This window comes from Mytilus californianus, unplaced genomic scaffold (genome assembly GCF_021869535.1).
Source record: "Mytilus californianus isolate M0D057914Y unplaced genomic scaffold, xbMytCali1.0.p SCAF_18, whole genome shotgun sequence".
In the NCBI taxonomy this organism is placed as follows: domain Eukaryota; kingdom Metazoa; phylum Mollusca; class Bivalvia; order Mytilida; family Mytilidae; genus Mytilus; species Mytilus californianus.
In genome coordinates this window covers 738,697-882,875 of record NW_026262666.1, presented here as the reverse complement: position 1 = coordinate 882,875, position 144,179 = coordinate 738,697, and the positions used below count along the sequence as shown (strand labels likewise).

General features: G+C 32.9%; 1 protein-coding gene across 1 annotated transcript; it reads right to left on the bottom strand.

The window, feature by feature from the left end:
• Positions 1–37,198: 37,198 nt before the first annotated feature.
• On the bottom strand, positions 37,199–135,966 carry LOC127726525 (kinetochore protein NDC80 homolog). Its single transcript, XM_052233903.1, has 17 exons — positions 135,933–135,966; positions 127,637–127,722; positions 67,736–67,993; positions 65,616–65,727; positions 64,373–64,459; positions 62,404–62,589; positions 61,416–61,496; positions 56,776–56,869; positions 55,196–55,290; positions 54,123–54,267; positions 52,622–52,827; positions 50,185–50,304; positions 49,352–49,441; positions 44,479–44,571; positions 41,733–41,863; positions 38,783–38,885; positions 37,199–37,445 (listed from the first exon to the last, which is right to left on the bottom strand). The coding sequence occupies exons 3-17, from the start codon at positions 67,960–67,962 to the stop codon at positions 37,380–37,382; spliced, it is 1,836 nt and encodes a 611-aa protein (XP_052089863.1). The 5' UTR covers positions 67,963–67,993; positions 127,637–127,722; positions 135,933–135,966; the 3' UTR covers positions 37,199–37,379.
• Between the last annotated feature and the right edge of the window lie 8,213 nt (positions 135,967–144,179).

The window sequence follows — 144,179 nt, the reverse complement described above, 5'->3', positions numbered from 1 at the left end:
AATGTCCTGTACAAAGTTAGGAATATAGCAGTCTTTATAAAATAGTCCGTTTCTATGTATGTTGTTTGTTTTTGTAGCAGTTCGATGTTTCTTTTGTTCCGTTGTTGCCTTCTAATAGTTTATGTGTTTTCCTAGATTTTGGTTTGTGATCCGGATTTGTTTTCGTTTACTCGATTTCGGACTATAGAACAGCGGTATACTTATGTTGCCTTTATTTTTTTCATTAGAAATTAGATTATTATAATTCCAACCATATTTATTGATAGTACAAAGATTTCTAGATTAACCTTCGTCAATTTCAAGATTTAATAACGTCGACTTTAAGATTTAACAGATCATTTGTTTAATTCAGTGTAAATTAATATATATATATATATATATATATATATATATATATATATATATATATATATATATATATATATATATAGGTAAAGGAAAAAACATAAAGACAGAGACTGACCTGTATAGATCAAATTATATCAGATACTAATGAGATCAAAGTTTGTGTATTGCGTGGTCTTCCATGTTTTATTTAAACCCATGTTATGTCATTTGGTCAATTATGATTGGCATTAAGTAGGAGGAGTCTATATAGAATTTCAATTATATCAATTATATCAAATATCAATTATTTGTCTTATCCTTTGTGTTTAATTGTACCTTGATCATGACTGTTGTCAATCATCGCATCATTGTCGGCATTCCTATGGGAACGAACTGTGCGCATCTCCTTGCCGACCTCTTCTTATTTTCAAATGAATCGGAGTTCTTTCAGACACTTGTCAAAAACAAGAAGATCAAAGAAGCCAGATTATTTAATTTCACTTTCAGATATATTGATGATGTTCTATCCATTAAAAATCCGAACTTTTCTGATTGGGTTACATTAATATATCCCCTAGAACTAGAAATTAAAGAAACAACAGACACGGCTTCCTCCGCCACATTTTAAGACTTATACCTCGAATTTGACATACACAGTCATCTCAGTACCAGAATCTATGACAAACGAGACTATTTTTGATTTTGAAATTATCAATTTTACTCCACCTTAGTAGCAATATACCAACTTCACCTGCATATGGGATATACATTTCCCAACTTATTCGATATTCAAGAGCTTGCAGATCCTACTCAGAATTTGTAAAACGTCACCAGTGTCTGAGCAGAAAATTGATGAACCAGAGGTATGTCAGAGAACGTCTCAGTTTTTTTTTTCTAAAACAGTTCATCGGAAGGTACCAAGACCTTGTTGATAAATATTCTGTATAAACTTCACAAATAATACATGATGGTCTTGGTGTATATAATATTCTGCGCACTGACGTTGTTTATCATCTTAATAACGTGTCATATTATTCTTTTATTTGTCTTTGTTCTATTTTTAATATTACTTTTACTGTTTGGTCTGTTTTTGGTGATATCCATTTGACGTGAAGCGGTACTTATGCATCCCGTCAATGTGTTGTTTTTATTATCTTTCATTTTTGCTGGTGTGCTTTGTAGGTGTAACTTTTTGTGTTTCTTTGGTACATATGAGGTGGCTCTGTTCTTTTAAAGAGACCATCATTATGTTATTGTTCTATTATAATGCCATTATGTTATTGTTCTATAATAATTTTGAAAATACTTTGAACGACAAAATTATTTTATATCTCTACCTGTGTGACGTTTACATTCTGACGTCAAACACGCGATTCTACACCAGAGCTAATGTGAACCTAGCCATTCAGTCACAGGACTTCAAATTTTTCAATCCTTTATAGGTTGATTTAAAATACAAAAAATAAGTAAGCAATGAACCTGGTTGTTAAATTTGATATATGTTTTTTTGTGCTTCTTTGTTAAATATTTGTTTGTTTTTGTTCTGACTGAGATTGTAACACGGTGATGACTGCTGTACCCTTATTTTGACAATTTTTGCCTATTATGTCTGTTTTGTTCCAAATCGTTGTAAATATAATGGAATTTGATGCGACTGTCATACAAGTGAGAGGTTTAGCGCTATAAAACCAGGTACAATCCACCATTTTCTACATTTGATAATGCCTGTACCAAGTCAGGAATATGACAGTTGTTGTCCATTGTTTTGATGTGTTTTATCATTTTATTTTGCTATTTGATTAGGGACTTTCCGTTTTGAATTTTCCTCGGAGTTCAGTATTTTTGTGATTTTACTTTTTTCATTCTGTTTATGTATCCATAAAGTAAAAACTTAAAAACTAAGCCAGTGATCAAGGATTTGTATGGTGACTATACACATCCTTGCAGTAATTGAACAAAGTAACGACTATTAGTTTGGAAAAAAATACTCTAAATTAAGATGTAACCAAATTTCATTCCAGTTCACTGGTGCATATGTACACAGACATGTGAAAAATAGGAAACTATATGTCAGTGTGTATAGCTAATATGTCCACTTTCTATTTGGAGGCCAGGGCCGGGGCCTTAAAAAAGAGTTGGAACAAGTTTTAATCTTTCCAAAAACTATTAGTCTATCCAGGAACATATATGTTGACACGACTATCCCACTAGGTGCGGCAGCATATAATACCGGATATTTTAATCACTGTTTGGTTTTTCAACAAGCTTTCCAAACGGTCAGTTTGGAAATTTCAATCTATGATGAGTTTATCTTCAACAACTGGGTCAATGCCACAGCTTTAAAAACCAAATGAGAAATACATGGACACATTACAATCATTCAATACACTAAATTTAGCTGACCTATTGCTGATAGTTTCTAAAAACAGACTTAACTAAGAAAATAAAGCATTGATCAATGAACCATGAAAATGAGGTCAAGATCAGATGACCCATGCCAGGCAGAGATGAACAGCTTACAATCCTTCCATACAACAAATATAGTTGACTTTTTGCTTATATTTTTAAGAAAACCAGACTGCAACACATAAACTTAACACTGAGCAATGAACCGTGAAAATGAGGTCAAGTTCAAATAAAACAAATATTTCCATACACCAAGTATAGTTGACATTTGCAGATAGTATTAGAATAAACTGTTATCACAGAGATATGTCTCACTTTTTTGTAATTTAGATTATGCAAATGTTGACACTAAAATAGCAATACTTTTAAATATAAATTAGGCAAATATTCAAAGTCAATGAACCATAACTGAGGTACTTGGCTATGCAATCTCCATGTTAATGAGATGTGCCAATGCTAATACAACTGCATATAAAATATCATTGACTTATTATGAGTCGTTCCCTTTAAAAAAAAACCTAAACACAAAAATTAACTTGTAAACTATGTAAAAGTTTCAAAGTCAATAAACCACGAAGAGAGGATGGAGCTATATAATCTCCATGGAAACAGTTCTTACAAATGCCTATAAATTTGCATACCAAATACCATTGCCTTAACATTAACATTTCATCATAAATGGATCTAATCACAAACTTATACATATAAACTTAGCAAAAGTTTCAGATTAAATAGACCATGACTGAAGGGACGTGGCCAAATATTCTCCATGGAAATTAGATGTGCTTATGCTGATACAACTGAATACCAATTAACATTGGTCTACCACTAATGGTTCCCCCTGAACTGACCTAATCACAAACATACATGTTCACTAAAACAAAATTTTCAAAGTCAATAGACCAGGACCTAGGGGGAGGAGCTAAATAATTTCAATGAAAATGAGATATGCCAATGCTTATACAAATGCATACCAAATATTATTGATCATCCACTAGTTGTTCCCCATAAACTGACCTTATCACAAACTAAAATATGTAAAATAAGCAAAAGTTTCAAGGTCAATAGACCATGACTGAGGGGGCAAGGACAAGGCCAAATAATCTCCATGGCAATGAGATGTGCCAACGCTAATACAACTGTATACCAAATATGATTGACCTACCACTTGTGGTTCACCATAAACTAGACCTAATCACAAACTAATACATTGATGACGCCACCGCCGGAAACAGCATACCTATGTCTCGCTTTTTGTCTCCGTCAAGCAAGACAAAAAAATTACCAAAAACTCTTAACTTTGAGCACTGGACATGTACACCTTACAATCATTCCATACTCTAAATATAGTAGACCTATTGCATACAGTATAAGAAAAACAAACCAAAAAAAAACAAAAACTTAACTATAACCACTGAACCATGAAAATAAGGTCACGGTCAGATGACACCTGCCAGTTGGAACTGTACACCTTACAATCCTTTCATACACCAAATATACTAGACCTATTGCTTATAGTATCCAAGATATGGACTTGACCACCAAAACTTAACCTTGTTCACTGATCCATGAAATGAGGTCGAGGTCAAGTGAAAACTGTCTGACAGACACGAGGACCTTGCAAGGTACGCACATACTAAATATAGTTATCCTTTTACTTATAATAAACGAGAAATTGATATTACAAAAAATCTCAACTTTTTTTTCAAGTAGTCACTGAACCATGGAAATAAGGTCAAGGACAATAGACATATGACAGACGGAAACTTTTTAACATAAGGCATCTACATGTATATATACAAAGTATAAAGCACCCAAGTCTTCCACCTTCTAAAATATAAAGCTTTTTAGAAGTTAGCTAACGCCAGCGCCGCTGGATCACTATCCCTATGTTGAGCTTTCTGCGACAAAAGTCTCAGGCTCGACAAAAACTATGACATGAACTATCTAACCATAAATTAACTGTTTACTAAACTTAGAAATTTTCGAAATATTAGGAATAGATTACATGAGATAGATTTAGCTAATGTTTTAGAAATTTTTGGTCCTCATTAATGCTATTTAGATTTGTTCTTGTTTGGCCTTTTGAACTTTTTTATTCAACAGATTTCTCAAATCATTTTAAGTACAAATCTTAAACCTAATACTAGTAACCTAAAGTTCTAAACAGGTAAATACTAGTAACCCAATTTGAGTGCCAAATATTTTCCTACAGTTGATTTAAAAAAAAGTAATTCTTTCCTGATAATATAGGAAATGGGTTGCCGTTTCTAGTTGGTAATTGAAGTTTCAGAGTCTTTATATTTAATGAAACAGTAAATATCATTATAGTTTTTCACAAATGGATTACAAATGGCTTATTTGATTGTAATGATAACTGAACATCATTTCAAAAACAAGAAAAGTAACGTTTATTTGTGTAAGGAAATGCACTGTACGCCTCTATATTTTGATATGAGATGGAAGAAATACATTAAAAAAACTTTTTATTCCACCCAGGATATTTAATAAGCATTATATGTATGTATTATAATGGCAGATATTTCTTTATAATTTCTAGACTAACTTAAATATTTTCAACTTTATGTAAAAATATTGAGATGTTTTATGATTGCCAATGAGACATCTATCTAACCGAGTCAAATGAATCGGATTTAAGCAATCATGTGCATTTCCTTAAAAAAACCACCTGTGAAAATAGGTTGGAAATCAATCAACTCAACATAAAACAACTATCATAAAGACAAAAGATACAAAGAATCAATCTAAAAATACTCCCAGTTACAGAAAGCTAGTTCAAACCTGATAACAACTAATGAATAAATCCTATTTCTCCGAATTAAGTATCAAATACTTAGAAACGTTGCGCACGATGTTCCTACAACACGACGTTACACCAAAAAATGCGATGTCAAAAATGTTTTCTGAAATTTTGACGTCCATTAATTAAATCTGTAAGTTTCATTCTGCTTTTTATAATTTTATGTTGTTGGTTAAAATTCTGTCTCTGTTATTTTTGTGATGTCTTTTTACCTTGATATACCTCAAGTTGTGGAGATGTACATTTTTTAAATTTAGTATACTTATTCTGGATCGTCCGTAAAACGGCTAATATAATCCCCGGTTGTATTCATACAATGAAATACTAGTAGTTTTCGTCGCTGTTTGCCATTAGTCTTTCAGTTATACCTCCGTTTCATGCACAAGTTTACATTGACGAAAAGGGTCTGCTTCGCTAGTACAGAGATTAGTTTCAGTACGACAGTTATAACATGGGTAGCAGGACAACTCGCGAACTAAAACATTTTGAGGACTTTTACTTTGAATATATCGCTAAAAGCTAAAAACGATTCATAAAAATATCAAAATTTAATCTGTGTCGAATATAAGTTCCGAGTCTGTCAACATGCACCATTATTTTTTTCGACAACCTTCAATATGGTTTTCTAAATTTCACCAAACGATTTGTTTTAATTATCAGGAACATTCATTTCAAACAAATTTAGCACATGTACTACAACGTCGGAAATGAGCGTTATTAGGATTTTTCGACGTTTTCTGACGTTTGGACAAAATGACTACCGTTTTGTAATGTTTCGTAGCATTTTATTCTTTTACGACCCAAACATGTAGCCAATAAAAAAAGAATCTAGACATTTTGTACTTTTCGTGTATCAAACTTTTGTTTTGATAAATTATAAATTGCTTATTGAAATAACAAGTAAAAAACTCGCATTAATTGCTTTGACAAATGAAATATCAACCTGGAAAAAATGACTACCGCTTGAAAAACGACTGTAAAGAGAAGGTTTTATAGAATCTACTTTTTTTGAACTCACGAACAATGAGGCAATTGTTTGTACTTTTGGTAGATGTTATTATTATCTAACTTTTTTAAGACACTTTCTGCTATATCTACTTATAAAAGTCACTTTCAGTCGTTGAGTCAACGAAAAACGTTGTTGGACATTTTTCTTAATCCAGCGTAATATGCAGCCACCGAGTCAAACAAAATTTGAGAAAATAGCAGCTTCAATGTCACAAAAAAACGACACATGTCGTTGTAGTCGCCAAGGTTGAGGAAGATCAGAGAATAAGAAATACAGTAATTTTACTTAAGAGTTAAAACAGTTGTTCAAAAATGTAACGTTGGACATCCGTTTATATCACGTAGCTTTGTTGTTTTAATCCTCAAATATACTAGATATTACTAAGCATATGACCAAGAACTATAAGAACATAATTGAAAATATATACTAAATTTGTTTTTATAGTTGTAAGTGTTTGCTAATATTTTGGTTTTGTTTTGCAGAGGAAATTTCGAAGATTCTCTTTTAAATCCTAGGGGTTGTAAGAACATCGTACGCAACGTTAGAGACAACAAAACTGGAGGTTCAGAGATGTCTGTAGAATTCATTGCCCATTCTGCAAAGAAAAAACTTGCTGAACATATTTTTGTAAGTGTTATTTTTGAATTGTTGGAGAAGTAATTTAAACAGTCCATTTCAAGTTTGACATTTTATAGTGTTGAGTAATTCTAGTTTATATGTGAATACTTATTCCTACACTTTTAAACAGAGGAGGTTGGTGGCTAAGTGATCTAAGAATTCTAACTTTTAAATCACTACCCTGTCAACACGGAGGTTGTGAGTTTGAATCCTGACCTTGGCAGGAGCGCTTGTCTCCAATCTTTACAATCAATTATTTACCGGTATAACAATTTTTAAATGGGAATAATGCAACTTGATAAGTATTGTGATAAAAAGAAATCACATAATGATTGTTGATACATATCTCCGTATGCAGCTTTCCCCTAAATCGTAATAATTAATCTCACATTTTTGTCCATCATCCAAAAATGGCAGTAATACACGTAAATGCATTCAATCATTTTAGATTTTACAATTGCGGTCTCCGGTACCGAAATCTAATTTAAAGTCTTCATATACATCACTTTAGAATTGATCAGTTCTGTCTATAGTAAAAGATCTTGTTTAACTCGGGATGTCTCTTGTGAATTTTTACATCAAAGTTTAAGATGAACATGTCTCTCCTTATCTACTCTCGAAGCAATAAAAAAAGTAGCAATCAAAACAAAACCACATCAAATTATAAGATTGGTTTATAGTTTCAAGAAATCCTAGTTCATGCTGTTAAACATATACAAAAATAAATATTCTGTTTGTCTTTACAGTGATAAACTACACTAAAGTCAGAAATTAATATCCAATATTCTCATCAAGACGTCACTACTTCAGTTCAATCATTTTTCTTTTTCACAATCTTTTCTGTAGGTTGTAACATCTTTTAACATAGTTTCTAATCTTTCCTAAAATAGAAAATTGACAATCATTTCCTCATTAAAAACCATCTTACATTGTGAGGTGCAGGACAAAGTGTATAATAAAATTGAGAATGAAAATGGGGAATGTGTAAAAGAGACAACAACCCGACCAAAGAGTAAAGACAACCAAAAGCCACCAATGGGTCTTCAACACAGCGGGAAAATGTGTACTATTTCAGTGATGCTTTACATTAAAATAAGAACATAAAACAGGTATAGGTAAAACCTGATTTGATTCAAAGCCGTAAAAACAACCAGCTATAAAAGGCCCCCGAAATGACAAATGTAAAACAATTCGAACAAGAAAACTAACGGCCTGATTTATGTCTAGAACAAAATTTTATGGACGCCATTACGAGTTGGTTGAACGTTATGGAATATCCGTTTCACAGATGATAGCGGATATGTTCCTAATGTCGTAACTACAATCCCGTCCCCTTTTCACGAATGTGACCTTCCGAATTATACTTATTACCGGGGTTGTACTAACATAAGCAATACGACGGGTGCCACATGTGGAGCAGGATCTGCTTACCCTTCTAGAGAACCTGAGATCACCCCAAGTTTTTGGTGGGGTTCGTGTTGCTCAGTCTTTAGTTTTCTATGATGTGTTTTGTTTACTATTGTTGTCTGTTGGTCTTTTTCTTTTTTAGACATGGCGTTGTCAGTTTATTTGCGACTAATAAGTTTGAATGTCCCTCTGGTATCTTTAGCTTCTCTTTTCTAAATCTTCATATTATGTATCCAATCCCCAACCTACCAACACTTATATCTTCAATGATCTGTTACTTGGTTTAACATATTGCAGCTAAGATTATAAAATCGGTCACTTTTTTTTAGTTAACCTTAACCACTTTTAAGTAATAGAATATAATTTTTCTTTAAGAAATTACATAAAATAACTACAAAGATCTCTGGAAAGTATTTCTGCAAATACTGTTATAAAAATGCTTTAGAAAACATTAATATTCTATATTTATAATGAAATTAACATTTTATAAACGTCGTTTGTCCGAAGAGATCTTCTGAATTAATCTCCACCAGAAACGCTCAATCCCAAATTTACAGACGTATATGCTGTCAAATAAGATGTATGGATACACGATACACAATGACCAAAAGAAAATATGTTTTACATCCTTTTTCCTATATTGAATATCTATTTTATTTTAAGGATGTTTGCTCCTCTTGTTTTGGAATATTTGCCGGATATTCGGAATCCTCTGGTTTTATCCTTGTAGTGCCATTAAAAATTTTGCCCACTAACCCCTACTTTTCTTTCCATGATTTAATTACATATAGTTTAAAATGTTATCTTTGAAAATCTTATAAAATGCTTGTTATTTTTTCATTGTTTTTGACAGAAAATAGTTGCCAATTGAAAATGTACCAAAAATCTAGAGAGAATTATTTCCCGCCAAATTTTCAATGGGTTATAATCTCGAAAACAAGCACACGGACCCTTCATTTTTTTCTGCTTTTTTAGTTTCTTTATTTATATACTATCAATTTGTAACAGTCTTTTAAAAAGCTTGTTATTTTGAAACAGAGTAGCGAACATCCTTAAGATAAATATTCATACGATTTTTTTCTTGATATAAATCCACTTAATATAATATTGATTCAAAAACTTTTGAATCTGTTTATTTCTTAGAAATACAATAGTGGTGACGACCCGATACAAATTGATGAGTAATTCTGAAATTTTGCGTTTTCTTTCCTTGACAAACAAGATTTTTTTTAAAGTGCAAAAGTAAATCATTTTTAAAAGTTTTGCAGAATGCTACGAAGTAAAGTCGTTTGTTGCTGTATATCATATATGTTTTCGTTCATTATTTTGTACATAAATCAGGTCGTTAGTTTTCTCGTTTGAATTGTTTTACATTTGTCATTTCGGGGCCTTTTATAGCCGACTATGCGGTATGGGTTTTGCTCATTGTTGAAAACCGTACGATGACCTATAGTTGTTAATCTCTATGTAATTTGGTCTCTTGTGGAGAGTTATCTCATTGCAATCATACCACATCTTTTTATTTTTATATAAGCTACGTGTAAGGTTGGCATCTTTATTTCCTAATTTGCTCAGCATAAACGAAACAATAGTAACTAAAAAGTAAAATCACAAAAATACTGAACTCCGAGGAAAATTCAAAACGGAAGGTCCCTAATCAAATGGCAAAATCAAATGATAAAACACATCAAACGAATGGACAACAACTGTCATATTCCTGACTTGGTACAGGCATTTTCAAATGTAGAAAATTGTGGATTGAACCTGGTTTTATAGCGCTTGTATGACACTTTAACTTGTATGACAGTCGCATAAAATTCTGTTATATTTACAACGATTTGGTACAAAACAGACATAATAGGTAAAATAGTCAAAATATGGGTAGAGCAGTCATCACTGTGTTACAATCTCAAAACAAACAAACATTTACAAAAAAGCACAAAAAGCATCTATCAAATTAAAAAAACACATTCATTGCTTCGCGTGTTTGACTAAAATATAACTACTTAAAGACAGAAGACGTTTTTCATTTAGTAAAACTTATTTAGAATTTGAACAACATTCATTATTGATTTTTTTTCCTCGTCTTTTTGAGATGAGAAATTGTTTTGATGTATCATTCGTATAATGGCGATACTAATTAATGAATGACAAAAACATGCATGTGTTCAGTGTTCATTCGATTCGTATACATGTAATGACTGAAGTAATATGGGGTTTACACAAATCACAACAGACTGTTACAAAAGTGGAACAACTCAATAATTAGAACCAGAAATATATCAAAGTACGTACAGTACTGATATAATGAGGGAGGTTTGGCATGCCACAAAACCAGGTTCAACCCACCATTTTTTTCTTTATAAAATGTCCTGTACCAAGTCAGGAATATGACCATTGTTATATTATAGTTCGTTCCTGTGTGTGTTACATTTTAACGTTGTGTTTCTGTTGTGTCGTTTGTTTCCTCTTATATTTAAGTGTGAATTCACATTACTATAAGACGTGGGACGGTACTTTTCTATCCCAAATTCATGTATTTAGTTTTGATGTTATATTTGTTATTCTTATCGGATTTTGTATAATGCTTAGTTCGTTTCTGTGTGTGTTACATTTTAATGTTGTGTCGTTGTTCTCCTCTTATATTTAATGCGTTTCCCTCAGTTTTAGTTTGTAACCCGGGTTTGTTTTTTTCTATCGATTTATGAGTTTCGAACAGCGGTATACTACTGTTGCCTTTATTTACAGTTCCCTTTGTTACCACTAACATACATATGTCTTCCGTTGATTTTTCTCTCACATTGTTGACACCTCTTTTGACATTTTGAGTCAATTTTAACTGCAAAGCAGACAATATTCTGATTTTCTAAGGAAGCATGACCGCCTTATGAATTCTTAATTCTAATTCATTTTTTTACATTTTTTTTTATTCAACTACAATACAAAATTTCTCAACAAATTGAGAGATGCCGGACAACAATTATCCAGCAAACTAAACAAACGCTTTGGTGTGTACACGCGTTTGAAAATATTACACATAATGCATTAGATTTTAAAGCATCTCATTCTGCATTGTAATTTAATGATGAGCATAAAAAAAGTAACGAAACGACCACAAAAAGGTCATTGCAGCTTTCACTATATAAAATGTTTTTTGAGGTGGGGGAATGTAAGTTCATTATTTAGTATTTAACCATTTTCTTCGACTTTGGACTGTTGTTATGCCTTCACGTTCAACCTTTTACTGATTTCCGACGGCTAGCATTGCAAAAAGAAGGGATATGTGATGGGTGTACAAGAATTATTCACGTGAATTCTTTTATTGCTTACTACGCCGCAAAAGAGAAAGGGAAGACTTTTGTCGTCAAGCGTGAAATGCACATTTTTCATTGCAATAAACGTCAAATGAGCATTATAGCTTTGTTGCCGATCACCATGTATGGACGAGCTACGAATAGCATCAAACACAGTAAAAGGTTTATCTATAAAATCATTTTACCTGTTTTGGCACTTATTCATCGATGGCTTTCAAATATTCAGCTTTGAGCGTTCTTGTTGAAGATATAATAAGAAATTTATCAGCACTTCGAACGCATTAAATTTGTAAACTTCTTATTCAATACCCAAATCTAACCCGCTTAACTGCAAATCCAACCCGCTTAACTGCAGCTAAGATAAATTGGGTCACATTTTTATTCAATATTAACTCCTTTGAAAGTAAAAAAAAACCATAAAAAATTAATAAAATGCATAAAATATAACTGAGATAAAGTCACAAAAACTTTAATTCTATATTTACAAAAATATAGCATTGAAAATGAGGTGTATTGATTTAAGATAAAATTTCTTCACGCTTTTTTTAAAAGGGACCAGGAATTGAAAACTGGGTTTTCATTATTTTTTTCTGTATTGAATTTTCATTTCTAGATAAGTTTGATAAGGTTTTGTTCCTGGTATAAACATAACTTCAAATATGATAATGTGACACGACCTAATGCACCTCTCTTTTGGTGTTATAAAGATAATGGTCATAAATCGATCGATCTGAGAACAAATTGAGGAAGAAATCAGACAATTTTACGGGTTATTTTCTTGGCAATGATAAATTTATTAATTGTTATTGGCTTTCAACTAACTTTTTAATTTTTATATATTTTTCTTTAATATGTTATATAAAAAATAAAAAAATGTGGTATGATTGACAATGAGAGAACACTCCACAAGAGACCAAATGACACAGAAATTAACAACAATAGGTCACCGTATGCCTTCAACAATGAATAAATCCATACCGCCCAGTCAGCTATAAAAGGCCCCGAAATGACAAATGTAAAACAATTCAAACGAGAAAACTAACGGCCTGATTTATGTATAAAATAATGAACGAAAAACAAATATGATATACAGCAACAAACGACAACCACTGAATTACAGGCTCCTGACATGGAACAGGCACATACAGAATGTGGCAAGGTCAAACTAGTTTGAAGTCGTGAACACTCCCCTTACCGTAACAGTACAACATATGAACAATTTTGAAATCCGGAGACAATTTGAACGAAGTTTCACATATTCCGCTTTAAGGGGAAACATGCATGCCTATAAAATTCACGATTCTAATTGTCACTTCTGTTTTTTCCCCATTAATTTTCATTGCAACATCTTCAACAAATTGAGAGACCCTTGAAAAACATTGTTAACTTATCAAAAAATTTGGTATACTCTAATGATAAAATCTCCCATTCAGAATGCATCAAATTTTGAAGCATCGCGTTTTGATTTGAATATAATAATGAGTATGCCAAAACAAAATTGTATCCTTTTTCCTGCAATAAATTTTTATTTCGTAATAAGATAAACATTCATACGGTTATTTTCCTGATATAAATCAATGAAATATCATTATGAGTTAAAACTATTTCACCAGATTTTTTCGTACCTACGTCACTATAATACTGACTATAAAGGCAACACAAAACAAATCCGACTTAAAAACATTTTGAGGAACGAGTAAAAGAAAAGTCTGAGTACACTTACCTGAACATGTATCCAGCTACGTGCGAATGAGAAGTACCAATGGCCAAAATGCTATAAAATAAACTGCAAGGTACTATATATTGAAGGTATGCATTTTTACTTTCTATATTTTTCTAAGCATAAAAAAATAAAAAGAAAATATATGCAGATACTTTGTGCATGTCACACAAAGAAACATGAAGTTTGGGAAGATATATTGTATGACTTTTTTGTAAATGTAAAATTATTTTTCAGTTTTCTTTTTTTAAATTTTAGATATAATCACACAACACTAAACAATTTTCACCACTTAAATGTGTCCATGACATTTTGATTCTGATTTGTGATTTCTGTAATTTCTGTTATCATCAGCTCAGTTGTCTCATAACATATTTTTTGGTAAAATTCCGAGTCGATAGAGTAAGAAGTAATAGTTAAAAAAAAGAAATAAGGTTCCAACTCCTTCAGGTAAAAATGAACTTTGATGAATTTGGCTAATGTATTAAGGTGGTACCAAACACCTTGACTAAAATTAATTAAGCTCCTTTAATTTTCATAAAAATTTTGACAAAATATTTGCTTTGACCCTTTGATAAAAATATAAAAATTACAAAAAACTTGAACCACACACTTTATCGGAAAATTTTCATTGGAAACATAGCAGTTTAACAAACACAAATTTTGATCATTGAGAAGCTTAATATTTTCTTAACAGTAGAATGTGATTAAAACGTTCAGCTTATTTTTACAGAGTTATCTCCCTGTAGTGTTATTTACCACCTTAAGATAACTTTTGGTCAAAGAACTCCCCACGTTTCTTTGTATTTCCTGATGACGCGAATCCAGAAAAGCGCCTCGGACACATGTAATTTATAAAGTGTTATTTCAATCTATGAAACTGCAAAAAAAAATCATGATCCGCGCATTTGGCGTATTAAATTATAAACATAGTATTTTGATGTGTTTTTAAACTGTATTGATATAATAGACATGCTTATCGATAAACAGTACGTAAAATGTATTTCTTGCTGACCGATTCGATGGTTTACACAGCGACAATAGTAATACCCTTTAGGAAATCAAGTTATATTTACCCCATCTGTAACTACAAAGCTAATCAAAATCCAATCTACAAGGAAAAATACATCAAAGATTCTCTACTGAAGTTTGGGAAAAAACATTACAAAACGAACAAATTTCAGTCCGTTTGATTTTTTTTCAATTTCTTCTCTCCTGTATTACTACAAGACAATATATTTTTCTGATGATCCTGGCCAGTCTGCGCCAAACTTTCTATACACATTTTAGTTTCCTGTGTATAATTTGGAGTTTAGTATGACGTCCATTATCACTGAATTAGTATACATATTTGTTTAGGGGCCAGCTGAAGGACGCCTCCGGGTGCAGGAGTTTCTCGCTGCATTGAAGACCCATTGGTGGCCTTCGGCTGTTGTCTGCTCTATGGTCGGGTTGTTGTCTCTTTGACACATTCCCCATTTCCATTCTCAATTTTACATATTCACCAATTTTGAAAGAATGCATATATTTAAAAAAATGAAAGTGATAAATGCAGTATTTCTTTAAATTTTCAGTTCAAGTTTAATATACCGCGGCTGTCTGCAATATTGGACAATATATGACATGACCAAATTTACATTAGCTTGATCTAAATGTTTTGTTAAAAGTTAAAATTTCAACGACACAAGAGCGATAGATATCGTAAATAAGGACATAATGCTTATTGAACAGTTATTTAAAATGTTACAACCAAACGCATAAGCGGATAAACTAATTTTCTTGAAACTTGTCATACCAAAAAACGGTTCAGTACTTTCTTCTTGATAGTTATTTGAAATATTATCTAGTATATGAACACATATTGTTTTTACAAACTGTAGTGTCTTTCCTGTTGCAAAATATCATCTACTTTAACATCACATTCATTGAAACAAGGAGAGATATACAGTTTTGTAGAGTCACTTGTGTTACATTTTACACGTATAAAATATATGTCTTCTTGAATGCATGATGAATTATTTAAATTATATTTCTTTTATTTTAATACAGTGGCCTAAAGAAATCATAGAAAATGTCAATGTACAAAGCCCAGTCGCTTAATTTTTATAAATATCTATGTCAGAAAATTGGATCTGAGGTGGTTGTAAGAACTAGGAGAATCAATTCGATAATATGTGACATTGGAGCTGCAGAACATAACAGAATAACTAGTGGAAGTAATGGCGAAGGACTAAATTTTGAAAGCAGCGACATAGATGTCATGTTTGTTGATGATTATAACTTGAAAGTGTATGAATCGGAAATAAATGTAGTCCACCAAGACCGAATTATTCCTCTTATTATGGATATAGAGGATACTCAACCTTGTTTCACTAGGTTACGTTTTCTTAACGATCACTTTGTTACGTTACTGGTAAAAAAATATGCCTGTATGGTGTTGAAAAATGGTCGACAGAATCTGCTTTCAAGTGAATTGTATAAATTGCAACATTTGAAAACATATGGATTTGCCACAATCGTTAAAATTCATGGTCCGTGTTTATCAGATCTGAATGATAGAGTTGATTTGGCATATTGTCTTAAATGTGACCAATGGCTATCTCTAGCTAAATCATGGATCACAAGACCACGTAAATGGCCTAATCCTGACGTTATTTCCAAAATTATATCATGTGGTGTTTTATTTGTACCAATAGGCAACAAAGATTCCACAAATGAACATATTGAGTGGCGAATATCTTTTTCAGTATCAGAAAAAAATATCATATTTTCCTTCAATCATACTCAGCTTCTATGTTATGCCTTATTAAAAATCTTGCTGAAAGAAATAATTGAAAGATACAAAGACTAAAAAGGTTTATTGTGTTCTTATTTCTTAAACACAATGTTGTTTTGGATTGCAGAAGAATCAAACCCGTCGATCTGGCGATCAGACAACATCATACCATGTTTCATGTCATGTGTAAAAAGACTGTTATACTGTGTACAATATTCAACCTTACTACATTATTTTATACCTGACAACAACTTGTTCTCATCACGATTCAACAATACCAACAAACTCAAATTGATAAACATTTTAAACAATATTTATAAAAAGGGAATTCAATGTTTTTGTTCTACAAAAACTCTGTTTGATTATGGGAGACTATCGTAAGAAACCTCTGAGCCATTTGGAAGAAACATTAGATTAATTGAAGAAATAATGCCTAAATTATTAGAAGGTGCAAGTAATTTTGGTGGAAATAATATTCAACAGCTGAAAAATTTACTGCATCATTCCAGGACACGCATATCTAGAGAAATATTTACTTTACAATTGTCAAAAGCATCTCAATTTGTTTCCAAATATTCACAAAGACATCATGGAGAAAATAACAGAAACCAGTATTTTAAGTACAGATATGATCTTAGCAATCTGCTAATATGTTTAAATACAGATGCAGTATCTGGATGGCTGTTGTTGGCCTCTTTCTTCTATGTTCACAAAAAATATTCAACGTCCCTCAGAATAATAGACCATGCATTGTCGAAATGCACTGATGAAAAGATTTATTTTCAGCCACGTAATTGCCCCTTTAGTCAGAAGCAGGAAAGCGTGCTAAATTTGATGAAACGAGAAACACTTTACACAGTTTTAAAAACACTAACTGTTCAAAACATTTTATTTAATTGGCAATCGTTTGTCATTCCACCAGAGCTTCAACTAGATGTGACATGGAATGGTAATGGTGTAGTCTCGTATGCTCCTGTACCATTTGCATATTTCTTAAAGTTCTTGTGCCACTACAATCTACATGACGAATTATTGTGCAAAAATTCTGAAATGCGGCTAATGTCGTCCGTTAGAACATGTAAATGGGGAGTAAGGCTCTTCAATGATTTTTTCTGGCATAGCTTGTCAAATGCTTGGTGAAAAAGACAATGCAAGACTCTCCTTTAATCAAGCTGCTAAATGTGACTTTAATGTTAGCAGTGCAAGATTAAGACTATCACACATTAAGGGTGATTAACATAATTACCTGGTAAATCCAAACTATAAATGCATTTTTATGCACCTGTCCTAAGTCAGGAGTCAGTTGCTCAGTGGTTGTCGTTTGTTGGTGTGGTTCATAGATGTTTCACGTTTCTCGTTCACTTTTTATACCTTGTTACATGGATGGAGAGTTGTCTCATTGGCACTCATACCACATCTTCTTATTTATATCAATCTTTATGGAAGAATCGCCATGAAAATCGAGGTTTTACTACATTTTTTTTCGAAAATATGAAATTGATGTTTTTTTAAGATCTTTAGAGCTAACCAAGGAAGCGAAAGCTTTTTCCAGGAACTGTGACAAATACATAACTGCTAGTTTCCAGCAATGCGGAATTCTTTACTTTACATTTCGTTCCGTCTAACGAAAAACATGTTATCGTATCGAATATGCATGTAAAATTTGCAACTGAGAAGTCCTCGTAACCAATCGTCATCGTCACCTTATTAGTGTAGTAACTCGGGAATTTGACATAACTTATAGATATAGAATGTCTTCATTGTATTAAATATTGGTTTACTGCAGATCGTCTATTATAAGGAGATGTGGTATGATTGCCAATGAGACAACTATATATCCATCAATGTTCAAATGAAGTGGATGTAAGCAATTATAGGCAACCGTACCGCCTTCAATGATGAGAAAAATCCTAGTAACCTTTTCCTCAGCTGAATAACAATAAAATTCCCACCAAACATTTTGAAGAAACATAGATTTCTGGATTTACCTTTTTCAGTCTCAGGTTTCCCTACCTTCTCCTTAGTGGTTTACATAAATATTCTATCACTATGCCATGGTTATTATGATATTTTTCCTTGATATGTATCACTGGATATGAATTTTAACACATCTTCTTACAAGATCATCACGATGAAGGTCCCTATGAGTGACAAAATTCCTGAACCTTCTGGAGCATATGTGTGTTCACCCACTGATTTTTGTAGAAGTCTTTTGGCTCAATCGTTGGTCGAATTGTCTAAGTAGTTGAATTACTGTATCAGCCTTATATGTTAGTCAATATTGAGATTGTGAGTTCGAGTCCCACACAAGGCAGGTGCGTTCAATTCCAATCTTAATAGGCTTGGATTATTAGTTTTCTTACCGAAGGTCGGTGATTCTCTCTGGCCACTTCGGCTTCCATCACAAATAAAAACTTATCACCGCAAAATAGCCAGAACTGCCGACTGTTGCGTTAAAACAAAAACAAAAATCAATCATTCAATAAAAAAAACCGTTTATTTCTGTGTAATGTTGTTTGGTTGTTGTTGTTTTCCTTGAGTTCTGGTGTTGTTTATTTTTATTCTGTTTATTTTTTTATTATTTCAAACTAGGTATCTTCTCTCATTTTTACACAGGGACTCGGTAGGGATTTGATTTTTTGTCTATTTTTATCGTCATCGTTGGCACCAAGATGTGTATGTTTACTAACAATGTGCAGTTTGCTACTTCGGTACTGACATGATTTAACAAACTTTACTAAAATTGTCCGTTTATAAATTTTGAAATTATTAAGAAACTAAGGTTTCAACTCCCTCAGGCAAAGTTGGCTTTAGATGAATTTGGCTATTTATTTTAGGTATTTTTGACATATAGCTCTTCAACGGTTTCGGTACTTATTCATCTTCGGATTTCAATTGCTTGGCTTTGAGCGTTCCTGATGAAGGTAAATCCAGAAAAGCGCTTCGGACGCAAGAAATTATTAAACGTGTTGTTTTCATTTTTTTACATCACTGGGTCGATACCTCTGCTGGTGGACTATCAGTCCCCGAGGGTATCATCAGCTCAGTAGTCAGTACTTCGGTACTGACATGATTTAACAAACTTTACTAAAATTGTCCGTTTATAAATTTTGAAATTATTAAGAAACTAAGGTTTCAACTCCCTCAGGCAAAGTTGGCCTTAGATGAATTTGGCTATTCATTTTAGGTATTTTTGACATATAGCTCTTCAACGGTTTCGGTACTTATACATCTTCGGATTTCAAATGTTTGGCTTTGAGCGTTCCTAATGAAGGTAAATCCAGAAAAGCGCTTCGGAGGCAAGAAATTATTAAACGTGTTGTTTTCATTTTTTTACATCACTGGGTCGATACCTCTGCTGGGTGACTATCAGTCCCCGAGGGTATCATCAGCTCAGTAGTCAATACTTCGGTACTGACATGATTTAACAAACTTTACTAAAATTGTCCGTTTATAAATTTTGAAATTATTAAGAAACTAAGGTTTCAACTCCCTCAGGCAAAGTTGGCTTTAGATGAATTTGGCTATTTATTTTAGGTATTTTTGACATATAGCTCTTCAACGGTTTCGGTACTTATACATCTTCGGATTTCAAATGTTTGGCTTTGAGCGTTCCTAATGAAGGTAAATCCAGAAAAGCGCTTCGGACGCAAGAAATTACTAAACGTGTTGTTTTCATTTTTTTTTTTGCTATCTGTGTTCTTATACTGAAAAAAACCAACTAAAGGGATCCTTGTTGCCATTTTGAATAACTTGCTCGTCTTTAAATTTAAAAAAAGTAGTCAAAATATTTCTATATAAGTATAAACCTTACACAGACAATAATTCCTTTCTAAAGTTGTCATCTATCAGACGCATGAATGGGTTTTCTTATCAACGCCACCTTTACTCGGATTTTGTTTCATACATGTCAAAATTTTCAAGCCACGTGACCGGCAAATTTGTAGTTTAACAACAACCACGACAAATGTAAATCTGCCATTCAGAAACTTCCAGGTGGTTATAGTAAGTCCAAAGTCCAAAAGTAAGCACATTGATATAAAACATGCAAATATTGGTGCCAACGATGATAGTTTAATACAAATAGATAAGAAGTCCGAAGAACAAATAAAAATTTCATAAAAGTACTATTAGTACCATGATTAAAAACAATTAAAAAGAATATATATCCGCTGATAACAGTGTCCCTGTGCTTTTTTTTATACACATTTGGTAGTTATATTGTTAAATTTTAAAATATAAGATGTGCCGAGCATTAAAAAATTCAACTATGAAGAGGAGCTCAAAAGGAAATAAGATACAAAAGGGACAATAAAAAACATATTCTGTTTTATAATGACCCAATGATAAACTTTTAGTTTGATATTCTAAATAGGTTTGGCGGCATATAATACTGGATATTTTAATCAATGTTTGGTTTTTCGACAAACTTTCAAACTAGTCAGAACCGGTATCATTGCATGAAGAATACAACAAGTTTTGCATTCAAATTCCTCCATCATTCCCTAATTATAGTATTCTTAACATTGAAATTTCACTACAAAATTCCTTAAACTATATAATTCGGAAAAGGTAAAACCCGTTTATGTAGCAAACCATAATGCATCACTGTGCCATCCCCTCATGATAAGCCTGGCTTTTTCGATAATGTAATAAAACAAGCTCGCAAATATGATACTCAATTCATAAATTAAATGGTTTCTTAAAATTATTTGTAAAATCAGAGATTCAAATGTCTTCCTATTGATATGGTCATAATCATAAATTAACTTTTGACAAAAGACTACATTACATCGTTTCGGAATGCTCCTCAACTTCGTACTTTATTTTGCCTAATATTTTTTTATTCGAGCATCACCGGTTAGTCTTTGTAGACGAAACTGTCGTAATTGATGGTATCTATGATGACTTTACCTTTAAATGACAAGACAAGACAAGACAAGACAAGACAAGACAAGACAAGACAAGACAAGACAAAACAAGACAAAACAAAACAAAACAAAACAAAACAAGACAAGACAAGTCAAGACAAGACAAGACAAGACAAGACAAATACTTTATTATAGTCTCACCACTTGTTACATGCCACATATGTTGATTGTTTATGAAGATTTCTAGTTTCTATAATAGTAGACAGTGTACTTAAATGGTCGGCAGTACTACGACCTTTTCTAAAACCGTTTTGTTCGTCACAAAGGAAGTCATTATCATCAAACTTATACATGTATGTTATTCGTGAGTTCAATACTCTACAGTACAGTTTGTAGGAAACTGGTGCCAAAGTTATACCACGGTACGACAAGGGGTCCCTCGCATCTCATGTTGAGCTTTTCGGAATAGGCGTTATAATCCCTTTTGGCCACATTACTGGAACTTTACCAGAGTCAAAACAAATATTGAAAACTCTAGTTAGTGCATTTTATTACTTCTATGATAATTACAGACTTCGGGTCTTAAACTAACGCAATTTTACCATTTTTTCAAGATATGCTGGTGGTAGTTTCTTTTCGATTCCATCTGAATTGCTTTTATCTGATTTTGTTGATTTGTACGACATACAGACAAACATGTGTACATACCTACGTACTTTCTTTGTTTTTAAGTACATGGAGTAAATTTAAGCAAGGTGCAATAAGGCAAGTTATAACACATTAACACACAAATTATTAAAGAGGCTCTAGCTGTCAAATTCATGTTCACCGATTTGACTCAAATTCTCATATTAGATTTATAACATACTAAATGTAGAAAATGTGTATTCGAATTACAATAAGTCTTAAATAAATAGTTAACAATGCATGTACTCGATTCTATATGTCAGAATTCAAGTGTATTACAGTCTAACGCCATCTACTTAACTATCAAGATGACATTCGAAGGCTGCCGACGGTCACATAACCCGATATAAACATTAACATAAATATAAATAGATAGCGACTTCGTGCAGTTGGATTTTGCTAAATCTGTTTGACTGCATGTTATAGGTTGAAAAAATAAGTAAATTATCGTTTTTAGCTGTAAGAATTTTTTGTGTGGATCGAATTAGTCAACGGAATGGTTCACCTCTGTTTCATTTTAAATTTTGACATTCTTTTCCTTTTAATGACTGAACACGATTTATACCAATCTTTATCTTATGGGTTCAATTGAAGGTCATATAAATACGGATTCAATGCAAGTGAATAATTCATTCGCGATGTTTCTTTGCTTATTTTGTCAAAATGAACCAAATTGGCTTCTAAAAACGATTTTTTTCTTCAATATCTCATAGCTAGCGCCCATTTAAGAAACTAAATGAAAATATAAACTTTATTTGATCAAATCAAGGCCGCAGTTATATAACTCACCAGGACGTGATATAATTGATTTATAAAGAAGAAGATAAAATCTATAACAACAGGGACTCTGAAGTGTTTCAAACGTCAGTCGATTCTACATTGTCTAGGAAGTACATGTATTAATTTCAGTTTCAGTACTGTAAACTTCCCATTAGCATCTTTTAAGTTATAACTCCATGTGTATCTCTTACAATTAAATCAGATACTCTTGAATGAAAGCATATGGATGAGGTAGTATTTTTTTTCATTTACAAGTCAATTATTTCTATTGATTTGCTGATATTGAAACGTTTGATTTAAATATGTATGCTACTTAAATTTTTCTAGTGGACAATTGGAAGAACCAAAAAGCAAGATTATGTTTTATTTTGTTTTAAAGAAGTGTGGACACATATCAGTGTGGATAAAATTGAGAATGGAAATGGGGAATGTGTCAAAGAGACAACAACCCGACCATAGAACAGACAACAGCAGAAGGTCACAAACAGGTCTTCAATGCAGCGAGAAATTCCCGCACCCGGAGGCGTCCTTCAGCTGGCCCCTAAACAAATATATATACTAGTTCAGTGATAATGAACGCCATACTAAACTCCAAATTGTACACAAGAAACTAAAATTAAAAATAATACAAGACTAACAAAGGCTAGAGGTTCCTGACTTGGGACACGCGCAAAAATGCGCCGTGTTAAACATGTTTATGAGATCTCAACCCTCCCCCTATACCTCTAGCCAATGTAGAAAAGTAAACGCATAACAATACGCACATTAAAATTCAGTTCAAGAGAAGTCCGAGTCTGATGTCAGAAGATGTAACCAAAGAAAATAAACAAAATGACAATAATACATAAATAACAACAGACTACTAGCAGTTAACTGACATGCCAGCTCCAGACTTCAATTAAACTGATTGAAAGATTATGTCTTCATCATATGAATATCAGGCACAATCCTTCCCGTTAGGGGTTTAGTATCATACCATTATAACATATATGAGAAGAACATAACGATAGTATGTTTGAATGTTTGACAGTGTTTTCTTACAAACAGACTTTTCTGGGTTTTTTTCCGCAGGGTTCTACATTAAACTGCGTTGCACAATGAAAGCCAACCTGAGCAAAACACTTAACATTAGCAGTGTGTTTTTACTTTAATATTTTGTTTTAATGTTCAAGACTTTCATGGAGGAGAATCTATTTGCATTGATTTCCAAATAATCATGATAAAATAAGTTCCACATCTTTGGTTTTGTATACATTTGTAGCCCGAAGAGGATCACATTAGGTTTCTTTCTGAATGATGTGATTTTATGTATGGAAAATGGTATATGAGAACATGCCTGCATGTACAATAAAGGTTTACTTTTATAATTGTGGCTTGGATGGAGAGTTGTCTCATGGGCACTCATACCACATCTTCCTATATCTATGTACTATTTGCATGGTTCTATTTATGTTACTTTGTGGTTGATCTTCCCAGCATCATTAGTAAAAGTTTATATTTACAGCCGATTCCAATGAGTGTGTAGGCAAAGGTAATATATTTGGTTAGCATGCTTGCTAGCTGAACCGTAAAGTCATTATTATGTAAGGTATACTACCCTCCTTTCGAAGTAGCCAAGTCCTACAGACATATAAATTGGTTATCTGTCGGATTAGTCTACTCTTAAATAAGGGTAGTTTACATAACCTAATAATATGACTTCACAGTTCAGCTAGTAAGCAAGCTAACCAAAGATAATACCTTTGCCGGTGTCATATGGTATTTTGAACCCCCTAAAAAGTGACCCCGGGGTCATTTTTCCCATATGGTATTTTGAACCCCACCATGGAAAATTGAACCCCCCTGTTTTAGATAAATAGTGTTGCAGATTATCTAATTTACAATTTGTTGACTATGATTTTTTTTAAAACTGGAGCTATAGTAGGGGGTTCAATATACCATGGCAGGGGGGGGGGGAGGGGTCAAAATACCATGGCTAAGTAAAATTTTCAAAATATCTTTTCAAGCAAGTAAAATACATACAAACTACTTATTGAAGTATAATAACTATGTAAAGGAGTTATAACAGCTAGAATTTTTGAAATTAGAGGTCTATAGTAGGGGGTTCAATATACCATGGCAAAGTAAAATTTTCAAAATATATTTTCATGCATGTAAAATACATACAAACTACTTATTGGAGTATAATTACTATGTAAAGGAGTTACAGTAGCTAGAATTTGGAAATTGGAGGTGTAAAAGGAGGGGGGGGGGTTCAATATACCATGGCTAAATAAATTTTTCAAAACATCTTTTCATGCATGTAAAATACATACAAACTACTTATTGGAGTATAATTACTATGTTAAGGAGTTACAGTAGCTAGAATTTTGAAATTGGTGGTGTAAAAGGGGGGGTTCAATATACCATGGCAGGGGGGTCAAAATACCATGGCTAAATAAAATGTTCAAAACATCTTTTCAAGCAAGTGAAATACATACAAACTACTTATTGGAGTATAATAATACTATTTAAATAAGTTAGAACAGCTAGAATTTTTGAAATTAGAGGTTTATAGTAGGGGGGTCAATATACTGCAGGGGGGTCAAAATACCATGGCTAAGTGAAATTTTCAAAACATATTTTCAAGCATGTTTGATACATACAAACTACTTATTGGAGTATTATTCCTATGTAAAAGAGTTATAATAGCTAGAATTTTACAATTGGAAGTGTAAAGGAGTGGGGGATGGGGGGCCAATATACCATGGCAGGGGGGTCAAAATACCATTGCAAAGTAAAATTTTCAAAATATCTTTTCATGCAAGTAAAATACATACAAACTACTTATTGGAGTATAGTAACTATGTAAAGGAGTTATAATAGCTAGAATTTTAAAATTGGAGGTGTAAAAAAAGGGGGGGGGGGGGTCAATATACCATGGCAGGGGGTGAACTACCATGGCTAAATAAAATTTTCAAAACATCTTTTCAAGCAAGTAAAATACATACAAACTACTTATTGGAGTATAATAATACTATTCAAATAAGTTAGAACAGCTATAATTTTTGAAATTAGAGGTTTATATTAGGGGGTTCAATATACCGCAGGGGGGTCAAAACACCATGGCTAAGTGAAATTTTCCAAACATCATTTCAAGCATGTTACTTACATGCAAACTACTTATTGGAGTATTATTACTATGTAAAGGAGTTATAATAGCTAGAATTTTTAAAATTAGAGGTGTATAGTAGGGGGTTCAATATACCGCAGGGGGGTCAAAATACCATGGCTAAATAAAATTTTCAAAACATCTTTTCAAGCATGTAAAGTACATACAAACTACTTATGGGAGTATAATTACTATTTAAATAAGTTAGAAAAGCTAGAAATCTTTGAAATTAGAGGTCTATAGTAGGGGGTTCAATATACCGCAGGGGGTCAAAATACCATGGCTTAGTTAAATTTTCAAAACATCTTTTCAAGCATATAGATATATATATAGGTATTTTGACCCCTGCCATGGGGTATTGAACCCCCTACTGTTGACCTTTAATTTCAAAATTCTAGCAATTCTGACTCCTTTATATAGTAATTATACTCCAATAAGTAGTTTGTATGTATTTTACTTGCTTGAAAAGATGTTTTGAAAATTTTACTTTGCCATGGTATTTTGACCCCCCTGCCATGGTATATTGACCCCGCCTTTTTTACACCTCCAATTTTAAAATTCTAGCTATCATTACTCTTGTATATAGTAATAACACTCCAATTAGTAGTTTGTATGTATTTAATTTGCTGGAAAAGATATTTTGAAAATTTTACTTTGCCATGGTATTTTGACCCCCCTGCCATGGTAAAATGAACCCCCTTTTTAGACCTTTAATTTCAAAAATTCTAGCAATTCTGACTCCTTTATATAGTAATTATACTCCAATAAGTAGTTTGTAAGTATTTTACTTGCTTGAAAAGTTGTTTTGAAAATTTTACTTTGCCATGGTATTTTGACCCCCCTGCCATGGTATATTGAACCCCCTACTGTAGATCTTTGATTTCAAAAAATCTAGCAATTCTGACTCCTTTATATTGTAATTATACTCCAATAAGTAGATTGCATGTATTTTTCTTGCTGGAAAAGATGTTTTGAACATTTTACTTTGATTTGGTATTTTGACCCCCCTGTCATGGTATATTGAACCCCCTACTGTAGACCTTTAATTTAAAAAATTCTAGCAATTCTGACTCATTTATATAGTTATTATACTCCAAAAAGTAGTTTGTATGTATTTTACTTGAATGAAAAGATGTTTTGAAAATTTTACTTTGCCATGGGATTTTGACCCCCCTGTCATTGTATATTGACCCCCCCTTTTACACCTCAAATTATAAAATTCTAGCTATTTTAACTCTTTTATATAGTAACAATACTCCAATAAGTAGTTTGTATGTATTTAACTTGGTGGAAAAGATATTTTGAAAATTTTACGTAGCCATGGTATTTTGACCCCCCTGCCATGGTATTGACCCCCCCCCCTTTTTAGACCTCCAATTTCAAAATTCTAGTTATTCAAGCTCCTTTACAGAGTAATAATACTCCAATAAGTAGTTTGTATGTATTTAACTTGCTGGAATCGATATTTTGAAAATTTTACTTTGCCATGGTATTTTGACCCCCCTGCCATGGTATATTGGCCACCCCTTTTTACACCTCCAATTTCAAAATTCTAGCTATCACAACTCCTGTACATAGTAATAATACTCCAATAAGTAGTTTGTATGTATTTAACATGCTAGAAAAGATGTTTTGAAAATTTTACTTTTTAAATTTAACTGAGCCATGGTAATTTGACCCCCTCCCCTTTTTTTAACCATGGAAAATTAAAACTACCCTTATATATACATTTGTATATATTATAATTTCAAATAATTAAAGCATTAATGCTACATGGTCTAGTTATAATGCTTCAATAAGTATTTTGAATGACATATTGTTGGTAAAGACTTCAGAGCACTTACACCAAGAAAAGATATTTCTTTTAACCAATCATGGAAAATTGACCTCCCCTTCTTGTTTGAATGATTTTTAAACTATAAGCTTTAGAATAATGTATAATGTTCTAATAATCATCTAGAATGACAAAAACAGGGGGGAGTTCAATTTACCATGGGGGGTCAATTTTCCATACAGGGGGGGGGGGGGGGGGGGGGTTCCATATACCATGGGGGGGAGGGGTTCAATTTACCATAGCGGTATTTTGACCCCGGGTTCAATTTACCATGGGGTTCAAAATACCATATGACACCGGCACTCATTGGAATCGGCTGTAAATGTCGAAATTGTTTTTCAGATTAGAAAATATTTTTAAATGGTTTTAAGTAATGACAATGCTTTACATGATGCTTGGGTCTAGATGAGCTAGAAAGTAAACTTCTGTGTTATTTTTTATTATTTCTTTGAAAATGTCAAAAAGTTTTGACCAGTATGCAAATGATGTCAACAAAAGACCTTTTATTAGCATGCTTCAAAGACTCATAATTGCTGCAAAAGTCAACTGATGAGATTTCTACTGGATATAAACATCTACTTAAGATGTTCTAATTATCTAATCTTCTAGTATTCAAAATGAAAAAGGTACTGCAAAAATAATCTTGTTTTGTTATACGGATACAAATGTAATTGATACTTGTACAGTGAGCTAGTTTTGTTGTGGTAGAGTGTTTCCTGCAGCTTTTGAAAAGAGCAGGTATTTTTTTCTCAACTGTCACACTTAGCGTGATTGAATACACTTTAAAGGCACCCTTTGCGCGGAGGACTACATTTTAGGGCACTTTCACATTGATATAAAGGTACTGTAATGGATAGGGATTTAATTGAATATACCAGTACCAATTTGTTTCGAATTTATTGGTAAGAAATAAAGACATGTGTATTAGGTTGTTAATCAGTCTAATTTCTTTGTTGTAAAAAAAACCTATCACTTCTAGAGTCAGCTAATAGAATCTTGATCATAATTCATTGTGCAGCTGCCTTATTTCAATTAGTAATTCCAGTTATAAACTTTAAAACTGGATCACTGAGACTGATTGTTGAAGGATGTGTTGTGAAAGTGGACTTTGCATAACCAAAAGCAAATGCAATGGTCAATCCTTTGCTTTATAAATGCACAAAAGAAGTGCGAAACATCTTTTGGGTTTTTCATTTTTATACCAATCAAAGCTACAGTGGCTCATAACTGTACAAATAGTTTTAGGATATTCAAAGATTTGCAAGACTTGCTATACAATTATTGTTATGCTGTTCATAATCTCTGTTTCCACCTGTGTTTTTTATTTAATTATTGAAACGAAATGGTCTTGCTAAAATATGAATTACAGAACCGATGTTAAATTACAGCGGGGCGTTCTAAAATACGACGGAAAAGGAGCATGGCGCCAACTTTTTTTTTAAGAATGATTTTTTGTGGATCGAATCAGTTAATCAAATGATTTACCTTTGTTTCACTTTCAATGTTGACATTCTTTTCCTTTAAATAACTTTACACACACAATTCACGTGTTATCCATCTCAAGCTAAGGGGTTAAATTGAAGTTCACATGAATACGGATTCAATGAGGTCGAATTATTTACTTGCAAGGTTATTTTGACAAAATTGAACCATACTGGCTGCTAAAAGCGAATTATTATTTCACTATTTGCATTTCATTAATGATTGAGCAAGAAAAATAATATATTATTTTTTTTTATATATCTCGTAGCTAGAGCCTTTTAAGATGTATGAATGCTTTTCATTTTGCATCATCTCCCACATTTATAGAAACATTTATTGATAATCATAAATGAATATGATTTCAAAGTTCAAACATTTGAAATCGTTCGTAAATGTGTCCAGTCGTAATTGCGTCCGGTGGAGCTACTTCAGTTGTGACTAAACTATCATAGAGACTTAATGTGTACAAACCTGACGTCAAATTGTGTACTTTAAAAGAAGAAACAAATAATTTCACATTAATTCATCCAAAAACAATTTAAATCACATTAAAATAATCTAAATTTTACTGTATTGCGATGTCAATGGAAAAAGTTCCCGCGGAAATATCATGTGTTAAACGGGATAGACCAAAACGAATTTTAGGTTGATGTCGTCATTCACATTCTTATAAATTTAAACAGTTAAATAAATTATATATGTTAACTAAATTTATATTGGTTTTGAATTTGGTTCCTTTTTCAGAACAAAAATATTTATCTTCTCGCAGACAACGCTAAATGATATATATTAACTCGAAACTGAATCTAAAAAACCCTAAGACTTAATGGTATGTGGAATCGTCCATAGAGATTTCCTAATATTGATAAAGGTGAAATACGTAGAATCAGAATTGTGCACACAGAAATAAGATCAGAGATGATGGCCTATGTAGGGTGAAAACCCCCCTAAAAATGCATAAAATCATTGTTTATTAAATTTGCTTGCATAAGAATTGTTAAGTTGGAACTAATAACGATTACGTGTTTCCTTTTAACCCCTGCAAAAATAATACTGTCGTCCTGACTACTTCCGCGCGGGACGGACTGATTTTTAAATATATTGTTATAGTGTATGTTAATAAATTTCCGTTTTAATGATGTAGAAAATTAATTAGGTCATCGACTTCGTTTTTACAGTGTACATACATTGGCCCTTTGTGTAGATGTTTCACCGCTCGCTATCGCTCGAGGTAAATATTTAGCGTTCCAAATGGTGTTCTATGTGAAACAATACCACTAAACGTCGAAATAAGCGTAACGCCATCGCGTTGCAATCCGTGAAAACCAAGAAATAATTCATAGGGACTTGAATTTATATTGATTTTTAATACCTGGGATTGGCCCGTTATGCTAAATAATTTACCTCGAGCGATAGCGAGGGTGAAACATCAACATTAAGGGCCAACCCGTGGTGAAATCAATATAAATAGAAGCCCGCATGAATTATTTCTATTCTTATAAGATAAAGACGGAAAATGTTTTGGATCGAAGAGCTCTAGGTGAAGGGACATATTTATTGTTCTTGTAATAGAACACACTATTAATATTGACATTTAAGACCATCGAAGAAAATTGAATTAGTGACATGCTTTAAAGATTTACATTGAGATACAATTAAACTAAAGACAGGTTAATATGAAGTTAAATAAGTATCTTTTTTTATTTAAGAAAATGAGCTTTTAACAAATTATCATCATCATTTGTTTATGTTTTCATGTTCTGAAAATTTCAGTTTCACATTCGTTCTTTTCCCCGTAGAATGTTTATATTATTACGTCATCGTTCAATGTCGATTTTAGAAGTTGTTCAGTATTAACCAGGGAACTGGGTGATACACCAATAAAACGAAGTCGGCGACCCTATGATTATATGTATTAATCAAACGGAAATTTATTTATCAACTACATATTAATTAAAAAAATCTCTGTATTTGTAGTTGAGGAATTTTATGACTTTAAAGGGGTATTAACTGTCAAATTCATGTTCACCGATTTGATTCAAATTCTCATATTTGATTTATAGCATACTAAAACGTATATCCAAATTACAAAAAGTTTAAAATAATCAATGTATGGACTCGATAATATATATCAGCATTTCATATGTATTTTAGTCCAGACACCATTTAATTAACCATCGAGATGACATCCGAAGACTGCCGACGGTCATAATTATAGCCCGATATAAACATAAATAAAAATATAAATAGATAGCGACACGTGCAATTGGATTTTTCTAAGTCTGTTTGACGAAATATTATTTCAAACGACCGCCTGTATTAATACTTAAAACAAAAAGAATCGAACTTTAAATCGTAGCTAATGCCTCTTTAAGACAAATTTACGAATGTTTTTCGCCGATTTTATGTGCCTTCTATACACATGTTCAATTTTGAAAGAATGCATTCAGTAATATTTCAGAAAATGAAAGTGATATATGCATTATTTCTTTAAACTTTCAGTTCAAGTTTAATATACCGCAGCTGTGTGCAAAAATGGAGAATATGTGACATGACCCATTTACATTAGCTTGTCCTAAATGTTGTGCTAAAAGTAAAATATTCAACGACACAAGCCATAGATATCGTAAATAAGGACACAATGCTTATTGCACAGTTGTTGTAAGTCATTCATTGTATTATACCCGGAAATATCAAAATGCTACATACAAACTCATAAACGGATAAACTAATTTTCTTGAAACTTGTCATACCAAAATTGGTTCAGTACTTTCTTCTTGATAGTTATTTTCAAATATTATCTCGTATATGAACAAGTAGTGTTTTTTCAAACTGTAGTTTCTTTCCTGTTGCAAAACATTATCTACTTTACCATCACATTCATCGACATTGGGAGAGCTATACAGGTTTGTAGAGTCACTTGTGTTACATTTTACACGTACATAAATGTATGTCTTCCTTCTTCCTGAAATACAATTGCGTGGATGCATGATAATTTTTTAAAATAATATTTCTTTTATTCTAATAGAATGGCATAAAGAAATCAGAGAAAATGTCAATGGACAAAAACCAGTCGCTTAATTTTTATAAATATCTGTGTCAGAAAATTGGATCTGAGGTGGTTGTAAGAACTAGGAGAATCAATTCGATAATATGTGACATTGGAGCTGCAGAGCATAACAGAATAACTAGTGGAAGTAATGGCGAAGGACTAAATTTTGAAAGCAGCGACATAGACTTCATGTTTGTTGATGATATTAACTTAAAAGTGTATGAATCGGAAAAAAATGTAGTCCACAAAGACCGAATTATTCCTCTTATTATGGACATAGAGGATACTCAACCTTGTTTCACTAGGTTACGTTTTCTCAACGATCACTTTGTTACGTTACTGGTAAAAGCATATGCCCGTATGGTGTTGAAAAATGGTCGACAAAATCTGCTTTCAAGTGAATTGTATACATTGGAAAATTTGAAAAGATATGGACTTGCCACAATCGTTAAAATTCATGGTCCGTGTTTATCAGATCTGAATGATAGAGTTGATTTAGCATATTGTCTTAAATGTGACCAATGGCTATCTCTAGCTAAATCATGGATCACAAGACCACGTAAATGGCCTAATCCTGACGTTATTTCCAAAATTATATCATGTGGTGTTTTATTTGTACCAATAGGCAACAAAGGGTCCATATATGAACATATTGAGTGGCGAATATCTTTTTCAGTATCAGAAAAAATTATCATATTTTCTTTCAATCATACTCAGCTTCTATGTTATGCCTTAATAAAAATATTGCTGAAAGAAATAATTGAAAGCCATAAAGACTTAAAAGGTTTATTGTGTTCCTATTTCATAAAGACCATGTTATTTTGGATGACAGAAGAATCAACCCCGTCGATCTGGCAATCAGACAATATAATACCATGTTTTATGTCATGTGTAAAAAGACTGTTATACTGTGTACAATATTCAACCTTACTACATTATTTTATACCTGACAACAACCTGTTTTTTTCACGATTCAATAATACCAACAAACTCAAATTGATAAACATTTTAAACGATATATATAATAAGGGAATTCAATGTTTTTGCTGTACAAAAACCCTGTGCGATTATGGAAGACTATCGTATGAAATCTCGGAGCCAATTGGGAGAAACATTAGATTAATCGAAGAAATAATGCATACATTTCTTGAAGGTGCAAGTAATTTTGGTGGGAATAATATTCGACTGCTGAATAATTTACTGCATCATTCCAGGACACGTCTGTCAAGAGAAATATTTACTTTACAATTGTCCAAAGCATCCCAATGTGTTTCCAAGAATTCACAAAGACATCATGGAGAAAATAACAAATACCAGTATTTCAAGTATAAATATGATCTTAGCAATCTGCTAATAGGTTTAAGTACAGATGCAGTATCTGGATGGCTGTTGTTGGCCTCTTTCTTCTATGTTCACAAAAAATATTCAACGTCCCTCAGAATAATAGACCATGCATTGTCGAAATGCACTGATGAAAAGATTTATTTTCAGCCACGTAATTGCCCCTTTAGTCAGAAGCAGGAAAGCGTGCTAAATTTGATGAAACGAGAAACACTTTACACAGTTTTAAAATCACTAACTGTTCAAAATATTTTATTTAATGGGCTATCTTTTGTAATTCCACCAGAACTACAACTAGATGTGACATGGAATGGTTACGGTGCAGTATCGTATGCTCCTGTTTCGTTTGCACATTTCCTTAAGTTCTTGTGTCACTACAATCTACATGACGAATCATTGTGTTTACATTCTGTAAAGCAGTTAATATCGTCCGTTAGAACATGTAAATGGGGAGTAAGGCTCTTTTCTACTATACATTCAAAGATTTTTGCTGGCATAGCTTGTCAAATGCTTGGTGACTTAGACAATGCGAGATTTTTCTTCGTTGAAGCTTCTATTAGTGACTTTAACGTAAGCACTGCAAGATGCAGACTTTCGCATTTTTAGACTGATTTATATATACTTTGTAAATAAAAACAAGAAATCTTTAACAAACAAACACTAAGACAACCCACCATTTTTTCTTTAATTGTCCTGTACCAAGTCAGGAATATAGAAGTTGTTAGAAAATAGTCCCGGCGTTTCTATCAAGGATTTGTATTACGTATGTTGGCGTTTGTTTTTGTAGAAGTTCTAGGTTCCTATGTTTCTATAGATCCGTTGTTTTCCTCTTTTAGCTTATGTGTTTCTCTAGGTTTTGGTTTGTGTTCATTTATAGATTTATGACTTTTGAATACTGATATACTTCTGTTGCCTTTATTTTTGAATTAGAAATTAGATTAATATAATAATTCCCACCACATTTATTGATGGTACAAAGATTTCTAGATTTACCTTCGTCAGTCTCAAGATTCCCGGGCTTCACTTTAATGGTATCAATAAATATCCTTTCAGTAAAAATGGTGCTTGATATTTTGCACTGAGAATGACTCTTTAGAAGTACTGTAAATTCATTTTTGTTCGTGGCTACACATTCTTGTAAATCGAGGAGTAATTTATACTTCGTTGCACATTTAAATTCGTGAGTCACGTACATCTACTAGAATTTGGTATTCCACAAATAAGCAGTTCAAAAAGTATACATCTCCAGAGCCTGCATTTCTTATCATGATTTCCTTGATAGTGTTACTGATTACAATAAATCTATTCAAGCAAGGGTTTCAAGTATCGAAAATGTTACTGACGCCATAACGTGTTAGTTAACCTTTATGTTTCATTAGTGTCATAATCACAATACTGTCCTCTTTTCTTCTAATGACACATCAACAAATTAGACTTATCACAGAGCCTGCGCTTACCTTGCAACACTATAGTATTTTGGAAGAGGTAAAACCATTTCGGTAGCAAACCATTAACATGCCATGAGAGTATGATGAGCCTAGCTCTTTGGATAAGGCATTACATATAAGCTCACAAATATGATGTCCAATTATTTGTAAATGTAATTAAAATTCCAAACAGGTAAATAACACTATTCGAGGTTACAAATATTTTCCTTCAGTTGATTAAAAAAGTAATTAATTCCTGATAATGTAGGAAATGGGTTGCCGTTTTAGTTAGTAATTGCAGAGACATATATACATGTATATATGTCTCTGATAATTGAAGTTTCAGAGAGAGGCTTTATATTTACTGAAACAGTAAATATCATAATAGTTTTTACTCTTCGTTGTGTCAACATAAATATCAATTATATGGTAATTTTTATAATTTAACTGTTATCCACGGCATAGATTACCATAGCCGTATTTGGCGCAACTTTTTGGATTTTGGGTCCTCAATGCTCTTCAACTTTATACATGTTCCGCTTTCTAACTATTTTTATCTAAGGGTCCCTTGTGAGTCTGATGTAGACGAAACGCGCGTATGCGTCTGGGTAATCAAGACTAGCAAATTATAAGCCTGGTACTTTTGATAACTAATTACCAAATGGATAACAAAAGAGGGGCGAAAGATACCAGAGGGACAGTCAAACTCACAGATCGAAAATAAACTGACAACACCATGGCTAAAAAATAAAAAGATGAACAGAAAAATAATAGTACACAAAACACAACATAGAAAAACTAAAGACTAAGCAACACGAACCGCACCAAAAATTGGGGGTCACTGATCTCAGATGTTTTGTAAGGGTAAGCAGATCCTGCTCCACATGTGGCACCTGTTGTATTTGATTGTAATGATAACTGAACATCATTTCAAAAACAATTAAAAACCAATTGTTCAAAGAACAATTGAAGGTCTTTCCACATCAATTTTCTAAATAATTGATAGGAAGCTACTTCTGGTTTACTCAAAGTTATTAATAGAGTCAAAGTATAGATTTCTTCATACTGATTCAATAAATAAATGGTTTCTATATACTTTTGCCTGAAATAAGGGAGATAATTCTGGTTTAGAAAATGTCACTTCCGGTCTCATATGATAGCTTTATTCACACTGATTCCAAAAATATATAGTTTGTATATACCTATGCCTGTAATAAGGGAGATAATATGCTACTTCCGGTATATAAAATGTCACTTCTGGTCTCAAATGATAGGTTAACCTATGATCATTCAAAAAATATATGGTTTCTAGGTACTTTTCCATGAAATAAGTGCAAAAAATACTACTTCCGGTTCACTCAAGGTCACTTCCGGTTTACTTTTTTCAAGGTCATATGTCAACCAACAGTTTGCAAAAGACCCTATGGCTTTATCATGTACCAAGTTGGAGTAATAATCAATTAACCTTAAATTGAATCATTTCAGGGACAATAACTCCTATAAGATATCATTGGATTGTTTCAGACCAAATGTATCATATCTTAATCACAATTAAGCAAACATTTTGCACTAGTTCTTTAATTTGTAATTTTAAAAGTGACAGATGAGATCAAATAACAAGGAAAAGTCAAAATTTAGAATATGACCTTGACCTTTGACCTTGGCCTCAATTTCATTTAAATGAACCAAGGAATTTAAATCAATATACCTTAGGTCTCTTTCACTTACCATTCATGCTATACATTCATATATCCCTTATGTCAAATACAGAAGGGGAAATAACTCTCATGTGGAGTTTACGTATCGCTTCGGTCAAAATTGGACAAAACATCCTGAGGATATAACGAGCAATTTGGTAAAATAAATTTTTCCCTTTCTTTTATGGTTACGGAGGAGATGCACGAACAAGGAAAACAGTGTTCGGGAAGATAACTCCTACAAAGAAAAGTATTCAGTTAAGCAGGGTCAATTTCAAAGGCGCATAAACTGTTCGATATCATATACGAAACATCTAAGCGACATCTTACGAACAAAAATTTATCACTAGAACAAAATTTGGTGGAAGAAAAAGTTTAAGTTTAACTCTGGATGTCTCTTGTGGGTTTTTACAACAAAATATATGATAACATTGTCTCTCCTTAGCTACATTTGTGGCAATCAAGATAAAAACACTCATTAAATTAAAAGATTGGTTCATAGTGACAAGAAAGGAAATACAATTCATGTTGTTTAGTATATACACATATAAACATTTGTTCCTCTTTACTGTGACAAACTTCACTATAGTCAGAAATTAATATCAAGTATTGTTGTAAGATAAGAGACATGCTCATCAAGACAAATTTCTTCAGTTCTATCATTTTTCTTTTTCACACTCTTTTCTGTAGGTTGTCACATCTTTTAACATTGTTTCTAATCTTTCCTGAAATAGAAAATTGACAATTATTTCCTCATTTAAAAACATCTTACATTGTGAGCTGCAGAACAAAGTGTATAATGATTGCTTTGCATTTAAATAAGAACGTAAAACCTGCTTTAATTAAAAGTCGTCAATACAATAGATTTCGGCCACCACTGGAAAGTAATATCTATGTCTTGCATAGTGCTACTTTTGTCGCTGGCAAGACGATATTAAGTAATATCTTTCAAATGAAGTAAATGCCAAGCCAAACAATTTACTGAGACATTTCATAAACATACATGTAAATATACATAATAAACTACATGCTAATTTGCAAATTTCAAAATTACTAAATATAAAATGCTATTAAAAATCAAATAAAACACTCTTTTAGAAATTCTTTATAAAAAGTGATCAGTTGACTTCTTAAATAGAAATAAATATACATCTATTAAAATGTACACATGTTTTACGTATTTGTTTCTGGTCTTGAGCAGCTTTTTGTATGCTGAGTTGCACGCTTTGAATAGTGCACTGTCAATGTAACAGTTAACTTCAGAACTTATATATCATTTTTATGTCAGTCTTTGTTAAAATGTCCTCATTTTTATCTCGAATGCCTTTTGTTACTAAGTCAAAAGGGATCAAAAACAGAACTATAAAAAAAGTATGGCTGGCCATACTATTTTTCTTCTGATGCATTAAATCTATAAACTGTTATTTTCATTTTATAGAACTGACATGATTTATTCCACATTGGTCTTATACTGTCCCTTTATAAACTAAGAAATTATTCAGAAAGTTAGGTTCCAACTCCATAAGGCAAATTTGACCCTTGATAGACTTGGCTATCAACAATCAATCTTATTATTTTTACCTTTCAATAGACTTAAATGAATTCAAATACATTCAAGGCTTTTTACATTGAATAGACTGGTACCTAAGTTAGTCAATTTTGTAAGTTTAAGAAGTCAATATTTGCAAAATGTTGATTATTGTTAAATACTTTTTTCCTTACAGTAACTGACTGGGTAAATTCACATTTTGTTTAAAAAAAATAAGGAGAGACAATGAATAAAAACATACAAATTCATACCCCTATAAGTGAAAAACAAAATAAGTATAATCGACGCCAAAGATTAGCCTGATTATAGTTAAACAAAAATTCTAAGACAACAGTTGTGAGCAAAAACTACATTAATTTTGCTAGGATGATTTCCAACTGACTTGAACTAAATATTTCTCATGATGACCATGGTGAGCAGAAGAAATCTACATGATAGTATAAAAAAATTGACCAAATAATGGTCCCCCAATAAAGAGGGGGGTGGTGGGGGAGGGGGAGAGCAAGTACTAACCTGAATTTTGGTTTTATGATCAATAACTTCTTCTACTACTTTTCTCAAAAAGTCCAAGTACTGGCTCTCTTCCTTCTTGATCTCCCTTCTCTTTTGAGCTGCCCTGTAATTATACAGTATATATTCAAAAGCAATTTTTCAATTAACAGTCAAGACACAGGGCGGATCAAGCCATTTTCAAAAGGGGGGTGGGGGGGGTGGTTCCCAACCTAGGATAAAGGGGGGGAGGGGTTGTTTCCAACCATATATCCCCATTCAAATGCATTGATCGTCAAAAAAAAGGGGGTTCCAACCCCCCAACCCCTTGGATCCGCCACGGAGACATACAATTAATTAGGAATGTCTCTTTTTTCACTCTTATTAACTTTTCTAAAATAAGACTTATTTTCACTATTTAAATGATAACATTAATGATGGATGGCTGTTTAAAATCCACTGGCAAATTGAATGCATATTAAGGACAGAAGATGGTGATGTGATATGAATATGACCAGTGGCGGATCCAGAGGGGGGCGTAGAGGGCGTACGCCCCCCCTTTGCTTGAACTTTTTTTTTTTTTGTAAAATGATTAATCAGACTAGACTTCGTGAACTTTGCCATTACCCGGCCGTGTATTTAATTTTTATGCGACTATTCTTTACTTATAAAGATATTTTTCGCTCGTATTAACTGTAATATATTATTGATTATGTCAAAGTCATGTGATTCGCTACGGTGGAGTTGATCAGTACGTCGAAAAAAACGTCACTCAGTCATTTTGAAATTCAAATTACAGTAACACATTGCTTACAGCAGATGATGACAAGCATGACTCTTTCAAAGCGACACAGGATTGAACAAGAACCACGTATTGACTTCTATTTCACAATTCCACTCAACAGAAAGTAATACTCTATTACATTCTCATGAAAAAAAAAATTCCACAGCAATATTATTTACCTTCGAAAATATGTTTAACCCCAGACGCCCCAGCCAATTAATAACATTGCTGAATAGTGATCCCCAGTCAGTAAGCTCTAGATAGATTTAAAGTCTAAGGTACGGACCATTTGATTTTATAGGGCAGTCTGAGATATTTTAGTGAAACATTTTTGACCCTGATTTTTGCCTTAAACAAAAATTCTGGCCGTATATGTATTGAAAACAATTCTCGTGTCCCCTTTTTTGCTATCAGAAAAAAAAATCCAACAGAATTATTCAGCATTAAATGAACATGGTGATTAAAAAAACAGGCGTAAATTTTTTTGGGGGTTTGCATGTAAATCCCATATCTGACCGAAATGTCTGTTTCGCCGAACTGATATACTGAATACTTTTTTCAAGGCCCAACTGCAACCTGCCTGCTGGGTGTGGCCTTTATGTCTCCATTTGTCGACCGTCATACACAACTTCGTTGTCATTTGATTTTCAGGCTCATTCGTAGCCTTTGGTTGATTTGGGACCCCTCACTTCCCTTGTTGGGTGAAACATTTCAACCAAACATTTGGATAAAAAATGCTTGTTTGTCTTTGTTCGTGTCGGTCGTATTATAAACTTCGTTGAATAGCCGTATATCATCATACATGTTTACAAAAAGAAATCTGTGAGGTTATGCTAACTAACCATACAACAAACGAGAATTTTCCATGTCCATTTTTTACTGACAATTCCCACATCAAATATATTAGTACATAGCTTTGGATCCATTCAATCATTTTATAATAGACAATTAGGGGCTAGCTGAAGGACGCCTCCTGGTGCTGGAGTTTCTCGCTGCATTGAAGACCTATTGGTGGCCTTTGGCTGTTGTCTGCTCTATATTCGGGTTGTTGTCTCTTTGACACACTCCCCATTTCCATTCTCAATTTTAATTAATGGGGAGAATGCGGCATCAAAAGTGTCCAACCCTAGCTTACACTTTAACTATAAAATATACATGCCCCACGTCAGGAACCGTTAAAAATGTGCATTTTAGTTATTTTATGTTTTTTAGCCCCAAAAAGGTCTGAATACTACGCCCCCCCTTTCCAAAATCCTGGATCCGCCCCTAATGACCCCTACTTTGTATTAGACTGACTGACACTAAATGTGCAAGTCCACAAGGTAATAGTCCTCCTAAAGACATGTTATCCTACCCAGACACATTATATTGACCTCTAGGCCACCCAGTCTTTGCTCTTACTACTAAATCTGTGAGCTAAGCATAGGGAAGCAGCAAATATTAATTTTCAAGTCTTTGGTTTGAGCTGGCTGCATAACGAAACCACAAACTTCCTCACTCAAGGCTAGAACACTACCATGAGACCACCGAGGCTAGAACACTACCATGAGACCACCGAGGCTAGAACACTACCATGAGACCACCGAGGCTAGAACTCTACCATGAGACCAACGAGGCTAGAACACTACCACTAGACCACCAAAGCTAGAACACTACCATGAGACCACTCAAGGCAGTGATCACATAAAAGACAATGACAAAAGTTCAGTTTCTCTCTTCTTCTTCCATTTCACTTTTTTTCATATTCTGCCCTCTAGCTATAGTAAATTTTACTCCAATCAAGGAAACTTATATCAACAAAAACAAACATATCTTTAGGAATAAGTTTACAAAAAAATCTTACGATCAATTTTTTACCCAATTTAGTTTACTTATGACCAATTATCATTGTAAGATTTTTTGTGAAACTCATTCCAGATATATATCATTAAACTGTTATGTATATAGTTGCTGATGGACATTTCAAACAGGTGTAAATACTAATCTTTTACATTCTACCCTATAAGTATATATTTTTTAACAAGGTCTTTAATAATGGCACGAGGAAACACCAGTAGACTTTACAGCCTCAAAGGCCATTATAACTAACCAAGGATATATAACAGGGCCATTCTGAAATTTAAGCTTTGTGGCATATTGCAGGAAATTAGCATATATGTATTTCTTAGTAAGTTTCCAATAGATACAAACCATTGTTCTTTTTGTACTAAATCTTTTTTAGCATCAGGTACAGATGTTTTCCATTGGGTTTGCATTTCCATTATTTCTCGCTGCATTACTTCTTCCTCTTGTATTTTTATCTGTATTTCTTGTTGGTAATTCTAAAATCAAAAACTGTTGTTAAGGTCTATTCAGCATATTTTTACCCGGCAGGTTGCACTTTTTTATACCTCAACAACCATAATTTTTTTTATTTCATTTGTAACAGAATTGTATTTGCTTCCACTCCTTTTTCCTGCAGAAAAAATATATCATGTTGTCAAATCCTTTTATACATTTTTTTTCTGAAATAGCCCCACAGTTGTTAGCTTCCTAAAGTTTTGAGCTTTTCCATGAAATTTGTAACCGTCTGGCGCTTAAATAGACTATACTTAAATAATTTTTGCAAAGTAACCACTGTTTGATTTGATTTTTTTGGTGTTTTTACGCCACTTTTAAGCACCGCTTTTGGGCTATTTCGTGGCGGCCAGTTTTTATTGGTGGAGGAAGCCGGAGTGCCCAGAGAAAACCACTGACCTTCGATAGAAAAACTGACAATCCTAGTCAACTAAGATTGGAGCTGAGTGCACCCGCATGATCGGGGTTCGAACTCACAACCTCAGTGTTGACTGGCTTGTGATTACAGTAGTAACTACTTTGACCACTCGGCCACCAAGGCCCCAAGCAACCACTGTACCTTAGAATCATAAGTATTCATGGCGGTATCAATTTCATCAATTTAGTGGGTAGGGGGAATCCTAAATTTGATGTTTTAGTATGTTTAATAGTTTGATGTTTAACTTGATAGGAGCATATGATAAAACCACAAAGTTAGATACCATTGAAATAGGAATATTTGATAGATGTACCAACAAAAATAATAAAACTAGTCAGTCTGCGGTAGACTTGTACATGTAACTCATTTTGGAGATAGAGTTACCTCCCTTAGTCCTTCAGAAAGTCACATTTTCTTTTCTTTTTGATTTTCACTGGACTACAAAGCGCAAAAAGAGTGCAACAACAGTAAACATGTAAAAAATAAATTTGCCTCAATGTTGCCTAGAAATTGGTACACCTCAAACATACTTTTAATGAAAATAAATTAGTGTTTCTCCAGTATCTGATTCCCTTGTTATTTTACCTGTTCTTTAATATCACTTTTTATCTGTTTTTGTTATATTAATTTTTAATACATGATAATTCATAATGTTAATTTCGATGGTTTTTTGTCGAGCCTGCAACTTTTGTCGCAAAAGCGAGACATAGCGATTCTACATTCTGTTGGCTGCGGCGTTTTTCACAAATATTCACTCTGTGGTTAAAGTTTTTGAAATTTTAATAACTTTCTTAAACTGTCCTAGATTTCTAACAATCTTGGATAGAAGCTTGTTTATGATCATAAGATAGTATCCAGAAGTAAATTTTGTGAAAAAAAAATCCTGTTTATCCGTATTTTACTTATAAATGGACTTAGTTTTTCTGCCAGTTAACATTACATTCACTCTGTGGTTAAAGTTTTAAAAATTTTAATAACTTTCTTAAACTATCCTGGATTTGTACCAAACTTGGACAGAAGCTTGTTTATGATCAAAAGCTAGGATCTAGAGGGAAATTTTGTAAAAATTTATTTTCTATTTTTCTGTATATTACTTATAAATGGACTTAGTTTTTCTTCCAGTTAAAATTACATACAGTCTGCAGTTAGTTTTTAAAACATTTATTAGATTCATAAACCATCCTTGGTTTTTCCAAAACTTGGACAGAAGCTTCTTACAATCATAAGATAGTATCTAGGGGAAAATTTTTAATGATTTTTTCCCCATTTTTGTTGAGTCTACGACTTTAGAAAACATAGACAACAGCAAAAGTAGGCGAGACACTTACAAATTTTTTAAATGTTTAATAATTTTAAATATTTTATAATGTTAATTTTGATCTTTTTTTTTTTAAATGTTGCATTTTACATATTTTTAAATGTTAATTTTAACCTATGTTTACCTCTGCTACTTTATGCTTAATTCTTCCTATTATTCAATGTAAATTTTTACCTTTTTTTTTTAAATATTAATTTTTACCTTTTTTTAATATTAATTTCTTTTACTTTTTCTTTTAACATGTTTAAGCTAAAGGACAAGGTTCACTTTTGGCACAAAATGGCCTAAAATATCAACTTTATCATAAAACACCAAAAAGGTCACAATTTGGTTCGTAAATGGGTCTATTTCAAAAGCCTTAATGCTAAATAAATCAGTTCTTTTCATAAAAGTAAATAATATTTTCCAAAGTTAGCACATGTTGGACATTTTGTCAAAATATGATGATTTTGTGCAATTTTAAGACCTAAAAGCTTTAGGAAAACATTGGCCGCCACCTACGATCCAAAATGTTTTGTAACCAAAAGATTCCAATTTTGATATAGAATTCATCTACATAAAAACTTTTTGGATTGTTGATGGAGGCCAAGGTTAATTATGCCAAAAACAATTAAAATTATGGAAATAATTTGCCAAAATTGACCTTAAAATACAAATAATGTTTATTTAAGGGGTCATAACTTAATAAATTTTAAAGGAAGGTGCCAAAAAATATATTTTTGTCTTAATAGTATTATCATAAGGATTTCTATGTGAAATTTGTAATTTTTTGACCCGATTTAAAAAAACATCAAAAATTTAGGGCCAATTTTAAACATTCGTGAACCTTCTCCTTTTACATATTTTTCAATGAAAATTTTTACCTGTTTTTTAATGTTAATTTCCTCGTCTATCAGTTTGATTTTTTTCTCCACAGAATCCGCTTCATCTTGACACTCTGCTACATATTCTGTTAACTGGAAAATAAGCAGTAAAAATCAAGGCATGGGTAAAAAGTATCATAAAAGTAGTGTTAGTGTTGTTAGTCACAGCCCTTTAATGAATTTTTAACAGACACATTAATATAATAAACAAATGTTGACCCATTTTTTTGTAAAATTGATGTCAGGCAAAATTACTTGCAGAAGGTTAATTGGTTTATGGAAGGAACTTAGAAATCCCTTCATACTCTCTTGTCATACAAGTGAGAGGTTTAACTAGCTATAAAACCAGGTTTAAGGTGGATTAGGTGGGTGGGGGAGTCTTAATTAGAATCCATAGAATTTTTAAATAATTTGTCAAAATGTAGTTTTATCATGTTTTTTCAAAAATATAAAAATATAAAAAGGTACAGGAAGACACCCAAGCCACCTTAATCCACCATTTTCTACATAAGGAAATGCCTGTACCAAGTCAGGAACATGACAGTTGTTTTCCATTTGTTTTGATGGGCTTGAGCTTTTGATTTTGACAAATGATAAAGAACAAACTGTTTTGAATTTTCCTTGTAGTTGGTATTTTTGTTATTTTACTTTTTAATGAACAGCCCTAATCAAATTATTTTTTCTCATCCTAGGTGATAGTGGGGATAAGATACAGTCAAACCTAGTTTAAGAGACCTATCAAGAGAGAAGGCAAAAGTGGTCTTTTCATACAGGTGGTCTTTGAATAGAAGAAAGCCTTTGTGTGCATTATAACTGTTAAACTTGCTAGTGTAAGTAAACAATACTGTATTGGTCTAGCTTTGAGGACATGTTTGAATAAGCAATTGTTGAACTTTAAAATAACAAGCATTCTGTGAGTATTGCATGGCAATACATAGTCCCCTACCAGTTAAAAATTTATTGTATTGAAACAAAATTCTAACTTGATCTATAACTTGTCATGGTGTAAACTATATAACAAATATCAAGTCAATATCTTCAAGCATGACGAAAAAAGTGTGGAAAACCTGGGACTATTATACTAACGGGACTGGAAACCGTTACACCAATCAGTGTAATAATACTCAACATCACGGTCGTTAGAACGAGACCATAAAACTGTTGATAAGGGATACGCGAGTTGGTTTGTTGTAAAATCATATTTATAGGTTATAGGTTGGATTGGCCTATTTTTATTGTCACTTTTTAAAGTGAAAAGTGGAATATAAATCTCCTTCTCATTACAAACGGAAACCACATGCAGGGCTCAAATAAATTATACTGTTCCTATAAAATTGCTTACTCTTATTTATAGGTGCAATATTTGTATTAAAATCAGGGTGTTTTTTGCTTAGTAATGGTCTTCAGGTGGCATAAGCATATGACTTCGTGAAAATATGCACAATAGGTTCCACAATCAGAACTATAAAAGTAGGCCCTTTCACAGCTATTGCTGCCATATTGAAATTCAGGTGTAAACACGAAATTTAGAAAAGTTCAAAACAATGTGACTATATTTTTATGAGACTTGGGTAACTTTTGCTATAGGGATTAATTATGAACTGAAATTGCCAACATTGTTTTTATTATTGCACACTTATTGTTTTTATTAGGATTAATTATGATCTGTTAACCTTCGACACATTGTTTTCTTAGCGGTCAAGTAAAGCGCCGGCATTTCTACTATATTTGTTTTATTTTCAACACTAATATAATGACTACTTATAAATAATTTTTCGTAAACAATAAGAAAAGTATTTATCTTTCAAAACTACTTTGACGAATAAGTTGAAATAAAGAAGAACTTGTCCCAGTTTCAATCGGCATTAGTTTATCCCCGTGTGAAAACATTATTTCAAGTAAATGTATTTAATTTGTTAAAATAGTTTTATTATTCATATATTTTTATTTTTTGCATTTAATTGTTTTTTTTTTTTAATTTCAAATTCACCAATTTTAACGGTATTCTATATATGCTGACTTGTTTGCCGAAATCTATTGTTTACATGTACAAAAGGCTTATTAACCATGTGGCACGATAAGCTGTCAATCAAAACAAAAAATAAATAATCCGCTATCGGGACATTGAAATCTCAACAGATCGATCAGTTTCCAGTCCCATTAGTATAATAGGCTCAGGGAAAACTGATTATTTTAGTGAATTTTCTAAGTCAAAGAACCATAATAGATATAGGAAGATGTGGAATGAGTGCCAATGAGACAACTCTCCATCCAAGTCACAATTTATAAAAGTAAACCATTATAGGTCAAGGTACGGTCTTCAACACGGAGCCTTGGCTCACACCGAACAACAAGCTATAAAGGGCCCCAAAAAATTACTAATGTAAAACCATTTAAACGGGAAAACCAACGGACTAATCTATATATAAAAAAAAAAAAAAAAACAAGAAACGAGAAACACTTATGAACCACATCAACAAACGACAACTACTGAACATCAAATTCCTGACTTAGGACAGGTGCAAACAATTGCAGCGGGTTTAAACGTTTTAATGGTACCAAACCTTCACCCTTATCTGAAACAATAGTGTAACATCACAACATAGAAAGACACACTATAAAATACCAATTGGAATGGCTTAACTCAATCAAAAGACGTAGTGACCAAATGAACAAACACTGAACGAGTAAATTTGATCTATGATACAATGTAAATACAAACAGTGATTTTGCTAGCGCTCGTCACTTTCGTAATTTACGAAACTGTTTTCAAAATGACGAAAGTATTTCAAATCAATTTCGTCACTTAAATTTGGAAAGTGTAAAAATATTTTCGCATGAAAATACTATAATTCTACCTGTCTACATGTTTCTGACAAGTGTATGACCCTTAGCTAATTAACATTTACAACAGGTGTGATTACACCTAATCCGCTTATCGCCATCGGATGGGTCACTAATCCGGTTAATTATTTTCCCCAGTAAAATTAGTCAGGCAGCATTTTAATTTCAATATTTCTCAAGGCCAACGACCACAATTTGCAGTTTGTTTTGTCGTAGTTTCGTCATTTGAACAAAATTGTTTTCCCCCGGACAGTTCGCTTTTTAATTTCAATATTTCTAAAACGATCATAATTTGCAGTTTGTTTGTCGTAGTTTCGTCAAATGATCGTGTTTTCGTCATCTTTCATATAAAACGTTCAATTTCGATTAAAAAGATAGAACTTTATTCAAAACGTTCAGAAATAATTTCACGTTAAAAACTTCCATCGTCATCAACGAGTCAAACAGGTACTTCCTTTACGATATACTGCGCATGCGTGAAAGTATTCCTATGAATTTATAGACACTAAAACGTAAAATACGAAATAAATTTAGTGCCAAAATAAATGAGAGAGACAAATATAGTTCTTAATAAGCAAATTGAAATAAAAAAAATTATGATTTCCTACCTTTTTTTAAACATTAACCAATACGTAGATGAATCCGGATTCATTCTGAATTTATTATCCACTTGTCACTTCCTGTTTACATTTCATTTGAAAATTGAACGTAAACGTGATCAATTCTTGATTAATTTACAATTTACAGTTATTGGAATCGTTCCATGTGAATTTGTACAAATCCATTGTTCCAACTTTATAGAAATTAATTCAAAATATCAATTTAAACGTTTTATAAGGATAATGATTATACAGCGTAATAGTCTTACAAAGTTGAACAAGTTCATTTATACTGTGATTCCTGAACCCAACTTTTGTTGATCAGGAACGTACCCTGAAACTAATTGAAGTAAAATTTTGAACTATTTTCAGATCTTATATCCTAATCTTCATATTTAAGTGACACATGAGTCAAATCATGCAATTACTGCCTAGTAAATTGATGCCTTAGTCCTTCAAAGTCTGACAAAGATGTATAGCTAGTAATATACATACATCCTTGGTCCCTTGCTGTTACCCAAAACAATGTTGATTTTCATCTCGCGCAAAAGTGACTAAAGCACTCAAAATTCTAGCCTAAACCCTGATACAAAGTTATTAAAATAAGGGATGAATAATTATAGTAAAAGTATTATACCGCTGTGAAATGCTAAACAATTTTAGAAAAACATCAGCTTTGAAAAAAATTACGCCATTTGTAATATCAAAATTAAACACAGGTAAATGAAAATAATTTTGTAGATAAGTATACTTCTTCTTCTGTCTGTATAACCTTACGTTTAGGAACACTAAGAAATTTCTTGTATAACAATTAAACTATTCTAAAACTTGGTAAATGTGGGGTGAATATCAACAATTAAACTACAAAATTTGTGCTCGATAAAACTTCGTGTTCTTCGTGTACAGGTGCCGAATGTGTTATGTATATACAGTATAAAAGGAGAAAGGAAATAATTTTGATGTTCATAGTACCAAGAAGTGAAAATTTATAGTAATTCCAAACACTTATCAAAGCTGGTATATAGACCAGATATAAGTTAACATTAAATAACAAAAAATCATTACAAATAGTATCAACTGGTCAAATTTAACATTTTGAATAATGCAATAAATCACGAACTTTTCTTTATACAAACAAAAAGTCTTACACATAAATTTCAAATCTCTCTCAAAATTTGTATATTAAGGCAAAAAACTAGACCGATGGTGTACTGCTTTTGTACAATCCAAGATGGTGGTATACAGTGAATCTACCTTAAGTGAGGTGACCTTGGAATTGAGATCCAAAATGCATAGATATCACTACAGCAGGATAAGAAGATGGTGACCTGACCAGACAGATTTTTGATCAATAGAGGTGACCTTTATAAAAATTTTGACTGTACAACTTTAAACAAAGACTTCGAATGAAATGACCTTAATGTACTAACCTGCTCTAGTGAATCAAGATTGGTGATTTTTTCTGATGTTTTCTTTATGATGGTATCCTGACACTGTTTACTACACTTGACAACAGCAGGCTGAAATAAAGTCAGGTTTCCTAAATCTTATCAAAAAATATTATTCATTTTCAACTTATATCACAGAATGAGACTGATCACCGAATTTGTACTTACCATCAGACACACGAAAAGTAGCACTAGTGAAGCAGGATCTGCTTACCGCCCGGAGCACACGAGATCCCCCCAATGTTTGGTTCAAATTGCTCAGTCTTTAGTTGTCTATGTAGTGTTCTGTAGACATGTTTGTCTTTTCATTTTTTGCTATACTTGTCAGTTTATTAGTTTTTTAAGTCCCCTTGGTATGTGCTATCTCATTCTTTTTGGATATATCTTTACATTGTCATGTTTGTGTTTTAAACATAGGTTGAATAGCAATAAAGTGGCCTTGACAAAAGCTGTTTGTCAGTTTTTGGGTTTCTTTAAATGTATTTTTTTTGTTTGTTTCAAAGACTGTAGACAACAATTGCTGTCTGCAAAAAGATTGGTCATAGCAACATTCAAATCCATGATATACACGTGCTGTAAAATCTAGAATTACGGCGACAACACAATCTGTAAATTTTTGAATATATACTTCAAGTTTTAATCTACTTCACAAAAATATTACATTCTATTTAAACTTCTATATTATTTTAGAATTTAATGACATGGATGGATTTAGGTTGTATGGGTACATTACAAGGCCATGGTCTGGAATAAAAACATAATTAAAATCTTCCAGATGATGTGATAATCACTTAAATTTTCCAATCAAATCTTACCTTGATTACATCTCTAAGCCGTTCTAAAGCACTGGCATCCAAGAAACCAATCTGAAAGTCAACGTCTGATGACTTTAACAGCTGGGCTAGTTTATTATATTGTAGTAAGCTCTGTTCAAACTGAAATTAGACACACATAAAATTTAAAGTACAACTTCACACTAGATTCAGACCAATGGATTTGATTGATCTGTTGTTGGTGTTGAACGTCACTCTAAGCACTCTTGGTTATATTGTGGTGGTCAGATTTTATCGGTGGAGAAAGCGGGGGTGCCAGGACAAATTGTATTTTAACACTCTTTTTCAGTTTTCCCTCAGGCAAAGTTGACCTTAGATGGATTTGGCTATTTTTTTAGGGCCTTTTTGGTAATATAGCTCTTCAAACTGTTTCGGTTCTTGTACATCCTTGGCTTTCTAATATTCGGCTTTGAGCGTTCCTGATGAAGGTAAATCCAGAAAAGCGCTTCAGACTCATGAAATTTATAATGTGTTGTTTTTATTTTTTATAATTCTCTTTGTGAAGTCAAAATTGTATGTGAATGTCTGTGATATTTGAAATGACAAACAGACAGATTTGAATGTGTCTTGCTCTATTACAAGATGTACATCATTACACATGCCTTCCATCAAAGGAAATAAAAAGCTTTCAGTAAATGTCAAAATTTACAGGAACATCTGTGGCATCTAGTAATGGCTGACAAACAATGATAATGTGTATTGCTTTATTGCAAGATGAACATGATTGCATATGTCTCATCAAACTGTATAAAAGGCTTTCAGTAAAATTTTGATGTCACAATCTTGAATAAAAGACTTTCAGTAAATTTTTGAGTCACAATCTTGAATAAAAGACTTTCAGTAAATTTTTGATGTCACAATCTTGAATAAAGACTTTCAGTAAATTTTTGATGTCACAATCTTGAATAAAAGGCTTTCAGTAAATTTTTGATGTCACAATCTGGAATCAAAGATTTTCAGTAAATATTTGAGTCACAATCTTGAATAAAAGACTTTCAGTAAATTTTTGATGTCATAATCTTGAATAAAAGGATTTCAGTAAACTTTTGATGTCACAATCTAAAGTGAATGTCAGTATATCATCTGAGGTATATCTGAGGTATATCTGAGATGAGAAATTTGTATGCAAAAGTGGTAGCAGACTACGATCCTTTTGTTGAACTCAGGGTGAGTAAGAATACGTTTAAATCATTACGATGAAAAATTGTGATTCTTAAAAAACAGTTTCGTAAATGTTATTTTCACATTGGAAAATTAAAGGTATTTGTATTACACATTTTCACAGTTAATATATTTTCCTAAAACTCATTTTCACCAAATTAGTATTCTTGGATATCTTCTGATATATAACAATTCTTACTTTAAACCTTTTTTTCTTTGCCATTTCATTGCACTAAAGAAAGACAACTGGTAAAATTGTACTTAACATTGTGTGCCTACAGACAATTCTTGCAAAACCATGAAAAGTGAAGTAAATACATGAAGATTTTGCTCACAGAAAAGACAGCTCTTGAAAAATCACACCCTATAGGTGTAATACCACCAAATCATAGTACGTCACATCCGGTTGCATACGAAAATAGGTCGAAAAAAAATATTCCCTTGAATTTGACAGTTGTAGGTAATTGATCCTACATTTCATTGCAGTAAAACATTTCTGAGTCATAAACATATATCTTGGGTATTTCAAAGCACCATTATTTCTTTATTTGGGGTTTCTATAGAATATTTTGGAAACTTGAGGTTACATGGTTACTAAAGCTTGTACACAGGTTAAAAAAGGGGGAAAATTTGATTGGTTAACTTCCAGTGATGGTTATTTTCTTATATGCAATGAAATGTTATGTGAAATTTTTTCTATAGTACTGGACAGGATAAAACTTTACTCATGCCAAGTATTTCTTTATTTGAAACAAAGATAAATTCTGCACAATTTTTTGAAAAGTGCAAATTTAACAAAGACTAATAGGGGAAAATCAATGGTGGTATTACACCTATAGACGGAGCATCTATTACCAACAAAGACAACTCTTGCAAAACCATGTAGAGTGAAATACTATAAATTAAATGCCCCCCAAAAAAAAACCTCCTGCCATACCCTACAAAAGAGAGACGAAAGACACCAAAGGGACATTCAAACTCATAAGTCGAAAATAAACTGACAATGCCATGACAAAAAAAAAAAAAACAAAAGACAAACAACAGTATTCAAAACACAGCATAGAAAACTAAAGACTGAGCAACAAAACTTAACCAAAAACCAGAGGTGACCTCAGTTTCTTCATAAGGGTAAGCAGATCCTGCCACACATGAGGCACCTATCATGGTGCTCATGTAAGTACAAACCCAGTGATAAGTCTTAATTCAGTAGGTCACATTCAGGGAAAAGGGGACATAACTTTTGACCAGGATTATTCACCTTTTCTCTCTCCTTGGAAAGTTTCATCTCCACACTCCAGATGTCCTGGTCCACACTTGCCCCTCTATTCTCCATCTCATCAATCTGACGTTTTAACTCCATGCCACTAGCCTTGATTCTATCAATGTCTGCAGAACTAAACTCTTGAGTCTCGTAAATTGACTTCATTCTCTGTAACTGGTGTAAATATTCATCATATTCTGCAGCTGTAATGCAAAATATTTCAATACATATATTCTGTAAAAGTCATTTCTAATTAGGGGGGAACTTTTCGTCTTTATCAGGTTAGAAATCATGTATTCCTCGTGTCCCTTGATTAATGCTGCTTATATAATTCTATGCTTGGCAATACCTTTATTTGCATATAAGGTGAAGTTATGACCTTAAAATCAAATACAATTTCAACTACCTCAGATTTTCAGAATTAAATGTCATTGTATGAAAAGAATGCTTGTTTGGTAAAAAAAACTTATCCTTTTCATGAGTTATCATGTACAGCCATTAAATGACACTAAATTCAGTAAAATGGCAAAATAAGACAAAATTCTAACTAAGTGTCTGGTATTTGTTTGTATAATTCTAACAAAGTTACCAGTATTTGTCTATAATAGATGTCTTTCAAGTTCATGCATTTTCCTGTACAATACTCGTGTTATTACTTCACAGTAATAAACTGTTAACACAGAAATAAGTCTCGCCTATTTGTTATTTTGATAATGCAAATTTTGAATTAAAATAGCAATACTTTAACATGTAAGTTATGCAAATATTCAAAATCAATGAACCATGACTGAAGGTACAGGGCTATACAATCTCCATGGAAATGAGATGTGCCAATGCTAATACAACTGCATACCAAATACCATTGACTTTTTATAAGTAGTTCCCTTTAAACAAACCTCAAAACAAACATAAACTTGTAAACTATGTAAAAGTTTCAAAGTCAATGAACCATAATGAGGGGGTGGGGTTATATAATCTCCATGGAAATGAAACTTGCAAATACCAATACATTTGCATACCAAATATCATTGACTTAACATTAGTGGTTCATCTTAAACTGACCTAATCACAAACTAATACATGTAAACTAAGCAAAGTTTCAAAGTCAATAGACCATGACTGAGGGGGCGGGGCCAAATAATGTGATAATGCTAATACAACTGCATACCAAATATCATTGACCTACCACTAGTGGTTCACCATAACTTAGACCTAATCACAAACTAATACATTGTTGACGCCGCCACCGCCAGAAACAGCATACCTATGTCTTGCTTTTTGACTCCGTCAAGTCGAGACAAAAACTGATTGTTCAATAATATCATTTTCACCAAATGACCTCAGATCAAGAGGTATAACTCTTTCAAATAAAATCTCCAGATTGGTCTAATCATAACCAAGTAATCTATATTTGCGTATAATTCTAACCAAGTTACCTGTATTTGTGAATAATTCTAGCCTAGTTACCTGTATTTGTGTATAATTCAAGTCTAAATACCTGTATTCGTATGTGTATCCTCTGCCTCTTTGTAAACAATTTCTTGATTTTGTCTGTGAATCTCTAATTCATTGAGATAGGACTCAAATCTCTGTATATCAGACTTTAGAGAATGCTCTTTTTCTTGTAAACTTCTTAATTTATCCTGAAACAAATTTCACATGATTAATTCATACTACAGCCGGAAAGATTTTGCTTTATTCTCCCATCAACAATAGGTTGACTTACACATGTAACTCAAGTTTTCATATTTTTTTTATATTTATAAAACTATTTACTACTGTTTATACAAATGCTTTTGTATTGTTTTTTTTGTCTTTTTTCGTATGAACTGGAATTATAAAAAATAAAAGAAGAATGTGTCAGAGGACAAGAATGCCCCCGCTCATGCTTGCTTTTCAAACTAAAATGGGACGAAAGGAAAGACATCACGGGAAACACTTAATGCCCTCTTCGCCTTACGGAGGGGGCATAAAAATAATATGAATCTACTGTAAATTCAGAAAATTTTAAGCTGTATTTTTTACTGGTAAAATTGGCTATGAAATAGGTGTCATAAAAATTAAAACTTGCATTTTTAATTCTGGCAGCATTTCATGAAATTCCAAAAATTTAACTAGCATTTGTATCAATTGTAAAACAATCACAATAATATGCAAGCAATAATTTCTGAATTTACAGTATGATAATGTGATTACAGTATAAACATGTAATCTTCTTAATAAGTAGTGAATAACTAAGACAACAGGAAAGTCAGTTTTGTATAAAGCCATAATATTAGACCATATTGTATCTGTATACTCCGTTGTCTACATCTAACTCAATCAGGTCAAAATATTGGAGCGCAAATTGGTTGATATTCGTGTTTCTCAAACCAAATTTAAACATAAGGTGCAAACAAATGTGTAATGAATTAATCTAGGCTTAAACAAAAGATAATAGTTCAGAAAACAAGTTGTTATAGTCTAGCAACCAGTATAGCAAGTTCAATTTGTGCACCCTATCCATCCAGCAAAGGGAAATAACTCAATCATAATAGACACTATTTGTGTACTTTTGTCAAGTTCACTTACGCTATCTTGTTCCAGAACCTCAATTTCTTGTAACAACCTTCTATTTTCATTCTCTAAAGTCTCTTTCCCTCCAGATATACCATAATATTTCTGTTCTGAAAACATAAGTAAGAACCCAATATAAAGAGTCCTAGTAAGGGTTATTCTATTCTAAAATGGATGTGGCAGGATAGAAGGAAAGTTTTATTTTCGGACATGAATGGTCAGTCCTTCATAGTTGTTGTCCATTTGATATATGCAAAACTCAAAAAGAGTGTGTTTGTTGTTGGGAATCTTTGGAAATCCTGTCCTACCCTACCACATCTGTTTTAATGGAACAGCCCAGATCAACAACCCCAAACAGTATAATCTGCCAGGTATGTACATTCGGTAAAGTTGAAACCAACTATTTTCTACATAAGGAAATGTCTGTACCAAGTCAGGAATATGACAGTTGTCTTCCATTCGTTTGATGTGTTTGAGCTTTTGATTTTGCCATTTGATAAGGCATGTAAGGGACTTTCGGTTTTAATTTTCCTTGGAATTCGGTATTTTTGTTATTTTACTTTTTATGAGATGTGCATGTCAACTGTTTATCAAATATTCTTTCACTTTTTGTCATGTCAGGGACTTTTATAGCGGACTATACTGTTTGGATTTTTCTAAATCAACACTTTTCCTACAAGGTCAAGGATCTGATGACACTCAGTTCTATTTCTGTATTTCAATCAGATTGGGAAACACTCAAATGACTTAAGTTAAAGGTTATCCATAACTAATAACCTATTTAAAACAAACTCCTTTTACAATATAGCAAACTTTCAAATGTTAACAAATTCACTGTCATGATTTCAAATTTATGTTTTACAAGATTCAGTACGTATGAATATTATGTTGAATCATAATATAGGAAATAGTTACCTACATTTAAAAAACATGCAATCAACAGGCCCTTCCATGACAGTTAATCTTTAATGAGTATGAAACCTTATTTAATTGAATGGATAGATTTTTATAGTTTGTTCTTATGTTGTGCAGGTTATGGGAGGGTTGATCACTTCCAAACATGTTATCCACGCCACAATCTTTATGTGACTGTCCCAAGTCAGATGCCTGTAGTTTAGTGGTTGTCGTTAGTTCATGTCTATCCTGTTTGTTTTTTTCGTACATTGTTTTGTTATAAATTAGGCCATTAGTTTTCTCAATTGATTTGTTTCATATTTTTCATGTCAGAGCCTTTTAAAGCCGACTATACGGTATGCGTTTTTCCTCATTGTTGAAGGTCTAATGGTTGCCTATCATTACTTACATCCACTTCATTTTACTTTTGGTGGATATTTGACTCATTGGCAATCATACCACATCTCCTTTTTTTTTTATTGTGTGTAACATCCAATGGAAAAAATTACTTTTTCATCAGGACTGAAACATGTTACCGTGAAATGAATATAAATGTGAACCCTGCTTTGTACTAGACTGACACACTTATAACTTTTAACATCCTAGTAACAGTTGGCAGAAACACATTATTCGGAATCCAAGCCACAGTCGTTCCTCTTACTCCCTAAATGCTTGGTAAGGAGAGAAGCAGTAAATCTTACTTAAAACATCAGCCAGTTTATCATCATATTCTTCAAATGTATCTTGTCCTCTCATGTAGGCCACATATGTAGACTCTATGTAATCAAACTCTATCTAAAAACAAAATAACAAACAGATATACATTAAGGTAACAACCATGAAACTCTGAGCCTCTAAAAGAGGGGGGTTATGGTTTTTTTACTATAAAAGAAGAAACAATTATTCTGATTTAGAGTATTTGCCAAATTTAATGTTAAGTTCTCCAAACAAGAGGCTCTCAAGAGCCTGAATCGCTCACCTGTATTTCAGAGGAGAAGATTTTGAAATGTTAGCAAACTTGATGAAAAAATTGTGTAAAATTGTCTTTAAAGGGCAATAACTCCTTAAGGGGTCAATTGACAATTTTGGTCATATTAACTTTTTTGTAGATCTTACTTTGCTGAACATAATTGCTGCTTACAGTTTATATATATATCTATAATAATATTCAAACTAATAACAAATAAACTGTTATCACAGAGATATGTCTCGCCTTTTTGTAATTTTGATAATGCAAATGTTGAAATTAAAATAGCAATACTTTAACATGTAAGTTATGCAAATATTCAAAGTCGATGAACCATGACTGAAGGTACATGGCTAAACAATCTCCATGGAATGAGATGTGCCAATGCTAATACAACTGCATACCAAATACCATTGACTTATCATAAGTCGTTCCCTTTAAACAAACCTAAACACAAACATTAACTTAAAAACTATGTAAAAGTTTAAAAGTCAATGAACCATGATCAGGGGTGGGGCTATATAATCTCCATGGAAACGATACTTGCAAATGCCAATAAATTTGCATACCAAATATCATTGACTTAACATTAGCAGTTCATCTTAAACTGATCTAATCACAAACTAATACATGTAAACTAAGCAAAAGTTTCAAAGTAAATAGACCATGACTGAGGGGGGGCCAAATATTTTCTGTGGAAATGAGATGTGCTAATGCTTATGCAACTGAACACCAATTAACATTGGCCTACCACTAATGGTTCCCATTGAACTGACCTAATCACAAACTAATACATGTTAACTTAGCAAAATTTTCAAAGTCTATAGACCATGACTAAGGGGGCGGAGCCAAATAATCTCCATGGAAATGAGATATGCTAATGCTTATACAACTGCATACCAAATATTATTGACCTACCACTAGTGGTTCCCCATAAATTGACTTAATCACAAACTAATACATGTAAACTATGAAAAGTTTCAAAGTCAATAGACCTTGACTGAGGGGGCGGGGCCAAATAATCTCCATGGTAATGAGATGTGCCAATGCTTATACAACTGCATACCAAATATCATTGACCTACCACTAGTGGTTTCCCCCAAATTGACCTAATCACAAACTAATACATGTAAACTATGAAAAGTTGCAAAGTCAATAGACCTTGACTGAGGGGGTGGGGCCAAATAATCTCCAAGGTAATGATATGTGCCAATGCTAATACAACTGCATACCAAATATCATTGACCTACCACTAGTGGTTCACCATGAACTAGACCTTATCACAAACTAATACATTGTTGACGCCATCGCCGTCTCCGACGCCGGAAACAGCATACCTATGTCTCGCTTTTTGACTCCGTCAAGGCGAGACAAAAACTGCAAAATTTTGTTAAAACTACCAATTCGGTGGCAGCAACCCAACCATGGGTTGTTCGATTCGTCTGATAATTTCAGGGCCGATAGATCTTGACCAATGAAACAATTTACCCCATGTCACATTTGCTCTAAAAGATTTAGTTCTTGAGATATAAGCCAAAAACTGCATTTGACCCTTATGTTCTATTTTCAACCATGGCGGCCATGTTTGTCTATGGATACAAACTTGGGATACAATTTATAAACAAGATACCCTAAGGAACATTTAGTTAAAGTTTGAAGGTAATTGGCCCAGTAGTTTCAGAGGAGAAGATTTTTAAATGTTAGCAAACTTGATGAACAAATTGTGTAAAATTGTCTTTAAAGGGCAATAACTCCTTAAGGGGTCAATTGACAATTATGGTCATATTAAATTTTTTGTAGATCTTACTTTGCTGAACATTATTGGTGCTTACAGTTTATATATATCTATAATAATATTCAAAATAATAACAAAAAACTGCAAAATTTTGTTAAAACTACCAATTCGGTGGCAGCAACCCAACAATGGGTTTTCGATTCGTCTGAAAATTTCAGAGCTGATAGATCTTGACCAACTGAACAATTTTACCCCCATGTCAGATTTGCTCTAAAAGCTTTAGTTTTTGAGATATAAGCCAAAAACTGCATTTGACCCCTATGTTCTATTTTTAGCCATGGCGGCCATGTTTGTCGATGGATCAAAACTTCGGATACAATTTATAAACAAGATACCCTAAGGAACATTTAATTAAAGTTTGAAGGTATTTGGCCCAGTAGTTTCAGAGGAGAAGATTTTTTAAATAGTTCACAGCGACAGAAGACAATGACGACGACGGACGGCATAAGCTCACATGGGGCCCTTTGGGCCCCGGTGAGCTAAAAAGTCAATGCTTCCTAAGACAAAAAAATATTATGCTGGCTTTGTACAAAAAAAACTTCAGACTGAAAAAAAACACAAAGTTAAATTGTATTTCCCTAACCAAAGGTCTGTAACATTAATTCTCAAATTAATTGCTTGCAACAGCATAAGACTCCAGTCTGAGAGTGTTGATAAACTCTGATTGAACCCTAAAATGCAAAAAGGTTACAAAAGAAAATACAAATCTATGTAAAATTTCCATAGTCAAAGAGCCATTATTTTGAGCAAGTTAAACTGAAAGTTTGTTTTTTTTTATATACAACACTGCTTTTAACAAGGAAAAGCAGATTTTCAGACTTTTCTCCGACAGTGAGTTAAATAGCAGACAGTACTTTGACTCTTAATGTGTGAGTGTTGAAACTCTATATGTCCTTTCATTTTGATATATATTGTTGGGTGGATGTCTTTTCTCATCACAATTTATAAATTCATATCATAAATCATGCTTTCATCATATTTGTATATCATGTACATTAAGCCTTGCGTTCATAAAACTTTCGAGTAGGATTCAGAAATCAACCAATCAATTTACTGGATTTGTTGTTTTGAGCACAAATTTTGTACTCCGAGTAGTGAGTCAAGTTTCATGACCAGAAGCCTTGAACTCAGGTTTATGTGAATGCTTATTCATAAAAAAAAATTCGTAAGGGTTCCGTGGAACCCAGTGTCTCGCTACTTTTTCTGTTAATCGCAGGCTCAACAAAAATGAGGAAGTAAATCAATTAAAATATTCCTCTTGATACTATCTTTTGATTGTAAGAAGCTTCTGTCCAAGTTTGGTAAAAATCCAGGATAGTTTATGAATCTAATAAATGTTTAAAAACTTTAACTGCAGACTGAATGTAATGTTAACTGGAAGAAAACAAAATTTCCTTCTAGATACTAGCATTTGATCATAAACAAGCTTCTGTCCAAGTTTGGTACAAATCCAAAATAGTATAAGAAAGTTACCAAAATTTAAAAAAACTTTAACCACAGAGTGAATGTGTTGTTTCCTGGCAGAAAATCTAAGTCCATTTAAAAGTAAAATACAGAAAAAATGGACTTATTTTTTTACAAAATTTCCTTCCAGATACTAGCTTTTGATCATAAACAAGCTTCTGTCCAAGTTTGGTACAAATCCAAAATAGTATAAGAAAGTTATTAAAATTTTAAAAACTTTAACCACAGAGTGAATGTGTTGTTTCCTGGCAGAAAATCTAAGTCCATTTAAAAGTAAAATAAGGAAAAAATGGATTTTTTTTTTTACAAAATTTACTTCTGGATACTATCTTATGATCATAAACAAGCTTCTGTCCAAGTTTGGTAGAAACCCAGGATAGTTTAAGAAAGTTATTAAAATTTTAAAAACTTTAACCACAGAGTGAATGTGTTGTTTCCTGGCAGAAAATCTAAGTCCATTTAAAAGTAATATAAGGAAAAAATGGATTTTTTTTTTTACAAAATTTACTTCTGGATACTATCTTATGATCATAAACAAGCCTCTGTCCAAGTTTGGTAGAAACCCAGGATAGTTTAAGAAAGTTATTAAAATTTTAAAAACTTTAACCACAGAGTGAATGTAATATTTCCTAGCAGAAAAACTAAGTCCATTTATAAGTAAAATACGGAAAAAATGGAATTTTATTTTTACAAAATTTATTTCTGGATACTATCTTATGATCATAAACAAGCTTCTGTCCAAGTTTGGTAGAAATCCAGGATAGTTTAAGAAAGTTATTAAAATTTCAAAAACTTTAACCACAGAGTGAATATTTGTGGACGCCGCCGACGACAACGACGGAATGTAGGATCGCTATGTCTTGCTTTTTCGACTAAAGTCAAAGGCTCGACAAAAAAGAGTTGTTTTATAACGTTATGACATGATTTTAAAAGCAGTGGGATATTACCTCCTCTTAAATTTTTGTGTTCACAAATTTACCATGTCATCAAATCAAGTTACTGTTTTAGTACATATAATATTTTACAACAACTGAGCTCAAGCCTAGACAAAATCAGAAAAGGTTATAATAGCAGACTCTCTGCAGTAAAAATCTCAACGTGAAAAAATAAAATACCTTCTTCTCAGACTTTGTGTCAAAGTCGTCATCCGGAGGAAACATGATATTATCTATACAGCTTGAAAGAGATTCTCCCGCCTGAAATAAATAAACACATGATGTTATCTACAAATCAACCTTTTTAAACAAAATTCAACTGCATTTATGTAGTAACAAATACATCACTAATAATGCAATTAGTGATCTGTTTTATCTGAAACAATTGGACATTTTAAAAGCATTTGTTTTCATCAAATTTTCACAACATTGTTACTTTTAAATTTTTTCAGATTTCCAGTGCCAAAAATTAGTGAACCAGCTCTTTGAAAAAAGTTTTCAATTTACTTTTAAAGGGTATGGAATTTGTCTTTATTTTTGTGGAACAAATAGGTAAAAGTGTTCATTTTACAGTTTAAACAATTTTTTTGATTATTTCTTTTCAATAAGGGGTTACAGTGAACTTTCCTTCAGTTTTTGAAATCCTGTGCAATCTTATATCTCCTTGCTAAATTCAGTGGTCATTTTATTGACACAAATGAGAGTTTCATTATTGTGATTTCTTGACATGTTGCATACAAATTATGCTATCAAAATGTAAAAGGCTAATATTTTTGTTTGCAACACTTATCTCCTAGCACTTTTCACAATCAATATATGACAAAATTATGTGTTGAAATTGTGTCTTTTGCAAATAAGAAGAGCTATTACAAGCTGCAGAAATCAGACGAATAGTTTATGCCTGACTGATGGCTATCAAAAACAGCAGCAAATACTGTGGATATTTTTACGTGGTTACCACTTCCTGTGGATTGAGGAAAAATTGCCTTTTTGTGGATATTTGATTTCTTGGTTTTGCCTTTGTCTTTGTACAAGCCAAAAGAAAATTTATACCTTGTTAAAGATTTAAATTTGATGTTTACGTATAACAACGAAAATTGGAATTCCACGCAATAATAATATATCAAAACAAACATGGATTCCAATTGGGTTTTAAAACAAAACATACATGTATATGGTCCACAAGCCACGAGACTGCAGCCAAAATGTGTGGCCAGGTGTGTGGAGATCCTAAGGCAAACATCTGGCTCTTGGAAATCATGAATGGATAACCTATCTGCTTGAATATCTTAGGTATCTGTTCTTCTGGCTTCTTATCCAACTTAAACTTTGGAACTAGAAATCCATACAGGAACTGGAAAAAAATATAACAATGATTAATGGGTACATTTATATAATTGAGTTAAATTTCATGTCAGTCAGGGATTAATTTAGAATTTGTATTGATCAAATATTTGTGTATTAAATTTTTTTTATCAAAAAATAGAATTGAAAGAATTGATTTATCATAATTAATTTGTATTTCTTGCAAGACTTGAACCCATGACACAGATTTTGTTGTGTTTCTGTTGTGTTGTAGTTCTCCTCTTATATTTGATGTGTTTCCCTCAGTTTTAGTTTGTAACCCAGGTTTGTTTTTTTCTCAATCGATTTATGAATTTCGAACAGCGGTATACTACTGTTGCCTTTATTTGAAGTGCTCAACACATTTCTAGCATAATCTTTACAAGTAGTGTCAACATCAAAAATGATAGAAATTCTAAAGGCATCAAAATCATCTAATTGAAGAGCATGACAACCAAAAGAAAAGAGACATTGCAGATAAGCTTAAATAGTCTTCCATCATTAAATTTATGAAATGGAAATTAAATGACAATTTGTATCATTCAATCGTTTTCCATTGATTTAATTTGAGTAGAGTTATTTCCCTTTGTCTGAATAAATACAGTTGGATAGTGGTCAAATTGAATTCTCAGGAGGACTCAATTGCAAAGTAAAGGACGTTGAAGTAAAGAATTTCAGTATAAGCTTAAACTCTTAGAAAGATGAAACTATGTAGCAAACCCTCTAGCTAGACCTTTCGAAATAAAAGTTTATGTGAACTTTCTAGTCCAGGATATGATTTTTTTAAGAAACTTCATAGCATTAGGAGCTCCTATGAGAAATTTCATTGTCCATATTTACAGAAGTGCACCTTTTCAGACTTGCTTAATACAAAATGTGTCAATTTGGTAAGTTAAAACAGAAAATCAACCAGTTTGCCATCAACATGATACCCAAGGGAAGTAACTCCAACCCAAATTAAGTCAATGAAATTGATACTCTAAATTCAGAAATTATTGCGTACATTCATTATTGCGATTTTGTCATTTTAGACTAAAATGCTATTTTAATTTTTGCGATATTGAGATTAATCCTGTTTAATTCATATAAAAAATTTCAAAATACGAGTTTAAATTATTGCGATTATAACCCTGTCGCATTTTTCGCAATAATAAAAACATCGCAATAATTTCTGAATTTACAGTATAGTAAAAACGCCACTGCATTAGGTGTTATAGGAGTTCCTATTGGAAATTGCATTGTCTTTATTAACAGACATTCATCCTTACAGGCTTGCTTAAAAGTTGAAAAAGAAAATCAACCAGTTTACCCTCAAAATGATACCCAAGGGAAGTAACTCAATTTAAGTCAATGAAATTCCAAAGCCACAGCAAGTGAAATCAATGTTATATATTGTCTTTTTTATTGGTGAGGGTCATTGAAACCATGAAAGTTTACACAAGTATAAACTGTTTCATTGTGTCAGGAGTTCACATTCCTATACAGGTGAAATAGTTCAGTTAATGTTGATCAAATACTTTACCTGGACATCATTTTAAGTCCATTTTTCACAAATTTTAAGAAATAAAGGTACTTTTACAGAATTTGTTGATGCGTTAACTTATTCATAGCTCTCACTCCAAAACCTATCATAAAGCCCTTTAAAACTTGTACATTATGAAAATTTCAGAAATTTCTAAATCATGTTAAACATTGTAAGAACAGCATTATCAAAAGAATAACATCTTTTTGACAAGCAAGATAAAATATTTTAAACCTACTCTTCCACGACTTTTTGTCTACAATATAAATACCTCAAATATCCTGAAGAAATCTTTGCTTGTTGGAGACTGCAGTAATTTGTCAGATATACTGTGAGGGTACAACTTCTCAGATAAAAACTGAAAAGTAATAACAAGAATTAACATTGGACTTGAATACACTTCCTAGTCTATACAATTGATTGGTTCATTTTTGGTGTTTAATGCCACTTTAACCATTATTGGCTATTTTCTTTTATTATTTGAAGAAGCCAGAGTGCCCAGCGAGAACCACTGACCACTGACAGGAAAGCGGCAAACTCAATAACTGGCAAACCCAGTCATATAAATAAGAGTTATCTGCACCTACCATGTTAAATAATAAAATATTGCAAAAACTGCAAAGGGATAGCATGGATAGGTTTGTTGTGTTGATGAATCAATGATGTATACCCATCATCCCCTCTTATTCATATTTCAATTTTGTAACTCAAGTTTTCACACATAAGACTAATCAAGGCCACATAGATCTATAAATAAGATATGAAACTGGACCAACTTATTTTTGCAGAAACTTTACTTCGCGTTTAGCCCTTTCTAGCCCAATTCACGGCGATTTATTTTCACGATTTTCAAATTTACTTGATGTATAAATTAGACAAGGAAAGATCCAAGTTTAAAATTTTTGCGACGATTTATATTTGCGTTATTTTTCTTTCTCGCGAAAGTCACGAAAATAAATCGCTACAGAAAATTAGTTGGTTTACAGTATAAGGAACAACATCAGAGGGTATGAGGTCCTGACCCTGTCTTTTCTGGGAGGGGACTTTTTTGGATTACAAAGGTCAAACATATACCATTCTTTTTACGATTTGTACAGGAACTTTGGCTTTCTTAAGAGGGACCTTTCACTTAAATTCAAATGGTCTTTAACCTTTCATTATTCAACTTAAATTTGAACCCCTGGCTAAGGTGATTTTTTTTCTTCTGTTGCCATCAATCCACAGTAAGTGGGAGTCGAAAAAACTTCTAGATATTCCAAGTGGATTGGACATGCCATTCTTTTCTTCAGCATAAGATCTTCACCAACAATTAATTCAATGTTAAAATGAATGCAGCGTCTAGATGGAATATTTTAAAAGTTCTGGGGCAGGTAATTATTGAACTAGGATTCTAAAACTTAACTTTTTGACAAAATTTGAGGTTCATTTTGAGTGGGCATGCAAAGCTAGGCAGGTGACAAAGACAAATTTCACCTGAGCCGTTATTTAAACAAGGAGTTGTTTGATTATGTTACCTCTACTAATTTCTTTATACAATTTCTCTGGAATAATTTGTCCGATACAGGTCTAGGGTCCTTTGGTACACAGTTCTGTCCACGGAGACCAGCACTACTACCTCTCGACAACCTGAAAAAAAAACACCAGACAGATAATAATACTAGTATATAAATTAATAATATGGTTCTTCTGTACTTTTCCATTTTGTGAAGTGAAACCAACAAAAAAAGAAAAAAAAAAGTATAATTGCACAAAAGTACACTCGTCTCAGACCCTTGTTTCCTGTTGCAAGACAGTGCCTAATTTTTGCTGTATTTGCGATAAACTTTTGATTCCACAGTTTTAATTTGACGAAATTGTTTTTTTAAGATTCTATTGGCCGCTAGAGTAGATTTTACAGGCACAGGCTGGTGGTCCTGTGTTTTAGCTAATACTTATGATTAGCACTTTTGATGCAGAGATTCCTACTTGTAATCTTTTCATACGAAAAAAAAAAGGAAAACAGGGATATATGTCAATGAGACAGCAACCACAAGACAAAAATATCCAAAAGACATCTAGAGGTCTAAATACAGTCTTCAACATTGGACAGGTGTCTACACAATACGTCATGGTCTAAATACAGTCTTCAACATTGGACAGGTATCTACACAATATGTCAAGGTCTAAATACAGTCTTCAACATTGCACAGGTGTCTACACAATACATCATGGTCTAAATTGTCGATAAGCAACATTGCTTATTAATTCAAAGTCACTGGACCATGATCTTGTGGGCAGGGCCTAGAAATGGTCGACAAACTGAGATGTACTGATAGTAATGCAACTTTGTACAAAATATCATTGATCTGTCACAAGTAGTTCTTATCAAACTAACTTAAGCAGAAAACTTAACAATTGTTGACTCTGGAAAAGCAATCTTTATGTCTTGCTTTCCGCGACTTTTGTCGTAGGCTAGACAAAAACAATAAAAGATCTATTAACACCAAATTTTCAAATAACAAAAACAACAAGAAATGTCTTTGACATTAGTAATGTCAAGGTTCCTGACGTGGGAAAGGTACACGGTAGCACGGTTTTACTAGTTTTTTTATAAATCTCAACCTTTTCTTCTGCCTTCATAAATTTCCTTGCTTTGTCTAAGATTGATTTTAAAAGACGATGCAGGGGTTCAACAGAATGTGGGTCCAAGGTCTTGCACCAGTCCTTTCTTGGAGGGAACTTATTGATTTTTGAATTACGAAGGTCAAGTGCCTTCATTCCTTTACATTAATGCTTTATTCAGGAACAATGTCTTACATAAAGAGAGCCTATCACTTGAAAAATTAAATATACCAGGACCTCCCATTCTCTTGAACCCAAGTGATGTTCCCATAAAACAAATAAAATCTATTTTCAATTTTACATCTTCTGTAGGCATTTATGTGTACTGTACAAGATGATCTTTCAATTAAGTATGATCTAGCTAACTTCCTAAAGAGCAAGTAATAAATTGGAGAGGATAGCATTATCATGATTATAGACACACCTTTCTATTCTTGAGAGACCCTGCCTTTATATGTTATTACTGTCAGTATCCCTGGCCCTTACTCTGTCTTGAACCCTAGTCTTACTTTAACCCTAAACTTAATCCAATTCAAATCTAACGCTTACACAACACGGGTTTTTGGTGGGGTTCGTGTTGCTCAGATTTTCATGTTGTGTTTTTTGTACTGTTTGTCTTTTCATCGTTTTTCTTTTTTAGCCATGGCATTGTCAGTTTGTTTTTCGACTTATGAGTTTGAATACTGTGGATTCATTATTATTTGTTGGATACCACTGTTTGTGGATTTCGTTGGAACAAGTGAACCACGAAATTAAATGTTAAATGAATGACATATTTTATATAGGCTTGTACCTAGACTTCGGCAAAACCATGAAATTAAATAACCACAAACATGTAAATATAAAAAAGAAGATGTGGTATGATTGCCAATGAGATAACTCTCCACAAGAGACCAAATGACACAGAAATTAACAACTATAGGTCACCGTACGTAAATTTTCCTTAATCCATGAAAATAAATAGATCCACAGTATCCCTTTGCTATCTTTTCCCTCTCTTTTACCATACAATAAATGAAGGAATGTAGCATACCTTCCCATAGGCATTCCTATTCTGCCAAGGGGACTCTTCCCTGAACCACTGCTAGCAGATCTACCGAATGACAACCTAGAGGTTCCAGAGGATAGTCTACTCTGATGCTGTGTATTATGTGTGTTGTCATTACGAACTCTGAGAGGTGCCACAGCTGAAGATGACCGTCTGCTACTACTACTGCCATGGCTACTGAGTCTGTTTCCTCCAATACTTGATTTCCTCATTTTAATGTACTTTTTCTAGAACTGGAATAAACTGAAAAATATGGAAACGTTGTTTAATTTGTAACATTGTCATTTGATATTACATTTGTAGAACAATGGGAGTCATTAGTTGAGTGAGTGATGATTGTTTTACGCTGCATGACAAGGTATTGCCTCATTTTGCAAGCAGGTCATTCTAAGGCTGAAAACACTTTCCATTCATAGATATTGTTGAAAATCAATGACTTTTTCCAGTTTCCTGTTATTTCAGGCAGACTTTGAAACCCTTGGGGATTTCATGATTTGGAATTAATTCTTAAAAGAATCTTCTTATCTTAAGTAAGTTTGAAAAATAGAATGGAAAAACATTCCAGGATTTTTCTGGGACATTTCTCTTATTTTAAAGACGGTACCATCTAGAAAACAGTTGAAACCACAATAGATTTACAGAAAGACATTAAAATTGAGAACAATTGCCAGGGGGTATAATTTCATAAAAAAGGAATATATACAGCGAAAATAAATTTGGACGAATTTATTCAAAAATATGATATATTCTTAAATCAAAAGGGGGAGGGGAGGACTACACCCTCTCTGTCCCCTTGAATCCACCAGTGTTTACAAACAAATCTCTATTTTATATATGACTTTAGTCATGTTCAGTAATTCACTGTTTTAAACACTTGTATCTTAGGCCTAAAATAAAATATTGTTTGTTTCCCCAATCCCGACCGACCCTGCAAAAATGGTGCTACTCGTAAAATTTTATTGTCAAAACTAAGTCAAATATTATTTTAATCATTTTGGATTTTCAGGCTTGCCAGATAGTCCGATAATGTTCAAGCTTTTCGGAAAAATAATATTATTTCCCTACCTACCTACCCACACCTGGTTTGGCAGGGTCGGGATTGGGGAAACAATCAATATATTAATTTAGGCCTTACAACAGTTCAGATTATACAGTCAAGTAATGGGAATTGGAAAAAGGAAATAATACAGTTTATCTCATTTATAAGATAAACCAATTTAATGAAAGAGATTTAATTAATTTATTTATTTTCCATATAGAAAGAACTATTGCATCATTTGGATCCATATCTTCTTTCCCTCTAATTAACATCACATGACTCAGAATCACTCTTCAGCCTTACATTGAACTAGCCGCTTTTGTAGATTAGTGAAAGTTTCAAAAAAAAACCCCACCTCCCCTTGCTATCTACCAACAATTTCTTTTTGTTTTTTTTCATTTTTCAGACTGTCCAGATAAAAGCCGGATTCCTAATGTTATTGGACTAAATAGAGAGGACAAACTAAGCCGACAGATTTGCTTGCTGAATCATACTTTCCAGGACTCGATATATGTTATTGTTAATTTAAGTGAGTGGTATGTACTTTTACCAGGATATTCAGCCACCAGCAGAGTGAAAATGGAACTATCATTATGATTTATTAGTTTGTCCGCCAGGAACGCATTAAACTTTAATTTTTCTTTCTTAACTATCATCATTTATCTTGAAAATAATTTGTTCATTATATTGTAATAAAATTCGTAAGGGTTCCGCGGAACCCAGTGTCTCACCAACTTTTTCTGTTAATCGCAGGCTCAACAAAAATGAGGAAGTAATCAATAAAATTATTCCTCTTGATACTATCTTTTGATTGTAAGAAGCTTCTGTCCAAGTTTGGTAAAAATCCAGGATAGTTTATGAATCTAATAAATCTTTAAAAACTTTAACTGCAGACTGAATGTAATGTTAACTTGAAGAAAACAAAATTTCCTATTAGATACTAGCATTTGATCATAAACAAGCTTCTGTCCAAGTTTGGTACAAATCCAAAATAGTATAAGAAAGTTATTAAAATTTTAAAAACTTTAACCATAGAGTGAATGTGTTGTTTCCTGACAGAAAATCTAAGTCCATTTAAAAGTAAAATACGGAAAAAATGGATTTATTATTTTACAAAATTTCCTTCTAGATACTAGCTTTTGATCATAAACAAGCTTCTGTCCAAGTTTGGTACAAATCCAAAATAGTATAAGAAAGTTATTAAACTTGCGAATATGAGCTGACTTAGTTGGGGATCATGGCCCTCGTTCTCTTAAGTATTTAACCTTGAGGAACTTGAGCATCCTTTGTCACCAATGGTGCACAGACTTGTCAATTAAATCAATTACATCGGCATTCTGCTATCATGTCAGATCTTGTCATTTGAAGCGAACTGTGGCTGCTACTTCCACATAAACTGATTGCTTGTTATGCTTTGCCTTAAACTTGATTCTTTAATTAACTAATTTTAAACCATGTGAACCAACATTAAAAATGAAAAAAAAAATTCAGGATTTTCCACATTTTTGCCACGTTCAACTCTGATTTAAGTGGATTTTAAAATCAAAACAAAGTGTGGATAAAAGAACTGTACTGATTTATGGCCGTATCAGAGGTGTAGTCCTGGAACCTCAAAGTCTCTCTTGTATAAACTGAATACACAAAATAGGTATTCTTACAATTATATTGGCATCCAAGCACATATACACTAATTTAATACCCTTATATATCACATTATAAACAATCTATACACTGTAAATTCAGAAATTAATGTGCATTTATCATGTTTATTATTGTCACTGTTTACTGGTCAAAATGTGAGATTTAATTAATGTGATTGCCAAAATTTTATGAAGGAATATTACAACTGAAATTATGAATGCAAGTTTTTGTTACTGGGAACCAGATAGTCACATTTTTTTGCAACATAGCAAAAATTATTGAATTTACAGTATAAAAGATTGGCAACAGGTTCTCAGAGTTATTGCTTAAAATTTGTAACGGAAAAAGTTGGCAGATATGTGAACATGTGAAACAAATGACTGTATATATACCATATAAAAATACAAACAAACGTATTTATATGTCGTATAAAGTCAATGGAGGCATAGAAAACTGCATTTTATCATGTTTATGACTCATTTCCAAATATTCTAAAATATTAAAATACGATGGAAACGTATTGTAAGACTTCAGAATTTCTCTCTAAACAAGGAATTATTTATATCTGGAATAATTTTGAATTCAGGAAAATTGATTAGAAATATATAATGAACTAACCTAATAAAGGAGTTCATACTGAAATATCAGTGAAAGTAAAATTAACCTCATCCATGCTTTTTATTTTGGTTAGTTTTCAACAAACATTTTTATCAAATTTCAAGAATTCAAAATTATTCCAGATTCAAATAATTCCTTGTTTGACTTGATATTTAAAGATAAAAAGATGTGGTACGATCACCAATGATCACCAATGCAACGACTCTCCACCAGAGACAAATAATGTAACATACACTTATATATTTCTTCAAAATGCAATAAAAGTAATGAAAAAAATGACTGGCAGGTCACCACAACAATAAAAGCAAAGCAGATGCTAAAGCTTCTTTATATATACCACTTTCCACATTTTAATCTGATAGATTCTTTTTTTTATCAAAGTGGGTCACTGATACTTGATTCGGTCAGCAGGCAAAAATTGCAAATCTCCAATGCTTGCTATATAATCCAATTGTAAAATCTAATCTACAATCTCAACAAGTTTTAAACAAAACAAAAAGGCAAGCAAATAAAGGATGATACATTACATGTTTTAAATACTTTTAGAATTAAATGGCTGTTTTAAGATTTTTACATATTTTAAAAGGTTAAGTTTTAATCAGAAATTATTATTACTTTACTAATGCATTTATTTTTTAAATTTTGGTGATCATTATTTTTTATAAATTTAATAATCTTTATTTCAATTTATAATCTATTTAACAAACTTAATTACATAATGTACAAATATAAGTTTTTCAAGGTTTTTTCTTTGAAATTAATTATTTTCACTAGCTGCATTTTCAAGCATTAATTTCTTTAGGTTATGTAAACATGTTTTTCCCCTTTCAAGCCCTAAATTTTGAGAAAAATTAATTTTCTTTGAACCACAAAGCCCTAAATTTAACATGATACAAACTACCACTCCAAAGCCATTTTACTCAAACATAGTATTTCCTTTTGACCCCCAAGCCCATACTATACCCTAACTGCCCTAATGAAGCCATAATTAACTTTCTCTTTGTTTTTTAAAGCCATACAAGTTTAATCTTTGTACCCATAACCAAACTCTACAAGATTCCTTTTTAATTAGACATACTAGTGAAAACACAAATTGTGAAGCCATGTATTGCTTTGTTGTTTCAATTATTTTTTTCTCGTTTTCTTGTGCATTGTGTATTTTTTTTACAGTTTTTATTATATCTACAATTATAAACCAAAACAAATATAAATTATACAAATAAATAAAAAACAAAAGTTACACAAATAAATTTAATAAAAAATTATGCAGTAAAAGCAAATCAAAATGTGCACAAATAAATCAAACAAAAAAAATATAGAAATGAAGAAAACAAAAATGTGTAAAAATTAATAAAAAAAAATAGAATAGAAATAATTTAAATAAAAAATATACATCAATATTATAAAACTTTAACACCATAATTACAATACTATGTAAAATACCATCTTTAGAATCAACTAGAAGCTCTCAAGAGCCTGTGTCGCTCACCTGTATTTACTGATGCTTTGGAAATCATGTAAAATAAGGTTAAAATCATAATTAATAGTATTAGATATTATAATGATATCTAAGATAATAACAAAAAACTGCAAAATATTTGTAAAATTACTAACTCAGGGGCAGCAACCCAATAACGGGTTGTCGGATTCGTCTGAAAATTTCAGGGCAGATAAATCTAAATCTGATGAACATTTTTGCCACCTGTCAGATTTGCTCTAAATGCTTTAGTTTCAGATATATAAACCAAAAACTGCATTTTACCCCTATGTTCTATTTTTAACCATGTCGGCCATGATGATTGGAAGGCTGGGTCATCTGACATATTTTCTAAACTAGATACCCTTATAATGATTAAGGCCAAGTACGGTTAAATTCATCTCAGTAGTTTCAGAGAAGAAGATTTTTGTAAAAGATTACAAAAATTTATGTAAAATTGTTAAAAATTTACTATAAAGGCCATTACTCCTAAAGGGATCGACTGACAATTTTGGTCATGACAACTTATTTGTAGATCTTACTTTGTTGAACATTATCTGTTTTACAGTTTATCTCTATCTATAATAATATTCAAGATAATAACCAAAAACTGCAAAATTTCCTTAAAATTACCAATTCAGGGGCAGCAACCCAAAAAATGGTTATCAGATTTGTCTGAAAATTTCAGGGCAGATAGATCTTGACCTGATAATCAGTTTCACCCTCGTCAGATTTACTCTAAATGCTTTGGTTTCAGAGATATAAGCCAAAATCTACATTTTACCCCTATGTTCTATTTTTAGCCATGGTGGCCATCTTGGTTGGTTGGCGGGGTCATCGGACACATTTTTTAAACTAGATACCCTAATGATGATTGTGGCTAAGTTTGGGTAAATTTGGCACAGTGGTTTCAGAGGAGAAGATTTTTGTAAAAAGCTAACGACGACGACGACAGACGACCGACGACAAGTGATGAGAAAAGCTCACTTGGCCCTTCAGGCCAGGTGAGCTAATAATTTAAATAAAAATATTCATTAATATTATAAAACTTTATCACCATTATTACAATACTATGTAAAATACCATCTTTAGAATCAAAAGTGTGAAATTTATTTTAATGTTTTCTAATATTTCATAATTGTCAATAAATTTCCCAAAAAAATAAGTACATATTCTTTCATCGTCATCACTTTGAAAATTGTTTCTTTCTTTCTTACAAAACCATAATTTCAATTCTCAGTTTTAAAGTCCCTGTTCACTTATAAACTGTAAAAGTTCATGATTGAAAAATAATTTTAAAACTTCCAATTTAAACTTGTTCGAAAGATTGCAAGGTATTGATATAATGTTGATAAGGACTTTAGTGTTCAAACAAAGCAATTTTTGTATCTGTATCTGACAATTTTGGGAATGTTGCTCTGACATCTAGCAAGAAATAGGTTACACATGAATAAACTCTGTTATATATAGATTCAGTAGGTGTAGTTGGTTGCCGTCTGTTATATCTGTTTTCCATTTATAATGTTAAGTCATAAATAGGGCAGTTGGTCTTTTAATTTGAATTGTTTCACATTTTGTCATATTGGAGCATTTTATGGCCGACTAAAAACAATGTAGGTTTTTCTCATTGTTGAAGGCTGTACTGTGACCTATAGTTGCTTATAATGCTCTTTATTTGGTCTCTGGTGGATAGTAGTCTCATTGGTAATCATACCACATCTCCATATCTTATATAATGTAATATATAATGTTATTTTAATCTGATGGGCTTTGGTATTACATGGTTTATGTTTTAGCAGTTTTATGCATATTTCTCTGTAACATTGTGGACATCTCTGTTTATGAAAATATATAATATGTTCAATATTCATGATATTTGTCACTATCTGACATATTTAGACAAAGTATAAATGAACATGGAACAACTGAAAGCTTTAAAGACTTTTCAAAAGCCAAGCAAGAAAATTTCTAAGGCTAAGTATGCCATCCAAAACAATGTTAACACTTGATCTGTAACTCGCTATGGCATATTTCTTAACCATTAAGATCTATACACAGAACTGAAATTATGGATAACTAATGGATTTCTAATTTGTCTGTCATGCTAAGGTTACTAAATGGCAGGTATATTAAAAAGGATAAAGCACAACAATATTAAACCTAATAATTGTGGAATGGATTTTTATTTTCTGTATGTTCAGTGGCAAATATTTAATTATATTGAAGATTAAAGCAATTATAACAAATCAATAAGGCCAATTCACTTTAAAAAATCTTGAATAAAAGGACAGGGGAGAATTTTTAAACTAACATATTTAAACAAAAAACATCATCAACATGTCCAATGTCTTCTTCAAAATTTTATGACTTATTACCAATACAACTATTGCAAGTTAAGGTATACATGTACATATAAAAGACACACACCCCCCCCCCCCCCCAAAAAAAAAAACCAGCATTGTAATGTAGCTGACAAACAAGAATGAAATGGCATTCATCTCCTTTAATATTCTAAATTAGATAAACAAACTATATGGATTAAGGTTTACATCACTTTTTACCAAAATAATTTATAATATATAATTCTTTTTATTGATTAGATATTTTTCATGGAATTAATTTAATAAATTTGGATTTTCCTCATGCACTCTATGGCTTAAACTGTAAAATAAATAGCTGAGTACAAGATAAGCTGAAATTTATGATAATAAGAGGTTAATTCTAGCTACTTTGGTTTATATAAATGGACCAGATTTTATAGTGTATTATATGAAAATAATGAAACAAAGTCAAAGAAAAGGTACAGAAATTTGTGATGATGCACAAAATAACTAAATTTGATACATTTTATCGTCAATTTCTTTATGGGTTTCTTCATGAAAGAATTTTTTTTTATTTGCCTTGAGATTTATGTGTTTTGTTGGTTTTTTTCTTATTTGTATTTTGGAATGATGCTAATGTAAAATTATCTATTTATTCTTACAGAAATTATTTAAAATATTTTTTTATATTTTTCATTTTTTTACATCACTTTTTTTTTTTTTTTTTTCTACTCTCATTTTTTTACATCACAAATTAGTACTTTATCATTAGGTATGGCTTCATCTAGATTGTTTTTACTAAAAAAGAAACTATGGCTTCTTTGTCTTTTTTTCCATTGGTCGTTATTTTCCCAAGCCATACCTTAATTAGCTTGAGTAAATAACAATAACCAATCAGAAAGTAATCACCTGACTTGCTGCTTCTAATTATAATATTATAAATTAAGAAATTTTGGAACCTTCTGTTATTCAAGAGGAGTTTGAAGACCTGCTGATCCAGGTAGGAACTTTATTCTTATTCGTATATAGAAAATAAAGTATATACCGATACTATTAAATAAAGACCTTTATTTTAGTTATAAAGATTATTAAAGATGTTTTTTTCAATTATTATGTAATTCATTGGATTTTAACTTAAGAATAGTAAATTTTATAACATAAACATTAAAAAAAAAATGAAATCAAACTTCTCAAATTCGCCTATTACATTAATAACATGATACAAAATTTAAACTGGTAACCCCTTTTGGGTAAAAATGGAAATTTCATGCTTATTTAATTATTTCAGACTGTTTATTTCAATTCATTTTTTAGTCATTATCAAATAGCTTAGGCTAAATTTGTTTTGAAAACATTGCATGATGGGAGATTAAGGTCAATATGTTTTACCAAATAGGCAAAACTTGCAAAAGACAAATGCTCGCCTGCATAAACTATTTTAGGTTGAAAAATCCAATTTTTTGAATGCATTTGATACATGTTTTCTTTTTCAATAAGCAAAAAAGATAAATGTTAGAAATGCAAAATCGTTTGTAAGGTTATCATAAAAAATATTACCCAAAAATGTTATCTAACTTGTATTGAAAATAGAAATATCTATATTTCAAAAAATATTACAATGAAAAACATGAAAGAACAAAAAATTCAACAATGCACAATTCATATTATATCACTTTTGAAACTAGCTTTTTAATCGGTTAAATCATTTCTTTTTATTTGTTAAATAGCCTAAATGCTTGCATAAACACATCTTAAAAAATATAATTACAACCATAGAAAATTCAGGAGGTATTACTTAAAATAGAAAAAGAATTAAATATCTGTTAAACATGACAAATGATACACATTATACATGTAGGTCCATATCAAAATTATCATCCATTTAAGTTACAAAAAATGTACATGTACATGGATGCTTGTTCATTAGAATGTTTGAAAAAGAAAACCTTTGTAACCTTAATTAAAACTATTATATTATGTTTATAATATCAAATTATTATGGTTGAAAATGTAATAAATTGAAAAACATGCCTCAAACATTAAAAAAATACATATTATGAAAGTGTAAATAGTAAATTTTTAACATTTAACATGTCATGTATGTACAAATTACATAGTTCTTTTAATTTGCACTTGTACCAGACCATTTAAGAAGTATTTCTTTGTATCTTTAATTTTCTCCTTTAAACATTTTTACAAGCTATTACTAGTCCATTATGAAAAACTTGTTATATTTTCACCTTGGTGGCCCTAAGCTTGTTATTATATGTGTTGTTGTCTTATGTGTAATTGTATGGTCAGTCTGTTTTTACAACTTGTGCTAAAAAACGAGCATAAACAATATTTGTAGCCATCTCTAGTAGGTCAAATGTTACTTAAGTCTTTATTTGTCCACATCATGTGTACTTGTGAATTTAAAGTGTTGTGTATTTAGTACATGTGATGTGCTGGTGTGTTTTTTTTTTCACCTGCACTTTCATGTGCTACATGCACAACACCATCATAACCAAATTCTTGTAAGTCAGACAGAGGCTTAAATCATATTTAGCAACTTGTATTTGATTGGTCACTTGTCTTTCAACAAAGGATTAACTTTTCTGTTGCTTCTATGGTCTGGTGTACAAACACGATTTATTTATCATCATTTATAAAGGTCAATGACCTTGAACTAGCATTCAATTGCTGAGAAAACTCAGTCTGTACTTTTGAGCCTTTCTGTAAGTTGTTTCTGTACCTGAGTCAAGACAAAGCCAAATGATTTTAAGTTAGTTTTATATTTTTGCATGTTTTACAGCTGAATATAATTTTATGCTTTATTCATTATTGAAGGTTACAATAATTACGTAGTTATAGCTCCTTACTTCTTCATATGTTCTCTGGTGGATATAGTTGTCTCATTCACATTAACGTAACATTTTCTTAATACTTAACTGATGCTATTTATTGCTTATTTCTATCCAGAACTTGTACTGCTGACCTCTTTTTATTATAGAGTGTTTTAATTTCATTATTATTGAGTATTGTCATTTCTTAATTTTGTTGGATTTATCTATTTCAATGAATACCACAAGATACAAATAAAACATTATATAATGAACAGTGTCCCTAATTGAAAAAAAAACACAAAAAATGATTTCAAAGCCTACAAACGTTTAAATTCCAAATTTCAATCTTAATTTTCAAAGTTAAGCATTAATTTTAGTACATGTACTGTGCTGGTCTGTGTTATAGTAATAGCACTTACATGTGCTTGGGAGAAGGTGCTTACTTAGACTGCTTTCAAAAGATAGCTGCTATTTAATATTTTTCCTTTTTCAATGTCTTGATTAAAGACTTAAGTTACCAAGCTTTCTTATTCTTATTATCTTATATTTAGGACGTTAAGCAACAAACAATCAATCAATATTCTTAGTACATGTACTGTGCTGGTTTGTGTTATATTACTAGCACTTACAGGTGCTTGGGATAAGGTGCTTACTTAGACTGTTTGCAAACCACAGCTGCTAATTACTATTTTTCCTTTTTCAATGTTTTGATTCAAGACTTAGAAAGTTACCAAGCTGTTTTATTCTTAGAATATGTACTGTGCTTGTCTGTGTTATAGTACTAGCACTTACATGTGCTTGGGAAGTGGTGCTTACTTAGTCTGCCTTCAAAAGGTAGCTGCTATTTAATATTTTCTTTTTCAATGTCTTGATTAAAGACTTAAGTTACCAGGCTTTCTTATTCTTATCATCTTATATTTAGGACGTTAAGCAACAAACAATCAATCAATATTCTTGGTACATGTACTGTGCTGGTCTGTGTTATAGTACTAGCACTTACATGTGATGGGAATAAGCTGCTGTCTGAAGCTATATGCTTAGAAGAAATCTGATTTATAATTCTTTACTTTTTCCTTTCTTTCTTTTTTCTTAGTCACTAAGCTGTCTTACTCTTAGTACATGTACTGCGCTGGACTGTGTTATAGTACTAGCACTTACATGTGCTTGGGATAAGGTGCTTACTAAGATTCTTTGCAAAAGGTATCAGCTAATTACTATTTTTCCTTTTTCAATATTTTGATTAATGACTAAAGTTACCATGCAGACTTTTTCTTAGTACATGTACTGTGCTGGTCTGTGTTATAGTACTAGCACTTACATGTGCTGGGAATAAGCTGCTGTCTGAAGTTATATGCAAAAGAAGAAAGCTGATTTTTAATTCTTTACTTTTTCCTTTTTTCTATTTTTCTTTTTTCTTAGTCACTAAGCTGTCTTATTCTTAGTACATGTACTGTGCTGGTCTGTGTTATAGTAATAGCACTTACATGTGCTTGGGAGAAGGTGCTTACTTAGACTGCTTTCAAAAGATAGCTGCTATTTAATATTTTTCCTTTTTCAATGTCTTGATTAAAGACTTAAGTTACCAAGCTTTCTTATTCTTATTATCTTATATTTAGGACGTTAAGCAACAAACAATCAATCAATATTCTTAGTACATGTACTGTGCTGGTTTGTGTTATATTACTAGCACTTACAGGTGCTTGGGATAAGGTGCTTACTTAGACTGTTTGCAAACCACAGCTGCTAATTACTATTTTTCCTTTTTCAATGTTTTGATTCAAGACTTAGAAAGTTACCAAGCTGTTTTATTCTTAGAATATGTACTGTGCTTGTCTGTGTTATAGTACTAGCACTTACATGTGCTTGGGAAGTGGTGCTTACTTAGTCTGCCTTCAAAAGGTAGCTGCTATTTAATATTTTCTTTTTCAATGTCTTGATTAAAGACTTAAGTTACCAGGCTTTCTTATTCTTATCATCTTATATTTAGGACGTTAAGCAACAAACAATCAATCAATATTCTTGGTACATGTACTGTGCTGGTCTGTGTTATAGTACTAGCACTTACATGTGATGGGAATAAGCTGCTGTCTGAAGCTATATGCTTAGAAGAAATCTGATTTATAATTCTTTACTTTTTCCTTTCTTTCTTTTTTCTTAGTCACTAAGCTGTCTTACTCTTAGTACATGTACTGCGCTGGACTGTGTTATAGTACTAGCACTTACATGTGCTTGGGATAAGGTGCTTACTAAGATTCTTTGCAAAAGGTAGCAGCTAATTACTATTTTTCCTTTTTCAATATTTTGATTAATGACTAAAGTTACCATGCAGACTTTTTCTTAGTACATGTACTGTGCTGGTCTGTGTTATAGTACTAGCACTTACATGTGCTGGGAATAAGCTGCTGTCTGAAGTTATATGCAAAAGAAGAAAGCTGATTTTTAAATCTTTACTTTTTCCTTTTTTCTATTTTTCTTTTTTCTTAGTCACTAAGCTGTCTTATTCTTAGTACATGTACTGTGCTGGTCTGTGTTATAGTACTAGCACTTACATGTGCTTGGGATAAGGTGCCTACTTAGACAGTTTGCAAAAGATAGCTGCTGATTACTATTTTTTCCTTTTTCAATGTTTTGATTAAAGACTTAAGTTACCAAGCTGTCTTATTCTTAGTACATGTACTGTGCTGGTCTGTGTTATAGTATTAGCACTAACATGTGCTAGCAATGAGCTGCGAACTTACACCACATACACAAGAAGCTGCTCTTCAAAATTTTTCCTTTTTCAATTTTTCGATTAAAGACCTAAGTCACTAAGCTGTCTTACTCTTAGTACATGTACTGTGGTGGTCTGTGTTATAGTACTAGCACTTATATGTGCTGGGAATAAGCTGCTGTTGGACCCTATATGCAAAAGAAGAAATCTGATTTTTAAATCTTTACTTTTTCCTTTCTTTCTATTTTACTTTTTTCTTAGTCACAAAGCTGTCTTACTCTTAGTACATGTACTGTGCTGGTCTGTGTTATAGTACTAGCACTTACATGTGCTTGTGAAAAGGTGCCTACTTAGACAGTTTGCAAAAGATAGCTGCTTTTTACTATTTTTCCTTTTTTCAATGTTTTGATTAAAGACTTAAGTTACCAAGCTGTCTTATTCTTAGTACATGTACTGTGCTGGTCTGTGTTATAGTACTAGCACTTACATGTGCTAGCAATGAGCTGCGAACTTACACCACATACACAAGAAGCTGCTCTTCAAAATTTTTCCTTTTTCAATTTTTCGATTAAAGACCTAAGTCACTAAGCTGTCTTACTCTTAGTACATGTACTGTGCTGGTCTGTGTTATAGTACTAGCACTTACATGTGCTTGGGATAAGGCGCTTACTTAGACTATTTGCAAAAGGTAGCAGCTTATTACTATTTTAACTTTTTCAATGTTTCGACTAAAGACTTAAGTTACCAAGCTGTCTTATTCTTAGTACATGTACTGTGCTGGTCTGAGCTATAGTACTAGCACTTACATGTGCTAGCAATGAGCTGCGAAATTACACCACATACACAAGAAGCTGCTCTTCAAATTTTTTCCTTTTTCAATTTTTTCGATTAAAGACCTAAGTCACTAAGCTGTCTTACTCTTAGTTCATGTACTGTGATGGTCTGTGTTATAGTACTAGCACTTACATGTGCTTGGGATAAGGCGCTTACTCAGACTATTTGCAAAAGATAGCTGCTTATTACTATTTTTCCTTTTTTCAATGTTTTGATTAAAGACTTAAGTTACCAAGCTGTCTTATTCTTAGTACATGTACTGTGCTGGTCTGTGTTATAGTACTAGCACTTACATGTGCTAGCAATGAGCTGCGAAATTACACCACATACACAAGAAGCTGCTCTTCAAATTTTTTCCTTTTTTCAATGTTTTGATTAGCACTTACATGTGCTTGGGATAAGGTGCCTACTTAGACAGTTTGCAAAAGATAGCTGCTTATTACTATTTTTCCTTTTTCAATGTTTTGATTAAAGACCTATGTCACTAAGCTGTCTTATTTTTAGTACATGTACTGTGCTGGTCCGTGTTATAGTACTAGCACTTACATGTGCTGGGAATAAGCTGCTGTCCGACCCTATATGCAAAAGAAGAAATCTGATTTTTTAATCTTTACTTTTTCCTTTCTTTCTATTTTACTCTTTTCTTAATCACAAAGCTGTCTTACTCTTAGTACATGTACTGTGCTGGTCTGTGTTATAGTACTAGCACTTACATGTGCTTGGGATAAGATTCCTATTCAGACAGTTTGCAAAAGATAGCTGCTTTTTACTATTTTTCCTTTTTTCAATGTTTTGATTAAAGACTTAAGTTACCATGCAGACTTTTTCTTAGTACATGTACTGTGCTGGTCTGTGTTATAGTACTAGCACTTACATGTGCTGGGAATAAGCTGCTGTCTGAAGTTATATGCAAAAGAAGAAAGCTGATTTTTAATTCTTTACTTTTTCCTTTTTTCTATTTTTCTTTTTTCTTAGTCACTAAGCTGTCTTATTCTTAGTACATGTACTGTGCTGGTCTGTGTTATAGTAATAGCACTTACATGTGCTTGGGAGAAGGTGCTTACTTAGACTGCTTTCAAAAGATAGCTGCTATTTAATATTTTTCCTTTTTCAATGTCTTGATTAAAGACTTAAGTTACCAAGCTTTCTTATTCTTATTATCTTATATTTAGGACGTTAAGCAACAAACAATCAATCAATATTCTTAGTACATGTACTGTGCTGGTTTGTGTTATATTACTAGCACTTACAGGTGCTTGGGATAAGGTGCTTACTTAGACTGTTTGCAAACCACAGCTGCTAATTACTATTTTTCCTTTTTCAATGTTTTGATTCAAGACTTAGAAAGTTACCAAGCTGTTTTATTCTTAGAATATGTACTGTGCTTGTCTGTGTTATAGTACTAGCACTTACATGTGCTTGGGAAGTGGTGCTTACTTAGTCTGCCTTCAAAAGGTAGCTGCTATTTAATATTTTCTTTTTCAATGTCTTGATTAAAGACTTAAGTTACCAGGCTTTCTTATTCTTATCATCTTATATTTAGGACGTTAAGCAACAAACAATCAATCAATATTCTTGGTACATGTACTGTGCTGGTCTGTGTTATAGTACTAGCACTTACATGTGATGGGAATAAGCTGCTGTCTGAAGCTATATGCTTAGAAGAAATCTGATTTATAATTCTTTACTTTTTCCTTTCTTTCTTTTTTCTTAGTCACTAAGCTGTCTTACTCTTAGTACATGTACTGCGCTGGACTGTGTTATAGTACTAGCACTTACATGTGCTTGGGATAAGGTGCTTACTAAGATTCTTTGCAAAAGGTAGCAGCTAATTACTATTTTTCCTTTTTCAATATTTTGATTAATGACTAAAGTTACCATGCAGACTTTTTCTTAGTACATGTACTGTGCTGGTCTGTGTTATAGTACTAGCACTTACATGTGCTGGGAATAAGCTGCTGTCTGAAGTTATATGCAAAAGAAGAAAGCTGATTTTTAAATCTTTACTTTTTCCTTTTTTCTATTTTTCTTTTTTCTTAGTCACTAAGCTGTCTTATTCTTAGTACATGTACTGTGCTGGTCTGTGTTATAGTACTAGCACTTACATGTGCTTGGGATAAGGTGCCTACTTAGACAGTTTGCAAAAGATAGCTGCTGATTACTATTTTTTCCTTTTTCAATGTTTTGATTAAAGACTTAAGTTACCAAGCTGTCTTATTCTTAGTACATGTACTGTGCTGGTCTGTGTTATAGTATTAGCACTAACATGTGCTAGCAATGAGCTGCGAACTTACACCACATACACAAGAAGCTGCTCTTCAAAATTTTTCCTTTTTCAATTTTTCGATTAAAGACCTAAGTCACTAAGCTGTCTTACTCTTAGTACATGTACTGTGGTGGTCTGTGTTATAGTACTAGCACTTATATGTGCTGGGAATAAGCTGCTGTTGGACCCTATATGCAAAAGAAGAAATCTGATTTTTAAATCTTTACTTTTTCCTTTCTTTCTATTTTACTTTTTTCTTAGTCACAAAGCTGTCTTACTCTTAGTACATGTACTGTGCTGGTCTGTGTTATAGTACTAGCACTTACATGTGCTTGTGAAAAGGTGCCTACTTAGACAGTTTGCAAAAGATAGCTGCTTTTTACTATTTTTCCTTTTTTCAATGTTTTGATTAAAGACTTAAGTTACCAAGCTGTCTTATTCTTAGTACATGTACTGTGCTGGTCTGTGTTATAGTACTAGCACTTACATGTGCTAGCAATGAGCTGCGAACTTACACCACATACACAAGAAGCTGCTCTTCAAAATTTTTCCTTTTTCAATTTTTCGATTAAAGACCTAAGTCACTAAGCTGTCTTACTCTTAGTACATGTACTGTGCTGGTCTGTGTTATAGTACTAGCACTTACATGTGCTTGGGATAAGGCGCTTACTTAGACTATTTGCAAAAGGTAGCAGCTTATTACTATTTTAACTTTTTCAATGTTTCGACTAAAGACTTAAGTTACCAAGCTGTCTTATTCTTAGTACATGTACTGTGCTGGTCTGAGCTATAGTACTAGCACTTACATGTGCTAGCAATGAGCTGCGAAATTACACCACATACACAAGAAGCTGCTCTTCAAATTTTTTCCTTTTTCAATTTTTTCGATTAAAGACCTAAGTCACTAAGCTGTCTTACTCTTAGTTCATGTACTGTGATGGTCTGTGTTATAGTACTAGCACTTACATGTGCTTGGGATAAGGCGCTTACTCAGACTATTTGCAAAAGATAGCTGCTTATTACTATTTTTCCTTTTTTCAATGTTTTGATTAAAGACTTAAGTTACCAAGCTGTCTTATTCTTAGTACATGTACTGTGCTGGTCTGTGTTATAGTACTAGCACTTACATGTGCTAGCAATGAGCTGCGAAATTACACCACATACACAAGAAGCTGCTCTTCAAATTTTTTCCTTTTTTCAATGTTTTGATTAGCACTTACATGTGCTTGGGATAAGGTGCCTACTTAGACAGTTTGCAAAAGATAGCTGCTTATTACTATTTTTCCTTTTTCAATGTTTTGATTAAAGACCTATGTCACTAAGCTGTCTTATTTTTAGTACATGTACTGTGCTGGTCCGTGTTATAGTACTAGCACTTACATGTGCTGGGAATAAGCTGCTGTCCGACCCTATATGCAAAAGAAGAAATCTGATTTTTTAATCTTTACTTTTTCCTTTCTTTCTATTTTACTCTTTTCTTAATCACAAAGCTGTCTTACTCTTAGTACATGTACTGTGCTGGTCTGTGTTATAGTACTAGCACTTACATGTGCTTGGGATAAGATTCCTATTCAGACAGTTTGCAAAAGATAGCTGCTTTTTACTATTTTTCCTTTTTTCAATGTTTTGATTAAAGACTTAAGTTACCAAGCTGTCTTATTCTTAGTACATGTACTGTGCTGGTCTGTGTTATAGTACTAGCACTTACATGTGCTAGCAATGAGCTGCGAACTTACACCACATACACAAGAAGCTGCTCTTCAAAATTTTTCCTTTTTCAATTTTTCGATTAAAGACCTAAGTCACTAAGCTGTCTTACTCTTAGTACATGTACTGTGCTGGTCTGTGTTATAGTACTAGCACTTACATGTGCTTGGGATAAGGCGCTTACTTAGACTATTTGCAAAAGGTAGCAGCTTATTACTATTTTAACTTTTTCAATGTTTCGACTAAAGACTTAAGTTACCAAGCTGTCTTATTCTTAGTACATGTACTGTGCTGGTCTGTGTTATAGTACTAGCACTTACATGTGCTAGCAATGAGCTGCGAAATTACACCACATACACAAGAAGCTGCTCTTCAAATTTTTTCCTTTTTCAATTTTTTCGATTAAAGACCTAAGTCACTAAGCTGTCTTACTCTTAGTTCATGTACTGTGATGGTCTGTGTTATAGTACTAGCACTTACATGTGCTTGGGATAAGGCGCTTACTTAGACTATTTGCAAAAGATAGCTGCTTATTACTATTTTTCCTTTTTTCAATGTTTTGATTAAAGACTTAAGTTACCAAGCTGTCTTATTCCTAGTACATGTACTGTGCTGGTCTGTGTTATAGTACTAGCACTTACATGTGCTAGCAATGAGCTGCGAACTTACACCACATACACAAAAAGCTGCTCTTCAAAATTTTTCCTTTTTCAATTTTTCAATTAAAGACCTAAGTCACTAAGCTGTCTTACTCTTAGTACATGTACTGTGCTGGTCTGTGTTATAGTACTAGCACTTACATGTGCTTGGGAAAAGGCGCTTACTTAGACTATTTGCAAAAGGTAGCAGCTTATTACTATTTTAACTTTTTCAATGTTTCGACTAAAGACTTAAGTTACCAAGCTGTCTTATTCTTAGTACATGTACTGTGCTGGTCTGTGTCATAGTACTAGCACTTACATGTGCTAGCAATGAGCTGCGAAATTACACCACATACACAAGAAGCTGCTCTTCAAATTTTTTCCTTTTTCAATTTTTTCGATTGAAGACCTAAGTCACTAAGCTGTCTTACTCTTAGTTCATGTACTGTGATGGTCTGTGTTATAGTACTAGCACTTACATGTGCTTGGGATAAGGCGCTTACTTAGACTATTTGCAAAAGATAGCTGCTTATTACTATTTTTCCTTTTTTCAATGTTTTGATTAAAGACTTAAGTTACCAAGCTGTCTTATTCTTAGTACATGTACTGTGCTGGTCTGTGTTATAGTACTAGCACTTACATGTGCTAGCAATGAGCTGCGAAATTACACCACATACACAAGAAGCTGCTCTTCAAATTTTTTCCTTTTTTCAATGTTTTGATTAAAGACTTAAGTTACCAAGCTGTCTTACTCTTAGTTCATGTACTGTGATGGTCTGTGTTATAGTACTAGCACTTACATGTGCTTGGGATAAGGTGCCTACTTAGACAGTTTGCAAAAGATAGCTGCTTATTACTATTTTTCCTTTTTCAATGTTTTGATTAAAGACCTATGTCACTAAGCTGTCTTATTTTTAGTACATGTACTGTGCTGGTCTGTGTTATAGTACTAGCACTTACATGTGCTGGGAATAAGCTGCTGTCCGACCCTATATGCAAAAGAAGAAATCTGATTTTTTAATCTTTACTTTTTCCTTTCTTTCTATTTTACTTTTTTCTTAATCACAAAGCTGTCTTACTCTTAGTACATGTACTGTGCTGGTCTGTGTTATAGTACTAGCACTTACATGTGCTTGGGATAAGATTCCTACTTAGACAGTTTGCAAAAGATAGCTGCTTATTACTATTTTTCCTTTTTCAATTTTTTGATTAAAAACTTAAGTTACCAAGCAGTCTTTTTCTTAGTACATGTACTGTGCTGGTCTGTGTTATAGTACTAGCAATGAGCTGCGAACTTACACCACATACACAAGAAGCTGCTCCTAAAAATTTTCCCTTTTTCAATTTTTCGATTGAAGACCTAAGTCACTAAGCTGTCTTATTCCTAGTACATGTACTGTGCTGGTCTGTGTTATAGTACTAGCACTTACATGTGCTTGGGATAAGGTGCCTACTTAGACAGTTTGCAAAAGATAGCTGCTTATTACTATTTTTCCTTTTTCAATGAGTAAAGACCTAAGTCACTAAGCTGTCTTATTTTTAGTACATGTACTGTGCTGGTCTGTGTTATAGTACTAGCACTTACATGTGCTGGGAATAAGCTGCTGTCTGATGCTATATGCAAAAGATGAAATCTGATTTTTAAATCTTTACTTTTTCCTTTCTTTCTATATTACTTTTTCCTTAGACACAAAGCTGTCTTACTCTTAGTACATGTACTGTGCTGGTCTTTGTTATAGTACTAGCACTTATAATGTGCTTGGGATAAGGTGCCTACTTAGACAGTTTGCAAAAGATAGCTGCTTATTACTATTTTTCCTTTTTTCAATTTTTCGATTGAAGACCTAAGTCACTAAGCTGTCTTATTCTTAGTACATGTACTGTGCTGGTCTGTGTTATAGTACTAGCACTTACATGTGCTGGGAATAAGCTGCTGTCTGACCCAATATGCAAAAGCAGAAATCTGATTTTTAAATCTTTACTTTTTCCTTTCTTCTTTTTTTTCTTTTTTTTAGTCACAAAGCTGTCTTACTCTTAGTACATGTACTGTGCTGGTCTGTGTTATAGTACTAGCACTTACATGTGCTTGGGATAAGGTGCCTACTTAGACAGTTTGCAAAAGATAGCTGCTGATTACTATTTTTCCTTTTTCAATGTTTTGATTAAAGACCTAAGTCACTAAGCTGTCTTATTTTTAGTACATGTACTGTGCTGGTCTGTGTTATAGTACTAGCACTTACATGTGCTGGGAATAAGGCGCTTACTTAGACTATTTGCAAAAGGTAGCAGCTTATTACTATTTTAACTTTTTCAATGTTTCGACTAAAGACTTAAGTTACCAAGCTGTCTTATTCTTAGTACATGTACTGTGCTGGTCTGTGTTATAGTACTAGCACTTACATGTGCTAGCAATGAGCTGCGAAATTACACCACATACACAAGAAGCTGCTCTTCAAATTTTTTCCTTTTTCAATTTTTTCGATTAAAGACCTAAGTCACTAAGCTGTCTTACTCTTAGTTCATGTACTGTGATGGTCTGTGTTATAGTACTAGCACTTACATGTGCTTGGGATAAGGTGCCTACTTAGACAGTTTGCAAATGATAGCTGCTTATTACTATTTTTCCTTTTTTCAATGTTTTGATTAAAGACTTAAGTTACCAAGCTGTCTTATTCCTAGTACATGTACTGTGCTGGTCTGTGTTATAGTACTAGCACTTACATGTGCTAGCAATGAGCTGCGAACTTACACCACATACACAAAAAGCTGCTCTTCAAAATTTTTCCTTTTTCAATTTTTCAATTAAAGACCTAAGTCACTAAGCTGTCTTACTCTTAGTACATGTACTGTGCTGGTCTGTGTTATAGTACTAGCACTTACATGTGCTTGGGAAAAGGCGCTTACTTAGACTATTTGCAAAAGGTAGCAGCTTATTACTATTTTAACTTTTTCAATGTTTCGACTAAAGACTTAAGTTACCAAGCTGTCTTATTCTTAGTACATGTACTGTGCTGGTCTGTGTCATAGTACTAGCACTTACATGTGCTAGCAATGAGCTGCGAAATTACACCACATACACAAGAAGCTGCTCTTCAAATTTTTTCCTTTTTCAATTTTTTCGATTGAAGACCTAAGTCACTAAGCTGTCTTACTCTTAGTTCATGTACTGTGATGGTCTGTGTTATAGTACTAGCACTTACATGTGCTTGGGATAAGGCGCTTACTTAGACTATTTGCAAAAGATAGCTGCTTATTACTATTTTTCCTTTTTTCAATGTTTTGATTAAAGACTTAAGTTACCAAGCTGTCTTATTCTTAGTACATGTACTGTGCTGGTCTGTGTTATAGTACTAGCACTTACATGTGCTAGCAATGAGCTGCGAAATTACACCACATACACAAGAAGCTGCTCTTCAAATTTTTTCCTTTTTTCAATGTTTTGATTAAAGACTTAAGTTACCAAGCTGTCTTACTCTTAGTTCATGTACTGTGATGGTCTGTGTTATAGTACTAGCACTTACATGTGCTTGGGATAAGGTGCCTACTTAGACAGTTTGCAAAAGATAGCTGCTTATTACTATTTTTCCTTTTTCAATGTTTTGATTAAAGACCTATGTCACTAAGCTGTCTTATTTTTAGTACATGTACTGTGCTGGTCTGTGTTATAGTACTAGCACTTACATGTGCTGGGAATAAGCTGCTGTCCGACCCTATATGCAAAAGAAGAAATCTGATTTTTTAATCTTTACTTTTTCCTTTCTTTCTATTTTACTTTTTTCTTAATCACAAAGCTGTCTTACTCTTAGTACATGTACTGTGCTGGTCTGTGTTATAGTACTAGCACTTACATGTGCTTGGGATAAGATTCCTACTTAGACAGTTTGCAAAAGATAGCTGCTTATTACTATTTTTCCTTTTTCAATTTTTTGATTAAAAACTTAAGTTACCAAGCAGTCTTTTTCTTAGTACATGTACTGTGCTGGTCTGTGTTATAGTACTAGCAATGAGCTGCGAACTTACACCACATACACAAGAAGCTGCTCCTAAAAATTTTCCCTTTTTCAATTTTTCGATTGAAGACCTAAGTCACTAAGCTGTCTTATTCTTAGTACATGTACTGTGCTGGTCTGTGTTATAGTACTAGCACTTACATGTGCTTGGGATAAGGTGCCTACTTAGACAGTTTGCAAAAGATAGCTGCTTATTACTATTTTTCCTTTTTCAATGAGTAAAGACCTAAGTCACTAAGCTGTCTTATTTTTAGTACATGTACTGTGCTGGTCTGTGTTATAGTACTAGCACTTACATGTGCTGGGAATAAGCTGCTGTCTGATGCTATATGCAAAAGATGAAATCTGATTTTTAAATCTTTACTTTTTCCTTTCTTTCTATATTACTTTTTCCTTAGACACAAAGCTGTCTTACTCTTAGTACATGTACTGTGCTGGTCTTTGTTATAGTACTAGCACTTATAATGTGCTTGGGATAAGGTGCCTACTTAGACAGTTTGCAAAAGATAGCTGCTTATTACTATTTTTCCTTTTTTCAATTTTTCGATTGAAGACCTAAGTCACTAAGCTGTCTTATTCTTAGTACATGTACTGTGCTGGTCTGTGTTATAGTACTAGCACTTACATGTGCTGGGAATAAGCTGCTGTCTGACCCAATATGCAAAAGCAGAAATCTGATTTTTAAATCTTTACTTTTTCCTTTCTTCTTTTTTTTCTTTTTTTTAGTCACAAAGCTGTCTTACTCTTAGTACATGTACTGTGCTGGTCTGTGTTATAGTACTAGCACTTACATGTGCTTGGGATAAGGTGCCTACTTAGACAGTTTGCAAAAGATAGCTGCTGATTACTATTTTTCCTTTTTCAATGTTTTGATTAAAGACCTAAGTCACTAAGCTGTCTTATTTTTAGTACATGTACTGTGCTGGTCTGTGTTATAGTACTAGCACTTACATGTGCTGGGAATAAGCTGCTGTCTGATGCTATATGCAAAAGATGAAATCTGATTTTTAAATCTTTACTTTTTCCTTTCTTTCTATATTACTTTTTCCTTAGACACAAAGCTGTCTTACTCTTAGTACATGTACTGTGCTGGTCTTTGTTATAGTACTAGCACTTATAATGTGCTTGGGATAAGGTGCCTACTTAGACAGTTTGCAAAAGATAGCTGCTTATTACTATTTTTCCTTTTTTCAATTTTTCGATTGAAGACCTAAGTCACTAAGCTGTCTTATTCTTAGTACATGTACTGTGCTGGTCTGTGTTATAGTACTAGCACTTACATGTGCTGGGAATAAGCTGCTGTCTGACCCAATATGCAAAAGCAGAAATCTGATTTTTAAATCTTTACTTTTTCCTTTCTTCTTTTTTTTCTTTTTTTTAGTCACAAAGCTGTCTTACTCTTAGTACATGTACTGTGCTGGTCTGTGTTATAGTACTAGCACTTACATGTGCTTGGGATAAGATTCCTATTCAGACAGTTTGCAAAAGATAGCTTCTTATTACTATTTTTCCTTTTTGAATGTTTTGATTAAAGACCTAAGTCACAAAGCTGTCTTACTCTTAGTACATGTACTGTGCTGGTCTGTGTTATAGTACTAGCACTTACATGTGCTTAGGATAAGATTCCTATTCAGACAGTTTGCAAAAGATAGCTTCTTATTACTATTTTTCCTTTTTGAATGTTTTGATTAAAGACCTAAGTCACTAAGCTGTCTTATTCTTAGTACATGTACTGTGCTGGTCTGTGTTATAGTACTAGCACTTACATGTGCTAGCAATGAGCTGCAAACTTACACCACATACACAAGAAGTAAGCTGCTCTTCAAAATTTTTCCTTTTTCAATTCGATTAAAGACCTAAGTCACTAAGCTGTCTAATTCTTAGTACATGTACTGTGCTGGTCTGTGTTATAGTACCAGCACTTACATGTGCTTGGGATAAGGCACTTACTTAGACTGTTTCCAAAAGGTAGCAGCTAATTACTATTTTTCCTTTTTCAATGTTTCGACTAATGACTTAAGTTACCAAGCAGTCTTTTTCTTAGTACATGTACTGTGCTGGTCTGTGTTATAGTACTAGCACTTACATGTGCTTGGGATAAGGTGCCTACTTAGAGAGTTTGCAAAAGATAGCTGCTTATTACTATTTTTCCTTTTTCAATGTTTTGTTTAAAGACCTAAGTCACTAACCTGTCTTATTTTTAGTACATGTACTGTGCTGGTCTGTGTTATAGTACTAGCACTTACATGTGCTGGATATAAGCTGCTGTCCGACCCTATATGCAAAAGAAGAAATCTGATTTTTTAATCTTTACTTTTTCCTTTCTTTCTATTTTACTTTTTTCTTAATCACAAAGCTGTCTTACTCTTAGTACATGTACTGTGCTGGTCTGTGTTATAGTACTAGCACTTACATGTGCTTGGGATAAGATTCCTACTTAGACAGTTTGCAAAAGATAGCTGCTTATTACTATTTTTCCTTTTTCAATGTTTTGATTAAAGACCTAAGTCACTAAGCTGTCTTATTCTTAGTACATGTACTGTGCTGGTCTGTGTTAAAGTACTAGCACTTACATGTGCTTGGGATAAGGTGCCTACTTAGACAGTTTGCAAAAGATAGCTGCTTATTACTATTTTTCCTTTTTCAATGTTTTGATTAAAAACTTAAGTTACCAAGCAGTCTTTTTCTTAGTACATGTACTGTGCTGGTCTGTGTTATAGTACTAGCACTTACATGTGCTGGGAATAAGCTGCTGTCTGACCCTATATGCAAAAGAAGAAATCTGATTTTTAAATCTTTACTTTTTCCTTTCTTTCTATTTTACTTTTTTCTTAGTCACAAAGCTGTCTTATTCTTAGTACATGTACTGTGCTGGTCTGTGTTATAGTACTAGCACTTACATGTGCTTGGGATAAGGTGCCTACTTAGACAGTTTGCAAAAGATAGCTGCTTATTACTATTTTTCCTTTTTCAATGTTTTGATTAAAAACTTAAGTTACCAAGCAGTCTTTTTCTTAGTACATGTACTGTGCTGGTCTGTGTTATAGTACTAGCACTTACATGTGCTGGCAATGAGCTGCGAACTTACACCACATACACAAGAAGCTGCTCCTCAAAATTTTTCCTTTTTCAATTCGATTGAAGACCTAAGTCACTAAGCTGTCTTATTCTTAGTACATGTACTGTGCTGGTCTGTGTTATAGTACTAGCACTTACATGTGCTGGGAATAAGCTGCTGTCTCACCCTATATGCAAAAGAAGAAATCTGATTTTTTAATCTTTACTTTTTCCTTTCTTTCTATTTTACTGTTTTCTTAGTCACAAAGCTGTCTTACTCTTAGTACATGTACTGTGCTGGTCTGTGTTATAGTACTAGCACTTACATGTGCTTGGGATAAGGTGCCTACTTAGACAGTTTGCAAAAGATAGCTGCTTATTACTATTTTTCCTTTTTTCAATTTTTGATTGAAGACCTAAGTCACTTAGCTGTCTTATTCTTAATACATGTACTGTGCTGGTCTGTGTTATAGTACTAGCACTTACATGTGCTGGGAATAAGCTGCTGTCTGACCCTATATGCAAAAGAAGATATCTGATTTTTAAATCTTTACTTTTTCCTTTCTTTCTATTTTACTTTTTTCTTAATCACAAAGCTGTCTTACTCTTAGTACATGTACTGTGCTGGTCTGTGTTATAGTACTAGCACTTACATGTGCTTGGGATAAGATTCCTACTTAGACTATTTGCAAAAGATAGCTGCTTATTACTATTTTTCCTTTTTCAATGTTTTGATTTAAGACCTAAGTCACTAAGCTGTCTTATTCTTAGTACATGTACTGTGCTGGTCTGTGTTAAAGTACTAGCACTTACATGTGCTTGGGATAAGGTGCCTACTTAGACAGTTTGCAAAAGATAGCTGCTTATTACTATTTTTCCTTTTTCAATGTTTTGATTAAAAACTTAAGTTACCAAGCAGTCTTTTTCTTAGTACATGTACTGTGCTGGTCTGTGTTATAGTACTAGCACTTACATGTGCTAGCAATGAGCTGCGAACTTACACCACATACACAAGAAGCTGCTCCTAAAAATTTTCCCTTTTTCAATTTTTCGATTGAAGACCTAAGTCACTAAGCTGTCTTATTCTTAGTACATGTACTGTGCTGGTCTGTGTTATAGTACTAGCACTTACATGTGCTGGGAATAAGATGCTGTCTGACCCTATATGCAAAAGAAGAAATCTGATTTTTAAATCTTTACTTTTTCCTTTCTTTCTATTTTACTTTTTCCTTAGACACAAAGCTGTCTTACTCTTAGTACATGTACTGTGCTGGTCTGTGTTATAGTACTAGCACTTACATGTGCTTGGGATAAGGTGCCTACTTAGACAGTTTGCAAAAGATAGCTGCTTATTACTATTTTTCCTTTTTCAATGTTTTGATTAAAGACCTAAGTCACTAAGCTGTCTTATTTTTAGTACATGTACTGTGCTGGTCTGTGTTATAGTACTAGCACTTACATGTGCTGGGAATAAGCTGCTGTCTGATGCTATATGCAAAAGATGAAATCTGATTTTTAAATCTTTACTTTTTCCTTTCTTTCTATATTACTTTTTCCATTGACACAAAGCTGTCTTACTCTTAGTACATGTACTGTGCTGGTCTTTGTTATAGTACTAGCACTTACATGTGCTTGGGATAAGGTGCCTACTTAGACAGTTTGCAAAAGATAGCTGCTTATTACTATTTTTCCTTTTTTCAATTTTTCGATTGAAGACCTAAGTCACTAAGCTGTCTTATTCTTAGTACATGTACTGTGCTGGTCTGTGTTATAGTACTAGCACTTACATGTGCTGGGAATAAGCTGCTGTCTGACCCAATATGCAAAAGAAGAAATCTGATTTTTAAATCTTTACTTTTTCCTTTCTTCTTTTTTTTCTTTTTTTTAGTCACAAAGCTGTCTTACTCTTAGTACATGTACTGTGCTGGTCTGTGTTATAGTACCAGCACTTACATGTGCTTGGGATAAGGCACTTACTTAGACTGTTTCCAAAAGGTAGCAGCTAATTACTATTTTTCCTTTTTCAATGTTTCGACTAATGATTTAAGTTACCAAGCAGTCTTTTTCTTAGTACATGTACTGTGCTGGTCTGTGTTATAGTACTAGCACTTACATGTGCTTGGGATAAGGCGCTTACTTAGACTATTTGCAAAAGGTAGCAGCTTATTACTATTTTAACTTTTTCAATGTTTCGACTAAAGACTTAAGTTACCAAGCTGTCTTATTCTTAGTACATGTACTGTGCTGGTCTGTGCTATAGTACTAGCACTTACATGTGCTAGCAATGAGCTGCGAAATTACACCACATACACAAGAAGCTGCTCTTCAATTTTTTTCCTTTTTCAATTTTTTCGATTAAAGACCTAAGTCACTAAGCTGTCTTACTCTTAGTTCATGTACTGTGATGGTCTGTGTTATAGTACTAGCACTTACATGTGCTTGGGATAAGGCGCTTACTTAGACTATTTGCAAAAGATAGCTGCTTATTACTATTTTTCCTTTTTTCAATGTTTTGATTAAAGACTTAAGTTACCAAGCTGTCTTATTCTTAGTACATGTACTGTGCTGGTCTGTGTTATAGTACTAGCACTTACATGTGCTAGCAATGAGCTGCGAAATTACACCACATACACAAGAAGCTGCTCTTCAAATTTTTTCCTTTTTTCAATGTTTTGATTAAAGACTTAAGTTACCAAGCTGTCTTACTCTTAGTTCATGTACTGTGATGGTCTGTGTTATAGTACTAGCACTTACACGTGCTTGGGATAAGGTGCCTACTTAGACAGTTTGCAAAAGATAGCTGCTTATTACTATTTTTCCTTTTTCAATGTTTTGTTTAAAGACCTAAGTCACTAAGCTGTCTTATTTTTAGTACATGTACTGTGCTGGTCTGTGTTATAGTACTAGCACTTACATGTGCTGGATATAAGCTGCTGTCCGACCCTATATGCAAAAGAAGAAATCTGATTTTTTAATCTTTACTTTTTCCTTTCTTTCTATTTTACTTTTTTCTTAATCACAAAGCTGTCTTACTCTTAGTACATGTACTGTGCTGGTCTGTGTTATAGTACTAGCACTTACATGTGCTTGGGATAAGATTCCTACTTAGACAGTTTGCAAAAGATAGCTGCTTATTACTATTTTTCCTTTTTCAATGTTTTGATTAAAGACCTAAGTCACTAAGCTGTCTTATTCTTAGTACATGTACTGTGCTGGTCTGTGTTAAAGTACTAGCACTTACATGTGCTTGGGATAAGGTGCCTACTTAGACAGTTTGCAAAAGATAGCTGCTTATTACTATTTTTCCTTTTTCAATGTTTTGATTAAAAACTTAAGTTACCAAGCAGTCTTTTTCTTAGTACATGTACTGTGCTGGTCTGTGTTATAGTACTAGCACTTACATGTGCTGGGAATAAGCTGCTGTCTGACCCTATATGCAAAAGAAGAAATCTGATTTTTAAATCTTTACTTTTTCCTTTCTTTTTCTTTTACTTTTTTCTTAGTCACAAAGCCGTCTTATTCTTAGTACATGTACTGTGCTGGTCTGTGTTATAGTACTAGCACTTACATGTGCTTGGGATAAGGTGCCTACTTAGACAGTTTGCAAAAGATAGCTGCTTATTACTATTTTTCCTTTTTCAATGTTTTGATTAAAAACTTAAGTTACCAAGCAGTCTTTTTCTTAGTACATGTACTGTGCTGGTCTGTGTTATAGTACTAGCACTTACATGTGCTGGCAATGAGCTGCGAACTTACACCACATACACAAGAAGCTGCTCCTCAAAATTTTTCCTTTTTCAATTCGATTGAAGACCTAAGTCACTAAGCTGTCTTATTCTTAGTACATGTACTGTGCTGGTCTGTGTTATAGTACTAGCAGTTACATGTGCTGGGAATAAGCTGCTGTCTCACCCTATATGCAAAAGAAGAAATCTGATTTTTTAATCTTTACTTTTTCCTTTCTTTCTATTTTACTGTTTTCTTAGTCACAAAGCTGTCTTACTCTTAGTACATGTACTGTGCTGGTCTGTGTTATAGTACTAGCACTTACATGTGCTTGGGATAAGGTGCCTACTTAGACAGTTTGCAAAAGATAGCTGCTTATTACTATTTTTCCTTTTTTCAATTTTTGATTGAAGACCTAAGTCACTAAGCTGTCTTATTCTTAGTACATGTACTGTGCTGGTCTGTGTTATAGTACTAGCACTTACATGTGCTGGGAATAAGCTGCTGTCTGACCCTATATGCAAAAGAAGATATCTGATTTTTAAATCTTTACTTTTTCCTTTCTTTCTATTTTACTTTTTTCTTAATCACAAAGCTGTCTTACTCTTAGTACATGTACTGTGCTGGTCTGTGTTATAGTACTAGCACTTACATGTGCTTGGGATAAGATTCCTACTTAGACAGTTTCCAAAAGATAGCTGCTTATTACTATTTTTCCTTTTTCAATGTTTTGACTTAAGACCTAAGTCACTAAGCTGTCTTATTCTTAGTACATGTACTGTGCTGGTCTGTGTTAAAGTACTAGCACTTACATGTGCTTGGGATAAGGTGCCTACTTAGACAGTTTGCAAAAGATAGCTGCTTATTACTATTTTTCCTTTTTCAATGTTTTGATTAAAAACTTAAGTTACCAAGCAGTCTTTTTCTTAGTACATGTACTGTGCTGGTCTGTGTTATAGTACTAGCACTTACATGTGCTAGCAATGAGCTGCGAACTTACACCACATACACAAGAAGCTTATCCTAAAAATTTTCCCTTTTTCAATTTTTCGATTGAAGACCTAAGTCACTAAGCTGTCTTATTCTTAGTACATGTACTGTGCTGGTCTGTGTTATAGTACTAGCACTTACATGTGCTGGGAATAAGATGCTGTCTGACCCTATATGCAAAAGAAGAAATCTGATTTTTAAATCTTTACTTTTTCCTTTCTTTCTATTTTACTTTTTCCTTAGTCACAAAGCTGTCTTACTCTTAGTACATGTACTGTGCTGGTCTGTGTTATAGTACTAGCACTTACATGTGCTTGGGATAAGGTGCCTACTTAGACAGTTTGCAAAAGATAGCTGCTTATTACTATTTTTCCTTTTTCAATGTTTTGATTAAAGACCTAAGTCACTAAGCAGTCTTATTTTTAGTACATGTACTGTGCTGGTCTGTGTTATAGTACTAGCACTTACATGTGCTGGGAATAAGCTGCTGTCTGATGCTATATGCAAAAGATGAAATCTGATTTTTAAATCTTTACTTTTTCCTTTCTTTCTATATTACTTTTTCCTTAGACACAAAGCTGTCTTACTCTTAGTACATGTACTGTGCTGGTCTTTGTTATAGTACTAGCACTTACATGTGCTTGGGATAAGGTGCCTACTTAGACAGTTTGCAAAAGATAGCTGCTTATTACTATTTTTCCTTTTTTCAATTTTTCGATTGAAGACCTAAGTCACTAGGCTGTCTTATTCTTAGTACATGTACTGTGCTGGTCTGTGTTATAGTACTAGCACCTACATGTGCTGGGAATAAGCTGCTGTCTGACCCAATATGCAAAAGAAGAAATCTGATTTTTAAATCTTTACTTTTTCCTTTCTTCTTTTTTTTCTTTTTTTTAGTCACAAAGCTGTCTTACTCTTAGTACATGTACTGTGCTGGTCTGTGTTATAGTACTAGCACTTACATGTGCTTAGGATAAGATTCCTATTCAGACAGTTTGCAAAAGATAGCTTCTTATTACTATTTTTCCTTTTTGAATGTTTTGATTAAAGACCTAAGTCACTAAGCTGTCTTATTCTTAGTACATGTACTGTGCTGGTCTGTGTTATAGTACTAGCACTTACATGTGCTAGCAATGAGCTGCGAACTTACACCACATACACAAGAAGTAAGCTGCTCTTCAAAATTTTTCCTTTTTCAATTCGATTAAAGACCTAAGTCACTAAGCTGTCTAATTCTTAGTACATGTACTGTGCTGGTCTGTGTTATAGTACCAGCACTTACATGTGCTTGGGATAAGGCACTTACTTAGACTGTTTCCAAAAGGTAGCAGCTAATTACTATTTTTCCTTTTTCAATGTTTCGACTAATGACTTAAGTTACCAAGCAGTCTTTTTCTTAGTACATGTACTGTGCTGGTCTGTGTTATAGTACTAGCACTTACATGTGCTAGCAATGAGCTGCGAACTTACACCACATACACAAGTAGTAAGATGCTCTTCAAAATTTTTCCTTTTTTAATTTTTCGATTAAAGACCTAAGTCACTAAGCTGTCTTATTCTTAGTACATGTACTGTGCTGGTCTGTGTTATAGTACTAGCACTTAAATGTGCTGGGAATAAGCTGCTGTCGGACCCTATATGCAAAAGAAGAAATCTGATTTTTAAATCTTTACTTTTTCCTTTCTTTCTATTTTACTTTTTTCTTAGTCACAAAGCTGTCTTACTCTTAGTACATGTACTGTGCTGTTCTGTGTTATAGTACTAGCACTTACATGTGCTTGGGAAAAGGTGCCTACTTAGACAGTTTGCAAAAGATAGCTGCTTTTTACTATTTTTCCTTTTTTCAATGTTTTGATTAAAGACTTAAGTTACAATGCTGTCTTATTCTTAGTACATGTACTGTGCTGGTCTGTGTTATAGTACTAGCACTTACATGTGCTAGCAATGAGCTGCGAACTTACACCACATACACAAGAAGCTGCTCTTCAAAATTTTTCCTTTTTCAATTTTTCGATTAAAGACCTAAGTCACTAAGCTGTCTTACTCTTAGTACATGTACTGTGCTGGTCTGTGTTATAGTACTAGCACTTACATGTGCTTGGGATAAGGCGCTTACTTAGACTATTTGCAAAAGGTAGCAGCTTATTACTATTTTAACTTTTTCAATGTTTCGACTAAAGACTTAAGTTACCAAGCTGTCTTATTCTTAGTACATGTACTGTGCTGGTCTGTGCTATAGTACTAGCACTTACATGTGCTAGCAATGAGCTGCGAAATTACACCACATACACAAGAAGCTGCTCTTCAAATTTTTTCCTTTTTTCAATGTTTTGATTAAAGACTAAAGTTACCAAGCTGTCTTACTCTTAGTTCATGTACTGTGATGGTCTGTGTTATAGTACTAGCACTTACATGTGCTTGGGATAAGGTGCCTACTTAGACAGTTTGCAAAAGATAGCTGCTTATTACTATTTTTCCTTTTTCAATGTTTTGATTAAAGACCTAAGTCACTAAGCTGTCTTATTTTTAGTACATGTACTGTGCTGGTCTGTGTTATAGTACTAGCACTTACATGTGCTGGGAATAAGCTGCTGTCCGACCCTATATGCAAAAGAAGAAATCTGATTTTTTAATCTTAACTCCTTCTTTCTATTTTACTTTTTTCTTAATCACAAAGCTGTCTTACTCTTAGTACATGTACTGTGCTGGTCTGTGTTATAGTACTAGCACTTACATGTGCTTCGGATAAGATTCCTACTTAGACAGTTTGCAAAAGATAGCTGCTTATTACTATTTTTCCTTTTTCAATGTTTTGATTAAAGACCTAAGTCACTAAGCTGTCTTATTCTTAGTACATGTACTGTGCTGGTCTGTGTTAAAGTACTAGCACTTACATGTGCTTGGGATAAGGTGCCTACTTAGACAGTTTGCAAAAGATAGCTGCTTATTACTATTTTTTACTTTTTCAATGTTTTGATTAAAAACTTAAGTTACCAAGCAGTCTTTTTCTTAGTACATGTACTGTGCTGGTCTGTGTTATAGTACTAGCACTTACATGTGCTGGGAATAAGCTGCTGTCTGACCCTATATGCAAAAGAAGAAATCTGATTTTTAAATCTTTACTTTTTCCTTTCTTTCTATTTTACTTTTTTCTTAGTCACAAAGCTGTCTTATTCTTAGTACATGTACTGTGCTGGTCTGTGTTATAGTACTAGCACTTACATGTGCTTGGGATAAGGTGCCTACTTAGACAGTTTGCAAAAGATAGCTGCTTATTACTATTTTTCCTTTTTCAATGTTTTGATTAAAAACTTAAGTTACCAAGTAGTCTTTTTCTTAGTACATGTACTGTGCTGGTCTGTGTTATAGTACTAGCACTTACATGTGCTGGCAATGAGCTGCGAACTTACACCACATACACAAGAAGCTGCTCCTCAAAATTTTTCCTTTTTCAATTCGATTGAAGACCTAAGTCACTATGCTGTCTTATTCTTAGTACATGTACTGTGCTGGTCTGTGTTATAGTACTAGCACTTACATGTGCTGGGAATAAGCTGCTGTCTCACCCTATATGCAAAAGAAGAAATCTGATTTTTTAATCTTTACTTTTTCCTTTCTTTCTATTTTACTGTTTTCTTAGTCACAAAGCTGTCTTACTCTTAGTACATGTACTGTGCTGGTCTGTGTTATAGTACTAGCACTTACATGTGCTTGGGATAAGGTGCCTACTTGACAGTTTGCAAAAGATAGCTGCTTATTACTATTTTTCCTTTTTTCAATTTTTGATTGAAGACCTAAGTCACTAAGCTGTCTTATTCTTAGTACATGTACTGTGCTGGTCTGTGTTATAGTACTAGCACTTACATGTGCTGGGAATAAGCTGCTGTCTGACCCTATATGCAAAAGAAGATATCTGATTTTTAAATCTTTACTTTTTCCTTTCTTTCTATTTTACTTTTTTCTTAATCACAAAGCTGTCTTACTCTTAGTACATGTACTGTGCTGGTCTGTGTTATAGTACTAGCACTTACATCTGCTTGGGATAAGATTCCTACTTAGACAGTTTGCAAAAGATAGCTGCTTATTACTATTTTTCCTTTTTCAATGTTTTGATTAAAAACTTAAGTTACCAAGCAGTCTTTTTCTTAGTACATGTACTGTGCTGGTCTGTGTTATAGTACTAGCACTTACATGTGCTTGGGATAAGGTGCCTACTTAGACCACATACACAAGAAGCTGCTCCTCAAAATTTTTCCTTTTTCAATTCGATTGAAGACCTAAGTCACTAAGCTGTCTTATTCTTAGTACATGTACTGTGCTGGTCTGTGTTATAGTACTAGCACTTACATGTGCTGGGAATAAGCTGCTGTCTCACCCTATATGCAAAAGAAGAAATCTGATTTTTTAATCTTTACTTTTTCCTTTCTTTCTATTTTACTGTTTTCTTAGTCACAAAGCTGTCTTACTCTTAGTACATGTACTGTGCTGGTCTGTGTTATAGTACTAGCACTTACATGTGCTTGGGATAAGGTGCCTACTTAGACAGTTTGCAAAAGATAGCTGCTTATTACTATTTTTCCTTTTTTCAATTTTTCGATTGAAGACCTAAGTCACTAAGCTGTCTTATTCTTAGTACATGTACTGTGCTGGTCTGTGTTATAGTACTAGCACTTACATGTGCTGGGAATAAGCTGCTGTCTGACCCTATATGCAAAAGAAGATATCTGATTTTTAAATCTTTACTTTTTCCTTTCTTTCTATTTTACTTTTTTCTTAATCACAAAGCTGTCTTACTCTTAGTACATGTACTGTGCTGGTCTGTGTTATAGTACTAGCACTTACATCTGCTTGGGATAAGATTCCTACTTAGACAGTTTGCAAAAGATAGCTGCTTATTACTATTTTTCCTTTTTCAATGTTTTGATTTAAGACCTAAGTCACTAAGCTGTCTTATTCTTAGTACATGTACTGTGCTGGTCTGTGTTAAAGTACTAGCACTTACATGTGCTTGGGATAAGGTGCCTACTTAGACAGTTTGCAAAAGATAGCTGCTTATTACTATTTTTCCTTTTTCAATGTTTTGATTAAAAACTTAAGTTACCAAGCAGTCTTTTTCTTAGTACATGTACTGTGCTGGTCTGTGCTATAGTACTAGCACTTACATGTGCTAGCAATGAGCTGCGAACTTACACCACATACAAAAGAAACTGCTCCTCAAAATTTTTCCTTTTTGAATTCGATTGAAGACCTTAGTCACTAAGCTGTCTTATTCTTAGTACATGTACTGTGCTGGTCTGTGTTATAGTACTAGCACTTACATGTGCTGGGAATAAGCTGCTGTCTGACCCTATATGCAAAAGAAGAAATCTGATTTTTAAATCTTTACTTTTTCCTTTCTTTCTATTTTACTTTTTTCTTAGTCACAAAGCTGTCTTACTCTTAGTACATGTACTGTGCTGGTCTGTGTTATAGTACTAGCACTTACATGTGATTGGGATAAGGTGCCTACTTAGACAGTTTGCAGCAGATAGCTGCTTATTACTATTTTTTCCTTTTTCAATGTTTTGATTAAAGACCTAAGTCACTAAGCTGTCTTATTTTTAGTACATGTACTGTGCTGGTCTGTGTTATAGTACTAGCACTTACATGTGCTGGGAATAAGCTGCTGTCTGATGCTATATGCAAAAGAAGAAATCTGATTTTTAAATCTTTACTTTTTCCTTTCTTTCTATATTACTTTTTTCTTAGTCACAAAGCTGTCTTACTCTTAGTACATGTATTGTGATGGTCTGTGTTATAGTACTAGCACTTACATGTGCTTGGGATAAGGTGCCTACTTAGACAGTTTGCAAATGATAGCTGCTGATTACTATTTTTTCCTTTTTCAATGTTTTGATTAAAGACTTAAGTTACCAAGCTGTCTTATTCTTAGTACATGTACTGTGCTTGTCTGTGTTATAGTATTAGCACTAACATGTGCTAGCAATGAGCTGCGAATTTACAACACATACACAAGAAGCTGCTCTTCAAATTTTTCCTTTTTCAATTTTTCAATTAAAGACCTAAGTCACTAAGCTGTCTTACTCTTAGTACATGTACTGTGCTGGTCTGTGTTATAGTACTAGCACTTACATGTGCTGGGAATAAGCTGCTGTCTGACCCTATATGCAAAAGAAGATATCTGATTTTTAAATCTTTACTTTTTCCTTTCTTCTTTTTTTTCTTTTTTCTTAGTCACAAAGCTGTCTTACTCTTAGTACATGTACTGTGCTGGTCTGTGTTATAGTACTAGCACTTACATGTGCTTGGGATAAGATTCCTACTTAGACAGTTTGCAAAAGATAGCTGCTTATTACTATTTTTCCTTTTTCAATGTTTTGATTTAAGACCTAAGTCACTAAGCTGTCTTATTCTTAGTACATGTACTGTGCTGGTCTGTGTTAAAGTACTAGCACTTACATGTGCTTGGGATAAGGTGCCTACTTAGACAGTTTGCAAAAGATAGCTGCTTATTACTATTTTTCCTTTTTCAATGTTTTGATTAAAAACTTAAGTTACCAAGCAGTCTTTTTCTTAGTACATGTACTGTGCTGGTCTGTGCTATAGTACTAGCACTTACATGTGCTAGCAATGAGCTGCGAACTTACACCACATACAAAAGAAACTGCTCCTCAAAATTTTTCCTTTTTGAATTCGATTGAAGACCTTAGTCACTAAGCTGTCTTATTCTTAGTACATGAACTGTGCTGGTCTGTGTTATAGTACTAGCACTTACATGTGCTGGGAATAAGCTGCTGTCTGACCCTATATGCAAAAGAAGAAATCTGATTTTTAAATCTTTACTTTTTCCTTTCTTTCTATTTTACTTTTTTCTTAGTCACAAAGCTGTCTTACTCTTAGTACATGTACTGTGCTGGTCTGTGTTATAGTACTAGCACTTACATGTGATTGGGATAAGGTGCCTACTTAGACAGTTTGCAGCAGATAGCTGCTTATTACTATTTTTTCCTTTTTAATGTTTTGATTAAAGACCTAAGTCACTAAGCTGTCTTATTTTTAGTACATGTACTGTGCTTGTCTGTGTTATAGTATTAGCACTAACATGTGCTAGCAATGAGCTGCGAATTTACAACACATACACAAGAAGCTGCTCTTCAAATTTTTCCTTTTTCAATTTTTCAATTAAAGACCTAAGTCACTAAGCTGTCTTACTCTTAGTACATGTACTGTGCTGGTCTGTGTTATAGTACTAGCACTTACATGTGCTGGGAATAAGCTGCTGTCTGACCCTATATGCAAAAGAAGATATCTGATTTTTAAATCTTTACTTTTTCCTTTCTTCTTTTTTTTCTTTTTTCTTAGTCACAAAGCTGTCTTACTCTTAGTACATGTACTGTGCTGGTCTGTGTTATAGTACTAGCACTTACATGTGCTTGGGATAAGATTCCTACTTAGACAGTTTGCAAAAGATAGCTGCTTATTACTATTTTTCCTTTTTCAATGTTTTGATTTAAGACCTAAGTCACTAAGCTGTCTTATTCTTAGTACATGTACTGTGCTGGTCTGTGTTAAAGTACTAGCACTTACATGTGCTTGGGATAAGGTGCCTACTTAGACAGTTTGCAAAAGATAGCTGCTTATTACTATTTTTCCTTTTTCAATGTTTTGATTAAAAACTTAAGTTACCAAGCAGTCTTTTTCTTAGTACATGTACTGTGCTGGTCTGTGCTATAGTACTAGCACTTACATGTGCTAGCAATGAGCTGCGAACTTACACCACATACAAAAGAAACTGCTCCTCAAAATTTTTCCTTTTTGAATTCGATTGAAGACCTTAGTCACTAAGCTGTCTTATTCTTAGTACATGTACTGTGCTGGTCTGTGTTATAGTACTAGCACTTACATGTGCTGGGAATAAGCTGCTGTCTGACCCTATATGCAAAAGAAGAAATCTGATTTTTAAATCTTTACTTTTTCCTTTCTTTCTATTTTACTTTTTTCTTAGTCACAAAGCTGTCTTACTCTTAGTACATGTACTGTGCTGGTCTGTGTTATAGTACTAGCACTTACATGTGATTGGGATAAGGTGCCTACTTAGACAGTTTGCAGCAGATAGCTGCTTATTACTATTTTTTCCTTTTTCAATGTTTTGATTAAAGACCTAAGTCACTAAGCTGTCTTATTTTTAGTACATGTACTGTGCTGGTCTGTGTTATAGTACTAGCACTTACATGTGCTGGGAATAAGCTGCTGTCTGATGCTATATGCAAAAGAAGAAATCTGATTTTTAAATCTTTACTTTTTCCTTTCTTTCTATATTACTTTTTTCTTAGTCACAAAGCTGTCTTACTCTTAGTACATGTATTGTGATGGTCTGTGTTATAGTACTAGCACTTACATGTGCTTGGGATAAGGTGCCTACTTAGACAGTTTGCAAATGATAGCTGCTGATTACTATTTTTTCCTTTTTCAATGTTTTGATTAAAGACTTAAGTTACCAAGCTGTCTTATTCTTAGTACATGTACTGTGCTTGTCTGTGTTATAGTATTAGCACTAACATGTGCTAGCAATGAGCTGCGAATTTACAACACATACACAAGAAGCTGCTCTTCAAATTTTTCCTTTTTCAATTTTTCAATTAAAGACCTAAGTCACTAAGCTGTCTTACTCTTAGTACATGTACTGTGCTGGTCTGTGTTATAGTACTAGCACTTACATGTGCTGGGAATAAGCTGCTGTCTGACCCTATATGCAAAAGAAGATATCTGATTTTTAAATCTTTACTTTTTCCTTTCTTCTTTTTTTTCTTTTTTCTTAGTCACAAAGCTGTCTTACTCTTAGTACATGTACTGTGCTGGTCTGTGTTATAGTACTAGCACTTACATGTGCTTGGGATAAGATTCCTACTTAGACAGTTTGCAAAAGATAGCTGCTTATTACTATTTTTCCTTTTTCAATGTTTTGATTAAAGACCTAAGTCACTAAGCTGTCTTATTCTTAGTACATGTACTGTGCTGGTCTGTGTTAAAGTACTAGCACTTACATGTGCTTGGGATAAGGTGCCTACTTAGACAGTTTGCAAAAGATAGCTGCTTATTACTATTTTTCCTTTTTCAATGTTTTGATTTAAAACTTAAGTTACCAAGCAGTCTTTTTCTTAGTACATGTACTGTGCTGGTCTGTGTTATAGTACTAGCACTTACATGTGCTAGCAATGAGCTGCGAACTTACACCACATACAAAAGAAACTGCTCCTCAAAATTTTTCCTTTTCAATTCGATTGAAGACCTAAGTCACTAAGCTGTCTTATTCTTAGTACATGTACTGTGCTGGTCTGTGTTATAGTACTAGCACTTACATGTGCTGGGAATAAGCTGCTGTCTGACCCTATATGCAAAAGAAGAAATCTGATTTTTAAATCTTTACTTTTTCCTTTCTTTCTATTTTACTTTTTTCTTAGTCACAAAGCTGTCTTACTCTTAGTACATGTACTGTGCTGGTCTGTGTTATAGTACTAGCACTTACATGTGCTTGGGATAAGGTGCCTACTTAGACAGTTTGCAGCAGATAGCTGCTTATTACTATTTTTCCTTTTTCAATGTTTTGATTAAAGACCTAAGTCACTAAGCTGTCTTATTTTTAGTACATGTACTGTGCTGGTCTGTGTTATAGTACTAGCACTTACATGTGCTGGGAATAAGCTGCTGTCTGATGCTATATGCAAAAGAAGAAATCTGATTTTTAAATCTTTACTTTTTCCTTTCTTTCTATATTACTTTTTTCTTAGTCACAAAGCTGTCTTACTCTTAGTACATGTATTGTGATGGTCTGTGTTATAGTACTAGCACTTACATGTGCTTGGGATAAGGTGCCTACTTAGACAGTTTGCAAATGATAGCTGCTGATTACTATTTTTTCCTTTTTCAATGTTTTGATTAAACAGGCCTCGACAATAACGCTTGTCCGATTGTCCGGTACCAGAGGAAAAAAAGGTCGGACAAGTAAAAGCTATATCAAGCTTGTCCGACGGGACAAGTAAAATTATTCTGCAGAAAATAAATTTAATCCAACTTTGATGAACAAAGTAATTATAAACAAAAAACAAGGAAAGAAGATAAAAATAAGTATTAATTTGACATGTTTACTTGCAAACCGATAATTTTAAACTGGTTCTTTGTCAGGTACTTTTTAATAGGTAAAAGGCATACTATTCTCGGAAACCAGTTTTACTGATCCGAATCAGCGATGCGCTTTGTAGAAAAGGTAACTTTACAAGACAGTTCTTCACCAGCTCGGAAACGATTCGGCTCCTAAGTTTAATAAACAGTTTGGCACCGTAGGAGACATATTTAATATATATGACTAATAGACAGTTTGGCAACACAGGAGACCAAGACAAATCAGTACCTCGTTTCCCACCTTATTCTGTTGCTTTATAATAAATACCATACCGGTAATTTTTTTAACAAAAATATTTTTTAAATAAAAATGAAGAAATTATTTACCATAAAATTCACAAAATCATATTTGATCATATGTAGAAAGAAACAATACTTGCAATACGGTGACCTATAGTTGTTAATTTCTGTGTCATTTGGTCTCTTGCAGAGAGTTGTCTCATTGGCAATCATACATCATCTTCTTTTTTTTATTGATTGCATTTGAGTAATCTTTTTTCAACTTAAACAACCAGGATACAAATCCAATGAGTGTACATTGACAGGCCTATCAGACGGTGCCTCATGTGCAGAGTCTGATGAGACTTTGGCATTGATGAAAACTAAAACCTAAGCCCTGTGACATGACTAGATTCAGTTGTTCTCGACTCATATTTTTGAAAAGTATTTCAAAAGATATAAATCAAATTCTGTTCTATTGTTATAATTCATTTTGTTCCTTGAATCAACTTATAAGGCAAAAAAGATTATTATTAAGATTTGTTTTGGACAAGTTACAATTTCATTCGGACAAGTAAGTTTTGGGTTGTACTTGTCCTACTGGACAAGTTGGAAAAAAAGTTATTGTAGAGGCCTGTTAAAGACTTAAGTTACCAAGCTGTCTTATTCTTAGTACATGTACTGTGCTTGTCTGTGTTATAGTATTAGCACTAACATGTGCTAGCAATGAGCTGCGAACTTACAACACATACACAAGAAGCTGCTCTTCAAATTTTTCCTTTTTCAATTCGATTAAAGACCTAAGTGACTAAGCTGTCTTACTCTTAGTACATGTACTGTGCTGGTCTGTGTTATAGTACTAGCACTTACATGTGCTGGGAATAAGCTGCTGTCTGACCCAATATGCAAAAGAAGAAATCTGATTTTTAAATCTTTACTTTTTCCTTTCTTCCTTTTTTTCTTTTTTCTTAGTCACAACGCTGTCTTACTCTTAGTACATGTACTGTGCTGGTCTGTGTTATAGTACTACCACTTACATGTGCTTGGGATAAGATTCCTATTCAGACAGTTTGCAAAAGATAGCTTCTTATTACTATTTTTTTCTTTTTGAATGTTTTGATTAAAGACCTAAGTCACTAAGCTGTCTTATTCTTAGTACATGTACTGTGCTGGTCTGTGTTATAGTACTAGCACTTACATGTGCTAGCAATGAGCTGCGATCTTACACCACATACACAAGAAGTAAGCTGCTCTTCAAAATTTTTCCTTTTTCAATCGATTAAAGACCTAAGTCACTAAGCTGTCTAATTCTTAGTACATGTACTGTGCTGGTCTGTGTTATAGTACCAGCACTTACATGTGCTTGGGATAAGGCACTTACTTAGACTGTTTCCAAAAGTAAGCAGCTAATTACTATTTTTCCTTTTTCAATGTTTCGACTAACATGACTAATGACTTAAGTTACCAAGCAGTCTTTTTCTTAGTACATGTACTGTGCTGGTCTGTGTTATAGTACTAGCACTTACATGTGCTAGCAATGAGCTGCGAACTTACACCACATACACAAGTAGTAAGATGCTCTTCAAAATTTTTCCTTTTTTCAATTTTTTCGATTGAAGACCTAAGTCACTAAGCTGTCTTATTCTTAGTACATGTACTGTGCTGGTCTGTCTTATAGTACTAGCACTAACATGTGCTGGGAATAAGCTGCTGTCTGACCCAATATGCAAAAGAAGATATCTGATTTTTAAATCTTTACTTTTTCCTTTCTTTCTTTTTTACTTTTTTCTTAGTCACAAAGCTGTCTTACTCTTAGTATATGTACTGTGCTGGTCTGTGTTATAGTACTAGCACTTACATGTGCTTGGGATAAGGTGCCTACTTAGACAGTTTGCAGCAGATAGCTGCTTATTACTATTTTTCCTTTTTCAATGTTTTGATTAAAGACCTAAGTCACTAAGCTGTCTTATTTTTAGTACATGTACTGTGCTGGTCTGTGTTATAGTACTAACACTTACATGTGCTGGGAATAAGCTGCTGTCTGATGCTATATGCAAAAGAAGAAATCTGATTTTTAAATCTTTACTTTTTCCTTTCTTTCTATATTACTTTTTTCTTAGTCAAAAAGCTGTCTTACTCTTAGTACATGTATTGTGATGGTCTGTGTTATAGTACTAGCACTTACATGTGCTTGGGATAAGGTGCCTACTTAGACAGTTTGCAAATGATAGCTGCTGATTACTATTTTTTCCTTTTTCAATGTTTTGATTAAAGACTTAAGTTACCAAGCTGTCTTATTCTTAGTACATGTACTGTGCTTGTCTGTGTTATAGTACTAGCACTTACATGTGCTAGCAATGAGCTGCGATCTTACACCACATACACAAGAAGTAAGCTGCTCTTCAAAATTTTTCCTTTTTCAATCGATTAAAGACCTAAGTCACTAAGCTGTCTAATTCTTAGTACATGTACTGTGCTGGTCTGTGTTATAGTACCAGCACTTACATGTGCTTGGGATAAGGCACTTACTTAGACTGTTTCCAAAAGGTAGCAGCTAATTACTATTTTTCCTTTTTCAATGTTTCGACTAATGACTTAAGTTACCAAGCAGTCTTTTTCTTAGTACATGTACTGTGCTGGTCTGTGTTATAGTACTAGCACTTACATGTGCTAGCAATGAGCTGCGAACTTACACCACATACACAAGTAGTAAGATGCTCTTCAAAATTTTTCCTTTTTTCAATTTTTTCGATTGAAGACCTAAGTCACTAAGCTGTCTTATTCTTAGTACATGTACTGTGCTGGTCTGTCTTATAGTACTAGCACTAACATGTGCTGGGAATAAGCTGCTGTCTGACCCAATATGCAAAAGAAGAAATCTGATTTTTAAATCTTTACTTTTTCCTTTCTTCTTTTTTTTCTTTTTTTTAGTCACAAAGCTGTCTTACTCTTAGTACATGTACTGTGCTGGTCTGTGTTATAGTACTAGCACTTACATGTGCTTGGGATAAGATTCCTATTCAGACAGTTTGCAAAAGATAGCTTCTTATTACTATTTTTCCTTTTTGAATGTTTTGATTAAAGACCTAAGTCACTAAGCTGTCTTATTCTTAGTACATGTACTGTGCTGGTCTGTGTTATAGTACTAGCACTTACATGTGCTGGGAATAAGCTGCTGTCTGAAGCTATATGCAAAAGAATAAATCTGATTTGTAAATCTTTACTTTTTTTTTTCTTTCTATTTTACTTTTTTCTTAGTCACTACATGTACTGTGCTGGTCTGTTATAGTACTAGCACTTACATGTGCTAGTAATGAGCTGCGAACTTACACCACATTCACAAGAAGTAAGCTGCTCTTCAAAATTATTCCTTTTTCAATTTTTTCAGTTTCCAAAAGATAGCTGCTAATTACTATTTTTCCTTTTTCAATGCTTTGATTAAAGACTTAAGTTACCAAGCTGTCTTATTCTTAGTACATGTACTGTGCTGGTCTGTTATAGTACTAGCACTTACATGTGCTAGTAATGAGCTGCGAACTTACACCACATTCACAAGAAGTAAGCTGCTCTTCAAAATTATTCCTTTTTCAATTTTTTGATTAAAGACCTAAGTCCCTAAGCTGTCTTATTCTTAGTACATGTACTGTGCTGGTCTGTGTTACAGTACTAGCACTTACAAGAGCTGGGAATAAGCTGCTGTCTGAAGCTATATGCAAAAGAAGAAATCTGATTTTTAATTCTTTACTTTTTCCTTTCTTTCTATTTTACTTTTTTCTTAGTCACTAAGCTGTCTTACTCTTAGTACATGTACTGTGCTGGTCTGTGTTATAGTAATAGCACTTACATGTGCTGGGAATAAGCCGCTGTCTGACCCTATATGCAAAAGAAGAAATCTGATTTTTAAATCTTTACTTTTTCCTTTCTTTCTATTTTACTTTTTTCTTAGTCACAAAGCTGTCTTACTCTTAGTACATGTACTGTGCTGGTCTGTGTTATAGTACTAGCACTTACATGTGCTAGGGATAAGATTCCTACCTAGAGAGTTTGCTAAAGATAGCTGCTTATTACTATTTTTCCTTTTTCAATGTTTTGATTAAAGACCTAAGTCACTAAGCTGTCTTATTCTTAGTACATGTACTGTGCTGGTCTGTGTTATAGTACTTGCACTTACATGTGCTAGCAATGAGCTGCGAACTTACACCACATACACAAGAAGTAAGCTATTTTCAAAATTTTTCCTTTTTCAATTTGATTAAAGACCTAAGTCACTTAGCTGTCTAATTCTTAGTACATGTACTGTGCTGGTCTGTGTTATAGTACAAGCACTTACATGTGCTGGGAATAAGCTGCTGTCTGACCCTATATGCAAAAGAAGAAATCTGATTTTTAAATCTTTACTTTTTCCTTTCTTTCTATTTTACTTTTTACTTAGTCACAAAGCTGTCTTACTCTTACTACATGTACTGTGCTGGTCTGTGTTATAGTACTAGCACTTACATGTGCTTGGGATAAGATTCCTACTTAGACAGTTTGCAAAAGATAGCTGCTTATTGCTATTTTTTCTTTTTAAATGTTTTGATTAAAGACTTAAGTTACCAAGCTGTCTTATTCTTAGTACATGTACTGTGCTGGTCTGTGTTATAGTACTAGCACTTACATGTGCTAGGAATGAGCTGCAAACTTACACCACATACACAAGAAGTAAGCTGCTCTTCAAAATTTTTCCTTTTTCAATTTTTCGATTAAAGACCTAAGTGACTAAGCTTTCTTATTTTTAGTACATGTACTGTGCTGGTCTGTGTTATAGTACAAGCAGTTATGCTTGGGATAAGGCGCTTACTTAGACTGTTTGCAAAAGGTGACAGCTAATTACTATTTTTCCTTTTTCAATGTTTTAATTAATGACTTAAGTTACCAAGTAGTCTTTTTCTTAGTACATGTACTGTGCTGGTCTGTGTTATTGTTCTAGCACTTACATGTGCTAGCAATGAGCTGCGAACTTACACCACATACACAAGAAGTAAGATACTCTTCAAAATTTTCCTTTTTTCAATTTTTCAATTTAAGACCTAAGTCACTAAGCTCTATTATTCTTAGTACATGTACTGTGCTGGTCTGTGTTATAGTACTAGCACTTACATATGCTGGGAACAAGCTGCTGTCTGAAGCTATATGCAAAAGAAGAAATCTTATTTTTAAATCTTTACTTTTTCCTTTCTTTCTATTTTACTTTTTTCTTAGTCACTAAGCTGTCTTACTCTTAGTACATGTACTGTGCTGTTCTGTGTTATAGGACTAGCACTTACATGTGCTTGGGATAAGGTGCCTACTTAGACAGTTTGCAAAAGATAGCTGCTAATTACTATTTTTCCTTTTTCAATGTTTTGATTAAAAATTTAAGTTACCAAGCAGTCTTATTCTTAGACATGTACTGTGCTGGACTGTGTTATAGTACTAGCACTTACATGTGCTTGGGATAAGGTGCCTACTTAGACAGTTTGCAAAAGATAGCTGCTAGTTACTATTTTTCCTTTTTCAATATTTTGATTAAAGACTTAAGTTACCAAGCTGTCTTATTCTTAGTACATGTACTGTGCTGGTCTGTGTAAAAGTACTAGCACTTACATGTGCTAGCAATGAGCTGCAAACTTACACCATATACACAAGAAGTAAGCTGCTCTTCAAAATGTTTCATTTTTCAATTTTTCGATCAAAGACCTAAGTGACTAAGCTGTCTTATTCTTAGTACATGTACTGTGCTGGTCTGTGTTATAGTACAAGCAGCAACGCTTGGGATAAGGCGCTTACTTAGACTGTTTGCAAAAGGTAGCAGCTAATTACTATTTTTCCTTTTTCAATGTTTTAATTAATGACTTAAGTTACCAAGCAGTCTTTTTCTTAGTACATGTACTGTGCTGGTCTGTGTTATAGTACTAGCACTTACATGTGCTAGCACTTACATGTGCTAGCACTGAGCTGCGAACTTATAACACATGCACAAGAAGTAAGCTGCTCTTCAATATTTTTCCTTTTTCAATCTTTTGATTAAAGACCTAAGTCAATAAGCTGTCTTATTCTTAGTACATGTATTGTGCTGGTCTGTGTTATAGTACTAGCACTTACATGTGCTTGGGATAAGGCGTTTACTTAGACTGTTTGCAAAAGGTAGCAGCTAATTAATATTTTTCCTTTTTCAATGTTTTAATTAATGACTTAAGTTACCAAGCAGTCTTTTTCTTAGTACATGTACTGTGCTGGTCTGTGTTATAGTACTAGCACTTACATGTGCTAGCAATGAGCTGCGAACTTACACCACATACACAAGTAGTAAGCTGCTCTTCAAAATTTTTCCTTTTTCAATTTTTCGATTGAAGACCTAAGTCACTAAGCTGTCTTATTCTTAGTACATGTACTGTGCTGGTCTGTTATAGTACAAGCACTTACCCTTGGGATATGGCGCTAACTTAGACTGTTTGGAAAAGGTAGTAGCTAATTACTATTTTTCCTTTTTCAATGTTTTAATTAATGACTTAAGTTACCAAGCAGTCTTTTTCTTAGTACATGTACTGTGCTGGTCTGTGTTATAGTACTAGCACTTACATGTCCTAGCAATGAGCTGCGAACTTACACCACATACACAAGAAGTAAGATGCTCTTCAAAATTTTTCCTTTTTTCAATTTTTCAATTAAAGACCTAAGTCACTAAGCTGTATCATTCTTAGTACATGTACTGTGCTGGTCTGTGTTATAGTACTAGCACTTACATGTGCTGGGAATAAGCTGCTGTCTGAAGCTATATGCAAAAGAAGAAATCTGATTTTTAATTCTTTACATTTACTTTTCTTTCTATTTTACCTTACTTAGTCATTAAGCTGTCTTACTCTCAGTACATGTACTGTGCTGGTGTGTTATAGTACTAGCACTTACATGTGCTTGGGATAAGGTACCTACTTAGACAGTTTGCAAAAGATAGCTGCTAATTACTATTTTTCCCTATTCAATGTTTTGATCAAAAACTTAAGTTACCAAGCTGTCTTATTCTTAGTACATGTACTGTGCTGGTCTGTGTTATAGTACTAGCACTTACATGTGCTTGGGATAAGGTGCCTACTTAGACAGTTTGCAAAAGATAGCTGCTAATTACTATTTTTCCTTTTTCAATGTTTTGATAAAAGACTTAAGTTACCAAGCTGTCTTATTCTTAGTACATGTACTGTGCTGGTGTGTTATAGTACTAGCACTTACATGTGCTTGGGATAAGGTTCCTACTTAGACAGTTTGCAAAAGATAGCTGCTAATTACTATTTTTCCTTTTTCAATGTTTTGTTTAAAGACTTAAGTTACCAAGCTGTCTTATATTCTTAGTACATGTACTGTGCTGGTCTGTGTTATAGTACTAGCACTTACATGTGCTTGGGATAAGGTACATACTTAGACAGTTTGCAAAAGATAGCTGCTAATTACTATTTTTCCCTATTCAATGTTTTGATTAAAAACTTAAGTTACCAAGCTGTCTTATTCTTAGTACATGTAATGTGCTGGTCTGTGTTATAGTACTAGCACTTACATGTGCTTGGGATAAGGTGCCTTCTTAGACAGTTTGCAAAAGATAGCTGCTAATTACTATTTTTCCTTTTTCAATGTTTTGATTAAAGACTTAAGTTACCAAGCTGTCTTTTTCTTAGTACATGTACTGTGCTGGTCTGTGTTATAGTACTAGCACTTACATGTGCTAGCAATGAGCTGCAAACTTACACCACATACACAAGAAGTAAGCTGCTCTTCAAAATTTTTCCTTTTTCAATTTTTCGTTTAAAGACCTAAGTCACTATGCTGTCTTATTCTTAGTACATGTACTGTGCCTGTCTGTGTTATAGTACTAGCACTTACATGTGCTGGGAATAAGCTGCTGTCTGAAGCTATATATGCAAAAGAAGAAATCTGATTTTTAAATCTTTACTTTCCTTTCTTTCTATTTTTCTTTTTTCTAAGTCACTAAGCTGTCTTACTCTTAGTACATGTACTGTGCAGGTCTGTGTTATAGTACTAGCACTTACATGTGCTTGGTATAAGGTGCCTACTTAGACAGTTTGCAAAAGATAGCTGCTAATTACTTTTTTTCCTTTTTCAATATTTTGATTAAAGACTTAAGTTACCAAGCTGTCTTATTCTTAGTACATGTACTGTGATGGTCTGTGTTACAGTACTAGCACTTACATGTACTTGGGATAAGGTGCTTACTTAGACTGTTTGCAAAAGGTAGCAGCTAATTACTATTTTCCTTTTTCAATGTTTTTATTAATGACTTAAGTTACCAAGCAGTCTTTTTCTTAGTACATGCACTGTGCTGGTCTGTGTTATAGTACTAGCACTTACATGTACTTGGGATAAGGTGCTTACTTAGACTGTTTGCAAAAGGTAGCAGCTAATTACTATTTTCCTTTTTCAATGTTTTGATTAATGACTTAAGTTACCAAGCAGTCTTTTTCTTAGTACATGCACTGTGCTGGTCTGTGTTATAGTACTAGCACTTACATGTGCTAGCAATGAGCTGCGAACTTATAACACATGCACAAGAAGTAAGCTGCTCTTCAATATTTTTCCTTTTTCAATCTTTTGATTAAAAGACCTAAGTCACTAAGCTGTCTTTTCTTAGTACATGTACTGTGCTGGTATGTGTTATAGCACTATCACTTACATATGCTGGGAACAAGCTGCTGTCTGAAGCTATATGCAAAAGAAGAAATCTTATTTTCAAATCTTTGCTTTTTCCTTTCTTTCTATTTTACTTTTTTCTTAGTCACTAAGCTGTCTTACTCTTAGTACATGTACTGTGCAGGTCTGTGTTATAGTACTAGCACTTACATGTACTTGGTATAAGGTGCCTACTTAGACAGTTTGCAAAAGATAGCTGCTAATTACTTTTTTTCCTTTTTCAATATTTTAATTAAAGACTTAAGTTACCAAGCTGTCTTATTCTTAGTACATGTACTGTGCTGGTCTGTGTTACAGTACTAGCACTTACATGTACTTGGGATAAGGTGCCTACTTAGACAGTTTGCAAAAGATAGCTGCTAATTACTATTTTTCCTTTTTCAATGTTTTGATTAAAGACTTAAGTTACTAAGCTGTCTTATTCTTAGTACATGTACTGTGCTGGTCTGTGTTATAGTACTAGCACTTACATGTGCTTGGGATAAGGTGCCTACTTAGACAGTTTGCAAAAGATAGCTGCTAATTACTATTTTTCCTTTTTCAATGTTTTGATTAAAGACTTAACTTACCAAGCTGTCTTATTCTTAGTACATGTACTATGCTGGTCTGTGTTATAGTACTAGCACTTACATGTGCTTGGGATAAGGTGCCTACTTAGACAGTTTGCAAAAGATAGCTGCTAATTACTATTTTTCCTTTTTCAATGTTTTGATTAAAGACTTAAGTTACCAAGCTGTCTTATTCTTAGTACATGTACTGTGCTGGTCTGTGTTATAGTACTAGCACTTACATGTGCTAGCAATGAGCTGCAAACTTACACCACATACACAAGAAGTAAGCTGCTCTTCAAAATTTTTCCTTTTTCAATTTTTCGTTTAAAGACCTAAGTCACTATGCTGTCTTATTCTTAGTACATGTACTGTGCCTGTCTGTGTTATAGTACTAGCACTTACATGTGCTGGGAATAAGCTGCTGTCTGAAGCTATATATGCAAAAGAAGAAATCTGATTTTTAAATCTTTACTTTCCTTTCTTTCTATTTTTCTTTTTTCTAAGTCACTAAGCTGTCTTACTCTTAGTACATGTACTGTGCAGGTCTGTGTTATAGTACTAGCACTTACATGTGCTTGGTATAAGGTGCCTACTTAGACAGTTTGCAAAAGATAGCTGCTAATTACTTTTTTTCCTTTTTCAATATTTTGATTAAAGACTTAAGTTACCAAGCTGTCTTATTCTTAGTACATGTACTGTGATGGTCTGTGTTACAGTACTAGCACTTACATGTACTTGGGATAAGGTGCTTACTTAGACTGTTTGCAAAAGGTAGCAGCTAATTACTATTTTCCTTTTTCAATGTTTTTATTAATGACTTAAGTTACCAAGCAGTCTTTTTCTTAGTACATGCACTGTGCTGGTCTGTGTTATAGTACTAGCACTTACATGTACTTGGGATAAGGTGCTTACTTAGACTGTTTGCAAAAGGTAGCAGCTAATTACTATTTTCCTTTTTCAATGTTTTGATTAATGACTTAAGTTACCAAGCAGTCTTTTTCTTAGTACATGCACTGTGCTGGTCTGTGTTATAGTACTAGCACTTACATGTGCTAGCAATGAGCTGCGAACTTATAACACATGCACAAGAAGTAAGCTGCTCTTCAATATTTTTCCTTTTTCAATCTTTTGATTAAAAGACCTAAGTCACTAAGCTGTCTTTTCTTAGTACATGTACTGTGCTGGTATGTGTTATAGCACTATCACTTACATATGCTGGGAACAAGCTGCTGTCTGAAGCTATATGCAAAAGAAGAAATCTTATTTTCAAATCTTTGCTTTTTCCTTTCTTTCTATTTTACTTTTTTCTTAGTCACTAAGCTGTCTTACTCTTAGTACATGTACTGTGCAGGTCTGTGTTATAGTACTAGCACTTACATGTACTTGGTATAAGGTGCCTACTTAGACAGTTTGCAAAAGATAGCTGCTAATTACTTTTTTTCCTTTTTCAATATTTTAATTAAAGACTTAAGTTACCAAGCTGTCTTATTCTTAGTACATGTACTGTGCTGGTCTGTGTTACAGTACTAGCACTTACATGTACTTGGGATAAGGTGCCTACTTAGACAGTTTGCAAAAGATAGCTGCTAATTACTATTTTTCCTTTTTCAATGTTTTGATTAAAGACTTAAGTTACTAAGCTGTCTTATTCTTAGTACATGTACTGTGCTGGTCTGTGTTATAGTACTAGCACTTACATGTGCTTGGGATAAGGTGCCTACTTAGACAGTTTGCAAAAGATAGCTGCTTATTACTATTTTTCCTTTTTCAATGTTTTGATTAAAGACTTAACTTACCAAGCTGTCTTATTCTTAGTACATGTACTATGCTGGTCTGTGTTATAGTACTAGCACTTACATGTGCTTGGGATAAGGTGCCTACTTAGACAGTTTGCAAAAGATAGCTGCTAATTACTATTTTTCCTTTTTCAATGTTTTGATTAAAGACTTAAGTTACCAAGCTGTCTTATTCTTAGTACATGTACTGTGCTGGTCTGTGTTATAGTACAAGCACTTACGCTTGGGATAAGGCGCTTACTTAGACTGTTTGCAACAGGTAGTAGCTAATTACTATTTTTCCTTTTTCAATGTTTTGATTAATGACTTAAGTTACCAAGCAGTCTTTTTCTTAGTACATGTACTGTGCTGGTCTGTGTTATAGTACTAGCACTTACATGTGCATTGGATAAGGCGCTTACTTAGACTGTTTGCAACAGGTAGTAGCTAATTACTATTTTTCCTTTTTCAATGTTTTGATTAATGACTTAAGTTACCAAGCAGTCTTTTTCTTAGTACATGCACTGTGCTGGTCTGTGTTATAGTACTAGCACTTACATGTACTTGGGATAAGGTGCTTACTTAGACTGTTTGCAAAAGGTAGCAGCTAATTACTATTTTCCTTTTTCAATGTTTTGATTAATGACTTAAGTTACCAAGCAGTCTTTTTCTTAGTACATGCACTGTGCTGGTCTGTGTTATAGTACTAGCACTTACATGTGCTAGCAATGAGCTGCGAACTTATAACACATGCACAAGAAGTAAGCTGCTCTTCAATATTTTTCCTTTTTCAATCTTTTGATTAAAAGACCTAAGTCACTAAGCTGTCTTTTCTTAGTACATGTACTGTGCTGGTATGTGTTATAGCACTATCACTTACATATGCTGGGAACAAGCTGCTGTCTGAAGCTATATGCAAAAGAAGAAATCTTATTTTCAAATCTTTGCTTTTTCCTTTCTTTCTATTTTACTTTTTTCTTAGTCACTAAGCTGTCTTACTCTTAGTACATGTACTGTGCAGGTCTGTGTTATAGTACTAGCACTTACATGTACTTGGTATAAGGTGCCTACTTAGACAGTTTGCAAAAGATAGCTGCTAATTACTTTTTTTCCTTTTTCAATATTTTAATTAAAGACTTAAGTTACCAAGCTGTCTTATTCTTAGTACATGTACTGTGCTGGTCTGTGTTACAGTACTAGCACTTACATGTACTTGGGATAAGGTGCCTACTTAGACAGTTTGCAAAAGATAGCTGCTAATTACTATTTTTCCTTTTTCAATGTTTTGATTAAAGACTTAAGTTACTAAGCTGTCTTATTCTTAGTACATGTACTGTGCTGGTCTGTGTTATAGTACTAGCACTTACATGTGCTTGGGATAAGGTGCCTACTTAGACAGTTTGCAAAAGATAGCTGCTTATTACTATTTTTCCTTTTTCAATGTTTTGATTAAAGACTTAACTTACCAAGCTGTCTTATTCTTAGTACATGTACTATGCTGGTCTGTGTTATAGTACTAGCACTTACATGTGCTTGGGATAAGGTGCCTACTTAGACAGTTTGCAAAAGATAGCTGCTAATTACTATTTTTCCTTTTTCAATGTTTTGATTAAAGACTTAAGTTACCAAGCTGTCTTATTCTTAGTACATGTACTGTGCTGGTCTGTGTTATAGTACAAGCACTTACGCTTGGGATAAGGCGCTTACTTAGACTGTTTGCAACAGGTAGTAGCTAATTACTATTTTTCCTTTTTCAATGTTTTGATTAATGACTTAAGTTACCAAGCAGTCTTTTTCTTAGTACATGTACTGTGCTGGTCTGTGTTATAGTACTAGCACTTACATGTGCATTGGATAAGGCGCTTACTTAGACTGTTTGCAAAAGGTAGCAGCTAATTACTATTTTTCCTTTTTCAATGTTTTGATTAAAGACTTAAGTTACCAAGCTGTCTTATTCTTAGTACATGTTCTGTGCTGATCTGTGTTATAGTACTAGCACTTACATGTGCTTGGGATAAGGTGCCTACTTAGACAGTTTGCAAAAGATAGCTGCTAATTACTATTTTTCCTTTTTCAATGTTTTGATTAAAGACTTAAGTTACCAAGCTGTCTTATTCTTAGTACATGTTCTGTGCTGGTCTGTGTTATAGTACTAGCACTTACATGTGCTTGGGATAAGGTGCCTACTTAGACAGTTTGCAAAAGATAGCTGCTAATTACTATTTTTCCTTTTTCAATGTTTTGATTAAAGACTTAAGTTACCAAGCTGTCTTATTCTTAGTACATGTACTGTGCTGGTCTGTGTTATAGTACTAGCACTTACATGTGCTTGGGATAAGGTGCCTACTTAGACAGTTTGCAAAAGATAGCTGCTAATTACTATTTTTCCTTTTTCAATGTTTTGATTAAATACTTAAGTTACCAAGCTGTCTTATTCTTAGTACATGTACTGTGCTGGTCTGTGTTATAGTACTAGCACTTACATGTGCTTGGGATAAGGTGCCTACTTAGACAGTTTGCAAAAGATAGCTGCTAATTACTATTTTTCCTTTTTCAATGTTTTGATTAAAGACTTAAGTTACCAAGCTGTCTTATTCTTAGTACATGTACTGTGCTGGTCTGTGTTATAGTACAAGCACTTACGCTTGGGATAAGGTGCTTACTTAGACTGTTTGCAAAAGGTAGTAGCTAATTACTATTTTTCCTTTTTCAATGTTTTGATTAATGACTTAAGTTACCAAGCAGTCTTTTTCTTAGTACATGTACTGTGCTGGTCTGTGTTATAGTACTAGCACTTACATGTGCATTGGATAAGGCGCTTACTTAGACTGTTTGCAAAAGGTAGCAGCTAATAACTATTTTTCCTTTTTCAATGTTTTGATTAAAGACTTCAGTTACCAAGCTGTCTTATTCTTAGTACATGCACTCTGCTGGTCTGTGTTATAGTACTAGCACTGAGCTGCGAACTTATAACACATGCACAAGAAGTAAGCTGCTCTTCAATATTTTTCCTTTTTCAATCTTTCGATTAAAGACCTAAGTCACTAAGCTGTCTTATTCTTAATACATGTACTGTGCTGGTCTGTGTTAAAGTACTAGCACTTACATGTGCTGGGAATAAGCTGCTATCTCAAGCTAAGTGCAAAAGAAGAAATCAGATCTTTATTTTTTCACTTATTCCCTTTCTTTCTATTTGACCATTTTCTTAAGTCACTTATAAGCTGTCTTATTCTTACATGCACTTACATGTGCTAGCAATAAGCTGCGAGTTTGAACCACATGCACAAGGAGTAAGCTGCTCTTTAATATTTTTCCTTTTTCAATTTTAAGATTAACAAGAGTGCACACGCTGAAATGTCTCGCCTACTTTACTAATCATTGATATTATGTTGATAGACCTAAATATAAAGCTTTATTACAACTGTCACTGAAACTTATCATTAACCAAGAAAACTACACATTGACCAATGAACCATGAAAATGAGGTCAAGGTCAGATGATCCATGCCAGGCAGGCATGTACAGCTAACAATTCTTCCATACAACAAATATAGTTGCCCTATTGCTTATAGTTTAAGAAAAACAGACCAAAACACAAAAACTTAACACTGAGCAATGAACTGTGAAAATGAGGTCAAGGTCAAATAAAACCTGCCCGACTGACATATAGATCATAAAATATTTCCATACACCAAATATAGTTGACCTATTGCATATAGTATTAGAAAAAAAGACCAAAACTCAAAATCTTAACTTTGACAACTGAACCATGAAAATGAGGTCAAGGTCAAATGACACCTGCCAGCTAGACATGTACACCTTACAATCATACCATACACCAAATATAGTAGACCTATTGCATACAGTATAAGAAAAACAGACCAAAACACAAAAACTTAACTATAACCACTGAACCATGAAAATGAGGTCAAGGTCAGATGACACCTGCCAGTTGGACATGTACACCTTACAGTCCTTCCATACACCGAATATACTTGACCTATTGCTTATAGTATCTGAGATATGGACTTGACCACCAAAACTTAACCTTGTTCACTGATCCATGAAATGAGGTCAAGGTCAAGTGAAAACTGTCTGACGGGCATGAGGACGTTGCAAGGTACGCACATACCAAATATAGTTATCCTACTTCTTATAATAAGAGAGAATTTAACATTACAAAAAATGTTAACTTTTTTTTCAAGTAGTCACTGAACCATGAAATTAGGTCAAGGACATTGGACATGCGACTGACGGAAACTTCGTAACATGAGGCATCCATATACAAAGTATGAAGCATCCAGGTCTTCCACCTTCTAAAATATAAAGCTTTTAAGAAGTTAGCTAACGCCGCCGTCGCCGCCGGATCACTATCCCTATGTCGAGCTTTCTGCGACAAAAGTCGCAGGCTCGACAAAAACTTTAGTCACTAAGCTGTCTTATTCTTAGTACATGTACTGTGCTGGTCTGTGTTATAGTACTAGCACTTATATGTGCTTGGGATAAGGTGCTAACTCAGACTGCTTGCAAAAGAAGACAGCTTCTCTTTAATATTTTTCCTTTTTCAATTTTTCAATAAAACACTTTAAAGTCACCAAGCTGTCTAATTCTTAGTACATGTACTATGCTGGTCTGTGTTATAGTAATATCACTTACATGTGCTGTCAACATGGTCAAGCTATAAGAAAACTATAATACATGTATTTCACTTTTTTCCCTATCTATCTATTTTACTATTTTCTTCGTCAATAAGCTGTCTTTAGTACATGTATTAAGCTGGTCTGTGTTATAGTACTAGCACTTACATGTGCTTGGAATAAGGTGGTTACTTACACCAAAAGAAGATAGCTCTTTATTTGTCCCTTTTTCTATTTTGATAACATTCTGTTTAAGTCAGCAGGAAGTTTTATCCTTAGTACTGCGAACATTCACCACATGCAGAAGATTTAAGCTGCTATTTAATATTATTCCTTTTTCAATTTTTCAATACAAAACTTTAGTTACTAAGCTGTCTTATTCTTAGTTCATGTACTGTGCTGGTCTAGATCTGTTTTAAAGTACCAGCACTTACATGTGCTGGGAATAAGCTGCTATCTCAAGCTATATGCAAAAGAAGAAAATCTGATCTTTAATTTTTCACTTTTTCCTTTTCTTTATACATTGTTATATTTTATATATGATGGTTCTTAGCTATAGAGTTATGTATGAGTTTCATAAAATTTGCATGAGGCAAACTAAAGATAAAGTGCAGAAATGACACCAGAACAAAGAAAATAAAAATTACCAAGTTAATAACTGGTGTTATTTTTAAATCATCCCTTTTACATGTAGCTCATAAAATTCTAAGAAACAAAACATTACTTCTTAAGTACTTCTGACATTAAATGTAATAGAAATCTCTGATTGGAAGAATTATTTGTATAATTTCAACTCATATTATCATGTATCACTCTTGCTCTTGAATTAAGGAAGATAATTGTGTTTTTTTTCAGTTAATAAATCAAGCTTGTTTCCCTAAGTTAACTTGTAAATGCATATGGTTGCTTTTGGGAGTATTTCGATATCTAATATTTGTTAGTCTTGTATGTTTTTTAATTTTAGTTCATTTATATATTTTTGAGTTTAGTATGATGTCCATTTTCAATGAACTAGTACACATTTTTATTTAAGAGGCCAGCTAAAGCCCGCCTCTGGGTGCAGGATTTTCTTGCTGTGTTGAAGACCTATTCAGGTGGTCTTCGGCTGTTTTCTGCAGTTTGATCGGGTTGTTGTCTCTTTGACATATTCCCCATTTCCATTCTCAATTTTATGTAAGTTTTCTTACTTATTGATTTTTGATGAAAAATTATATGACAATGAGTTTTATTTCATTTTCATAATATTACTAAAAAAATGTATTCAATTGCCCAAAGATAGGGAATTTCTTAATATAGATACAAATTCTTTTGATATATCAATTTTTAGAAGTGGTATTGGTATTTTATATTTTTTTTTTAATAAAAAATTTTGACACGATCATGATAATTTGAAATAGAAATATTGAAACAAAAGTTTGCGGGTGTAGCATATATTTTGTTAATATAATGTCTGAAATTACTTGAATAATGAAAGAAATGGAAGAGGAATGAAACTTAAATGAAAATCGTAAAAGGGGAGAAGGGGCCTTGCATACAGACAAACAAGAAACATTGAAGAAGTAAGGGTTTATTATAATTATATAACCCATAAATGCCTGGCAAGAAAAAAAAACTATAATTTTTTTTACAAGCAGTCACGTCACTGAACCATAAAAATGAGGTCAAGGACATTGCCATTGGAATTATGACAGACAGAAACTTAGCAACACAAGGTTTGAAGCATTATATATCATATGGTCTTCTAATCTACCTTCTGAAATATAAAGCTTCATACAAATAATCATCACCATCACCATGTCTCCCATACTGCAACTTTCTTTACAGTGGAGACAATAAAACTACATTTTTTCAAAAATCTATCATCATGACCATGGGGTCATTTAATTTGAATTTCCAGTCATACTTTTGATAAACATGATAAATTTGCATTGGTACTAATATAGAATATTAACAGATTGAATTGTTTATAGATATATTAAAGAAGATGTGGTATGAGTGCCAATGAAACAACTCTCCATCCAAGTTACAATTTTTAAAAGTAAACCATTATAGGTCAAAGTACTGTCTTCAACACAGAGCCTTGGCTCACACCGAACAGCAAGCTATAAAGGGCCCCAAAAAATTACTAGTGTAAAACCATTCAAACAGAAAAACCAACAGTCTAATCTATATAAAAAACGAGAACCGAGAAACATTTATTAACCACATCAACAAAAGACAACCACTGAACATCAGGTTCCTGACTTAGGACAGGTGCAAACAAATGCAGCAGGTTTAAACGTTTCAATAGGTACCAACCTTCACCCTTACCTGAAACAATAGTGTGATATCACAACATAGAAAGACACACTATAAAATATCAATTGAAATGGCTTAACTCAATCAAAAGACATATGAAAACAAACAAGTGAATATACACTGAACAAATAAATCTATGACACAATGTAAATACAAAATCAATAAAATAAGGAGTGAGATAATTAGCAATTTCAGAAAGTCAACCATAACCTTGATCAAAATACCGCCATATAGCGATGTAAACCTTGAACAAAATGCCGCCAAATAGAATAAACAGCTGCGCCATGAGCGCATGATACACCTGTCGCTTTTTTAAAGAATAAAGTTCAATAACTTCTCAATGTCATTTCAGAAATTTATGAAAAACTTAAGGGAGGTTAGCTTAATAGATATAAACCAGTCAACAAAGTTTCATGAAAACTGCTCAAATCACTTTAAAGAAGATATTGTCCGTAAACTGGAAAATCACCCCCTTTTTATGAATAAAATCGGAAATGTAAAATCGAAAGTTTATAAAAATCGAAAGGGAGCTTATGTCAATAGATAGAAACAATTCACCAAACTTTCATGAAAACTGCTGAAAGCATTCTTGAGTTGTTGTCCGAAAACTGGAAAAAAAAAACCTTTTTTTAATGAATAAAACACAATAACTCAGAAACAAAAAATCTAAAATTAATAAAAATCGAAAGGGAGCTCATGTCAATAGATATAAACAATTCACCAAAGTTTCTGGCAAATTAGTGAAAGTGTTTTTGAGTTATTATCCGAAAACTGGAAAATCCCCCTTTTTTAATGAATAAAACTTGGAAACTTAAAATCTAAAACTTATAAAAAACGAAAGAGAGCTCACGTCACCAAAGTTTCATGCAGATTGGTTAAAGCGTTTTTGAGTTATTGTCCGACATGTTGACGACGGATGGACAGACACATGGTATACCATAATACGTCCTGTAAATGGGCGTATAATAATGTACACAGGTAAATGAAAATAATTTTGTAAGGTAATGGGGAACGGAAATATTTTTTACAAAATAATTAATTTTGTTGTTCATAGTACGAGAACAGGAGTGAAAATTTATAGTCATACCAAACAATTAAAAGCTGGTATACATTGTTTGTATATTAATAATAGAGAGACGAGATACAACTTTAAATACGTAAACATTAAATGACAAAAAAGCATTACTAATTGTATCAACAGGTCAAATTGTTTAGCATGTTTAGATTATAATTTTGTTATGAACCATTGTCATTTTCTGTTGCATGATTTCATCACAATGTTTATTTAACATCATGGTGATGATATAGATAGATGACTTTCAAATTTGTGCACTATATGTACATGTATATCATAAATTTCCTGTCACACACAATAGATGCAATACATATCAAGTTATGAAAGATACAATTTTTCAATGATGTCTTTGATGACGATTGGCCTTAGGTCACCTGCTGTAACTCATTCCGGATATAATAACAACTCAAAGTCGAATAAACAAATAAAATTTAGACAAATTCAGCTTTCCACACAGCTTTGGTTTGTCATAAAGTCATAACATGCTTTCAAAATATGTTTTTGAAAAAATGCAATTTGATATGAAATAAATTTATAGAAACAAACTTTATGTCACTGTATGTGATGAATACTCACTTTTTCCATGCACTGCACATGTATCTAAAATCTGTCTGTATATGTTTTGGGGTAGTTCTGTGCCAGACTGTGGTATCTTTTTTATTCTGTGGCAAAAAGTAAAGTTCGTATCACTGAATTATTTGATTCCTAATTTAAGTGTATCTTCCCAAACCGAATAGTTGGTAAGGAATAAGATATAAAACTGTTTGGGGACAGGTTTAAGGGGGAAAATAATAATAAAAGCTCTACTGTCATGTACAGGTCAGGAATAACCATTAATTGGTGGATTATACCTCAATTCACCATAATATACTGAGATACAGGAATTGAGGTATAATGCAGTTTTTACATGTTTTATCCCAAAAAAAAAAAAAAAAAATGTGAACATATATTTGCATTTACCAAAACAAGCTTTGATGACCACTTTGTGATGACATGTACAACATGTAATTGATTTTGACACTACATCATGTTCATGATGCAATTTGTTAGAGAAACATAAAAACTAACATGACCCTCCTTTTCCTACTTTTAATTTCTAAATTTCCATCTAATAAAATCTCATTTTTGTTCTGTAGTCTCTTCCTATCCATTTTGACTAACAAATCTTATAGTTGGAACTGATGCAGACTTAAGGAAACCAGTCATGAATACATATATGTATCCATTAATTAGGCCAAAAAAAATAATACATGTCTTTCCGCTAACCCTACCTACATGTACCCTATTTTTTTAGTTCAACTTCCTACCCTATTTAAATATGTTAAACACTTTTTATGCCATTTTGGAACAAGCACTGTTAAAGTCAGACTAATTCCCTAGTAATAATCAGCTACAAAATGTTTGAGGTATATAATCCACATTTTCACATAAGTCAGCACAGGAAGTAGGATTAGCAATTACGTGAGACCAATGAGAACTCATCAAAGCTGAAAATGGTATATACATACAATGACATATGTATATGCAAAAAGATGCTCTAATATCCATTTAAAAAATTTTGTGATGAAAACTTTGGCCGTAGACCACAAGACCACAATTAATTTTCTCTATTAGTTCTTAATAACTCTTTGTCTCATTAAAAAAATTTCATGTCTTTTTGTCAAATCTTTTGTGTGTGTAATGTACAGTTCTACATTTGTACATGTAGTCCAAAAAAAATATCCAACATTCAGAAGATTGCACTATTACATCTTACAAATTTAGCAAATACACATCCATATGCATACCCCTATGGACATGATGGACAAGTCAAGAGACGTTCTGAAAACTGTAAATATTACCTTTTTGCACCTGGCCTAATCCCACTTTAATTTAATTTCCATATCAAAATCAGTTTAATTTAATACAACATCCAGAAATTTATTTCAGGTCTCTTCTTTCATTTCCACCCCATAAAAACTAAGAAATAAATGAGAAAGGAAAAGAGAAAAAATACACTTTAATTAAAGGGAACTATATTCGTGGACAAAGAAAAGCAAGCTTAAGGTCATTAACTGTGGTCTCGGGCCTTATACCTTTATTGGTCTATCTCACTAATGTCACAGTCCCTAAATTGTATAGAGTAACCAAAGGGGCGAACTCAGGCGGGGTGTGGTGGGCATGCACCCCCTAAAATATGCATGCAAAGCAAGGGTTGTCCTTAGCTTAATATTAATAAAGTATCTGTAGAGACGATGAAAATTAATGTCATCGCATTCCATCTGTTTTAACATTCAAAGTTTAAAAAAACCAGTAAGTTTAACAGTACAGAATCAACGTGATTACTAATCTGAAATTTATAACGTCATTTCTTTATATGCTCTTATATTGACTTATATGAATGTAACACCAGTTTTCCAAGGAACCATATTGACATAATTTTCGCTTGATTTTTTTTTTATATGGAGGGTCAGCTTGTGTACTCTGTATTGAGGTCTGTCTCTATTCTATATGTCTTCAGTCCCGTTTTCTGATAGTCAATGAATAGAAGCTCACAGATCATGCAGATTTCTTGGTAATTATGGTGATTGAAGATTGTTGTCAGGGGTGGATTTATGCAGTTTTAGCTTGAAACTTTAATTTCTCACTAATTTTCCACAGAATTATAAGCGAGATATATCTACTTTGCACCCACTCTAGAAGAATATTTCGATAATTTTACTTCTACAAAAAATTTCGCCTATCTCCAGCGAAAATTGAAGTTACAGCCCCCTAACCTAAAATCCTGGATCTGCCCCTGCCCCAAATTGCACTTATTTAGCATACATGTATACATGTTACAGCAAAAATCTTACAAGTATTCTTAGGGACTAAACAATTTGTATTTATTTGACATTATGAACGTCTTTCAATAAGTACATTTTTGTGAAAATATTTAAATATTCACAAAACATTCACAGTACATTCACAGTACATATATCAACTGATGAAGTATTCACTGGAAAAAGTAAAATCTACGGAAATGTCACCATGCGACATCCACAACAAGTCATCTTTTAAAAATGAGCAAATGAAATATGTTATGAGCATGATTATTTCTTTAAAAAAAGAATAGAAAGCTTGGACTAAAGTATAATTGTTATAAATATTTGAAGAAATAAAACAAAACATCTGCTAGTGTTCTTCAATTTTTTCGGGATTTGAATTTAACCCTTTGAGCGCAGAGACATTGTTTTTTCACATTGTTACGTGGCCATACCTTTTTGAATGACGTTACTATAAACAATATGTAACGTTACGTCAACACATTACCTACAAGCACATGCACGTTATCCTCGTTAATCGATTTATTAGACATCTAGAACATTCGGGGAAATTTCCAACATTCTCAGGAGTAACCTTTAAACTTGAGTACACGTAGCGGACCTTGCGTGTATTCAGTGATTTTTTTATGTTCGAGTTGGAAATCGAAGTTATTTTATTTCATTTCTATTTCTTTTTCTAGAATACCATAAAAAAAAACACGACAAAATGGAAATTAATGAAATAAATGAAGATTTTTATAACATGATAAATATTACAAACAACAAAGATATATTGAAGAAAATATATCTCAATTACTGTATTTTGATATAAAGGATCATGCAAGATTTGATATCATCGAGGGATTCAAAAGACGAGCAGTGTTCTCAGTTTCTTCATTGCTGGCCTCGGTCTGGTTTATTTTTAAAGCACCATCGCTGTAGAGTCCGTCTTAACACTTTGCACATCACCACAAAAATCGGGATACTAGTATATAGCATTGTAATGATTTAACCACCAAAGTCTTAACTGATTGAGCAATAAATCGAATGACAACTGCGTTCAACGACAAATATTTCATGAATATTCACAATAACTTATCTTTTTTCTGATAATGTATAATCTGAAATAAGTTTACTTTAACCTTACAATTGTGTGACTTATCCTTCATTTTGATTTGCCGATTTGGTTTTGAGGATTGTCAATTGTCTGACTAAACCAGTTGTAGTAAACTTTTACCATCAGTTTTGCTTCTTTTTTCATATAGCGCGCCTAAACTGATTTTTTTTTTCTTTTTTTTTTTTTTTCAGTATTCAAGTCAATATTTTACATGTCAAAGGCATGCGAAGTTCAATTAATTTCGCCATATCTTTATTTTTTTATGTAACATTTGATGTTTGTATTTGATGTTTATCTGTGGTTCAAACTGTCTTGACCCTTTTATGGAATAAGCCGATTTTTACAGATAATATTTAAATGTTTTGAACTTAAGTTCAGTAAAGAACAATTATAGGTACAGGTTTAAGAAATCCTTTGGTGTGTTAGATACATGTCCGACTCAAATCAGTTTTGTCATTAAATGAGGCCTGTCGATGAAACTATTTTCTATTTCTATTTGTTGCGATCATTGACATCGAAAAATCTTATATAAATCTTTTTTCATTGGTGTGATTTAGGCAGATGATGAGAAGAAACTATCTTATCGTAGAGACACAATATTTTGGCAAGAGTTCATTTAGGAATTTCGGTAAAATCGATATTGCCCCAAATGATGTAAATATTTTCTTTCATTGCTTCTAACTTTATGATGTAGTATCTATTTTTTAAAACTAGTACATGGTTAGTTTGAAGTATGAAATAAAAAGAGGTAAATGTTGGTACCAAAAGTTTTCCCCAATCATAATTACGGACGACATACTTTCCTTTTGACTGTGGTTGATTCTTTAAGATTTTGAACTTGATTTGATACATGCACAAACATAACCACAAACTGGTTACTTTAAAAACCCTTCTCCAATTTTAAAAAGAGTTGCAGACTCGGTGTAAATCATGTAAATGAGACTTTAACTCCAGGACACACACAATAAAACAAAGATTTATAGAGGTCAACTTATTCTTAAAAGATAGTCGGACATTATACAATATTTCAAACACTAAAAGATAAAGTATGATAGTCTGTGAAAAAATTATCAGAGACTACTAAAATTTGCTATCAGCATTCATTTCCCAAAATAAAATATAGCAGTCGGATATAAACAAACACAACCGCTTGGACAAAAAAAACACTCAAATATTACCGAAAAAACAACGACTGGGACAATAAATCAATTCTGACATGAGTGGAAACAACCGCCGTTGACAAATGGAATAGATGATCACGATGAGGACCTCGCTCCCCCGAGATTTGGATTTTTAAAGCCAAACGGAAACATTTCTTACAACACTGTGGTCTCGGAATTACAAGAATATTATATTCTTTATACTTGTATCTCTTTTCCTTAGCTCTATTTGATTATATCTTGATCTTTTTCATATATATAGTCATACGAAGTAGTTAAATTAGAGTCTTGTTTAATCTTTCCCACTAACATGACTAACAAAACAAAAACAAAAAAACAAATAAAAACGATTCAAAATGATGACAATAGTTCAATAGTTTTAATGGATCAGATGGACTGAAAAAAATCTACATGCTGTTAATAACTTCTGTATAAAAACAAGTTCGTATATCAATTTTGTGTGTTGGATTTGAATTTTCAATACTAGTATTAGCTTAACTTTTGAATAGAATCATGCACTGCCGTCCGTGTTTAAATATTGGTTATCTTAAGCTACTGTTAAACAATTTTGGTTGTGAAAATAAACAATTCAGAATTTTCTTTTGGCACCAGTATTATTTTGAAAGAGTCCGTTATGATCTGAAAGTCATGCTATTGGGTATGGTTACAAATGAGACACCTATAGCCACCAAAGACATCAGGACAAGGCTATAAACTACGGGTCGTCGTACTGCCTTCAACAATAGTTTTGTATATGTGATCTCCCCCAGTTTTTGTTTGGGTTCGTGCTCCTCAGTCTTTAGTATTCTATGTTGTGTGTGTACTATTAATTGTCTTTTGGTCAGTTTTCGTGTTTTGCCTTGGCATTGTCAGTTAGTTTTCGACTTGTGAATTTGACTATCCCTTTAGTATCTTTCGCCTCTCTTTTTTTTTTTGGCCTTCATTTAATTCAATGTGAAACCATTAAAATGAGAAAGTTCACGACATGTTAAGATTTAAGCATTGAAGGATTGAAAAAACAAACATGACAAACAAAAGGTATGTGATAACGACAACCTGTTGGCCAAAGGCATCTTCCTGGCTTTGGTAAAGCTCAGTATATTTTTGTATGCGCTGATCCCCTCTTCTAATCTTGAACTGTCGGTGTCGTGTACCAGTATAACATTAGAACAAATAGCAAAAAACTTTGAAAAGAGTTTTACTTGTCAAAATATGACCAAGCACAAAAAAAAAAACCCTAACACAATGACAAAAGACAAAAAGTAAATAAGAAAATAAAGGATAGGTAATTCATAACACGATCTTTACTAAAAATAGAACATGTTTTCAAACATTGAATTGACAACGAAGTGGGACACATGAACAATTAAGGCGGAGTATGAAAAGTGTATGCCATGTTCAAGTATTAGAATGATAAATAAAAAATTCAGGTTTTGATTTGGCTTTTCACAGAAATTATTTTAAAAGACATTGTCCAAATTTTTAATAACTTTAGTATTTTGGTATTTTTAATACTAATGAAGTCAACATATATTTACACCAACAGCAAATGAGTAAGTTTTTCAAGAAATATGTTGGGTAAAATAGTGCATTCAAAAACAGATATTCCCGAATTCAACCAACTTTATCTGCCGAGGTATCCTACTAAATTTGAACAAACAGTTTTTATTGAATATATTTACAGAAATCAAACTGTGATACCAATTGTCAAACGATTTGCAATCTGTAACACTTCACATTGTGAAAATCGGTAAAAACTCAATGGTTTTACTGCAAAACGTTACCAGTAATTTCAAGTACCTGCAAAATTTATACGCATAAACGTCACACACAGCACCAGTTTTGATGACGTCATTCGAATAAACGTTACAATTTAAAAATAAAATAACAATTGGGTTTTTTTTACAGTCAACTATGTATGTGAACTAATTTCACTAAATTAATTTGATAAATAAAGGCATACAAAGTTTATAATTGGTGTATAGCTTGTGTAAAAATTTGCACCTTGCCTCTAAAAAAAATTGTTTTCAACCACAAAAATTCAATATATATTTGGGACTTTTAGGGTTCATCTGTATAACAGAACCATGTCAGTTATTTTCCTTCAAACCTATAATGGTTTCGGCAATGAAATAATGTTTTTTATATATGTTTTTAATGGTTTGTGGGATCTGTTAAAAAGCGACAAAAATGTCGTTTTGGCGTGCTAGCGGTTAACGACAAAAATGACGTTTTGGCGCCGAAAAGGTTAAGCATGGATGAAATTTGTGTACTCCTCATTACCGCATCATGGATCGTTTAGAGATCAGTTTAAACCCAATTTTTCTAGGCTATGATTCAATATGGATTCAAAATTTAAATACACCTTATCGCTATTTGTCTGCCGTTACTGGACACCATAAAGGTTCCCGTAAAATTATGACGTCATAACACAAAATATCTGACGCCACCAATTATGGAAAAAATATTGTTGTATGACGTCAATAGTTCAAGCGGGGCAGATTCTTGGGTGAAACAGGACAGATTTCCAAAAAGCGATAAGGTGTGTTGGTGGAACTATATAGTAATTTAAGTATATAACGGATACATATATTATATATACAAAAAAATTCGTAAGGGTTCCGCGGAACCCAGTGTCTCGCCTACTTTTGCTGTTAATTGCAGGCTCAACAAAAATGAGGAAAAAAATTAATAAAAATATTCCTCTCTATACTATCTTTTGATTGTAAGTAGCTTCTGTCCAAGTTTGGTAAAAATCCAGGATGGTTTTTGAATCTAATAAATGTTTTTAAAACTTTAACTGCAGACTGTATGTAAAGTTAACTGGAAGAAAAACTAAGTCCATTTATAAGTAAAATACGGAAAAAATGGAACATATTTTTATCAAAATTTTCTTCTAGATACTATCTTATGATCATAAATAAGCTTCTGTCCAAGTGTAGTACAAATCCAGGATAGTTTAAGAAAGTTGTTAAAATTTTAAAAACTTTAACCACAGAGTGAATGTAATGTTAACTGGCAGAAAAACTAAGTCCATTTATAAGTAAAATACGGAAAAAATGGAATTTTTTTTTTACAAAATTTACTTCTGGATACTATCTTATGATCATAAACAAGCTTCTTTCCAAGTTTGGTAGAAATCCAGGATAGTTTAAGAAAGTTATTAAAATTTCAAAAACTTTAACCACAGAGTGAATGTAATGTTTCCTGGCAGAAAAACTAAGTCCATTTATAAGTAAAATACGGAAAAAATGGAATTTTTTTTTTTACAAAATTTACTTTTGAATATAATCTTATGATCATAAACAAGCTTCTGTCCAAGTTTGGTAGAAATCCAGGATAGTTTAAGAAAGTTATTAAAATTTCAAAAACTTTAACCACAGAGTGAATATTTGTGGACGCCGCCGACGACAACGACGACGACGACGCCGACGGAATGTAGGATCGCTATGTCTCGCTTTTTCGACAAAAGTCGAAGGCTCGACAATAAACTGCAAAATGCCCAATGGCAATGGAAACTTTTGTTTGGATCATAAATAAACGTGGGTGCAATTTGGGTACCCTCACGTTATATGTCAAATGGTGGATTTTACCAGAATAAAGGATAATCCTCCAATTGATGGTTATTCCTGGCCTGATGAATGGGTTTTGGTCAGTTGATCAACAAAGAATCTTTTATTCAAATTATTGCAAAGGTCATCTATTTCGGTCAATGAATCTGTGACGAGCAAAGCAATTTACTATCGATGATGTGCATAAGTTATATTATCATAAATTGAATTTAACTGTGTTAAATCAATCTAATAACTTACGTATTAACTGAAAGCTGTTGGTGATTTTCAAAAAGGGCGCTATACTAAAAATAACAATAAACATGTAAAGTTCAGAATGTATGACGGATATTTTATTTTCCGGAAATAGCCGAAACATAGCGTACTTGTATATTTTCGCCACTGCTGCAGAGTGTATGAGCTGCGGTCCGTGCTTGGAAGTAGATAATCATTCTCATTGTAGAAATATTACGAATTTTAATATCTTACATATAAAAAAAATCATATACTTTTAATAAGGTATCACAAGCATGACAAGTCTGTTGATCCAAGCTGTGACTCACATTACTAAGAAATGGTATGATTGTTTCAGAGACATTGTATTATATGTCTCTGATTGTTTTAAAAAGGCAAACTTTGTTTGTATTTTAATAAAGATGTAACCTACGAATGAGTAGAGTTTTGAAAAGAAAAACTATCGGCCTCTGCTTGTCGACTTTCACTTCTTAAATCTTATTTGACAAACAGGAAACAACAAATTAAAATTAAGAGTATTCTTAGCAGTTGGGCTGACATTCATAAGGGGGTTCCCCAGGGTTCTATCCTGGGCTCCCTTCTTTTCAATGTTTTTATCAATGATATATTCTTATTTCTTAGTTCTTGGAACTCTGCATAATTATGCAGATGACAATACTTTATCTTACTGTAGTCCTGATTATGATGTTTTGATTTCTACTTTGGAATCTGAATCACTCAAATTTATTGAGTGGTTCAAAATAAATAAAATGCAGAATTAACCCTGACAAATTTCAGGTTTTAGCAGTTGGGAAAAAGATTTATAACAAAAATCCATGTATACGTATACAAAGTGCTGATCTTTCGTGTGAGTCAACTGTCAGATTACTTGGCATTGACATAGATTATCAGCTAGATTTTGATATTCATATTGGTAAAATATGCAGGAAGGCATCTCAGCAACTAAATATTTTAAAACGTTTGGAAACTTATTTGAACAAGCTAAGTAAGCTAACTATTTTCCATACATTTATTTTGTCCAATTTCAATTTCTGTCCTTTGTCATGGCATTTCTGTACCGAGAAAAATTCCAAAATATTAGAAAAAGTGCAAGAAAGAGCACTAAGGTTTGTGTACGAAGACCATTCAAGCTCATATCAACAGTTGCTTGAAAAGGCTAAGATGCCTTCACTGCATATTAAAAGACAAAGATCAATGGCAATTGGGAGGCCTCGGTGACCGAGTGGTCTAAGTAGTTACTACTGTAATCACTAGCCAGTCAACACTGAGGTTGTGAGTTCGAACCCCGCTCGTGCGGGTGCACTCGACTCCAATCTTAATTGACTAGGATTGTCAGTTTTCCTATCGAAGGTCGGAGGTTTTCTCCGGGCACTCCGGCTTCCTCCACCAATAAAAACTGGCCGCCACGAAATAGCCCAGAAGCGGTGCTAAAAAGTGGCGTTAAAACACCAACAATCAAATCAAATCAATGGCAATTGAAACTTTTACTATAGTTAATAAATTAGCACCTGTCTGTTTACATGATTTATTAAATGTATAAAAGATTGTAAATATTCTTTCAGATATAGTAATATACTTGATATACCACATGTAAAAACTACACAGCTTGGTAAGAAAAGTTTTAAATTTGCAGCTGCTACTCTGTGAAACAGCCTACCTGACCATTTCAGGACTGAAAACAGTTTTTTTATCAATTAAAGAGCCTTATACAGTCCTTGAATGGTTCAAAATGCTGTTGTTCTGCATGTATATAAGCTTTTTCATACTTTAGAAATAGCTCTAATATGTTATATATTGCATGTGTGCTATATTTTTATTTGTGCTTAACTTTAGTTGTGCTTAAATTTTAGTTGTGCTTCAGTTTTGGCATGCTTAGATATGTATTTTAGTAGTGCTTTGCATGTATTTCAATATGCCTGTGCTGTTATATATATCTTGTCTGCATGTTGTGTATTTCAATGTTACATGTTTATGTTATTTTTATATTCGGTAAAAAGCTCTTTAAAAGAGCTTATGTTTGTATTGTTATATATGGGCCAAGGGAACATATATCTAAAACTTTCGTTATTGATATCATGACTATTGTTGATATAGTTAATATTCATGTCACTTCCACCGCTCAGCTTAAGGCCTCCTCTGAACATTTGATGTACACCACTATGTATTTTTTACTTAAACTACACAAAAAAATAACATAACATATCGTTTCATCTCGGCCTCTAGTAAGTGTTCTACTATTAATCTTTTGGTGCTTTTAACGAGTTCCTTAACTACTATTATAGAACTTATCATTATTTTTTGTAATAAAACATATGAAAATAGTGGAATTAACAATTTTTGGAGTGTAACAAATTTTCTGGATGTTTTGGATAAATTACGTGCTTTTGATGGTTCTTTTGATTCGGTTGACAGTTTTGACTTTTCCACTCTTTATACTACACTTCCACACAATAATATCAACCAAAAGTTTTCTAAATAATTAAATGGTCGTTTGATAAATCTGATTGCAAATTTATTTGCTGGAACTCATATAAAGTCTTCTTCTCAAATGAGAAAGGTATGTATGCAAGTCAGGAATATTACAGTTGTTTACCATTCGTTTGATGTGTTTGAGCTTTGGATTTTGCCATTAATTTTTTGATAAGGAACTCTGTTTTGAAGTTTCCTTAGAGTTCGTTTTTTTTCATATTTTACTTTTGTTAGATATACTTACTGGAGGTTGTGATGAGATGATTAAAGCCTTAAATTTTCTCTATGACAACATTTATGTACGTTTCGGCAATAAAGTTTTTCGACAGGTAATATGTAATTCTATCAGGAATATATTTACTAAACTTCGTATAAGTGACCATGGATTTGAAATAGAAAATGGTCGTTATATTAAAATTCACCGAGAACAAAGACTGTGTAAAACCTGCAAAGTCGTCGAAGACGAATTTCATTTTATTCTCAATTGCAAGGTAAACGAAAATATCAAAAAAAAACTATATAATGATATACAATTAGATGATGAACATTTCATTCATTTCCCTGATGAACAAAAATTATTATGTATATAACCCCGCTTCCTTTAGATATGTTAGAAGTATTGGCTTCTTTTTTAAAAGGTCATTAATTAGAACTGAGGGCAGAGGTCTCATTGTAACATGGCTATTGAATATTGTAAATTTATCACTTATGATTTTTATGGTTTTTTTTACATACTGTTATGTTTTATTTTGTTGTTTATTATTTGTTTAAACTTATATTGCCACAAACATTTTAAATGTTTAATGACTATAAAAAAATGTATTCCTATGGGCACCAATTGAACCCCTTTACTAGCAAACGTGTTTCTATACTGTTATGAATCATGCACAGTTTATTGCAAAACTCAGTAAAGAACCGTCTAAATTCCATTTAATTGATCAACTCAACAGCACTTACCGTTATCTTGATGATATATTTGCATTAAATAATCAAGAATTGTCTAAATACTGTTGAAATTTACCCAAAGGAACGTACTTTAAATAAATCAAATATTAACAGCAATAACTGTCCTTTTCTAGAATAAGATATTTCAGTGTTACACCGGAAACTCTAAACTAAAACTTACGACAAAAGAGACGAGACAAAGAGACAAAAACCTTTACTAAAATCTCCCATAGATTGAAGATTTAGTTTGGAAGTTTGGTTGTACCTGTAGAAAACTTATTTTTAACGGGATAGCACATCCTAATTTTTACGGAGATGTTGTTTACCGAGTCCGCAAATCTTGATAAATCGTTTAGGTCCTCTGTTATTTTTAATTTATATCAATGATTTACAGCTTCATGTTAAACAATCCAACATGGACATATATGCTGATGATTCAACATTGCATTTTCATAATAAGAACATTGAAAAAATAAACAGCATATTGCAAAATTATTTAAATGCTATACAATCTTGGTGTAACAATAACAGTATGAAAATTAATGCACAAAAACAAAGTGTATGAAATTGGGTTCAAAACAAAAACTTACACAACTATCAGAATTATGTATTACCATCAACGAAACCTGTATTGAGAATGTCCATTCTTTCAAATTACTTGGAATAGACATTGATGAAAATTTAAGCTGGGAAGATCATGTTGATCGTATATGTAATATTATCTCATCTAAAACATCACTTTTGTTTATAATTAAAGAATATTTGCCTATACACACAAGACAACTATTTTAAAATCCATATATTCGACCATATATAGACTCTTGTAGTTCAGTTTGGGGAAATTTATTGCAAAAAGATTCAGATAGAATCATAAAACTTCAAAAAAGAGTTGCAAGAATTATACTTGAATGTGATATTTCTGTTCCATCTAATTTTATGTTTTCTTCTTTAAAATGGCTATCTTTTACAAAAAGAATAAAATACCAACAATCAATTCTAATATATAAAATTGTAAATGGACTAACACCGGATTAATTAGCAATGCTAAATATTAATGATGTCCAACACTACAACTTACGATCTGTCTCTAATAATGATCTATTTGTTCCAAGACCAAATACAAATTTTTATAAAAAATCTGTTAATTATTCTGCAACCAAGGTATGGAATAAATTACCACTCACAATAAAAAAAAAATGTCGTAATGTGGAATTATTCAAGAAACATTGTTATAGTCAATATGCAAGTCGAATAATTTGTTTTCTTTCTTTTATGTTAAGAATATGAAAACTTAATCACAACTTAATCAATTATTGCCGTTTGTATGTTTGGATGATTGAATTGTGTATATACTATAGTAATAACGCAATCATAGGTTTGAACGTTGTTTTCAATTTAGACTTGTTTATATTTTTTCGTTTGGGCTTGTATTATATTTGCCTTCGGGTTGATATGATCCGTTCATCCTATTCGACTCTTCAAAATTCATGAGTCTATCCTAAATTGAGGTAAATTGTATGGCCTTCCAAATATCGTTTCGGTTCCTATCAACAAGGAGGGGCATTAATTGTCGAAATCCGGATATGTTGTACTAATTTTTTGCACCTTTTGCTTGCGGTATATCATCTTTTCCGCAAGTTTATTGTTTTCTGTTTGGTATTAAATTAATAGTTAAGACCCATTTTGTTACATCTTGTGATCCGTTTATTTGGCAATCGCCAATGGCAGTCGGCAGGGTTTAATAACATCCGTTGTTCGACCTGCTAGTCAAATGCGTTTTGTTAAAATATACTTTTTCACTTTTTTGGTCTTTTGGAAAATGTTGTTTGTGCTGTATTTAGACCCCTCTACCAAGAAATTTGTTTTTTTATCCAACGTAATCATAGGTTTGAACGTCGTTTTCAATTTAGACTTGTTTATATTTTTTCGTTTGGGCTTGTATTATATTTTCCTTCGGGTTGATATGATCCGTTCATCCTATTTCGACTCTGTAAAATTCAAGTCTATCCTAAATTTTATGGCCTTCCAAATACTGTTTCGATCCCTAACATCACTGAAGAGACATTGATTGTCGAAATCCGGATATGGTGTACTAATTTTTGCACCTTTTGTTTGCGGTATACCATCTTTTCCGCAAGTTTATTGTTTTCTGTTTGGTATTAAATTAATAGTTAAGATCCATTTTGTTACATCTTGTGATCCGTTTATTTGGCAATCGCCAATGACAGTCAGCAGGGTTTAAGAACATCAGTTGTTCGACCTGTTAGTCAAATGCGTTTTGTTAAAATATACTTTTTCACTTTTTTGGTCTCTTGGAAAATGTTGTTTGTGCTGTATTTAGACCCCTCTACCAAGAAATTTGTTTTGCATGCACACGTATAAAAATTGCGGTTTTTATCCAACGCAATCATAGGTTTGAACGTCGTTTTCAATTAAGACTTGTTTATATTTTTTCGTTTGGGCTTGTATTATATTTTCCTTCGGGTTTATATGATCCGTTCATCCTATTTCGACTCTTTAAAATTCAAGAGTCTATCCTAAATTGAGGTAAATTTTATGGCCTTCCAAATACTGTTTCGATCCCTAACATCACTGAAGAGACATTAATTGTCGAAATCCGGATATGGTGTACTAATTTTTGCACCTTTTGTTTGCGATATACCATCTTTTTTGCAAGTTTATTGTTTTCTGTTTGGTATTAGATTATTAATTTTTAAAGATCCATTTTGTTACATCTTGTGATCCGTTTATTTGGCAATCGCCAATGGCAGTCAGCAGGGTTTAAGAACTGCGGTTTTTATCCAACGCAATCATAGGTTTGAACGTCGTTTTCAATTTAGACTTGTATATATATATATATATATATATATATATAAAGTAAGAAGAATTGCCAAACTCAATGGTTAAATTTTAAAGATAAAAAAAATTTAGAGCCAACAAAAGTTCACTTTTACGAAAAAATGGAAATTGTATTTACAAATCATAACAAGTACGAGTTACAAAATGTAACAACAAAAGAAATATATGAATATACTCATACAATCTAACATAGAAACACAAATAGGATTTGTAAAGTGAAAAAAATATTTTGCAAGTTAAAGATATTAATTTAAAAATAAAACACAATACACTGTTAAACGCGAGCCAAATGTCCATCCCTCATTCTTAATTGGTGTGTCCTACCTTACAGAAGCTACCTACATAGTAATATTGATATTATGATTTTTCCCTAACAATGATCGAACAATTTGTTGACAGACTTCACATCATTTGACGAGCTTAAAACAACTAATGAACACATCTCCTATTCGTATCGTACTGTTCAAAGCAAAATGCAAACATTTTCGGGGCCTTTTATAAATGACTATGCGGTATGGGCTTTGCTCATTTTTGAAGGCCGTACGGTGACCTATAGTTGTTAATTTCTGTGTCATTTGGTCTCTTGTGAAGAGTTGTCTCATTGGCAATCATACCACATCTTCTTTTTATATTGCCTGATTAATGAAATATATGAAGTATAATCCGGCGCTAACGGTTTTACCTTTATTACACTTCATCCCATGTCACTGTCGTTTAAAGTGGATGTTGTTAACTGGGTCGAACAAAATTCATTATTCTCTCCGCTTAAATAAATGTTTGCACTTCAATGTATATATTTTTGTTTGGTTGTAAAATTGAAGATGACAATAGCCTCCTACACTTTTATGTAATAAACATATGCAAATAGTAAAATAACTAAAATACCGAACTCAAAGGAAAATTCTAAACGAAAGGTCCCTAAGCAAGGAACAGGTCTTTCTTTGCTTGTTTGTTTTGTTATTTTAAAATATTAGAAAAGAAAAAAAAAAAAGAAAATATGAAGGAACGAAATCAATGTGAACGAAAGTATATATGAGAGGAATGAAGTGCAAAGAAAAATGAAATATATGGCTATTTATTTAGCGCACCTGTTATGAGCTTTCGCAGTTTTTGTGTCTGTTGTGCGTAAACCGTTTCAAAGACCGCCTTCTCTCCCCTATTGAACCAGTGTTCATTTAATTGGTCATCCGTAGAATACGGTTATTGTTTAGAACACACATACACACTTCTAATGTAGAGTGTGTGTACGGTTTTTACTCTTCATTAACATTCGTTTTTGTATCTTCTGCGCATGGTTTTCTTTTGTTTGTTATCTTGCGTCGACGTCGTTCATTATTAGCAATGGGACATCTCATTTCCATATACTAGATTATTTAGCCCCTCCCCCTGATTCGTTGTCTATTGACTATGAAAATTTAACTTAGTTTACATACATATATATATAAGTTTGTGATAAGTTCAGTTAAAGGGGAACCATTAGTGGTAGGTCAATGATACTTAGTATGATCTCATTTCCATGGAGATTATTTTGCCTCACCCCTCAGTCATGGTCTATTGACTTTGAAACTATTGCTTAGTTTATATGTATTAGTTTATGATTAGATCAGTTAAAGGGGAACAATAAGTAGTAGGACAATGATATTTGGTATGCAGATGTATTAGCACAGGCACATCACATTTCCATGGAGATTGCTGTGCTCCCCTCTCAGTCATGGTTCATTGACTCTAAATGTTTTTGCATTATCTACATGCTAAAGTTTGTGATTAGATCAGTTTAAGATGAACGACTAAACAAATATCAAGGCAATGATATTTGGTATGCAGTTGAATTGGCATTTGCAAGTCTCATTTCCATGGAGATTATATGACCCCACCCCTTCCTCATGATTTATTGACTTTGAAACTTTTCTAGACAAATAAAGGTGTCAAGTTAGGTTAGATTAAAGGAAACCACTTATGATACGTCCATGGTATTTGGTA

Coding starts and splice junctions, on each gene's coding strand:
- LOC127726525 (XM_052233903.1), bottom strand. CDS start 67,962: ATGAGGAAATCAAGTATTGGAGGAAACAGACTCAGTAGCCATGGCAGT. Junction 65,728..67,735: donor ATAGGAATGCCTATGGGAAG/GTATGCTACATT, acceptor TTTTTTTTTCAG/GTTGTCGAGAGGTAGTAGTG. Junction 41,864..44,478: donor AAATTAACATTAAAAAACAG/GTAAAAATTTTC, acceptor TTTTGATTTTAG/AATTACCAACAAGAAATACA.